The following is a 144,179-nucleotide window of genomic DNA, read 5'->3' as shown; positions in this document are numbered from 1 at the left end:
TCGATTTCCCTCTCTAATTGCATGCGGTGCCTAGTTGCTATTCCTTCACACGCGGACTTCCCACGCAGCGTCTCTCGTCACCCGGGTGGTCCGGTGACAGGCGGGCACTGCTGATCTTGAAAGGGTTAAGCCGACGGGTGTGAGGGAGTCGAGTGAATGCTTTCCAGACGCCGACATTGTCATAATAGCGACGGAGACACGCCTGCAGGGGCCTGAAGAAGCGGCTGGGCTAGAGATTCCGTTACTTCGCAGAAACTGAGCGAAAACACTTTCTGGCGGGCTACCAGCGAGGCGTGACAATGACTTGTGTTGCCAGGCAGTCTTAGCGAGAAAATTCCCAGGTTTTCTGCAAAATTGTAACTTTGATTGGCTTGCTCAGGGCATAGCTCCGTGACGTAGCAAAATCAGCGCAGAAATTGGCGCCAAGGATCTCCATTGGTGGAATGGTAGTGCTTCGGCGAGAACCATCACTCTGACACTATAAGGCTAACCAGCTGTGATCACATAGGATTTATTTCCACTAACGTTGCACTCCATTGTAGATCATCTTTGCAAGTATTGTCTTCTTCTGTTTGGGTACATAGATGATGTCAGTCATTTCGCGTTATTCATATTAGATCGCACAGTCATAAGGAAAGAGCAGGGTTGTTCAATAGATCAGTAATTTTAGATAGGAAATATAAACATTTGTAATAAAGATTGCTTTCAATATACAATAAATGTATAAGCACCAACAACGTTTATCATTTAGTAGTATTAGTTGCCTTCATCATTCATTTAAGTCTAAATTGTAATTTGTGAAATTAAGAGATCCTAAGATCTGCTTCAGGGGGTACTCAGACAGGGTCAAATCCTCATTTTAGCGTTTATTATTTTCCATTGCGCACATTCATTTTACACCCGCCTGGAGTAGCATCTTGGACGGTTCGTTGTGTCACCGTGTGGCCAATTGCTACTCAAGTTGCTGGTGCAGACACAGTACGAAAAGCCAAAGCCATACGCCGAACACTGTGGTTTTCCTCATCTGAATGTCAAGTGACCGTCCAGAACCCGGTCTTCTAGCGACTGTACATTCTCCTGATCACCGCTGCCAGCAACTACGAACAGTTTCTACTTTTCTGCCATGTCTTTCTGCAGTATGGCAAAGGGAGCAACCAGCTTCTCGTAGCCCTGTTACACGACCTATTTCACTCTCGGTGAGTTATTAATAATGGTGTGTTTGTCGCCTTAAAGGCGTTCTTGACTAGCATCAATTCATCACGTCTAATCTCAAAGGTAACTAACGACCACTATAGCGTATATTTAAAGGAAACCTGATACACATTCTCGAAGTATCGTTGCTAGCGTCTCTCTTATGTGACTGGTGCGAAATTTGAACATACATCATCTTTCAGATTGGGAGTTAGTAGGTTCGGTGGAGCATTTTATTACTCTGAGATTTATTTCAGCCGATTACCATTATGGCTGAACCGAATACTGGAATGTGATATAATACGAGTTTCATACTGTTATTAATGTATCGGGGCCAGTGGTTAGTCACTTGAGAGCCTTGGTGCCACATAGATTGTATTAAATCAGACATGCAGCGGGCCAACGTGTACCTAATGTGCTGTTACGTGTCATAAGAACCACAAACCACGACCTTTATATTTCTCGAAGGTGTTTGGCTCTCAGAGGTAATCCTGCTCTCCTGCTCTCGATACTACTCACTGCAAGCAGTTTTGGGAAGCAACAAATCAACCAAGTAATATTGTAATAAAAAATGTTGTTGCAGCAAATAAGAACACGGACCTAGCGTGATAAATGAAATATAATTCAGAGGCGCGATGTCCTCCCATAAAGCACCTGTCGCAACTGCAAGGGATTGCTATTACAGTAATGTTTGGCGCCTATAGTTAATCCGAGAGCACACAAATGACAGAGTATACGGCTAACGTCTCCCTTTACGCGCTTTATGATGACACATCTCTCATTTATGTTCGTAAATTATCTTCACAATGAATCAGGATCTTTCCTACAGTACAATGTTCAAATGTGTGTGAAATCTTATGGCACTTAACTGCTATGGTCATCAGTCCCTAAGTTTACACACTACTTAACCTAAATTATCCTAAGGACAAACACACACACCCATGCCCGAGGAAGGACTCGAAGCTCCGCCGGGACCAGCGGCACATTCCATAACTGGAGCGCCTTAGACCGCTCGGCTAATCCCGCGCGGCTACAGAACAATGCAATACACGTTAGCCTCTTCTAGAAAAATCTGTCTTCTCTTTACGTAAATAGAATTTAGATATTGGTTTCAATACATCAATTAATTCTGCACTACCACGCGGGACTTCTAATGATGCAACTACAACAAACACCCGCTCGCCTGAATATTACCACATTACGCAATGAATTTTGATTCGTTTTACTGCATTCGACTCTACGGCCCTCTTGCGTGCAATAAAACCTTTAAGACTTACCGGAAATTCACACCAGCGCCAAGCCATGCAAGAAATCACTTACCCATGACGATGAGATTACATCTTGATTGCGATACGCGGTTCTAAAGTTGTTCCAAAGTTCCCCACAGTTCCAATGAGGCTTTGTATCACATAATCAAAATCACTGCCTCGCGTACGCTTTTACTGGCGTATTAAATTGCGGAATAACCTGTCACTACTCAATTGTTGTTCCCAAGACCGCCTGCTGAGCTGGGTGGTAGTCCGCCCCCGGTAACTGAGTGGTCAGCGCGACAGAATGTCAAACCTCTGGACCCGGGTTCTATTCCCGGCTGGGTAGGAGATTTTCTCCGCTCAGGGGCTGAGTGTTGTGTTGTCCTAATCATCCCCATCGACGCGCAAGTCGCCGAAGTAGCGTCAAATCGAAAGACTTGCACCCGGCGGACAGTCTACCCGACGGGAGGCCCTAGTCACACGAAAAGCCGGCACGGTAGCTCAGCGTGTTCGGTCAGACAGCTGGCTGGTCTCTGTAACAAAAAACTGAGTGAAAGGATCAACAACGAACTACAACGGATGTCATGTGACGTCCTCTACCACCAAATCAACGGAAAATACCGAAAAAAGTGCCAAAAGAAAAAAAAAAAGAAAAAAATGTGGTAACGTGCTTGCGTCCTATGCAAGCGGTCCCGGGTTCGAATCCTGGCCATGCTGGAGATTTTCTCCGCTCGTGGACTGGATGTTGTGTTGTCCTCAGCATCATTTCATCCTCATCAACGGCGCGCAAGTCGCCCAATGTGGCGTCGAATGAAATAAGACTTGCACTTGGCGGCCGAACTTCCCCGAATGGGTCTCCCGGCCAACGATGCAATACACTCATTTCTATTTTTTTGATGTTCCCAAGACTCAAAGCAGTGACTGGAAAGCCATTTGTACTGTGGAAGTACTTACTAAGCGAATAAAGTTAGCATTTCACCTGAGCAGTGAGATATGGGTCTGTCCATCGTGAAGGGTTGAGAGCGGCTCTCCAGAGCAAAAGCGCCAGCGCCAAAACTAGCGCACCCCCCCCCCCCCCCCCACTTTATTCGTGCCTCTGCGCCAATGAGTAATCACATCGTCACTCATTTTATAAACTAATGAAAGAAAATAGAATGTAAGAGAGGAGATCGTTTTCTTAAGTCCGGTCCTCAATTATGTGTGTTAGATTACATTTAAAATATATTTTTCTTCGCTTAAGGGGTTAAGAACATGGGACTATTTTCTGTCGACGCCGATATCACGCCATATAGCCATCGAAGTTCTACAGGGGCGGAGGGGGGTGGGGGTTCCCCTCAGCATTTACAATCCTGCGGGCTTTATGATACCGGAACGATATTACTAGCTGAAATCATTCTATAAGGTAGGTCTACTAGAAACCTATCATTTTCCCACACAACTAGCACTCTTATCTACATCCAGCCACATCAACCAGTGCACCTCCCCATTCGAGGTGACTCAGAGCATTCTATACCGATCGTTCGACATATGACTGCCCACTGCCTTCCACATTTTCTCATTTACATTTACTTTGATTAGTAACGAACATATGTTAATGCACGTCGTCTTATGGGTGGTGACTCCCCACTGCCTTCCACATTCTCTCATTTACATTTACTTTGATTAATAACGAACATATGTCAGTTCACGTCGTCTTATGGGCAGCGTGAATTACTTTGGTTTAAAGTTGGGTGAAGCCATTATGTTATTATTATTATTAAAATTATTATTGAAGCCTTTAAATAAAATTGCAAAATAGAGTGGATATATTTATACAGAACTACATAACGTAGTTGCAACGTACAAGCTGCAGAAACACCCCTACAAACTTTCGTTTATATCGAACAAGTCGTTTTTGGTGTTGCGATTCTATTTTCCTTCAGTGTACGTAGATGTAGTAGTAATACTATGGATGGGGACGGTGGTAGTGACTTGCTAAAAGTAGCAATAATAATAGTTACTAGAGATGGGCAAACTTAAACACGTAACTGTTTCGAAACAAATGAAACAGTACAATATAATGTTTCGATACGCTGTTTCGAAACAATGAAACAGTTTGTGTTTTGTAATCTAATAAACCTACCCTTTTTATCATCTACTGTATAAGTATGCCCATATAATCACAAATGAGGTGCGAGAGCGCTAATCATGTCGCAGAAAGTATGAAACTATCACTTAGGCGTCTTGGCAGTTTCGTATTTCCTGCAGCATATGCGCTGCTTTCGTGTCGTGTGACTTTCATACTTTTCAATTGGCTGAGGACAGCCATAGCTGAAGACGGAAGAACCCCCACGAACGGAACTGGAGGTGGGAGCAAACTGCAGAAACAAAGGATATGCTACTGGGATTCCAACATTCCGTTAGTATGGATGATATACCCATCCTGCTAATTTCCATGCACATTGTGGATAATTGGCACAGTGACTATAGACTCACAAATAACAAAATATAACAGAAAAAAATCTTTTCTTTCAAGGCGTTTCGAACCGTTACTATAAATTCACCATGCTTCCCAGCCCATCCTGTTCACCATTACACTATCAGTGATATGTCAAACAGATTGCTTGCAATTATACCTACATCAAATTTATGTATATGTCACTCTACAGCTTTTTTTATTCAAAATGTTGTAGGCTTACTTGCGTTTCTTAATATGATTACTGTACGTGAACAGAGAAGCGTATGTTATAAAAAAGTGTAATTTAACTGAATGATTTTCACATATTTATTATTTTGAATGTGAATAGTATGCGATGTTTTATTGTTTGCTTAGTGTTTATAAAGCAGATGTTACGCCATTTCGGAATAGGACACTCAACTAGGAACGAAGCTTTATTTTCGGATATCTTAAGGTTCATGCTACTGCTTGTCAAAAAGACTTCGACACGCTTGAAAGTGTTTCATGAAGTGGTATGTTGTGTTTCAGTACCTGTGCCGAGCCCGAATCTCGTCCGACACAGAACGGAATGAAACAATTAGTCCGTTCCAAGCACAGGCGGACTGAAACAGCCTTATTTTGAAACAACGATACAGTTTCTGTGTCTGGCTCGAGATCGAATCTGATGCGGTTATCCGAGACAGGGGCGGAATGAAACACCACTGTTTCGAAACAGTGAACCACAGTCATTCCGAAACACTGAAACAGTTCCACGTATCGATACACTGTATCGAAACATAGAAACAGTGGCCAAGTCTAATAGTTACATTTTGCTTCATTCTTAGCTTTAGCTAAGCCTGATTGATTCCGAAGAGACAATCTCCACTTCTTCCGATCTGACTATGTAAGCGTAGACCAGATATGATTTAAATTCACAAAAGTAGTATCTACGGAGTTACTAAACACTGTTTTCCGAAATTCCTTCACAAAAGAAGACCAAGCAAATATCCAGAATTCGAACTGAGAATAACAACCAACATGGGTAACTTAGAGGTAGGTATCCTTGGTGTATCGAAGCAGCTTGAAACAAGACAAAACTTTCGATCCATATTATATATCAGTGAGGTTCCTTTCAGATTATGCTAGTACAATAACTCCATACCTCGCAACCATGTAAAACAGCATGCTAGTAAAAAGACCCGTACTCAAAGTTGCACAAATCACACCAATATCCAAGAAGGGAAATACGAGTAATCTGATGAAGCCCAGACCCATATCATCAATGTCGATTTGCAGTAGGAATTTGGAGCGTATAGGACTGCTGTGCTCATACAAAACGATTTCCAGAATGAGATTTTCACTCTGCAGCGGAGTGTGCACTGATATGAAACTTCCTGGGAGATTAAAACTGTGTGCCCGACCGAGACTCGAACTCGGGACCTTTGCCTTTCGCGGGCAAGTGCTCTACCATCTGAGCTACCGAAGCACGACTCACGCCCGGTCTCACAGCTTTACTTCTGCCAGTATCTCGTCTCCAACCTTCCAAACTTTACAGAAGCTCTCCTTCGAACCATGCAGAACTAGAGCACTTGCCCGCGAAAGGCAAAGGTCCTGAGTTCGAGTCTCGGTCGGGCACACAGTTTTAATCTGCCAGGAAGTTACAAAACGATTTATTCACAAACAGGACAGACGTATTCAGAAAATATGGTTCTTGTGAAACAGAACTAGCTCTTTATTCTAATGAAGTAATCAGTGCTATCGACATGGGACTGTAAACTGATTCCATACTGTTAGATTTATAGAAGGCTTTTGGCACTGTTCGTCACAAGCGACTTAATTAAATTGCCTACTTACGCAATATCGATTCAGTTGTGTGACTGGAAAGGCATCCTGATCTACACGAACGATTTGGGAGCAGTTCTCTTAGACTGTTTGTAGATGATACTGTCGTTTACTGTCATGTAAACTCATCAGATGAGCAAAACGGATTGCAAAATGATTTAGACAAGATATCTGCATAGTACAAAAAGTGGCAATTGAATATAAAGCATAAAAAGTGTCAGTTATCCACCGGAGTACTAAAAGGATTCCGATAAATTTCAGTTAGCCGATAAATTACACAAAGCTAAAGGCTGGAAACTTAGCTACGTGGCCGCCCGGCCAACGATGCCATACGCTCATTTCATTTCATTTCAGCTAAATACTTATGGACTACAAATACACTCCTGGAAATGGAAACAAGAACACATTGACACCGGTGTGTCAGACCCACCATACTTGCTCCGGACACTGCGAGAGGGCTGTACAAGCAATGATCACACGCACGGCACAGCGGACACCCCAGGAACCGCGGTGTTGGCCGTCGAATGGCGCTAGCTGCGCAGCATTTGTGCACCGCCGCCGTCAGTGTCAGCCAGTTTGCCGTGGCATACAGAGCTCCATCGCAGTCTTTAACACTGGTAGCATGCCGCGACAGCGTGGACGTGAACCGTATGTGCAGTTGACGGACTTTGAGCGAGGGCGTATAGTGGGCATGCGGGAGGCCGGGTGGACGTACCGCCGAATTGCTCAACACGTGGGGCGTGAGGTCTCCACAATACATCGATGTTGTCGCCAGTGGTCGGCGGAAGGTGCACGTGCCCGTCGACCTGGGACCGGACCGCAACGACGCACGGATGCACGCCAAGACCGTAGGATCCTACGCAGTGCCGTAGGGGACCGCACCGCCACTTCCCAGCAAATTAGGGACACTGTTGCTCCTGGGGTATCGGCGAGGACCATTCGCAACCGTCTCCATGAAGCTGGGCTACGGTCCCGCACACCGTTAGGCCGTCTTCCGCTCACGCCCCAACATCGTGCAGCCAGCCTCCAGTGGTGTAACGACAGGCGTGAATGGAGGGACGAATGGAGACGTGTCGTCTTCAGCGATGAGAGTCGCTTCTGCCTTGGTGCCAATGATGGTCGTATGCGTGTTTGGCGCCGTGCAGGTGAGGGCCACAATCAGGACTGCATACGACCGAGGCACACAGGGCCAACACCCGGCATCATGGTGCGGGGAGCGATCTCCTACACTGGCCGTACACCACTGGTGATCGTCGAGGGGACACTGAATAGTGCACGGTACATCCAAACCGTCATCGAACCCATTGTTCTACCATTCCTAGACCGGCAAGGGAACTTGCTGTTCCAACAGGACAATGCACGTCCGCATGTATCCCGTGCCACCCAACGTGCTCTAGAAGGTGTAAGTCAACTACCCTGGCCAGCAAGATCTCCGGATTTGTCCCCCATTGAGCATGTGTGGGACTGGATGAAGCGTCGTCTCACGCGGTCTGCACGTCCAGCACGAACGCTGGTCCAACTGAGGCGCCAGGTGGAAATGGCATGGCAAGCCGTTCCACAGGACTACATCCAGCATCTCTACGATCGTCTCCATGGGAGAATAGCAGCCTGCATTGCTGCGAAAGGTGGATATACACTGTACTAGTGCCGACATTGTGCATGCTCTGTTGCCTGTGTCTATGTGCCTGTGGTTCTGTCAGTGTAATCATGTGATGTATCTGACCCCAGGAATGTGTCAATAAAGTTTCCCCTTCCTGGGACAATGAATTCACGGTGTTCTTATTTCAATTTCCAGGAGTGTACAAATAAATTGGAATGGTCACATAGATAATGTTGTGGGGAAAGCAAACTAGAGACTGCGATTTATCGGCAGAACGCTAAGTTAATGTAACAGGACTAGTAAAGAAACCGTTTACACTACATTTGTCCGCCGTCTTCTAGAGTAGTGTTGTGCTATGTGGAATCCCCATCAGACAGGACTGACGGAGGACATCGAGAAAGTTCAAAGCACGGCAGCTCGTTTTGTATTATCGTGAAATAAGGGAGAGAGCGAAGCGCGTATGATACACGATTTGGGGTAGCAGTCATTAAAAGAGAAGCGTTTCTCACTGCGGCAAGACCTTCTCATGAAATTTCAATCACCAGCTTCCTCCTTAGAGTGTGAAAATATTTTGTTGCCGCCCAGCCACGTAGGGATAAATGTTCCTCATAATAAAATAAGAAAAATCAGAGCTAGCACGGATAGATTTAAGTGTTCGTTTTTTCCGCGCGCTGTTCAAGAGTCGAACGGTGGAGGAGTACCTCAATGGTGGTTCGATAAATCCTTTGCCAGGCACTTAGTGTAATGACGTAGAATACTGAATGGCGTGGCAAGTTAACCACAACTTGTGCGTAAACTACACAGCAGTTAAGAGTCGAGGACCTGTGAAGCAACCGGTACCTGAGAAGGGAATGAGAAAGAAGATGGACGAGGAGGAGGGGGAGAATGTTTAAGGTCCCTTTGACAATGAGGTCATAAGAGACGGAGAACGTGGCAGGACAAAAGCTTTTTATAAATCTACAAGTGCTATAAATCTAAAGCGCGAAAGAGAGGCCATAGTTTTGAATGTGGCAAGATATGGTTGGATCCTATTGCTCAAGTTTTTCATAGAGTAGACAGTAATGGAATTGAAGGAGAAATTTGGAAAAGACATTGAAGTTGAAGGAGACTGAGACTGCAAAGATCTTGGAAGAATAGTTGGACGGAAGGATAGTGACTTAAAGAAGAAGAAGGAAAAAAAAAAAGTTGTCGAATTAAATGAGGTGGTGTACCTCGGCATATGAATAGTTTGCCTTATCATATTTTAAGAGGAACAAAAAGCATCTACCTTTTCTCTTTGGTCACTATGCACATTTAAACGTTTTCAATAAAATTTTTAAAAAAGGGAGGTAATTGACGTCTACGGATCCTAAGGTCTCGGGTTCGACCTCCATAAAGTTCAACGATTTTTATCTGTCATCACTTCCTACACTTCTGATAAAGTTTGTTAGTGTGAAAAATGTCAAGTTTTATCTTGTTCGGACTTCTCATTAAACTGTAAGCCCCTCTGGCTAAGTAAGTCAACTGAAAGATCAGAGGAGAGGAACGGCATACCAGCTCGGATACAACCACGGCTAAAAAACACACAAAGAAATTCAAACCAGTTCGAAGGTTCTTCTTTTTACAATCTGATTTCAAGACACTATCCTTTCCAATCTTTCACACCGAATAGATGGCATTAGGAAATGAGACAATAAGTTGGTAAATGAGTTCGTGATTTGGATAGGAAAATAACTGACGATGGCAGACTAGCAAAAGCAAGGGGAACTTTCCATGAAAGAGGAATGTGTTAGCATTAAATACAAGTTTCAGTCTTAGAAAACTTTCGTGAAAGTAATTGTCTGAAGTGTCGTCTTACGTGGAAGTGAAACGTTGACGAGTAACAGTATAGACAAGCAGCGAATAACAGCTTCTTAAGTGTGGTGTTATACGTAGGAGAAAGCTGAAGATTTAGTAGGTGGATCGAGTGACTGCTGAAGAAATAGTCGATAGAAATGGTCAAAAAGGGCTTCATGGCACAATTTGACTAAAATAAGGGACAGATTGTTAGGAGACATCACCAACGATGTTCAGTATTGGAGCTCACTGTTTAAATAAAAGGCAGATTAAGTGATGTTGACTAAATAGATTCAAGGGAAAGATTTGGAATTGGTGAAGTGACATGTGTTGAAAATATTAGTGGAATATCAAAATCGCAAGAACACATTTGTCACAATTTTGTACGAATACTTTTCGATTTTCACACATTAACTGGTCATTTTTCGCTTTAGTAATTATTTGAACTGCCATATTTCACACAATAATAACACTTTAGATGTTAATAACTACGCATAAGCCATTAAGTCACAATATCCAAGGCATTTACGTTGGAGTATAGAAGTTATGGTCATGTAACTTAGATGTAAGAAGTACAGAGATGTTACCCACACAGAAGCATGGGACATATTACAACTTAGGAAAATGTAAATAGTTACGAGATTGTGGAACCACACTGTCATTTATAATATATAGAACGGCAAATTATGTTAGGTTAAATAGTTATTGCCAAATTATTTATGGGAAATGAGTGTAAAATGATCTATTTTCATATGTTGGAATTTCATAGGATTTATGCAGATCAAGCATTTATATGAAGTTGTTTTGTGTTGTAAGGCGTTTAGTAATATACATTTTTTTATTCTTAGTTGTAAGAGAGCAATGAGTTACAGTCTTTCGTGAAATATGTGTAAGAGATGACTTGTGTTTCGTCAGTTTCTCCCGGCGTATTTGTTGATCGAAGAGTCCACTGGTGGCAGTTCATAGTGTCCAATGGCACTATATTTCGATGATCAGACATGTCACCATCGTCGGGTGCAGTGACGAACTGAGCTCCTGAGGGCGGGCAGCCGCCTTATATCCCCTCTCACCACAGGCCGTTCCCTCCGCGGCCCGCACCCGCGGGCGAGCGTCGGCAGTCGCGGAGACTCAAGGGTCGGCGCCTGTGGTAGTGTCGGTGTAGTTGCTACGTCCGCCCAGCTCGCCAGATCATTTCCGGTGCTGGGTGTCTTCTTAATTATACTCCGTGACTGTCGACGCGCGCCCGCGGCCACGGACCCCGGACGGAACTGCCCGTGGGGAGAGGGGATATAAGGCGGTTGTCTACCCTCAGGAGCTCAGTTCGTCAGCGCACCTTTATGGAGAGCAGTTGTATCGCAGCATAAAGAGATCTGACAAGCTGCGCCACGGAAGGTGCCTTTTGCTGAGTGGTCTTGCATTTCTGAAGAGATGTCATGCCGAGTAAATTGTCCCGAACTTTGCTAAGGTCAAGCATTACATCGATTCTGCATCAACCAAGAGAATTTAGAAGCGGGCCAGCCACGCCTTGGTAATTCACATGGTGCGATTTACCCGCCGCAGCCTCTGACACGAACTAATCCTACGACGTCGAACATTACCAGCAGAGAGAAGACGGGCATTTGGGATCCGAGATAGTTCCCTGAGATTGTTGCCTTACCGGCAGACGAAGGTAATGCTACTGTTGTTTTTCTTTCCATAAGGACTACATTGAGAAGATGGAGCGCCTGCCAGGTGTCGACGCCTACAGAAAAATCAACGATGATTCCACTAATAACATAAAGCACAAGACAAGGTCTCTTCTGAAGGACGCGGATTTACCAGATTGGGTCGCCAAGAAATTGTCACCTCAAGGTCCTGTACCGCCCAAACTTTGTGGATTCCCTGCAGTCCATAAAGAGAGCTTGCCGTTACGCCCGATTGTCAGCAACATTAGGGCATCTACATATTTAGTGGTAAAATACCTGGCGGAAATACTAAGCCCTAATGTAGATAAATGCCCTCATCACATCCGGAAATTTGCACCCGCGCTCTAGGGGTAGCATCTTTGATTAATAATCAAAACACCAGGTTCAAATCCCGCTGCTGCTCAAATTTTGATTAATAATCAGCTTTGGCAGCCGAAGACTTCCGGCATAAGAAGCTATCCCTCATTCTGCCAAAGGCCTTGTCAAAGAGGGCGGAGGAGCAGACAAAGGTCCAGGCCACTCTCTTGTCCTAAGGGTTGGAAACGGCCCTAAAGGCGAAAGAATCAGCAATAATCAACGGCATGAGGATGTAGAAGGCAATGGAAAGCACTGCATTAAAGACACGCGACGTGTATCCACAGGACATGTGGCCTGTTATTGAAGAAGTGTCATGATGATCTCTCTGTCGGCAAATTCGGATCTCTGGGAGGGGACTGCCAAGGGGTAGGTGACCATAAGAAAAAGATTGAATAATCAACGGAAGGATAACTGAGCCGTGGCTGGCTCATGTTATGCGTTGAATTAAATCTTGGTTGCTATTCTGTATTTAGTCTCCCGTGATTATAGGGGATTATGCTGTTATTCTCTTTCTCCGCAAGTGGCAGCAGCGATGTGTATCGCTGTTCGCACCTTGTACTATCTTTGGCCTTGCGCTTAGAGTTTCCGGCTGTGCTGTGTGCGACCAGTTGGTCCGTTGGTGTGGAGCAGGCAGGAAATCTCCACGGCGCGTAGTTTTGTCCGGGGCCGCTGGCGGCGTCTACGTGCGGTCAGAGTGTGTGGTGCTGTTCCCACTGCTACGAGGTCCATGGCTCACCGATCCTGGACATGAAAGCTGCGTTTTGACTTAATCTACCAGGAAGCCACGACTGTTCACATTGTGTCGTTTGGATTTCGTTGTCAGCTGTTGGGACATTCCCGCGAGCAACAACGTGTGTTTTCAAGTTGACAAAATTTAACCACCCTCCGGGGGAGTTTAACTGTACTTGGTTATTTTGAACTGAAGCGCACCAGCGCAATCTGATTTTGGCCGTTAACGTTCCGGTTACCTGCCCTGGCCGTTGACGTAAATTTAGGCAGTGTATTTTCCTCATCGTGTTGTCGCTGTCGAGCATGGTGTGTAGTTTGACAGCTCAATGTAAAATTAGTTGTGGGCGCCAATACCTTCTACGTTGTTCCATTGAACTCCCTGTTGTGTGCTGGTCGGATGGAGCGGAAGTTTTCTTGTCGGTGAGTCCGTTGACTGTCTGTCAGTTGTGTTGTCGTCGGATCGAGAATGGTTGGGCCGACTGCCTGTCTGACCTAAGCGAGCGTTGGTGTTTGAATTCCAGGCCTACCCTCGTGAACTGAGTGCCGTTGGGTGTACTGCCTTTTCTTATTTGTTCTTGTTGTTTGTATTTGTATGGCTTCTAGCCGATTTTTAAAGTAAGGTTGTTTTGCCCTTAAGGGGTAAGATTGTTTGGACCTTCAGCCTAATTTAAAGAAGTGTTTTAAGTAAGGCCGTTGGCTTTTTTAAAAACTTAATTTTGTTGAGTCTTAAGTGATGGGACTTCAGCCAATTTTGAATTAAAGTTGTTTTGCTCTTAAGGTGTCAGATTGTTTGAGCCTTCAGCCTAATTAAAGAACTGTTTTGAGATAAGGCCTTCTGCCTTCAAAAATTTAAATTTGGTTTGAGTCTTAAGAGATGGGCCTTCAGTCTTTTTTTCTTTTTTTTTTTTAAATTAAAGTTGTCTTGCCCTTATGGCATTGAGATATTATGGCGCATTCAGCCGGTTATTAAGTTCTAAAAATTAATGATGTGTGTTTTTTTTTTTAAATATTATTGGCTCTTGTAATGCTTGCACCAATAAATAAAGTTGTATGTTCGAGTGTAGCTGACAGCCGCTTATTTTGGCCCCTTTCCGCACTTTAAACTACCTGTCCTGTCCTGCGGGTTTAGCAGGGCGTCTCAATAACGTTCTACGAGTCGGGACGTGGAACGTCAGAAGCTTTAAGGTGATAGGGAAACTAGGAAATCTGAAAAGGGAAATGCAAAGGCTCAATCTAGATATAGTAGGTGTCAGTAAAGTGAAGTAGAAAGAAGACAAGGATTTCTGGTCAGATGAGTATAAGGAAATATCAACAGCAGGAGAAAATGATATAATTTGAGTATGATTCGTCATGAATAGAAAGGTAGGGAAGAGAGTGTCTTACTGGGTACAGTTCAGTGATAGGGTTGTTCTTATCATAATCGACAGCAAAACAACACCAACAACGAAAGTTCAAGTATACATGTCGACGTCGCAAGCTGGAGATGAAGAGATACAGAAAGTGTATGAGGATATTGAAAGGTTAATATAGTACGCAAAGGGAGCTGAAAATCTAATAGTCATGAGAGACTGGAATGTCGTTATAGGGGAAGTAGTAGAAGAAAAGGTTACAGGAGAGTATGGGTATGGGAAAAGCAATGAGAGTAGAGAAAGACTAATTGAGTTCCGTAACAAGTTGCAGCTAGTAATAGCGAGTACTCTGTTCAAGAATCACAAGAGGAGGAGATATACTAGGAAGAGGCCTGGTGATACAGAAAGATTTAAGTTAGATTACATCATGGTCAAACAGAGATTTCAAAATCAGATAATGGATTGTAAGGTGCACCCAGGAGCAGATATAGACTCAGATAACAATATAGTAGTGATGAAGAGTAGGGTGAAGTTAAAGACATTAGTCTGGAAGAATATATACGCGAAGAAAAAATGGTTCAAATGGCTCGGAGCACTATGGGACTTAACATCTGAGGTCATCAGTCCCCTAGAACTAAGAACTACTTAAACATAACTAACCTAAGAACATCACACACATCCATGCCCTAGGCAGGATTCGAACCTGCGACCGTAGTGGTCTCGCGGTTCCAGACTGTAGCGCCTAGAACCGCACGGCCACTCCGGCCGGCTATACGCGAAGAAGTGGGATACGGAAGTACTAAGGAATGACGAGATACGGATGAAGTTCTCTAAGGCTATAGACGCTGCAGTAAGGGATAGCCCAGTACGCAGTACAGTTGAAGAGGAATGGACGTCTCTAAAAAGGGCCATCACAGAAGTTGGGAAGGAAAACATAGGTACAAAGAAGGAAACTGAGAAGACACCGTGGGTAACAGAAGAAATACTTCAATTGATCGATAAAACGAGAAAGTACAAAAATGTTCCGGGAAACTCAGGCATAGAGAAATATGAATCTCAGAGTAATGGAATAAATAGCAAGTTCAGGGAAGCTAAGACGAAATGGCCACAGAAAAAATTTATAGATATCTAAAAAGAAACGATTGTCGGAAGGACAGACTCACCATACAGGAAAGTCAGAACAACCTTTGGAGACATTAAAATCAAGTGTGATAACATTGAGAACGCAACAGCAATTCCACTGTTAAATGTAGCGGAGAGAGCGGATATGTGGAAAGAATACATCGAAAGCCTCTATGAGGGGGAAGATTTGTCTGTTATGATAGAAGAAGAAGCAGGAGTCGATTTAGAGGAGATAGGGGATCAAGTATTATAATCAGAATTTAAAAGAGCTTTGGAGGACTTAAGATCAAATAAGGAATAGATAACATTCCATAATAATTTCTAAAATCATTCGGGGACGAGGGAACAGAACGACTATTCACGTTGGTGTGTAAAATGTATCTGTCTGACGATATACCATTTGACTTTAGGAAAAGCATCATTCACACAATTCAGGAGATGGCAAGAGCTGACATGTGTGAGAATTATTGCACAATCAGCTTAACAGCTCATGCATCCAAGTTGCTTACAAGAATAAATATACAAAAGAATGGAAAAGAAAATTGAGGATGCGTTAGATGACGACCATTTTGGCTTTAGGAAAATTAAACGCGTGAGAGAGGCAATTCTGGCTTTGCGGTTAATAATGGAAGCAAGACTAACGAAAAATCAAGACACGTTCATAGGATATGTCGACCTGGAAAAAGCGTTCGACAATGTAAAATGGTGGAAGACGAAATTCTGAGAAAAGTCTGGGTAAGCTATAGGGAGAGACGTACAAGAGCGAAGAGGGAATAATAAGAATGGACGACCAAGAACAAAGTGCTCGAATTAAAAAGGGTGTAAGACAAGGACGTAGCCTTTCGACCCTACTGTTCAATCTGTAAACCGAGGAAACAATGATGGAAATAAAGAAAGGTTCAGGAATGGAATTAAAATTCAAGGTGAAATGATATCAGTCATATGATTCGTTGATGGCATTGCTATCGTGAGTGAAAGTGAAGAAGAATTATATGATCTTCTCAACGGAACGAACAGTCTAATGAGTACAGAATATGGATTGAGAGTAAATCGAAGAAAGACAAAGATAATGAGAAATAGTAGAGACACGAACAGCGGGATTCTTATCAGGATTGATGGTCACGAAGTAGATGAAGTTAAGGAATTCTGCTACCTAGGCAGTAAAATAACCAATGACGGACGGAGCAAGGACATCAAAAGCAGACTAGCAGTGGCAAAAAGGGCATTCATGGCCAAGAGAGGTCCACTAATATCAAATATCAGCCTCAATTTGAGGAAGAAATTTGTGTGAATGTGCATCTGGAGTACTTCATTGTATGGTAGTGAAACATGGACTGTGTGACAATCGGAACAGAAGAGAATTGAAGCAACTGAGATGTGGTTCTACAGACGAGTGTTGAAAATTAGGTGGACTGATAAGGTAAGGAATGAGGAGGTTCGGGGCACAATCGGAAAGGAACATGTGTAAAACACTGATAGGGAAAAGGGACAGGATGATAGGATATGTATAAAGACACGAGGGAATGACTTCCATGGTACTTGAGGGAGCTGTAGAGGGCAAACCCCGTGCAGGTAGACAGAGATTGGAATACATCCAGCAAATAATTGAGTACGTACGTTGCAAGTGCTCTTCTAGGATGAAGAGGTTAGCACAGGAGAGGAATTAGTGGCGGGCCGCATCAAACTAGTCAGAAGACTGTTGACCCCCCTTCCCCAACCCCCCCCCCCCCCCCCAACAAAAAATCTGTGGATTTTGTATAGCGACTTGACTATTTCAGGGTGCAAGACTCAGATATCCGGGAGAGCTTTGACATTCCTTCGTTATTCACCAGGGTGTCTCTACGAGAGTCAGTCGAGCTTATTGGGCAGAAATTTGACGAGAAGAGCACCAACCCTTTTAAGAATGCCCTGACCCCTCATATTTTCAGTTTAACGGACAATACTGTGAAAAAACTGAAGGAGTCGCAATGGGCAGCCCACTTTCACCTGTGGTCGCGAATGTGTATAAGGAGTACTTCGAGAACGAAGCCTTGTCGTCATCCAAATGGAAACCCACTTGTTTCTTTCCGTTATGTGGATGACATGTTCGTCATCTGGCCCAATAGTAGGGTTAAGTTCCTGGACTTCCTTCCACATCTGAACATGCATCCCAACATCCAATTCACAACTGAGACCGAAGGAGAAGGAAGATTACCTTTCCTGGACGTCATGGTCAAGAGAAGAGCTGATGGCACGTTCGGTCGCGGTGTGTACATGAAGAAAACGCACACTGATCTATATTCGCGTGCGGACTGCTGTCACCACCCTTGTCAGAGAAATGAGATTCTAAAAACACTGATACACAGACCGCGCAGCATCTCAGACGCAGAGAGCCTGCCCCAGGAGCTGGAACACCTCAGAACCGAAAAAACGGGTACTCGAAATGGCATATTAGACGCGATATCCTCGCCACCACTACAGTACAACCTTTGGAGACGGAAGAACTCACGGAGGAAGACATAGCTACTGAATTTATTCCATCCACTGTCGCAGTATCGTGGAAAATCGGACACATATTAAAGAAACACCGAGTAAAAACTGTCTTTTATCCGCCCAATAAGACACGAGCGTTATTGGGAAGTGTGAAAGATGATGGCTTGTGGAAGGTCGGCGTATACCACATTCCCTGTCAATGTGGTAACACCTATATCGGACAGACAGTGCGCACCATTGAAGATCGTTGCCGAGAATATCAGAGGCAAACACGACTGAAGTATCCTAACAAGTCGGCGATCGCAGAACACTGTTTGTCCAAAAAACAAGAGATGGACTTTTAAATACTGGGACAGGTTAGTTAGAGACGCCATCGAAATTCGCACCAGGGACGAACTCATCAACCGAGATAGCGCGTGGACCGCGGACCGCGGCTGGAACGGCTCTTGGGGGGGGGGGGGGGGGGGAGAGGATGTAAAGCGGCCGTCCGCCCTCAGGACCACGAAAACGCGCCACTTGAGCTGGAAACAAGATCTTCCTGACGACATCCTACAAGCAAAAAGGCGCTTTCGTAAACGCTGGCAGGCTTACAGGAATCCCATTGACAGGAGAATTGCCAATAGCCTTGCTCAGGAACTCAGGATCCACCTAGCAAAGTACAGAAGTGCCTGCTGGGAACAAACACTCCAAGCCACCCAGAACAACTCACAGAAGTTCTGTGGAATCATCAAGGTACGAAGGGAACCTGCCAGGTCTGTAAGGCCGCATCACAGGGAAAACGGCCTAGCACAAGATCCCATATACAAGACTGAGGCCATGGCAAATTCCCTAGAACGTCAGTTCAGAGACAACAACATCGTCGATGACGATGCCGACGACCAAGAAGAAATCGTAGAGAGATCCATCCCAAGACCACTGAGAAGAGCCTTCAGATCTCGTTCCAGCCTGCCTCTGGCCAAACAGTCAGCTCAACCATCAAAGTGCTCGGCCCACATGCATATCACTACAACTAAAATATCTCCCACCCACAGATATTCACTACCTCACATCCATCTATAATTCTTGTCTTGTTCACAATCACTTCCCCACCCAATGGAAAACCACAAAGGTAATCACCATTCCCAAACCCAACAAAAACTCCTTATTCCCGCAGGCCTATATCACTCCTAAGCTTCCTAGGAAAAATCTTGGAACGCTTAATCCTTACCTCACTGCATACCTTCCTCAACGACGAACAGATTATTATCCGAGATCAATTCGGCTTTCGTGCTGGGAATGACACCACAACCCAGGCCACTTGTGTGGTTGAGCAGGTCTGCAATGCCAGGGCAGAGGGGCACAGCACCGGTGCAGTATTTTTGGAAATCGAAAAACCCTTTTACTGTGTCTGGCACGACGGCATACTATTAAAGTTCCACCAATATTAATGCTTCCTCTACATCATTAAGATGATAGCTTCATTTTTAGCTAATAGAAATTTCTTTCTTAGACTATATAATAAAGGCAGGGGTCCCTCAAGGCAAAGTATTGGGGCCCATACTCTATAATATCTGCACTAATGATATACCAAAGCGTGACAACACTCATCTTGCTCACTTTGCAGTTGACACTGCTGTCTACTCTAGCCACCCAAACCCCAATTACATCGTCATGTGACTCCAACGGCACCTTGAGGAAATTTCTCAAGGGTGCGACATTTGGAAGATAAAAATTAGCTGCGGAAAATGCAATGCAATTATGTACACTACCAAAAGGAGACCTCCCAACCGCCAACTCTCTACGGACGGGCAAGACCTCCCCTGGTGCGACACGGTAACATATTTAAGCCTCAATTTTGATCATAAGTTACTCTGGCCACATCACATTAACGACGTATATAATCGGGGTTCAACTAGGATATTTCAGTTTGTTCAAGGGCAATGGTCTAACCACCAAAGCAAACTTAGTCTGGAAGATGGTGGTACTTCTGGCAATACTTTATGGAAGTGAATTATGGGGCATGACCGCAGACACTCACGAAGTACAAGTCCTGCAAAACAAGGGCTTAGGGATCATTACTGACGAACCTTGGTTCGTCCCCAACACACAAATATACACAAAGACATAAATATGCCAACCGCCACCACCATCATAAACAACAGATCCCAATCATTTTATGACAAAACAGAAAACTCACCATTCCACCTCATCTCGTCGCTCGAATCGGATCCTATTCATGTAAATTACAAACACCCAAGAAACGTAACCACTTGTCATTTCAGGGCATAAAACACCACGCTAAATATCACACTAAACACAGAAAACTACGCACTAACAAAAACACATACACATGTAGGTAAACCCCTCACTTCACCTCCCCTCCCTCCCCTTATCTTACACAGAAGGCATTAGGAAAAGTCCACCGGACCGTCAGTAAATAAATGGGCGCAAACCTAGTCATGCAAACACGCAATCATGCAAATACTCAGGAGCTCAGTTCGTCAACGCTCCTGACGATGGCGACATGTCTGATCGCCGAAATATTGTGTCCGTTGGACATGTAAGTAGGCTGTTTAGGTTCTTTTATTGGTAACGCCACCTCTGTATGAAAATCACTAGCTCTGCTGTGTGCAGTCTGTGGCTGCTTTGCATTGTTGTAATACTCGCCATTGTAGTGTTAGGCAGCTGGCTGTGAACAGCGCGTAGCGTTGCGCAGTTGGAGGTGAGCCGCCAGCAGTGGTGGATGTGGGGAGAGAGATGGCGGAGGTTTGTAATTTGTCATGAACTGCTATATTTATATATGATGATATCAAGGTAAATACATTGTTCGTTCTCTATTAATATCTTTCATTTGCTAACTATCCCTATCAGTAGTTAGTGCCTTCAGTAGTTTGAATCTTTTATTTAGCTGGCAGTAGTGGCGCTCGCTGTATTGCAGTGGTTCGAGTAATGAAGATTTTTGTGAGGTAAGTGATTTCTGGAAGGTATAGTTTAATGTTAGTCAGGGCCATTCTTTTGTAGGGATTCTTGAAAGTCAGATTGCGTTGCGCTAAAAATATTGTGTGTCAGGTTAAGCACAGTCGTGTATAATTTGTTAAAAAGGGGACGTTTCAGACACTATGAACCGGCAGTACACCCGACGTGTTTGCAGAGTCTATCTGCTCACCGAGTATGGGGTATTGTTAGCTGGAGTTGTGGATGTAAATTCCGAGCTCTTCAGGGACATTCATTTTCTTTTCTTTGCTGTCGGTGTGTAGTATCCACTAATTGTCTTTAGTGGCAGGGGCTGCTTGGTAATGTTTTTCAGGTGTGTTCCAAAGGTGGATTAATCAAAGTTATTTAGTCATAAGGCATCAATGTGTTCCCAGTATCTTATAGTGAAGCCCCTTTCTGTATGGTCTATGTAAAAATATGGGCAGTTGTCACTTAAAAGCTTGTAAAGACCTGATTTGCCCTGAAAAGACTTGATTTGCCCTGAAAATGGCTACTTGTGTTGTTCTAGTGAACGATATGCTATTGTAGCTTACTGATAGTGCTGACAGATATTTGAACCAGGCACATTTGCGCCTAATCAAGATTTTGCGTGCAAAAGGTTTAAGAAACAGTTAATCTCCTTTTCATAATTAGCAAATGTATACTCTACCTGCGTTTTGGCGGTATTACAATTTTTATACCAAAACGTTCCCATTTCCAAAACTGTGTCATTATCTTTGACTGAGTGAATCAAATCAGTTTGTTTCTTAACGGAACTGAATTGTTTTTGGATCTCACTTAAATTGTATTTAAGTACAAGCTTAGCATTATTTGTTGAAACTAAAATGTCTGATCATGGTTCAAACAAAACGCTTCTTCTCTGTTGTACTATAACTACAGCATTAATGTAACACATTCTCATAGTGAAAATTAGAATTACAGTAAACATGATAAATTAGTGCTAAACACTAGAGTTAAACAATGAATATAATAGCAATGTGTGTCTTGAGGAATAAAATTTAGTCACACTTGCGCACTGGATTCTATATTTGCACAGCAGATTTATATACCCACATGGATGAGGAATAAATACACAATTTACACTAACTCACGCTACATATATCCGAAGATTGAAGGGGTATCTGGGAATGGACTCGAAGCCTGGATCGCGGCCTCGCGTTACTTGTGTCCTGGATTTCGGAACAGCTGGTCGGTCCTCGTCGTCGTTTCGCGATGCTATAGGAAGTGTACCCAGAAATGACTTTACATGATTAGCATGAACAACAATCGAACAAAAAGGCAGTTGGAGCTTAAGAGTGACTGGCAACAGCACCTCCAAGATCAGATACGATCCTTTCCAACACTTCTTAAACTTTTTGACGTAACTCTTCGTTAACACCACGTTGCTCACGTAGACAAGATCTCTGATTAGGCACTGTGGCGTGACTGCTTGGCGATTGTGTTGTTTCGCTTGGTGCAGAAAAGATTGATAATCCCCCATTTCGCTCTCTTCTATACCTGCTTAGCTTGCGTGCTAATTCCTTTACACGTTCATTACTGATTCCAGCGGTCGATTGTGCAAAGTCCTAGGGTGGGACCAAGCAAGGTGGCGCAGTGGTTAGCACACTGGACTCGCATTCGGTTCAATCCCGCGTCTGGCCATACTGATTTAGGTTTTCCGTGATTTCCCTGAATCGCTCCAGGCAACTGCCGGGATGGTTCCTTTGAAAGGGCACGGCCGACTACCTTCACCGTCCTTTCCTAATCCGATGAGACCGATGACCTCGCTGTTTGGTCTCTTCCCCCAAACAATCCAATCCAATCCAAAATCCAAGGGTGGATGCAGCCTTCTTCCATCTACAATTTCGTACGAGCATAGGCCAATTGATGTGTGCATATTTGCATTGTAAGTGCTCACAACGTACAGAAGACACATATCCTAATTGTCATGTTTGCTACCTATATGATGGCTAAACATAGTAGAGTGAACTCGCTCAACACATCCATTTCCTTCTGGGTGTGCTGGTGTAGTTCTTAGTTACGTTATTTGAATTAGCTTACATGTCTGTTTAAAGAATTCACTCATGAAATTTGATCCTCGGCCACTGATTATGCTTACTGGTGATCCAAACTTCAGAATTCACTATTTAAAAAAAAAACTTAGCCACCGTCTCGTTGCTCTGATCATGAGAAGATTTCTGGATAAATGATCTAACATGGTCAATATGTACTTATTCCCACTGTTAGTCTTAGGCAAAGGTCCAACGACATCAAGTCCAACTCTTTCGAATGATTCCCTAGTCTCTCGCAGTTCTTGTAATGGTTCCTTAGTTTTTCCGGAATTACTCCGTCTGGAAACACATTGTGAAACAAACTCAGAAACGTGAGATTTACGTTTTGGCCACCAATATATCTCAGATATTGTTATGTTTGTTGCTTTCTTACTGCAGTGTCCAGATAATAAAGAATCATGCTCTTCCATCACGATTTTTGCTCTCATGCTTTCTGGAATAACAAGGCGGCTTCCTTTATTGTTGATCATGTACAGCAATCTATCTAGTCGACAAGACGTTGATCGTTTTTCCATATTTTGCATTGTGAATCTCCCTCCTGAGCTGCTTTTAACTCTTCCTTGGTACTTATTGTAATACAAACCTGTATCTTTCAGGTCATTGCGTCAGAATTTACGTGTAGTTTGCTAGATTGATGAATAACTTTAAAAACTCACTCAAAGCCCACCTCGTTAGTCTGGAACTTGGGTCCTTTAAGCTCAATAGCCATTTAAGTGTGGCATGGTCTGTAATCACTGTGAATTATCTTACTGTCAAAAAAACATCTGTTATGCGTCATACCAAAAACAAAAGTACAAAGCTTTTTTCTGTTGTAGTATAGCTATATTCTGCCTTGTTTAATTGTCTGGAAGGAAGTTGTATTGGGTGTTCATGGCCATCAATTTCTCGAGACAAAGCAGCATAACAGCAAAATTTGGAGCATCTGTTGAAAGAATGAAGGGCATGCTGAAATCTGGATAGGCTAACACTGGACCTGGTGTTAGGGCAGTTTTAAGTTCTTCCATTGCCTTCGTGCATTCTGTTCACCAATTGTACGTAGTTCCCTTTTCCAGCAGTTGTGTCATTGGATGTGCTATATTTGCATAACTGGCTATGAAAAGCCTATAGAAATTTGTTAATCCCAAGAATGATTGTAATTCCTTTAAATTATGTGATTTCCAAAAATTCTTGACAGCCTCAATTAATTTTGGATGGGGGCAGATGCCTTCACTGTTTATAACTTGTCCACGGTAGTTCACTTGATTTTGTGCAAAGTGACATTTATCTATTGACAAGAACAGATTTGCGTTTGTTGTATACTCAAAAAGTGCTTGAAGTCTCTCAGTATGCTGCTTCATGTTTTCACCGAAAATTATTGTGTCATCGAGGTATATAAGAGCTTGTGTTGGTGTGAGCCCTCGTGAAACGGAATTCATCAGGTGTTGATAGGTGGCTCGCAAATTGCAAAGTTCAAATAGCATACGCAAGTATTTATATACTCCTGTAGCTGTAACAAACGAAGTTTTCGCTTGATCATCTAGATGCACTGTCGGCTGATGATATCCGCGTATTAGATCACAAACTGAAAAAAATCGACATCTGACCAAGTAATCCATGGTTTCTACCAGGTTTGATAAGGGATAAATGTCTGGCATGGTTACCGCATTCAGAGCATGATAATCCAAGCAAAAGCGGAACTGTGGTCCTCTTGAAATAGATTTCTTCTTCACGCCATGATGGATCTGCATGGATCTATAGATCCGACTACCATTTGTTCGTTAACCATTTCTTCTACCAGCTCTCCCTGATTCAGTAGTATTGTTAATGCCTCTGAGTGATCGGTGCTGCATTTACAGAATGCACACATTGTTGAACCAGATGAGTGACAGGTAAATTTGAACGTTCTCAGAAAAGATGTGCATACTCCAATAAAATAGGCGCAAAAATCTTCGGCTCTTCAACGGTCAAATGTTCTGTCTTCTGCTAAATATTACTCTTTATTTCATCATTAATTTCGTTTCCTGACTGCAATTTTTCGTTACCACTAGAAAAATCTGTCTTTGTAAGTGCGACATTTGAGACTTCATTTGGAATCTGTATGACATCACTTTTACTTATTGTTGACACTTCAGAAACTTTCGTTTCTCGTTGCAATACAACGTCTTCGTTGCTCATATTCGTTATTGTTATTGGGACTCTAGTTACATTCTGTCTCACCATTGTAGCTACTCCAACGCTTCTGGCAACATAACAATGCATTTTATCCAGTAACTCACATGTATCTGACCACTCAGTCAGTAACAAAGTTCCTTCTTTACGTTGGGGTGACTTGACTTCGACGCAGATTGTTTCTCCTTTTCGTAGGGAATTTGTTGAGGCTGACCAATCTTTACATCGACTCAGAGGGTTTTAACTGACGCGTCGGTCGTGTTGATCGATCCCATGACGTCAGTATTGGTGCTCCTTTAAGAAAAATATGGAGAATGATTTCCTAGGTTGTAGTTTCTGTGGCCTAGTCTGATCCTTCTATCTGCAACACGTTTCCCTGATCTGTCAGTGGAGAAGAAACCAAATCCAAGTACACTGTCATAGCGTGTTTTATTATTTGTAACTACTCGCACACTTGCAGTGTATTTTTCTTGGCCTAAACATAATACTACGTCGACCTGTGTATTTTTCTTGGCCTAAACATAATACTACGTCGACCTCTCCGCGGTTACCTAAATTTGCGCCGTTTAACCCGAGTGTCTTTAGCTGCGGTGGTCTTAACTTATCCCTTTTGTCAATGTAACACCACATCAGTCAGGTCTGTGCTCCTGTTTCAATAAGTAGCTTGATCTGTCATGCACGATTTAAAGCACTTATCTCAAAGTCATTGTTGATCTGATTTTCTGTGGAGCTAGCAGCAATCACTTTCTTGGGCAGGGGCAGGAAAATGTGGTGGCCAGCACGGCCCTGTACTGATATAACGATCTGCCAAGTTGTCTGTTGCTCGCATTTCTCTTTCTTTTATTGAAGCAGTCTTTCGATATGCGGCTCTGTATCTCACAGTTGTAGCAAAGTTGTTTTTCCTTACAGTCTTTACGTTTATGACCAGGCTTGCTACATCTGTAATATTCTGCATTTGTGTTGAACACGCGATACTCTTCATTAGCTAACAGCTGCTTCTACTTATTCCTGAAAGGTCTTACATCGTACCAATCGCCGGCCGGGGTGGCCGAGCGGTTCTGGGCGCTACAGTCTGGAACCGCGCGACCGCTACGGTCGCAGGTTCGAATCCTGCCTCGGGCATGGATGTGTGTGATGTCCTTAGGTTAGTTAGGTTTAACTAGTTCTAAGTTCTAGGGGACTGATAACCTCAGAAGTTAAGTCCCATAGTGCTCAGAGCCATTTTTTTTTTCGTACCAATCTGACTGCTTTGCTTATTTCCTCGCCATTCAACCCTTGAATGAATGTGTCTTAAGCTCTCCGATTGGCTTTGAACAACTGAATGCGGTTTCACTCTCATCTTCGAGCAGCTTGTATGTCTGAGCATTAATGTTTCGGATTCTGTGAGAAATCTGATCAACAGATTCGTCACGTCGCATTTGTGTCTATGGAGTTGCTCTCTGTAGAGTCTGATAGCATTTTTGCATTTGAATCTTTCAACAACTGTCGCTTTGAATTTATTGTAATCTTCTGATTTCACACAAGTGGGATCTGCACTGATGAAATCTTGTGTGGCTCCCTGAATTTTTAATTTAGCAACTGCTAAATTATTCTAATTCTTATTCTTATTCTTATGGAGGAATACTTTTACATCTTCCTTGGGTTTACTGCTAAACACTGGTATTGGTGGCTATAATAAGAAATTATTTATCGAGCCAGCACTGAAGAGCTATCACTGGATAAGTAATGTAACAGGCTGCACTCATTTCTGTGTGATTTTAACCATCAAATCTCTTTCCGAGAATCGTTTGTAATGGTCTGGAGATCGGCCGTGTCACCCGGATTAGATTCTGCCATACTGATTTATGCACACTAGCAAAATCACTCTATTACAGCAAAAGTTTTATGAAACCCCTCACGTTTTGTGTTTGTGTTGCAGCCACATGTGAGCAGACTTACCTGAATTCCAGCGTTGAATGACCACATGTTGGCGGATGTTGTCTGCGCTGCTGCTGCTGCTGCTGTTGATTCACCATGGGGATATGCAAAGAACTCGAAAATTCTCTGATGTTCACACACTGCTGCACCTCCTCAGGCCTGTTGGATTTCCTTAATTGACCCCCACAATTACACCACTTCTATCAGACATTTATGAGGTTTGTATCCTCAACTGAGGATTTTCCTTGGTGTCTGTCAGAATTATTGCAGACATTGGATCCAGCAGGTACAGAAGTACACAGACTACGAGTTATTAGCCATCATCACTTTATTTCTATGAAGGCATTTAAAATATCGTGGTCGCTACGCCGACCTGTCATATCTATATGTGATGTCATACCAATGAACAAATACGGATTTGTCAATACTCCATTGTGAGTCAAAAATACTATTCTGCTTGTGCAGGCGGCCAGCTACATGACGTGACTACTTTGTGTATGACACACTCTGCAGCTGGTGTATACCGACACCACAGTTTGTCAGTATTCCATAATAATAGCAGCCCATACCTGCACTTGGCAGCTGAGCCTGTGACCCTTACAGATGGGTGGATAATCCCTACGGGGTCTTAAATCAGTTGAAAGAACAATAGGTTTACCCCTGAATGTATGCTTGCCCCGGAATGTACGTAACTTGTACTAACAAAATGCAGCAGTACTTCCATGACCCTATTGCTGTTATTGACGTAGCATAGTGGCTAATTATTCCCTTTCTCACCTCTGCATGTTTGTCACATTCGTTGACTTGCTTAAGCATGCAACACAAGCATGTTCTGCAGTATTCGATATTACACACATATAAGAGTGCACTCTCTCAGGAATGAGTTTCCCTGATTTTGTGACTTCTGTTGCATTAGAAAACGAGGGTGTGATTAGGCAGGAACCTAAGAAGTTTAAATTGCTGTGTGTGAAATATTTAGCTGTGGTGTCTGCGAATTCTGAGAGTCACTCACAGGAGAAGCTGGTGTCAGTGTCACGATTGGCTTGCTCGATATGTGCTCCTGGACACATTCACCTCATTTTGACGTCATGTGGGAGTGTATCGAACATGTGTACAGTTTCTCCTACACTGTGTCGTTGAAATGGGGCTGACACAGAGATCACACAGCAATAGAGGCCTACCATTGGTCCCTTTACTCCATGAAGTATCTTTTGGCAGACATGGCTTTAGTCTTCACTTTAGCTCTTTTTGTCATAAGTTGTTTCAGAGCCTTAAAATATTTCATTCCTATCCTGATTTTAGATGTCACAAAAATACATCTCTCTTTACTAAAATATATTTAGCCCCGTAAGATAGTGAAACAGGGACTGTGGAAAAATTAACTTCAGTAATAAATCACTTGCTACAGTACATTCTTGCAATATGCTTGTGATTTAGAATTCATGGAAGACAGAATCATTTGGAAAGCTGATATTCTAACAAGTAACTTTCACTCTGTGCAGTGCCTTATGGAATGAAACTATGAGACAGAGACATTAATTTCAGCGGCCCATTTCGTATTATTCGAAAAGGAAAGAAGTCTACGGTTTAAATCTCTGTCGATGTTGAGGTCATTTGGCGCGTAGCACGGTCTTGGTTTAGTAAACGATACGGAAAGAAATCAGCTGCGTCTCTGCAAAGAAATCATCCGTGCACTGGCCTCAAACGATTTGGGGTGATTAGGGGAAACCTATTTCTGGATGGCACGGTGGGGATCTGAACCACCATCTTCCGAATATTAGTCCAGTGTGGCCAAGGCGTCACCTCACGCATCGGTGATGTAGGCTATGTGCCTGCACCAGGTTTCACCCTCTATCTTCTCTCAAAATCATATACAACCTGACGCAATATTGTTCACCTGAACTCAATACAATTAGATTACAGCACTGACACATCGCAGGAAAAGGAGTCACTTCGTGTGAAAAAAGAAAACTTTTCGGTTAGGTGGTGACCCTTCGTTTCCTACTAAAAAAAAAAAAAGGTGAGTGAGAATATAACTGTCTTAATAATATAAGTGTTTGTGACATAGAACTTTTCGTACAGTTTAAAGTAGAGTGTACTATCTTTTCTGGACCTGGATCTACTCCGCATTTCAGATTAACGGCTCTTGGTCTGGTAAACCAAATAACCAAACTGTGGTTTATAGAAAATTTTCCATTTTCGTTTGCGAAAATACTGAGCTAGTTCATGATCTCTGTCACACAAAATAAAACACATAAACAGTTAAAATACCATAACACGCAGAGCAAGTTATTCGTTGTTTGTTTTTGACTCTGTAGAAGTAGCCATGTCTCAGGCAAATATAGACCTAGGCTTCTGCGGCCATTGTCAATCAATAAATTTTTTTCTGGATTTGTGACCGCATTCTCAATATGTAAAACTACCGACGTTTCGGTCACTGTTGCAGGTGACCTTCTTCAGGGTTTTTCCGTCTTAAAAAAAAAAAAAAAATCCTGAAGAAAGTCGCTTGCAACAGTGACCGAAACGTCGGTAGTTTTACATACTGACAACGCGGTCACAAACGCTGCAGGCAAAGTTTACACAACTTCCCTTTGTAGGCCGACCGACGTCTTTGGTGGCAAGAAAGGTATCTGGCCACAAAGCTAATATAAAAATAAAAGACAAAAGAGAAATCATAGAAACAGTTGGTCCTACGTTTTTTGCGACATTTGTCTTCTCACGATGCCACAGTTCATCAAGAGTAGCAACTGGCGTATTGAGACGAGCCAGTTGCTCGGCCACCATTGACCAGACGTTTTCAATTGGTGAGAGATTTGGAGAATGTGCTGGCCAGGGCAGCAGTCGAACATTTTCTGTATCCAGAAAGGCCCGCACAGGACCTGCAACATGCGGTCGTGCATTATCCTGATGAAATGTAGGGTTTCGCAGGGATCGAATGAAGGGAGAGCCATGGGTCGTGAGACATCTGAAATGTAACGTCCACTGTTCAAAGTGCCGTCAATGCGAACTAGAGGTGACCGAGACGTGTAACCAATGGCACCTCATACCATCACGCCGGGTGATACGCCAGTATGGCGATGACGAATACACGCTTCCAATGCGAGTTCACCGCGATGTCGCCAAACACGGATGTGACCAACACGATGCTGTAAACAGAACCTGGATTCATCCGAAAAAATGTTTTGCCATTCGTGCACCCAGGTTCGTCGTTGAGTACACCATCGCAGGCGCTCCTGTCTGTGATGCAGCGTCGGGGGTAACCGCAATCATTCGTCTCCGAGCTAATAGTTCATGCTGCTGCAAACGTCGTCGAACTGTTCGTGCAGATGTTGTCTTGCAAATGTCCCCATCTGTTGACTCCGGGATCGAGACGCGGCTGCACGATGCGTTACAGCCATGCCGATAAGATACCTGTCATCTCGACTGGTAGTGATACGATGCCGTTGGGATCCAGCATGGCGTTCTGTATTACCCTCCTCAACCCACAGATTGTGTATTCTGCTAACAATCATTGGAATTCGTCCAACGCGAGCAGCAATGTTGCGATACGATAAACCGCAAACGCGATCGGCTACAATCCGACCTTTATTAAAGTCGGAAACGTGATGGTACGCATTTCTCCTCGTTACACGAGGCATCACAACAACGCTTCACCAGGCAACGCCAGTCAACTGCTGTTTGTGTATGAGAAATCGGTTGGAAACTTTCCTCAAGTCAGCACGTTGTAGGTGTCGCCACCCGCGCCAACCTTGTGTGAATGCTCTGGAAAGCTAATCATTTGCATATCACAGCATCTTCTTCCTGTCGGTTAAATTTCGCCTCTGTAGCACGTCATCTTCGTGGTGTAGCAATTTTAATGGCCAGTAGTGTAATTATTATAAAATTTTCTCATTTACCGTTTTGCATCTGTCTGGATTCTTTCCCTTGAAATCCGTTATTTTTATGTTATTCGCATATACTAGCTTAAACTTGAGTATACTGCATTTTGGCTCAAACTGTATACTCCTCTTTGTAAATTACTTTCTGTTTGCTGGCCAAGTATCTGGTCATCAACATGTAATAGAGTATTTAATGGTATGATCTTATTTTGATTCGTGACTGTAATTCATCCTTCTACTTTATAACTACGTCATCAGCACACCTTACATTTTTGAGCCTGAACGTATAAATAAAGTGTATAGAAAAAAACTCTTATTTCTAATACACTCCTGGAATTTGAAATAAGAACACCGTGAATTCATTGTCCCAGGAAGGGGAAACTTTATTGACTCATTCCTGGGGTCAGATACATCACATGATCACACTGACAGAACCACAGGCACATAGACACAGGCAACAGAGCATGCACAATGTCGGCACTAGTACAGTGTATATCCACCTTTCGCAGCAATGCAGGCTGCTATTCTCCCATGGAGACGATCGTAGAGATGCTGGATGTAGTCCTGTGGAACGGCTTGCCATGCCATTTCCACCTGGCGCCTCAGTTGGACCAGCGTTCGTGCTGGACGTGCAGACCGCGTGAGACGACGCTTCATCCAGTCCCAAACATGCTCAATGGGGGACAGATCCGGAGATCTTGCTGGCCAGGGTAGTTGACTTACACCTTCTAGAGCACGTTGGGTGGTACGGGATACATGCGGACGTGCATTGTCCTGTTGGAACAGCAAGTTCCCTTGCCGGTCTAGGAATGGTAGAACGATGGGTTCGATGACGGTTTGGATGTACCGTGCACGATTCAGTGTCCCCTCGACGATCACCAGTGGTGTACGGCCAGTGTAGGAGATCGCTCCCCACACCATGATGCCGGGTGTTGGCCCTGTGTGCCTCGGTCGTATGCAGTCCTGATTGTGGCGCTCACCTGCACGGCGCCAAACACGCATACGACCATCATTGGCACCAAGGCAGAAGCGACTCTCATCGCTGAAGACGACACGTCTCCATTCGTCCCTCCATTCACGCCTGTCGCGACACCACTGGAGGCGGGCTGCACGATGTTGGGGCGTGAGCGGAAGACGGCCTAACGGTGTGCGGGACCGAAGCCCAGCTTCATGGAGACGGTTGCGAATGGTCCTCGCCGATACCCCAGGAGCAACAGTGTCCCTAATTTGCTGGGAAGTGGCGGTGCGGTCCCCTACGGCACTGCGTAGGATCCTACGGTCTTGGCGTGCATCCGTGCGTCGCTGCGGTCCGGTCCCAGGTCGACGGGCACGTGCACCTTCCGCCGACCACTGGCGACAACATCGATGTACTGTGGAGACCTCACGCCCCACGTGTTGAGCAATTCGGCGGTACGTCCACCCGGCCTCCCGCATGCCCACTATACGCCCTCGCTCAAAGTCCGTCAACTGCACATACGGTTCACGTCCACGCTGTCGCGGCACGCTACCAGTGTTAAAGACTGCGATGGAGCTCCGTATGCCACGGCAAACTGGCTGACACTGACGGCGGCGGTGCACAAATGCTGCGCAGCTAGCGCCATTCGACGGCCAACACCGCGGTTCCTGGTGTGTCCGCTGTGCCGTGCGTGTGATCATTGCTTGTACAGCCCTCTCGCAGTGTCCGGAGCAAGTATGGTGGGTCTGACACACCGGTGTCAATGTGTTCTTTTTTCCATTTCCAGGAGTGTATTTTCCAGGAAACGGCTCATTTTATGTTATCAAAGTCTTTCTCATACACACTAAATGCCAGTTGTGAGTCTAAACCGAAATCCTGATGTTTTTTAACAATTTTTCTTATTGTAAATATAATTACACAAAAATCCCTTCCTGACATCTGACTGTTCTTCTGAACTTATTGCATCAGTGATAGTTTAGTATACTTGATTCAGAATTTCTCCATATCTTTTAAATCTTGGGTTTAGTATATGTATTCTTCATGAATTTTCTGTGTCTTTCCTATTACGTTTTTTAAATGTAGAAATAACGTACGCTTTCTTCAGTTTTTAAGGTACAGATGAGTTCTTCCAATATATTTAAAAGATGGAGAAAGAAAAATCCTGAAATTATCCTTCTATACTTGTTTAACTCAGCTTTAATTCCATCTACACCAGTAGTTTTTCTATTTTTTGTTTCTTTTATGGCTGCTTTGAATTATTTCTATTTTATCTACTAAGTTATTATCAGTTTTTGTACAATAATTTTCATTATTGTTTTCATCATATCATAAATTCCTGTAATGTTGTATTCATTATTTCCTGTTATTATCTTAATTTTTGCAAAATATTTCTCAGTTTTATTAATATGTTTCATAAATTTAAACCATATACTTCCATGAATGTCGTGTTCAACATTAGCAATGAATATTTCCTGTATTCTGTTTTGTATCTTGTTACTAATTTTTTTATTTCTTTTCTGTTTCTGTATTTCTCAGGCTTCATTCATCTATATTTATAAATAGCCATTATAAGCATTTTTTTCTCTTTAATATTGTTGGCTATTTCTGTATTCCATATTTTCAGTTGCCTTTCACAGTTTGATGTTTCGCTTCTGCCTAGTATCGATGTAACTATTTTCAACATTGCTGATTTTAGTCTTTTCATTCTTCTACAATATTGTCTCTAGTTTCAGCCCTTTGCCGTTTGTGTGTGAGTCTGTTTTTATACAAATTTTCTAAGATTCTTTCTTGTGTGGGACGAATATAAAATTTCAATGTCTGGCTATGGGCCTTCTTTACATTTGTTTACTTCCTCCAGCGATCATAGCCTCTATTATTAGCTCTAAATACAAATGTATCAAAATTTGAGAGTATTTTGTTAGCTAGTACATAATCTACTGCTGAGTATGGACATTTTGTGTTTGAGGTGTATTTATTTATGTCTTCCTTTCTAAAAAAAAGTACTTTAGTATTTAACTGATGAAACGTAGCAAACTTCCTCAATTTCATAAAATTTTCATTGAAAATTATTTCACCAAATGTGGCTATTGCAATTACTATTGTTCCTTTTCCTATTCCCGCATTTAAGTTTCCTAATATTAAGAATGGCTCAGTTTTGTTATATTTCTTTACTTGTTTTTTCAGTTGTTCGTAAAATATTTCAGAATCTTAGCCTTTTCCTTCATGTGCGTAGATGCCCTATATCCGTTCTAAAGCTAGCATTCTTTCATTTACTTAGTCATAAAAAAATCATTGTTTTCCTTTTTTTACCTGTAGAATATCTATTCCACTCACTGCTCATTGCAGTCGCCAGACTCCACTCTAAACTGATGTGAAATTTCTTTAATCCTTTGATTCTCTTAGTTTTTTCTTTGTTTCTGTTATTATATTTGTACTTTTCGTTTCAAATTATCTACAGCCTTCCTCTTCATTACAAACTTCCGTTATATTACAAGTTCCTGTACATAAAATGTTTTTAATACAAACTCATTATCCTTTATCATAGCCTTGTCGTCATCCTTGATATATATATGTACACAGGGTGGTCCATTCATAGAGAGCAAGCCAAATATCTCACGAAATAAGCATCAAACGAAAAAAACTACAAAGAACGAAACTTGTCTAGCTTGAAGGGGGAAGCCTGATGGTGCTATGGGTGGCCCGCTAAATGGCGGTGCCATAGGTCAAACGGATATCAACTGCGATTTTTAAATAGGAACCCCCATTTTTTATTACATATTCGAGTAGTACGTGAAGAAATATGAATGTTTTAGTTGGACCACTTTTTTCGCTTTGTGAAAGATGGCGTTGTAATAGTCACAGACGTATAAGTACGTGGTATCACGCAACATTCCGCCACTGCGGACCGTATTTACTTCGTGATACATCACGCGTGTGAAAATGGACCGTTTACCAATTGCGGAAAAGGTCGATATCGTGTTGATGTATGGCTGTTGTGATCAAAATGTCCAACGGGCGTGTGCTATGTATGCTGCTCGGTATCCTGGACAACATCATCCAAGTGTCCGGACCGTTCGCCGGATAGTTACGTTATTTACGGAAACAGGAAGTGTTCAGGCACATGTGAAATGTCACGCACGACCTGCAACAAATGATGATGCCCCAGTAGGTGTTTTAGCTGCTGTCACTGCTAATACGCACATCAGTAGCAGACAAACTGCGCGAGAATATGGAATCTCAGAAACGTCGGTGTTGAGAATGCTACATCAACATCGATTGCACCTGTACCATATTTCTATGCACCAGGAATTGCGTGGCGACGACTTTGAACGTCGTGTACAGTTCTGCCACTGGGCACAAGAGAAATTACGGGACGATGGCAGATTTTTTGCACGCGTTCTATTTAGCGACGAAGCGTCATTCACCGACAGCGGTAACGTAAACCGGCATAATATGCACTTTGCAAAATCAGACATAATATCTTATGGGATAACAACAATCAGTGATTTTATAATGTTACATAAAATCCGTCTTGATTGCAATTTTTATTTTTTTTAATTATTCATATGACCGGTTACGGTTCATTCAGAACCATCTTCAGATCTGATATTACAGTCACAGAAGTAACTGTGACGTAGCATGTGAAAGTTGCTGGATTTGGACTGGTTACTTCTGTAACTGTAATATCAGATCTGAAGATGGTTCTGAATGAATCGAAACCGGTCATATGAATAATAAAAAAAAAAAAAAATTAGCAATCAAGACGGATTTCAAGTAACATAATATGCACTATTGGGCGAACGGAAAATCCACGATGGCTGCGACAAGAGAGAAATCAGCGACCTTGGAGGGTTAATGTATGGTGCGGCATTATGGGAGGAAGGATAACTGGCCCCCATTTCATCGATTGCAATCTAAATGGTGCAATGTATGCTGATTTCCTACGTAATGTTCTACCGATGTTACTACAAGATGTTACACTGCATGACAGAATGGCGATGTACTTCCAACATGATGAATGTCCGGCAAATAGCTCGCATGAGGTTGAAGGGGTATTGAATAGCATATTTCATGACAGGTGGATTGGTCCTCGAAGCACCATACTATGGCCGCACGTTCACCAGATCTGACGTCCCCGGATTTCTTTCTGTGGGGAAAGTTGAAGGATATTTGCTATCGTGATCCACCGACAACGCCTGACACCATGCGTCAGCGCATTGTCAATGCATGTGCGAACAATACTGAAGGCGAACTACTCGCTGTTGAGAGGAATGTCGTTACACATATTGCCAAATGCATTGAGGTTGACGGACATCATTTTGAGCATTTATTGCATTAATGTGGTATTTACAGGTAATCACGCGGTAACTGCATGCGTTCTCAGAATTGATAAGTTCACAAAGGTACTTGTATCAGATTGTAACATCCGAAATAAAATTTTCAAACGTACCTACGTTCTGTATTTTAATTTAAAAAAACCTACCTGTTACCATCTGTTCGTCTAAAATTGTGAGCCATACGTTTGTAACTATTACAGCGCCATCTGTCACAAAGCGAAAAAAGCGCTCCAACTAAAACATTCATATTTCTTTACGTACTAGACGAATATGTAATAAAAAATTGGGGTTCCTATCTAAAAAAACGCAGTTGATATCCGTTTGACCTATGGCAGCGCCATCTAGCTGGGTAACCATAGCGCCATGTGGTTGCCCCCTTCAAGATAGACAAGTTTCATTCTTTGTAGTTTTTTCGTTTGATGCTTATTTCGTGAGATATTTGGCCAGGTCACGATCAATGGACCACCCTGTGTATTTCTCTCTCTATATATATAGTACATGATGGATAACCAGCCTATCGCACAGCCCCCACCTTGTCAGACTGAATTTTAAATGGGAGTACCTTCTCCTTGTTAGGTTGCCTTTCATTTCTTAAGAGATCTACCTCGCCTTTTGATATGCTTTCTGCTGGACTTCTGTCTCCTTTGGGAAGCTTGCTCCACCACGCCTCTAGTACCCTCCTTCTCCTGTGTTGTAGGACACACTTTGGTTCCCCTGACGAGACCACTCCGGCTTGAGTGACGATTCTGGTTGGTACACTACCACAGATACAGCCCACGGTTTTATTAAAACTTGCAAATGCTCCCGCCCAGTACTGAAAGTGCCTTCGACGCGATGGTCTCACCTGGGAGGGTGTAATGTGACTTGCAGAGTAAGAATATTTTACATTGACAGTTGAACTACTTGAGCGTTACAACAAATAATTCCAAATGTAGAGATCTTATGTTTTTGTTAAGAAAAGAGCACGGAACGGTAATTAGAGTAGTAATAAAGCAAAATGTGTGGAACGGAAATACATATCACCACAGTAGCGATGGCCTTGGTTTCTGCGGAAGGTGAAAGGAGGTCTTCGATTGGCGTGTGGAAGTAGTCGTTGTAAGCACAGCTGAGAATGACAGAAGATCACGTGACGTGAACTGTCACACGATTCTCCACAGAAAGTTGATGCGCGCTCGGACTGTGCGACTGAGCTGTTGGGTCCTGAAACAGCACTGGAACGTGTATATTAATAACCTCATGCTAACAACGCCGAATCAGTTCTGTGGAGTACTTCGTACTGGTGATGCATGAACCACATGATAGTCTGATATTCAGAATAGCATTTTACCTTAAAAACAAAGTTTGCCACCATTCTTTATTGGTTATCGTCTATTTTGTGGGCTACTTGTTAGCGAGCTTTACTAATCTAATTACCATAGTAAGATATCAACTACCGATTATTTTGCGAATGATATCACAAAAAGACTTGTAGTTAAGAAATCTTCCTCTTTCAAGCGGTTGCCTTGTCAAAAAGTGGGTAGAGATAAATTTCTTCTAAGTGGGTAGGAATTAGCTCTGGTTAACGGCAGAGGACTTGAGATGGTACAGGAAATGACTGAATTAAAGAAACAAAATCACAGAGTCTGGACTTCTCATGATGACCTAGTCTTTCGAAAATAACGGTGTCAACTCACGATAGAGTTGGTGGTAAAACGGTTAAACGCAACATTCCAGCACTAGATTTTTGAAATGTTTGAAATAGAAATGTTGCCAGTAAAGATCTTGTGAGCGAGTTTAACATTCTCCACCTTTGAAATTATTCTTACTAGTGATTAGTGATATGACTTGGAAATAAGTCACAGACTTATTGTGAGATGATTATAGGATACCAAAACTTAATCGGTGAATTGGACAATGAGCGTTGGAAATATTGTATATTGTGATATGGACAATAAAGCGTATGATCTTGAAAAAGTGTCTGCACAATATTTTTCCTACATGAAAATAAGGAAAATATTAACTTGTTCACGGCTCAATTCATTGTTGCTGTAGAGAATGAATGGAATGCGTGAGGAAAATGACGAAATTCTACAAAATATGTACGATGTTGAAAAAGTGATGATCCAGATCACTGAAAAGTTGTATAGTATTATGAAAAGACAGGGAAAGAAGAAGAAAGAAGCTTTCAGTTCTGAGGTAAGTTTCAACGAGCTATATTCACCAACCTCTTCCAAACTCATAATGAAAGATGGTACATCTACGCTAACTTTGGAGAGATACATAAGGATATAAAGTAAACCATATCCTGGTTATACAAAGAATTCTAAATAAAGTGCTGAATTCCGAAGAATAACAAAACGCTAGATAAAAACCAGTTCTGTAATTGTGTAGAAAAATTAATATTTGATGACATAATAACAAAAAGAAAAGCGAGAACGCTACCTCGAGACCACGAGCTGTGGACTTCTCCATCACGCTAATATGCACTTATGTCTGCTTCTCCCTCCCCCACACATAGAAAAACTCCAACATTATTCCTTAGTAACTCTTACAAAGTATATAAATACACAACAATACAATGAAATAGAAAAGCTCACATACAATTAACTAAAAGAAGAAAGTAATGGTCAAAGACAAATAAGTGCAATGTTACGTTGGTAGCGCTACAAAACACGATACACACTTAGTATAAAAAATAAAAAGTAACGGTGGTATACAAAAAAGTGTGCTGTGCAAAACATAGTAAATGCATAGTTCTAGTTTAATTTCAAACACATACCCGACTCATACAATTATAGTTAGTGGTGACTCGGCATTTTGTAGAAAATGCTTGTTTAAATGCGGTGATACGCATAAAACATGATTCGAAATCATACTAAATGCATTCTCTGAAATACATTTCGAGCAATTAATTTACAGGCCCACTCGAATAGTAAAGGGTTGTGGAAATACATTAAGCAAATAATCCTTAGCTAATAACGAGCATCAAAACAGATATAGCGATTAGCGAACTCAGGGTCGTCGTTGCGGGACTGAATATCGTAACTCCAAAATCCACCAAAATAAACGACAACTATAACTGTTCAAAAAAATCAAATAAAAATGCGTTTGTCCGCTTCCTGAGAGACAATTTCCGCTCCTTCCCAAGTAAAAATGTAAGTGTAGACCAGATGGTCTTGAATTAAAAGAAATAGTATCGACAGCAATTGAGAGACTTATACCAAATAAATTAACAAACAAAGGGGTTGCAGAAACAATGGAAAAGCATGCCAAATTAAAAAAAAAACACGAAATGCCCCAAGACTGTCGGTCTCTTACGGACGCTCGAAATTTAGTGCGGAATTCAATGTGAGATACTTATATCTGCCACAACGAAACTTTGTCTCGAAGCCTGGAAGAAAATCTAAAGAGATTCTTGTCGTGCTAATGGATACAACCAGTCAGTGTATTCTCTGTTCGATACCAATGGAAGTACTATTGATGACAGAGCTGCTAAAGCAGAGTTACTAAACACAGGTTTCCGAAATTTCTTCACCAAAGAAGTCGAAGTAAATATTTCAGAATTCAAATCAAGAACAACTGCCCACGTGAGTAAGTCAGAAGTAAAGAAACAACTTAAAGCACGTAATAAAAGCAAGTCTTCCTGTCCAGATTGTATATCAATTAGTCTCCTTTCCGGGTATGCTGATGCAATAGTTCCATTCTTAACAATCATATACAACCTTTTGTACCCAAAGACTGAAAAGCTGCACGGGACTCACCAACGTTCAAGAAAAGTTGTAGGACTAGACCACTAAATTACAGGCCCATGTCATTAACGTGGATATGCAGCAGGATCTTGGAACATATATTGTGTTCGAACATTATGAATTACCTCTAAGAGAACGGTATATTGACACATACCAAGGAGCCAGAAAATTTCATTCTTCTGAAGCACGTCTTCTTATTCTCATGAAGAAGTGAGTTTTATCGAGAGGGTATCTCAAACTGATTCTGTATTTCTGGATTTCCAAACGGCTTTTGACAGAGTACGTCATAAGCGGTTTGTAATCAAATTTCGTTCTTGTGGAATATCGTCTCAGATATGCGACGGGGTTCGTGATTTCCTGTCAGAGAGGTCACAGTTTGTAGTAACTGACGCAAAGTCATCAAATAAAACTGAAGAGATTTCTGGCTTTCCTCAAGGTAGTGTTATAGGTCCTCTATTGTTCCTTATCTGTAAAAGCGATTTAGGAGACAATCTGAACAGCTGTCTTAGGTTATTTGCAGATAACGCTGTTGTTTATCGTCCAGGAAAATCATCAGATGATCAAAACCAACTGTAAAAGGATTTAGATATCGGATAGGTGCGAAATATTGCAATTGGTCTTAAATAATGAAAACTGTAAGGTTCCCCATACGAGTGCTAAAAGGAATCCGTTAAAATTCGGTTGTACGACAAATAAATCAAAGCCAAAGGCCGTAAGTAAATTCAGCTAAATGCCTAGGAATTACAAAATGGTTCAAATGGCTCTGAGCACTATGGGACTTAACATCTGAGGTCATCAGTCCCCTAGAACTCAGAACTACTTAAACCTAACTAACCTAAGGACCTCACACACATCCACGCCCGGAGCAGGATTCGAACCTGCGACCATAGTGGTCGCGCGGTTCCAGACTGAAGCGCCTAGAATCGCTCGGCCACACCGGCCGGCCTAGGAATTACAATTATCAACAACTTAAATTGGAAAGAACACGTAGAAAATTTTGGAGTGAAGCCGAACGAAAGACTGTGTTTCTTTGGCGGAACGCTTAGAAGATGCAACAGATCTACTAATGAGACCGCCTACATTACGCTTGTTCGTCCTCTTTTGGAGTACTGCTGCACGGTATTAGGTCCTTACCAGAAAATACTGACGGAGTAAATCGAGAAAGTTCAAAGAAGGGTAGCAGGTTTTGTACTATCGAGGAATAGACGAGAAAGTGACATGGACATGATACAGGATTTGGGGTAGACATCATTCAAAGAAAGGCGTTTTTCGTTGCGGCAGGATCTTCTCACGAAATTTCAACCACCAACTTTCTCCTCCGAATGCGTAAATATTCTGCTGACGCCGACCTTCATAGGGGGATCACCATAATAAAATAAGGAAAATAAGAGCTCGCACGGAATGTTAGAGGTGTTCGTTTCTTCCGCACGCTGTTGGAGAGTGGAATAATAGAGAACTATTGTGAAGGTGTCAATAAAATTATTCTGGGCTGCTGACCCCATTGCAATAAATAAAACCGTCCGATGTTTCGCCACTATTACAAGTGACAATCCTCAGCGCTTTGTGCCGAAGCTGAGCTGAGTGCTGAATGAGAGAGACTTTACAGCTAGTCGCGGAAGTAACTATTTACGTAATTTGATAGGATGGTACGGGAGGAGGAGTATTAGGTGATCTTTACTGGTCTTTGCATTCTTCCTTCTCGTTAGTGGATAAAGACGTGCTTGATTGGTGTCAATATTATTTATTGCCATTGGTGGAAACAGGCGAATTAGAAACGAGCGGTAGCTGTGACGTAGTGCTGTTTACTTCTTGCCGTGTGCGGGCTGCGGCGTGCCTACGCTTTGCGTTCGTACGGCTACCGCGGTGTCTCGCGCGCCTGTGTGAGTTGCTTTGCGCGCGCTGTCATCCCGTAGCGTTGTCACTGCTGGCACTCAGAACGCCGGAGCCTATATTCGTCCTCTCTATTCTCGTTGGCGGGTCACTTGGCTATTTATATCGCCTCTCCAATCTTCCTCGTCAATGTAAATTGCTGTTTCGCCAGTACGCAGACTTCACGGAATATTATCTCTTTATTGCACTCTTCCTGGTGTTTCGCCACAGCTGACTGGTACATTGTCCCAGATGGATACTGTATATATTTCATGCTCTGCAATTCGTGTGCTGGTCGGCCACTCCGTCTCGCCTACCTACAGCAGTCCACAGTCGCAACCGATTTCGTAGACTCCTTCGGTGTTTAGCTTGTCGACCGGAACTTTCGTTGAGCCTAGAACGTCTTTTATTTTGATATTTCTCAGTGGAGAACTTTGCTGACACGTTCAGTGACCTTTGCACATATGGCAATAGGGCTATGTTCTATGCTTCCTTCTGTTATTCCCTATTGTCTTCATGCTTTAACGTCATAGTTTTGTCTATCGTATTCTTGCCACGAGCCGGCCGCTGTGGCCGTGCGGTTCTAGGCGCTTCAGTCCAAAACCACGCTGCTGCTACGGTCGCAAGTTCGAATCCTGCCTCGGGCATGTATGTGTGTGATGTCCTTAGGTTAATTAGGTTCAAGTAGTTCTAAGTCTAGGGGACTGATGACCTCAGATGTTGTCCCATAGTGCTTAGAGCCATTTGAACCATTTTTTTCTTGCCATGACCATTGGCTCCAAAAATATGAGGTTTCGTAGTTCTACTCTCAGCTGTTCGTCATCAATGATCCTGTGGGCCCTCCTGATTAAAGCGTCAAGGGCGGACTTCTTCTGCGTATGATGATGGTGGGAGTAGGCGAGGAGGTACTTGCCCGCGCTGGTGGCCTTTCTGTATACAGTGCGGCCAAGTTTACCATCAGGCTTCAACTTCGAGGAAAGGCAGCACCTCCTTATTTTCCATCTCCAAAGTAAATCGAGTTTTGCTATGGTGTTGACTGAAATGATGGCGGAACTCCTGTAGGTCCTCCTTTGCGTGTGGCCAGATGACGAAAGTATCCTCAACATATCGTAGCCAGCAATCCGGGCATAATGGTGTGGACTGGAATGCTGTTTATTCAGATGCCTCCATGAACATGTCTGCTGCAATAGGCGAGAGGGGAACCCATAGCTACACCGTCTGTCTGTTCATAAAATTCTCCTTTCCACCTGAAATAGGCGGTCGTTAAACAGTGACTCACTGGTTCGCAGATGTCAGGTGCCACACGTTTCTCTAAGATGATCACTGATACATTCGTGAACAGAAATTTCAAGTCAAACCTAACCAGCTGATACATAGCTAACACACACTTTTCCGTTAAAAGTGTCACAGAATGTGTGGAGTAGGTAAACAGGTTCCTCCGTTACTATATGAGACCTAAAGTTCCTCATTCTGCAATCAGCTCAGCACAAAGCCCTGAGGACGGTCACTTGCCGTAGTGGCTGGAAAGACGGACAATTTTCTATGTTGACAGTGCGGTCAACAGCCCAGAAGAATTTTGTCGACGGTGACAACGGCCGCGGAATCCCACGTCTACATATTGTGAAGGTAGTTCGATGAACCCTCTGCGAGGCAGTTATGTGTGATTTCCAGGGCAGCCATTTGGATGTAGACGTAAACTGGTAGTTCGGTAATTTTCACGCCTGGTAGCAAGTGCTGTATTTGGAACAGGAATTCTTACATGCTTCTTGAAGTGCACACCAGATGGAAGAGTTTCGTCATGGCTGGCTCTCCCAAGGCTATCAGTAGATCTGATGGAATGTCGTCTACAGCCAGGGCCTTGTTCCGAGTTATGTCTCTCAGTGCTCTGTCACATTCTTCCCGCTGTATTACATCTCCCATCTCATCTTCAACTACGTCCTCTTTCATTTTTATAATACTACCTTCAATATCATGTCTATATACTGCTTCCACCTTTCAGCTTTCCCTTCTTTTCTCAGGACTCGTTTTCCATCTGAGCTCTTGATATTTATGCAGCTGATTCGCTTTTTTCCAAAGGCCACTTTAACCTCATTTTTGGACGCTTATATACCCTTTCGCATGCTTCATTCCCTGCATTTATTATTTTCTCCATTTATCAATTAAATTAAATGTCACCTGTATTAACCAAGGATTTCTAGTAGGTCTCTTTATTTTATCTATTTGATATTTTACTGCGTTTACTATTTAAGCTTTTAAAGCTACTCACTCGTCTTCTAGCGAATTCCTTTCCCCTGTTCTAGTCAACCGTTGCCCAATACTTCTTCTGAAATTCTCATCAACCTCTGGTTCTTTCAGTCTATCAGCATTACCTACCTTTTTGCATCGTATGACACGAGATGTAGTGTTTGTGTTCTAAACTTGTCCCCTTCCGCCGCCCTCTAATCCTTTTCCTGTTCTATAGTATTTCCGGTACGTATCTATTTAAGTATGAGAATTTAAAAGGCATTTGGATAGACACTACATGCTAAGGATGTGGACATCAGCGGCAGACACTTTTTACGAGGGCGGCAATATGTTGGTTTCTCACACGTCTTTTCGTTTACGCCACAACCTCAAACACTTTTTATAGATAATCTTTGCAGTAATGCCCGGTATTACCTTGGATAGACACTACATGCTAAGGATGTGGACATCAGCGTCAGACACTTTTTATGAGGGTGGTAATATGTTGGTTTCTCACAGGTCTTTTCGTTTACGCCACCACCTCAAACACTTTTTATAGATAATCTTTGCAGTAATGCCCCTTATTACCGGTCCAGTTCTACTTTGTTGTGCACTTCAGCTAAAGCACATTTTTCTGCATGAAAGACGAATAATAAATCGCAGGCATGGTTACCGTATGAGTAAAATCTGTAGCAGGAAGTGTTCTGCTTCCCACATTTCTTGTGTACTATTAGCGAAAGTTACGAATAAAATACCCATGACTGAATGAGCGAGAACTACCCCTAACAATGTTGTTCAGATAGTAACTGGAATTTTACTTAGAAACAGCAAGACAAATGGTCTTGAGCTTGTTTTTTTTTTTATCGGTGAGGAAGTGGGCTGGCTCAGGTGGAGGAGGAACGGGTATGACACGTTTGTGGCGGTGGCCGGGGGGAGTTGGGGAGGGGGGGGGGAGGGAGTGGAGCGAGATGGCGCGACGTATAACGGGGGGGGGGGGAGGATACGTGACCCCCTAAAATGGTGCAAATAAATATTAATTGCGTTCAAGAATTGATAGCTGTTGCCAACTGGCAATGGTTCCCAGGTAGATTCCGTGTTTCTTCACTTCCGCAAGGCGTTTGATACAGTTTCCCACAGTCGTTTAATGAACAAAGTAAGAGCATATGGACTATCAGACCAATTTTGTGATTGGGTTGAAGAGATCCTAGATAATCGATGGCAGCATGTCATTCTCAATTGAGAGAGGACTTCCGAAGTAAGAGTGATTTCAGGTGTGCCGCAGGGGAGTGTAGTAGGACCATTGCTATTCACAATATATATATAAATGACCTTGTGGATAACATCTGAAGTTCACTGAGGCTTTTTGCGGATGATGCTGTAGTATATCGAGAGGTTGTAGCAATGGAAAATTGTACTGAAATGCAGGAGGATCTGCAACGAATTGCCGGCCGAAGTGGCCGTGCGGTTAAAGGCGCTGCAGTCTGGAACCGCAAGACTGCTACGGTCGCAGGTTCGAATCCTGCCTCGGGCATGGATGTTTGTGATGTCCTTAGGTTAGTTAGGTGTAACTAGTTCTAAGTTCTAGGGGACTAATTACCTCAGCAGTTGAGTCCCATAGTGCTCAGAGCCATTTTTGCAACGAATTGACGCATGGTGCAGGGAATGGCAATTGATTCTCAATGTAGACAAGTGTAATGTGCTGCGAATACATAGAAAGGAAGATCCTTTATCATTTAGCTACAATATAGCAGGTCAGCAACTGGAAGCAGTTAATTCCATAAAGTATCTGGGAGTGGTAGGAGTGATTTAAAATGGAGTGACCATATAAATCGTCGGTACATCACCAGACTAAGATTCATTGGAAGAATCCTAAGGAAATGCAGTCCGAAAACAAGGGTTACAGTACACTTGTTCGCCCATTGCTTGAATACTGCCCAGCGGTTTGGGATCTGTACCAGATAGGGTTGATAGAAGAGATAGAGAAGATACAACGGAGAGCAGCGTGCTTCGTTACAGGATCATTTAGTAATCGTAAAAGCGGGGTTACGGAGATGATAGATAAACTCCAGTGGAAGACTCTGCAAGAGAGACGCTCAGTAGCTCGGTACGGGCTTTTGTTGAAGTTTAGAGAACATACCTTCACCAAGGAGTCAAAAAAATGGTTCAAATGGCTCTGAGCACTATGGGAGTTAACATCTGAGGTCACCTGTCCCCTAGAACTTAGAACTACTTAAACCTAACTAACCTAAGGACATCACACACATCCATGCCCGAGGCAGGAGTCGAACCTGCAACCGTAGCGGTCGCGTGGTTCCAGGCTGAAGCGCCTGGAACCGCTCGGCCACACCGGCCGGCTCACCGAGGAGTCAAGCAGTATATTGCTCCCTCCTACGTATATCTCGCGCAGAGACCATGAGGATAAAATCAGAGAGATTAGAGCCCACGCAGAGGGATGCCGACAATCTTTCTTTCCACGAACAATACAAGACTGGAGTAGAAGGAAGAACCGATAGAGGTACTCAAGGTACCCTCCGCCACTCCCCGTCAGGTGGCTTGCGGAGTATGGATGTAGATAGATATTGTAGATATGGCAATTTCCATAAAAATCAGGTCTTTGTGTAACATAAACTTGAACACTTTCACATGCTGAGATACCTATGAGATGAAGTTGGCCATTAGGAGGTGACAGTGCCGTGCGAGCTGACGATCTTGAGTGGCCCTTCTAGAACTACTGTTGTTCATAAAATATAGTGACAGTTTGGTATGTCGACAGTTTCTTTTGGTAACAGCGATTTAAGTAGCGTCCAAGGCCATTAGTGGTTCTCACTTTTTGGGCAGTCTTGTAGGTAGCAACAGGCGCTTCTGTGACAGGAGCATTCAGATGGCAGACCACATGGATAAAAAGCTTATGTGCCACTTTTAAGTAGCGCTGAAGCATCACAAGTTAGGGAAGGCTGCCGGTTTTCGACAAGGAAACCTCTTAACCGTTTCGTTGTATGCTGGTGAACTCAGTAGATAGATATTATGACGTTACCTGAAAAATGCGACTGCAGCTTAACCAGGAAGTCACTCATTCCTCTGCTGAAGTAACGTGCTGCCAGCGTATCACCATTTAACAGAATCTCTCTTCTGCTCGCCTTCAGTCTTATGTATATTTAAATACTGCTTGCATGAGTTTGCTCTGCTGACCGAGTAGTGACTGTCAAAATTGAACACTTGAAGTACACTTTGCCACTAATTTCAGTGCTACCACATTAAATGATTAAGTGAACTTCTCGTGTGTGTAACTGAGGGCGTTGTGCAATGTATCTGTTTATTTGAGTCTGCCTAGGGGTCTCAGTTACGTAGCGTTGTAGTCTCAAAACTTGTCCTTAATTTCTATCGCTAGCTCGATAATAATTACAGCAAATAAGCGGGAAGCGAGGGTTTTCCTAGAGGTACGAAAGGAAACTAATGCTTGGGTCAGTGTCAGAACAGGAAACTATAAGGCGAGCACCCATTTCAGTAAGAGCAGCTCAGAACAGCACCTGCAGGGAATCCATTACAGAGGAAAAGACAGGGAAGGCTTGCAGGAAGTACACCCGTGTGTTGCAGTGTGTCGAATTACACACAACGATTTTAGTGTGTTCTTATTGCATTACCCGATGTAGAGGGATCCTTACCAGGTGGGATTGACGGAGGACATCGAAAGGGTGCAAGAAAGGGCAGCTCGTTTTGTATTATCACGTAATAGGGGAGAGAGTGTGGCAGATATGATACGCGAATTGGGATGGAAGTCATTAAAGCAAAGACGTTTTTCGTCGCGGCGAGATCTATTTACGAAATTTCAGTCACCAAATTTGTCTTCCGAATGCGAAAATATTTTGTTGAGCCCAACCTACATAGGTAGGAATGATCATCAAAATAAAATAAGAGAAATCAGAGCTCGAACAGAAAGGTATAGGTGTTAGTTTTTCCCGCGCGCTGTTCGGCAGTGGAATGGTAGAGATATAGTATGATTGTGGTTCGATGAACCCTCTACCAAGCATTTAAATGTGAATTGCAGAGTAGTCATGTAGATGTAGATGTAGATGTAGAGGTTGTAAATGGTCCCTGGTATGCACAGAAATATTACACATAATTTATCTGAGAATTACCTGTGCAATTAAGGCCATTATTTGCAGTACGTACCAAGTCAGTAGTGTCCATGCGGGAGTTGAGTCTCGGTGAAGGCATTCATACGGGACTGGGAGTCGCAGTGCTGTCCCTGGAGGTTTTCCATACACATACATTTTTTTTTTGTTTCCTGGTGGGGCAGTGGCTTCCCTCACGGCGGCTGCCCAGCTGTCGCTCTGAGTTAGGGCGGCGCGCTTCCCTGAGCAGGCTGGCTCGGCGTCATCAGCGCCGGCCTCTGACACGTTAAGGCCGCCACACGCCTGGCCGCCTCACATATTTCACTCATCGGCCCCTTTCACGTGATGGCTTCCTGCACCAGCACGCTCCGCTGCTTTTGAAGTCAGAATTGCTCTTCTAATATAAAGCAACTTCTTTTGTGGTTTCGTACAGAACAGTCTATAATTTATTACATTTCTATGCCATACCAGCTGTACGCAGCCATGCTTAGCTGTGACTCGGTATGCTTCAATGGAAAATAAAGAAAAGAGAAAACACTCCTTTCTAATATGTATGGGAACTGGATATACGTCCTAATCTCCTTGTCTCCACTGCTTCTGTCCGTCTCCCACTCCCCGTTTCTGTGTCCATCTCCTCCACCTTCTCCCCTCTCTCTGTTCGTCACCTCCATCTTCTCACCCCCCCCCCCCCCACCCCTTAATCTCCTCCTGCCACCTCTCTCCTCCTCTCTTAGTCCATGACATCTTCCACCTTTGTGAGGCCATTTTCTACTCCCCCTGCTTCTCTGGCCTCCCCCCCCCCCTTCCCATTTTCCGTGTCCGTTTCCTCCGACCCCTCTGTCCACTTTCCCTTCCGCTCGTCTCAGACCTTGAGCCTTGTTTATTTTTACGGCAAATTCTTAGTATTTTAATCATAAGGCAATGATCCGTAAGTACAACTTCCCTGTTTGGTAACAACGTTTCACTTTGTATATTTTGTATATATATTTATATATTAAAAGTATATAGTCTCTATGTGTCTAAATGTTGTAAAGTGTGAAAAGCTTAAGTAAATCAGAAACGTACACCTTGAGATTTTTGGTAATAACACTTTCACTTCAGGTACCTAAAAACAAGCCTGAGTTAGGATTCAACATTGTTTCAAAATTTCAAGGCAGTCGGTCATGAACTGACGGAGATTTACGTTTTGAACAAACCTACATTTACGTTTTTATAATGTTTCCCCTTTCATTACAGATATATATTACATACACATCAGATCGAGTTCCAGTAGGTATACAAAGATACTTGAGTACTCGACTGGAATGTTCTGTTAAAATTTCAAAGCAGTTCATGAAGAACGTACGAAAGTTTGAGAATTTGAAGAAACGAACATCTACATTTGTGTCTGTATAGAAACGCAGATGTACCTAATCGCAAGTATCCGAAAGTTTTTGATCGACTGTTTTGAAATTTTGACACAAGTTCTGCTGGTATACGAGCGTGTCTTCTTTATTTATTGATAAGTATATATAATAAAAAATGGACATCAATCATTATAAAAATTCTCGTAAAATTACGTGTACGTAATATATCATATACTAAAGAACAAGATATCTAAGCCGCGCGGGATTAGCCGAACGGTCTGAGGCGCTACAGTCATGGACTGTGCGGCTGGTCCCAGAGGAGGTTCGAGTCCTCCCTCGGGCACGGCTGTGTGTGTTTGTCCTTAGGATAATTTAGGTTAAGTAGTGTGTAAGCCCAGGGACTGATGACTTCAACAGTTCAGTCCCATACGATCTCACACACATTTGAACATTTTTAAGGTATCTAAAAACACATCCGAATTAGAATTCCTCTTTATGCCAAATTTCAAAGTAATCATACAAGAATTTTCGGAGATTTTGAACAAACGAACACTTACATTTTTATTTATATAGATGTAGTTGCGCCGTAATCTCGTTTCTTCTCGCAGTCGGCTAGAGTAACAATTCGTCACTATGCCCGTCACGGTACACTGGCACAACCGGTTGGTCAATGACCAACGACATTTCCGAAACCAGAACACTTTGCCAGCATTATGGCAAGTGGATAATGTGACGTCTCGGCCGTCCGCTCTTCAACAAACTGGTCCTGATGCGTATAAATTCTGCCCGTCTAGCCGGCAAGTGGCACCGAATTTGCGACCACTGTCGTACGAAACCACGTACTTGGAGTTTAGCCTCTACCTCGATAGACTGAGGGACGATCTGAGCAGCTTCCAGCCGACGATGCATTGGGTGACTGTTTACGCCAGACACCGCAGTGCAGTCTTGACACTCGGTTTATGCACTCAGATGTCGCCACTGCAGACACACGACACAGAAGACGCCGGAGGACCGTGAATTTGTCGCCTACCTCTCATCCGTAGGGCGTGGGCCAAGAAACAAGTTCCACACTCCCTGGGTCACTGTTTTTACTCATGGCTATGCCACAGTTTGTGTAAGTTAATAGTGAAATGTGCATGTGTCACTTTTTTGATAAACCATACGATCTTAAACATTTATATAACAAATACACTATGTGCTCAAAAGTATCCGTACACCTGGCTGAAAATGACTTACAAGTTAATGGCGCCTCCGTCGGTGAAATTGGAACTCATTATGCTGTTGGCCCACCCTTAGCCTTGATGACAGCTTGCACTCTCCCAGGCATACGTTCAATCAGGTGCCTGAAGGTTTCTTTCGGAATGGAAGACCATTTGAAAATCCCCCTTAGAAAAATTAATGAATTACTGTGCTGATAAACCTCTTACATTATTTGATTTTCAAACAGCTGAGCAGAACTGAACGTAATCAGACATTTCGTTCTTTACCTATTCTGATCAACACTAAACTGACACACAATATTTTTAGCGCAAAGCAATCTGACTTTTAATAATCCCTACAAAAGAATGGCCCTGACTAACAATAACCTATACCTTTCATGAATCACTTACCTCACAAAAATCTTCGTTCCTCGAACTACTGCAATACAGCGAGTGCCAATACTGCCAGCTAAATAAAAGATTCTAACTACTGAAGTTACTAACTACTGATAGGCACAGTTAGCAAATGAAAGATTTTGATAGAGATCAAACAATAGTGTTCAAAAGTCATAATATATATATATATATATATATATATATATATATATATATAGCAGTTCATGACATCCAGTCTTACAAATGTACTGTCTCTGATGGACACACGTCCAGATCATCCGCTCTCAAAATTCCGCCATCTCTCTCCCCACATCCACCACTGCTGGCGGCTCATCTCCAACTGCGCAACGCTACGTGCTGTTAACAGCCAACTGCCCAACACTACAATAGCAAATTCCAACAATGCCACCCAGCCACTGACTGCACACTGCACAGCCAGTGATTTTCATACAGAGCGCTACGTGGCGTTACCAATAAGAAAACCTAAACAGCCTACTTACACATTCTACGGAGTGTTGCACTGAGGGGAGGTATCGGATGTCGGTCGGTGAGGCCTGGCACGAAATCACCGTTCCAAAAGATCCTAAGGCTTTTCTATAGGATTCAGGTCAGGACTGTGGGCAACTACTCCACCACAGTTCGTGCATTATGAACAGGTGCTCGATCGTGTTGAAAGATGCAGTCGCCATCCCCGAATTTCTCTTCAACAGCGTGAAGCAAGAAGGTTCTTAAAACATCAATGTAGGCCTGTACTGCGTTAGTACAACGCAAATCAACAAGCGGTGCAAGCCCCCCTCCTCCCTCCCCCCCCCCCCCCTCCCAGGAAAACACGACCTCACCATAACACAACCGCCTCCAAATTTCTCTGTTGTCATTACACACGCTGGCACATGACGTTCACCGCGTTCGCCATTCCCAGACCCTGCCATAGGGTCGCCACATTGTGTACCGTGATTCGTCACTCCACACAACGTTTTTCCACTGTTCAATTGTCCAATGTTTACTCTCCTTACACCAAGCGAGGCGTCGTTTGGCATTTACCGGCGTGATGTATGGCTTATGAGCAGCCGCTAGACCATTAAGTCCAAGTTTTTTCACCTCCCGCTTAATTGTCATAGCACTTTCCTGATGCAGTTTGGAATTCCTGTCTGATGGTCTGGAGAGATGTCTGCCTATTACACATTACGACCCTCTTCAGGTGTGGGCAGTCTCTGTCAGTCAACAGATGAGGTCAGTCTGTACACTTTTGTGCTGTACGTGTCCCTTCACGTTTCCACTTCACTGTCACTTTGGAAACAGTGGACCCAGGGATGTTTAGGAAGGGGAAGTCTCGAGTACAGATGTATGACACAAGTGACACCCAATCATATGACAAAAGTTCGAAGACCTTGAGGTTTGCGGAGCGCCACATTCTGCTCTCTCACGATGTCCAATGACTACTGAGGTCGCTGATATGGAGTACCTGGCAGTAGGTGGCAGCACAATGCGCCTAATATGAAAAACGTATGTTTTTTGGGGGTATCCGGATACTTTTGATCACGTAGTGTAGTTGTAATAGTCAACGAAGTGAGATGTTGGGATCTATTACGGCTATGAACTCACGTGGCACACGTATCACTTAACATGACACTAAGCCAAGGTGCAATTAGAAGTTGTCTTATCCTTTGTAACCAATATGAAAGTTTGGAAAATCTTCAGAAATAAAGTGATTCCGTCGTGATTTGTGCAGTTTCCAGTGAATCCTATGCTCAGCTCCAAAGATAATATCCACTGCCCCGCGTACTCTCTAGTCGCATCACTGTCTCGTTAAGTGGAGTCTCATCTGTGAGCACTACTTTGGGAGTGGGTCTAAGTTTCACTTGACCTATTACTGTTTGTACACTCATGTGTGACAACAGCTAATCAGATTACAGTCCTAATACGCTCACTTACAGTAGGAGACAAATTTCACCTTTACGAACACTCAGGTGCAGGAGTCAATGATCTATGATCTTGAGTTTGAGCTCGACCTTCAACTCATTATGTAAGAGATGCCCCTCCTCTCCCTCTCCCTGTCCACACTTCTCCCATCACCACAGTCACCAAGGAATCACAGTACAGTGTAAAAAATGAAAAGCCAGTCAAAAAATCCAGGGTGACAGAATTAACCCAGTTGTGCGGGTGGAAAATTAAAAACCTTTTCCTCCCCACCCACCACCCCCCTCCTTATTTCTACCTAATCAAAAAATTCAAGATTCAGAAACAGCTCAACTGTATCTTATGTCCCAACCCCTCTTTACAATCAATCTCAGCGATGTATTAAAATGCTGCATCAAATGATACTTCAATTGTGTTTCATACTCCCACGCCCCCTCCCCGTCCTCTCCAGCCAATAAGAATGTATTATTAAAACGACATGTAAAAACAGCACTAGGTGGCACTATTTTCGTGATTATTGCGTAAAACTGCATAAAGATGCATTGCATAATATACCACTTCCCTCTCCCTCTCCTCCATCATTAAAATGGAAGAGCCAATCACTGCAAGTACTTCCGCCTGAAGTTCCCCTATCTAAATTTTCTGTATTACTTGTCAAAAGACAGTTAGCATATTGGCACTACTAAAATGAATTATAGTTTAATACACATCAGCAGTTTCATATAAGTTGTTGTTGTTGTGGTCTTCAGTCCTGAGACTGGTTTGATGCAGCTCTCCATGCTATTCTATCCTGTGCAAGCTTTTTCATCTCCCAGTACCTACTGCAACCTACATCCTTCTGAATCTGCTTAGTGTATTCATCTCTTGGTCTCCCTCTACGATTTTTACCCTCCGCGCTGCCCTCCAATACTAAATTGGTGATCCCTTGATGCCTCAGAACATGTCCTACCAACCGATCCCTTCTTCTGGTCAAGTTGTGCTACAAACTTCTCCCCAATCTTATTCAATATTTCCTCATTAGTTATGTGATCTACCCATCTAATCTTCAGCATTCTTCTGTAGCACCACATTTCGAAAGCTTCGATTCTCTTCTCGTCCAAACTATTTATCGTCCATGTTTCACTTCCATACATGGCTACACTCCATACGAATACTTTCAGAAATGACTTCCTGACACTTAAATCAATACTGGATGTTAACAAATTTCTCTTCTTCAGAAACGCTTTCCTTGCCATTGCCAGCCTACATTTTATATCCTCTCTACTTCGACCATCATCAGTTATTTTGCTCCCCAAATAGCAAAACTCCTTTACTACTTTAAGTGCCTCATTTCCTAATCTAATTCCCTCAGCATCACCCGAATTAATTAGACTACATTCCATTATCCTTGTTTTGCTTTTGTTGATGTTCATCTTATATCCTCCTTTCAAGACACTGTCCATTCCATTCAACTGCTCTTCCAAGTCCTATGCTGTCTCTGACAGAATTACAATGTCATCGGCGATCCTCAAAGTTTTTATTTCTTCTCCATGAATTTTAATACCTACTCCGAATTTTTCATTTGTTTCCTTTACTGCTTGCTCATATAAGTACCACACATTAAACTCATTTAAAAACGTAAAAATTTGTCACATATTGCCACTGCTGCATATATAACTCATAATTTAAAATGCATCAATATTACTCTCATGTATGAAACTTGACGGAAGTTTGATATTCCTATCACATACCTTGCAATCACAGTGGATTTAAAAATAAAATATTTCCGCAACTACATTGTCCGTAATATGACATCAAAGTCATCCAGAGCACTACTGCAGATCTATCTCACAGCCAAGATTTAGCAAAGCAAACAATGACAACACTTAATGGTAAGAGCTACATATTTCCATCGTCTTCCCAATGTAGGTAAGGTGTAATGTTCCGATATTTAAGTTGGCTGTTTGACACTTTATTTTTCTGCAAATTCACGCAGTAATTGATGCTTCCCATAGTTCTTCTTCAATAGATAGTGTTTCATTATCATGTGAATAGTTACCCACTGTTGCAAAGCCACCAAGGAAACTAATCTAGTTTCTGTCTAGTCTCTGTGGATTTGCAGTAGCCCAACGACACGGTACGATGACAGTATTTGTAGAAAACTATGAACTTTATGGCGTGCCATCCATTTACATGCAAACAGCGCGAATGGTGTCAAAGTACGAAATTCTCTGTCACCGGAGTTTCCTGTTACAACAAAGTTGCATTTTGGGTGTGCTATAGCATCGACACTATTTAAAATCCAAGCGGCGGAAGTGCGTAAAGCCTGGATGAGCAAATGTGAACTCATGGGAGTCCCTGTGGAGGACTAAATCTTGTACACACTTCTCTTTGCTGATGACCAGGTCATCATAGCAGGAGACTAGGATAAAGCTGGCATTTTTCGGAAGTTAAAAGAGAAATATGAAACAAAGAGGCCTCACAATCAGCTTGAAAAAAAAAAAACAAAAAAAAAAAAACAAACAAACAAAACGAATGTGTGAAGTTTAGTGACAGTACTATAGGGGATCTGGAAGTTGGATCAGTTGGATGAGGGGATGTGAGCATTTAGGTATCGGGATTATGACATTATCAAACGAAAAAATGAATAAATAATAAAACGGGAGGGCAAAAGCGTCGTGCAACAAGTGAACTCGGCTTTTAGAATAACAAAAGCATTCAAGAGTTGATATATCGATCAACTGTTCAAAATATTGCTATGTCTAGTGCAAAAAATGAGTAGCAAACAAGCGCCAGATAAACGAACCGCTTGTGCTGGACCGTGTGCAGAATTCAAACATAAGAGATGCAGTTGGTGTCGATAAACCACAACAAACCCCACAAGGATGAAATATCTGTAGCAATATGAACATCTACAAAGGATACTTGATAGCCGATGACCAAAGAAAGTGTGGCAGTGGACCCAGCGGAAATGAGAACTCGTGGACGATCTAGGAGGAGCTGGGTCGGGATGTCCGGTGGCGATTGATGCCAGAGCACAAGAAGAAGGATACTGGCATGATTGGAGGATGTGGAATATGGTAAGCGAGAAACGACGCCAGCCGTAGCATACTCGCAATACAGTAGTGATGAGTAGCAACCTACAGCAATACCTCCACGTAAAACTTCCGGACTGATAGGCCGTGGTCGAAGTGTAAAACTCTCTCCTGACGTTTCGTCTCCGACTGCGGGAGACATCCTCGGAGGTAAAGCTCCGAGGATGTCTCCCGCAGACGGAGACGAAACGTCAGGAGAGAGATTTATACTTCGACCACGGCCTATCAGTCCGGATGTTTTAAGTGAAGACAGTACCGGCCGTGAAAACTTACATTGTATGATCATACAGCAATACCTCCAAAATCCCATCTTCATTGACAATAAATTCCTTTTAATTCTTTCAGTTATTTCCCATGTTTCTACGGTAGTTTTGAGCACCCTAATTTTCGTTTCTGATCTAATATGTGAGCTCCAGAAACCTACATGTCGTTCTTGCTTAGTCAGTGCGGTTCTCGGTTCCGCTGTTACTGGATCCATCTTCGTCACTTGCAACTCCCAAACATTTCTAAGAGCCCAGGTACCTTACTAACTCGAAATGAACTTCAGGTCTTGATTACTCCTCCAGTAACACAGGAAACATGTACTGAGGTAACAAAAGTAATGAGAGGACTCTAGGTATTGTGTCAGACCTCTTTTTGCCCGGTGCAGTGCAGCAACTCCACTTGACATGGCCTCACGTTGTTGGACGTTCGCTGCCAAAATACTGGCCTATGCTGCCTCTGTACCTGTCCATAACTGCGAAAGTGTCGCCGATGCAGTGCTCTGTGCACCAACTGACCTCTCGTGTACACCCCATAAGTGATCGAAGGTAGTCATGTCGGCTTATTCGGGTAGTCAAAGGATTCGCTATAGTTGTCCAGAATGTTCTTCAAACCAGTCGCGAACAGTTCTGGCGAGATGACATGGCGCATTGTCATCCGTAGCATGAAGGCCATGAATCGCTGAAAACGATCCCCAACTGGTCGAAAATAACCATTTCCAGTGAATGACCGGCTTAGACCAGAAGGTCCAGACCCTTCCACGTAAACACAGCCCTTGCCATTCTGGAATCACCACCAACTTGCACTCTGACCTTTTGACAGCCTGGGCCACGGCTTCGTGGAGTGTGCGCCACACTCGAACCCTACACTCGAACCAATTGAAATCAGGACTCATCTGACCAGGCCAATGTTTGCCAGTCGTCTAGGGTCCAACCGCTATGGTCACGAGACGAGGAGAGGCGCTGCAGGCTGCGTCGTGTTGTTAGCAAGGGTCGTTTACTACCATAGCCCATTAACGCCATATTTCGCGTTACTGACCTAACGTATACATCCGACGTATGTTCCACATTCATTGGTGCGATTATTTCACGCAAGGTTGCTTGTCTGGTAGCACTGAGAACTCTACGCAAACGCCACTGCTCCCAGTGAGGGTTCAAAATGGTTCAAATGGCTCTGAGCACTATGGGACTTAACATCTGAGGTCATCAGTCCCCTAGAACTTAGAACTACTTACACCTAACTATCCTAAGGACAGCACACACATCCATGCCCGAGGCAGGATTCGAACCTGCCAGCGTTGCGGCCGCGCGGTTCCAGACTGAAGCCCCTAGAACCGCTCGGCCACACCGGCCGGTGTTAAGTGAAGGCTGTCGGCCACTGTGTTGTCGTTGGTGAGAAGTAATGTCTGAAATTTGGTTTTCTCGGTACGCCCTTGACACTGTTGATCTCGGAATACTGAATTCCCAAACGATTTACGAAATAGAATGTCCTACTTCAGCCGTGGCTGGCTCATGTTATGCGCTGGTTTGAACCTGCATTGCGATTCTGTGTTTAGTCTCCCGCGATTATCGCGATTATGTTGTTATCCTCTCCTTCCGCGGGTGGCAGCAGCAGTGTGTATCGATATTCGCACCTTGGACTATCTTCGATCTGGCGCTTATAGTTTCCGGGTGGTGTGCGACCAGTCGGTCGGTTGGCAGTGAGGAATTCTTGGCGGGACGTAGTTTTGGGCCGTTGGCGGTCTCTACTCGGTTTCGGAGAGTGTGGCGCTGTTCTCATTGCTACGAGGTCCGTGGCTCACCGACCCTGGACACGAAAGTTGACTTTTAATTTAACCTACCAGCAGGTCAACTGTTCACATTGTGTCGTTTCGAGGTCGTTGTCGGCTGTTGGGATATTCCCGCGAGCAACAACGTAGTTTTCAAGTTGGAAAATTCTAGCTACCTTCCAGTGGAGTTTTACTGTATTTGGTTATTTGAATTGAAGTGCACCAGCGGAATCTCCTGCCTTGTGGCCTTTAACTTTCCGATTACATGCCCTAGGCGTTGACGTGAATTTCAGGCAGTGTGGTTTCATCATCGTGCTGTTGCTGTCCAGCACGGTGTGTAGTTTGACAGCTCCGTGTATGATTGGTTGTGGGCACCAATATCTTCTACGTTGTTCCGTTGAACTCCCTGTTGTACCCTGGTCGGGTGCAGTGGAAGTTATCTCGTCGGTGGGTCCGCCGACTGTTGGTCGGATGGGCTGCCTCGGACCGTGAATGGTTGGCCCGACTGCCTGTCTCACCAAAGCGAGCGTTAGTGTTTGAATTACAGGCCGACTCTTGAACATCTGGGCTCCCTTGTGTGTACTGCCTTTTTTTAAAAATTGTTTTTGTTGTTGGTACTTGTATGGCTTCTAGCCGGTTTTGTGTTTTAAATTAGAGTTGTTTTAGTGTTAAGGCCTTCAGCCTAGTTTAAAGTACTGTTTCACGTAAGGCCTTTGGCATTTTTAAAAAACTTTAATTTTTAAGTCTTGTTTACTTCAGCCTAACGAAAGAACTGTTTTAAGATAAGGCTTGCCTTTTAAATTTCTGATTGTGCTTGCGTTTTAAGTTATTGGCCTTCAGCCGTTTTTAAATTAAAGTGGCTTTCAGCCGGTAATTAAGACCCAAAGATTAAAGCTGTGTGTGTAAATTTTTTGTTGTGTTGGCTGAAGAGCCAACACCACGTTACTAGAGGAGGCCGAAATGCACGCGTCTTAGCTCACGCAGGCTGGCTTGAGGAGGGAAGAACTATACTGACGTGAGATCTGGAAGATGACAAGGAATTAGAATTAAGAAAGCGGACGTAATTAGTTTGATACTTAACTTTAATCCATTAATGATAAACGTCGCTCTTGACGGTACATGATTCACAATATTATCTGTTCAGAAGACATAGTAACTGAATATGGCGCCTTGCTAGGTAATAGCAAATGACGTAGCTGAAGGCTATGCTAAACTGTCGTCTCTGCAAATGAGAGCGTATGTAGACAGTGAACCATCGCTAGCAAAGTCGGCTGTACAACTGGGACGAGTGCTAGGGAGTCTTTCTAGACTAGACCCGCCGTGTGGCGGCGCTCGGTCTGCAATCACTGATAGTGGCGACACGCGGGTACGACGTATACTAATGGACCGCGTCCGATTTAAGGGCTGCCACCTAGCAAGTGTGGGGTCTGGCGGTGACACCACATTTTTTTGGGCTCTTGTAATGTTTGATCAAATAATGAAGTTGTATGTTCGAGTGTAACTGACAACCTCTTACTTTGGCCCCTTTCCATAATTTATTCTATCTGTCCTATCCTGCGGGTTAAGCAGGACATTTCACTACTCGCCTAGCTCGAACTACCATTCCGCGTTCAAAGCCTGTTAATTCCTGTCGTGCGGTCGTATTAATGTCGGGAAGCTGTCCACATGTATCACCTGAGTACAAATGATCGCCGATGCACTGCCCTTTTACACCATGAGTGCGCGATACTAGCGCCATCTGTACGTATACATGTCGCAGTCCCATGACTCCTTAGGGTATATTGTCCCAATGGACAACTAGACGTGAAAGTTTGTAGTAAATCCGTGACCCGGATATCGTGGCCTGCCTTCGTATGTTGTAGCGAGATGTGGCCAGTTGACGCACGCTGTACAGACTTAGCTCACGAAATGAGATGGCTGGTACCGAAAAGAGGGGGCTTTTCACACCTGCGTCATAGCATCACAGCGGACAGGCAGCAAGTCTGTGAGAGGAGGAACCACGGGGGCTGTCTCGCTGTATGGGTACCCGTGCGCGCCGCGTCCCCGCACAGGACGGAAAATAGGAGGGGAAAAAAAGAAGCCGTCAGCTGTAAAAGATGATAATTCCGCCACATTCAACAACGTCTTCTACACGAGACACGTGACTAAATCCCGTTTCCCTCGGGAGGGAGAGAGATTTCCCACCGCGATGAAATAGAGAAAGGGAAAGGCATAGACGGAGAGAGGAGGTGAGGGAGCGAGAAGACTGAAAGAGCGAGGTGAGGTACGGGACGCGACAGGAAAGGACCGCAGCGACAGTGGCTGCTCTACGGGAAGACGGCAAAGAAAGAAAGGGAAAGAGGAAGGAAAGGGAGCCGGGAGCTGTGTAAGGGAGGCGCTATTCATCAGGGCGCGCGCGACCTCGGCGACTCGCCCGGCTAAACAACTTGTTACGCCAGAGCGGCTGTGACGCCGCGCCGCCAGGGACCGTTTATGAATTTTACATACGGCGGCGCTGCAGTCGGCGTCTTCTGAGAGCGGCTCGCGCCCTCCGCCCGCCACGGGCCCTCTAACGAAGGCGCGCGCCTGACGCGAATGCCAATGGCGGAAGGAGGCGGCGGAGGTGGCGGCTGGCGGCTCATTAAGACGGAGGCGGCAGCCCTCGGGGGGCGGCCGGGCTAAATCCCGCGTTAACACCGGCTCTCCCGAATACTCTTCTGGACGCACAGATAGCCCTCGCCAGGCCTGTCGAGGGGGAAACAGGACCGCGAGGAACGCAGGCGAAATAAACGGCGAGAGATGTGCGTGCCGCGCAGAGGAGGCGGGGAGGGGAGTCCGTACAGGAAAAAAAGAAAAAAGGAGAAAGAGAGGGAGAACTTCGGGTAGGACGGGGGTAGAAGACAGAGTAAAGCGCCGCCGAGCGAGAAAATATTTTTCTTTTTTGCTTAGCGCCCGCACTGTCGCTTCTCTTTCTTCCTTCACCACGAGCCGGGCTCCCCGATGCGCCGCCCACCCTCACTCACGCTCCAGACACCTCGTCGCGCCCCGCGGCTGGAGGGAAAATTCCGGCGGCGTTAGCAGTGCAGCCGAGGCGGGCCGCAGTCACTCAATATTTGCGCGCGGCGCGCTGATTAGCCGTGTATACTGCCCGCAGGCTTCCGGAATACCCGATGAGCGGTGTGGGCCTCTCAATTATTACGGCATCGTCAGGGACCGAGCGTGATAGACATTTTAAATTGAGTTAATTCTCTACTAGCGCACGAAGGTAGTTGCCCATAATAGGAGCGCGAGGGAAGTGCTAGCAAACTAACTTGAGCGCACCAGGTGACGTAGAGACGGCAGTTTACTGGCGGAATTTGCACTTACGCGCAGAATTTGGCAGAAGGGTAACGTTGTGCTCATGTAAAACCGTACTGGATGCTCTCCGGGCAGGTACGATTTGTGCCGTTGACTACCCCTTAGCTGCAAAAAATTGAGAGGAACGTGGGAACTCTTGTATGCAATACCTGAAACGTTCCCGTAGCTTTACAGTGAATCTTTTACCAAAAAAGCCAATAAAGAAAGTGCCTGTATTAATGACTTGCTAAAGTAGCTCAAATGGAAATACAGTAAAGCCCAATTAACCGAACTCGGGCCAACCGAAACCCGGGTTATCCGAAACGCCTCCGAAAACTACATACCCAAAAACTAATATCGTACTGAACAGAAATAATTTCAGGGCGAGAGTGTTCTGTGGTGTAGCTAGTGGGGGCAGGTGGGCGCCCAACCTTGTTTCTGCAGCCATCGTCTCACCAGTATACTGCCACCGAAAGTTCGCAGAAAAAAACCACACTCACCGAAAAGGAAACAATCACCTGATTATTTTCACTGACAAATTAGAAATTGAAAAAGGAAATTTATTGAACATTATTGCGGCTAATTACCGTTTCGGAACCGGTTAAGTCTAATATTCTAGAGCAACCTCCGTAAAGTCGTCGCAGAATCGCGCTTAAAACATGCGACTTTGAAAAAGTAGGCACTACAGCAAGAAAAATGCATGCCTTGCTCTGGCTTTATAATGGAAGGAAGAGCTAAAATGGTAACTGAGTTTTTAGATGGGGAATGAGACGATTCTGTTTTCAATCTCTGAGTGGTTAAGTTTAAAAACAAATACAGCATTCGGCAATTTAATGTCGGAGGAGAAAAGATATCTGCAGACCCAGATGCACTTGATGTTTTGAGACTAAATTTGAAGATTACAGGCGAGGCTACGCTACGGAACAATATTTACAGTGCCGATGAAACGGGTGTTGCCAACAAGATCCTTAGCTTCCTTCACGGTACACATAGATTATTCCCAATACGCATCAAGAAGTTGAAAAGTCTCGAGCATTGAAGAATGGTCCCGAAATACACTATCAGTTTTTTGTAGAGACTAAAAATCTTCTTGCAGGACTTTTCAATTCTTTACCGAACGTTTTAGTGGTCAGTTGTACCGAAAGTTCAAAACTAAAAATGTCTCCCTAAAGAAAGCTCCCTTACTAAATGGCAGTGGACCTACGCATCCTTGCGAGTTACAAAAAGACGATTTGTTGTGTGTTTTCTCCCGGCAAACGTTACCAGTATAATTCAGCCACTGGATCAGGGCGTAATAGCAACATTTAGAAGGAACGACTGTGGGCTATTTTTGAGAACCGTGCTGCAAGATAGCGACATGCAGAACAAAAACTTGAGTAAAGCACTCAAGGCAATAAATATGAAACTTGTAATTTACTGGTTTGACTAATCCTGATAATGGAAGGGAGAGCTAAAATGGTAAATGAGTTGTTAGATGGGGAACGAGAAGATTCTGTTTTCTGTCAGAGACAGCAAAGGCCTTGGAAGAGCAGTTGAATGGAATGGACAGTGTCTTGAAAGAAGGATATAAGATGAACATCAACAAAAGCAAAACGAAGATAATGGAATGTAGTCGAATTAAGTCGGGTGATGCTGAGGAAATTAGATTAGGAAATGAAGCACTTAAAGTAGTAAAGGAGTTTTGTTATTTGGGGAGCAAAATAACTGATGATGGTCGAAGTAGGGAGGATATAAAATGTAGACTGGCAATGGCAAGAAAAGTGTTTCTGAAGAAGAGAAATTTGTTAACATCGAGTATAGATTTAAGTGTCAGGAAGTCGTTTCTGAAAGTATTTGTATGGAGTGTAGCCATGTATGGAAGTGAAACATGGACGATAAATAGTTTGGACAAGAAGAGAATATAAGCTTTCGAAATGTGGTGCTACAGAAGAATGCTGAAGATTAGATGGGTAGATCACATAACTAAAGAGGAGGTATTGAACAGAATTGGGGAGAAGAGGAGTTTGTGGCACAACTTGATAAGAAGAAGGGACCGGTTGGTAGGACATGTTCTGAGGCATCAAGGGATCACAAATTTAGCATTGGAGGGCAGTGTGGAGGGTAAAAATAATAGAGGGAGACCAAGAGATGAATACACTAAGCAGATTCAGAAGGACGTAGGTTGCAGTAGGTACTGGGAGATGAAGAAGCTTGCACAGGATAGAGTAGCATGGAGAGCTGCATCGAAACAGTCTCAGGACTGAAGGCCACAACAACAACAACTGTAATTATGTGAAAATAGGAACTCTTCAAAGGTGATAGAAAAAAAACTGTGTGATGGTCTTGGAGGAGACGACTTGGAAAATTTTGAAATCTCAACAGAAATGGTAAAAAGAATTCTGGGAGGCGAAGACCCTGATATGTTCAAGGTGTATGAATAGGTCGTCACAGCTATTTACAAGAAATCACGTACCAAGAAAGAAAAAACCTTTCAAAGCTACGCAGTGTAATTACGAAAGGAAATAGTGTAGCACTTATTAGCTGCTGTTCATGGCTTAACAGAAAAAAAAATTGCTATCCAAAACGGCTCCTCCCCTACCCCCCCCCCCCCCCCTCCCCAATACTTCGGTTATTCGACACTGTATTGTATCACGATCTATTGCCACCACATATGAGTCGAAAAAGTAACATATTACGGTGCACCTTACACTGTATTAGCCACTTATCAGCTCAAGGAACGATTATCGATAGAGGCTTTCCCTTTATGCGGTATTTGGACGTCATTACCTAGCAACCAGTACTGTGGCATCCCACTAGAGAGAGCAACAGGCTCCGCCTGTCCAAGTTGCGAGCTCTGTGTTTAAAATCTCGGGCACTCAGTATTTTTCCTCGTAGCGCCTTCAGTCTACTAGCCGCAGGGAGTCTAGTGGTGCCATTCACACAGATTAGTATGTGCGTTGTTTGATACCAAGGACTGATGTTCTGTTTGCTTTCTGTGAACATGAGGCACCACTGAGGAAGACGTACTCAGGTCACTGCAAGTGAGGAGACTGCAACCCCAAAAACGTCGTTGTCGATCCATGTAGTCACAGACCACACAACACTAGCTCTGGCTTCCTTCGTTCACTGCACCACGAATAGAACACTGATGAAGAAATGAACCGGTGAGGGACATTTTGATGGGAACGTTCTGAACTTCCTGTTTACCACTCTAACTTGTGGACTTTAATTGTGTGCATTCTTTAGCTTGCGTGCTTCATAAGAGTGTTTCAAATGTTGCAGCAAACCTGTACAATCAGTGTAATGTGCTCAAGACATGGTGACCCAGGCCAGCTGCTTATTGTACTTCGTGTGCATCAATGTACATTTTGATAATATTATTTTAGTGCCGCTGATGCTCTTGAGTATTGTCTGTATTTGTGACGAGAAAAGTACTGCATGGATTTTATGTTTTTAGTGCAGCACTGGTCTCAAATAGAAAGATTTTTTGAGAATCTTTTTTGACAATTAATGCTTCCAGCTCCTCACTCTCTAGCCTTTCATTACCCTCTGGTAAAGTAACTTTCGTTAGTAATTTTTTATTGTTGCCAAGACAGGTTCTCGGTTACACAACAAGAAAAAAACTGAATAAAAATAACTCATTCCGATTATGTACACAAAACATATAAACACAAAGCCAGAAGGTACAATTACTGAAGAACTTTTATTATAAGCAACGTTTTATGAGCATCAGTGTTTGCAACCCTCTCACAACGTCGATTCAAGCACAGCACAGCGATATATCAGCAAAAGAAAGGTTTCAGTGAGGACTAAAGTCAGAAATAATTACATTCATTCATTCACTCGCATCAGCACAGATATACTTCAGTCATACGTTATGTACGCATACATCATTTAAGAGCCGGCTACCCTTTCTGGCTAGCTATGTCTCGCACTTAGGTGGAAATACAACTCATGAAGATGCTAGTGACAGACAGGATATATCAATCGCACTTTGAATCATAAGGCTGGATGTGGCAGTGATTGCAAACTTGTTACTAATTGTATACGCTTGCTCTTTCCTCATTGAGATCCTATAACTAGAGGTGTAAAAGACAATCACTGGGCCATTTGGCCCAAACGAGAATAAGACAGCGAAGGGATGCTGCAACGGTCACTCCCTTGTAACGCACCCAGGGTTGTCTTTTTAAGAGCTGGGCCGTGAACTCATAGTAGGGAGGAAGTGGCAGGATTGTATTTTGTGTGGGTGGACGGCCAGCATAGGACAAGACGTTTGGAAGGAACTATGGCGCGACTCTCCACAGCCCGTCTGCAGACAGCAGAGACCATCTACAGGTGGACGACAAAAACACATTAGCAGCGTGAGGAAATTTGGATAGATTCGTGGCATACAGGAATATAGGTCCCAGATTATTGGAACATATGTAGAAAGCTGACCGAAAAGCACCCGCAATCTGCGTCACTGTACCGGTGCAGCTTGACGTATCACATATAGATATCACCAAGCTGGCCGGCTCACAGCTGGCAACAGAATTGCGTGTTCTCGTCTGACGACGACAGGAGTAATGCAGGATCTGGCAGAGTCGGTGACGCACGCCCGCTGATCCAAGCCTTTGGCGCCTCCGCCGCCACGATATAGGACGGCGGGCGGCAGCCAGAAGCACACTCGGGCATGGAGCCTCTTCGCTAAGTGATACTACGCAGACGACGCTTAGTCGCGGCTCCGACCCAATCGCGCATACTTAGCACATAGGATCTCATCCTCATTGACGTCGATAGCTAGACTTATGTCTTTGCTGTTGTATTTGTAATGAGTCTTCGTATGCTTGGAGAAATAAAAGTTAAGTTAATCTTCTGTTTAATGTGTTAACTTGTTCACTAATCATTTCTGCTTCTGTCCAGTTTTCCTTCAACGACTGTTGCCACACTATTCTGAAGCCCACCGCTCCTTACCATTGTGTACGAAATCGTACGCAACACTGGTGACTCTCCCAGCCAACAGGCAATTTCCTATGTTTAAAATATGGTTCGGGTTGTTATTATTCTGAGCGATTATAATATTCAAGCAGCATTTACGGTAAACATTCTCCTAAAAGGTCAGTTATTTTTATGTAACTAAAGCTTAAAAATCATTCAAGTTTTGGTCACGTGATCGAAAACGCTCTGTGATTGGCCGAAGCTCTGGTGATGTCACGGACTAGGAGTAAGACGAAGCTATTCATCTGTTATAGGAGTGTTAGCCGAAGGCTAGGTGTTTACGCACTTTTTCTGCCAACAGCTTTGGTATTTAGTCTTAGATAGCGCAGTTACTTGTTTTAAGTAACAATAGAAACGAATTTTATGAACGCTGATAGTGGAAAACTTCCGAAAGGTAATGCGTTTATGCTCCATTCATTTAGAGCTGTGAGATATGCAACGACGGACATTCTTTTCCCTGCTACCTGCAAAATCAATAAACTCGCTCAAATCTAAAGAATTGTAAAACTTTTGCAAATGGATGCGTATCTTATAACTAGACTGTCGACGTTTAGTCGTGAAACGCAACAAAATTTCTGTTGGCAAATCTTCGCGCCAATTTCCTATATATAAGACACTCGGCGGGGAGACAGCTCTCAGTAGGCATTCTGTGGCGCGACGTATAGCGCATGTGATTGCAGGTCAAGAGGACCCAGGCTCCAATCTTGGAGCAATAGTATATCTTCAAAAGTTTTACAAGAAATAAGAAAATACCGTTAGCAAGAACTCATTGCAGCAGTTGTTTAAATGGTAGGACGTGTAAAATATAGATTCAAATTAATCAAAGTACAGCTGAGGGTCAATGCATTTATTTTGTGTATAAACAATTCACTTTGTTGGAAAGCATTGCTAGTAGTGAAGATATTACCACACGCCCACAGTGCAACGAGGTGTAGGATGATGAGGTTTTGTATGAGGAGAGATGTAAACATGCAGGTCACACAGACGTAAGTGTTGTGATTTTCGTGAGTGTAAACTAACATTAGTGTCTAGAGCAGACTTACTTCGTCTTTATTTAAGATGATGAAATTTCAAAAGTTTAAACAATGAGGATATTAGCTGGTCAGTGCGAAGATAAAAAGACTTTATTTCTAACTTAGTGAAAAGTGTGGCTACATTAACTAGCAAATATCTTTTTGAATGTGAAGTGTGTGAACAGCGATTGCAAATGTAAGCGCACATAAACGGAAAGGAAAACAAAATAATACTCTTTTTCTGATTGGTGTGGTGAAGCTTTGTAATTGTGATTTGGTTTTCATATGAGAGGACTTCCGAGTCATTTAACAAATGACTTTGAATGTTCTTCCGGGTTGCATTGAACCTACGCTCTTTGAATATTGTTTTGTATAATTCGACGGTCCGCAGCACGTGGTCGTGCGGTAGCGTTCTCGCTTGCCGCGCCTGGTTTCCCGGGTTCGCATCCCGGCGGGGTCAGGGATTTTCTCTGCCTCGTGATGACTGGGTGTTGTGTGCTGTCCTTAGGTTAGTTAAATTTAAGTAGTTCTAAGTTCTAGGGGACTGATGACCATAGATGTTAAGTCCCATAGTGCTCAGAGCCATTTTTTGTATAGTTCGACGATCTAACAACTGAGCTACCGAACAATGTACGTGAAATACGGTAAAAGTAGAATTTTCACTAAGAGTTTAATTTCGTTGAACGACGCTATCCTTTCTTATATCAGTGGGAAAAGCATATCCTGGAGGTACATTAATGTTAACTTCAGAGTGCTAGACAGTTGGTGCACTTTTGCCGCTAGAGTGCAACCAAATTTTACTCATTTTCCATTTTTTCCAGCCTCATACCTTCTTCGTAAAAGTTGTAGAACTGATACTGTAATTATTTTCAGCTTTCTATAGTTTCAGTACCACATTCAGACTTCTGCACACTGTCACTCGTAGAAAGTTACCCTCTCATAAGGTATTCGATTTTTTTTTTCATGGTGTAAGCGAACCGTTCTTTTGTCTATTAATTTAAGTATCATTCCGAATTTAAAAGAACTCAAAACTTACAAGACTGTCGATGTTTTTCAGAAGCTCGAAATATAACGCGAACTTTAGCGCGAGAAGCTTTTAATACTTTCCATAATGAAACTATCTCTCGAAATCTGACAGAAAATGCAGATACCAGTGAGTGATATTACAATTTGTTTGCTCATTTTTGTTCAAAGTTACTGACAGGACGCTTTTGGTTTTGTTTACTAAATTATTAATTGATCATTACAATAACTGTGGTAGTAAAACGAGTTGTTCTGGGTCCGAACTCATTAAATTTTACGTAATCACCTTTTAGAGTTAAGTATTTAGACATATTGTTACTGAACAGAATAGTAAGGGGTAGAAATTAGAAAAGAAAAATTATTAAAACATTTAAAGTACACCAGCGGAAAGACACAATCGGTACCTTCCCTGCGCGATAACAGTTGTTACGCTGTTGGTGACAGTGCCGCGAAAGCAGAGGTACCCAGCATGGTTTTTCCAATTTACATCACCAAAGAAGACGAAGTAAATATCCCACATTTCGAACCAAGAATAACTGCCAACATATAGAAGTAGATATCTTTTACGTAGCAAAGCAGCTTTAATCACTTAATAAAGGCAAGATCAGGTTCCTCCCAGTGTATGCTGATATAATTGCTCCATATTTAGCAATCATATATAACCGATCGTTCGTTGAAAGATCCGTACCTAAAGACTGGAGAGTTGCACAGGTCACACCAATACCCAAAATAGGAAATAGGAAGTAATCCGCTTAATTACAGATCCATACTACTAACGTCGATTTGCAAGAGGATTTTGGAAAATATTGAAATATTGCTCTCTGAATAATTAGTAGAATATACTCCAAACGTTTAATTAAGGCTAAAATACATTAAGAATAAATTTTCGCTGTGTAAATAAATCTGTAAAGTGAGGAGGAAAGGTCATCATTTAATATAGGGGATGCATTTTTAGAATTTAATTATAATATCCGTGTTTGAATCAAGAAACCTACTTTCCTCTGAGATTAATGCTACATATCAATTTACTACGTTGTATTTTAGAACCTTTTCAGGCTGCATCGAAGGAAAGTTGCCGACGAATTGTTTGGTGGCCACAACTGAACGCTACTCGTGTACAATTAGCATTTACTTTATCAAACTTTTATTTCAGCGTCCCTGAGAGCCCTTTTAGCGTTCTTTTCTATCAGTACACGGTTAATGTAATTACTCAAACAATGCCGTCGGTCAACGTTCTCTTCGGTCTGAAGCGAATCTGATGCTGGATGGCGGGATGAAATTTCATTATTAACAAGAAAAAAATTTCCGTGTACCATTCTACAATTTCACGAGCTTTGCCACCAGCAGAAGTGATAAAAAAGTTTTATAATACTATTTTTTTCAAAATATCAGTAATATTGTGATATACGGTATTCGAACATTATGACTTATCTAAATTCTCACGAAGTAATGAGTGATATTGACAGGGGATGTAAAATTGATTCCAAATTTTTAGGTTTCCAGAAAGCTGTTGACACGGTTCCTCACAAGCGACTTCTAGCCAAACTGCGCGCGTATGGAGTACCTTCTCGATTGTGTGAGTGGATTCGTGATTTCCTGTCAGAAAGGTAACAGACCTTAGTAATTGATGGAAAGTCATCGCGTAAAACAGAAACAATATCTGGCGGTCACAAGGAAGTGTTATAGGCCCTCAGTGTTCCTGATCTACATAAACTATTCAGGAGACAATCTGAGTAGCACTCTTAGACTGTTTCCAGATGATGCTAGTAGTATTCCTCTGGAATACTACTGTTGGTTGGTCGGTTGATTTGGGAGAGGGGACTAAACAGCAAGGTCTTATAAAGTCATCAGATAACTAAAACAAACTGCAAAACGATTTAGACAAGACGTCTGTATGGTGTGAAAAGTGACAGCTGGTACTAAATAATGAAAACTGTGAAGTCATTCGAAGTCATCCACATGAGTACCAAAAGGAATCCGCTAAATTTCGGTTACAAGATAAATTACACAAGTTTAAAGGCTGTAAATTCAACTAAATACTTAGGAACTACATCTGTGAATAATTTAATTTGCAACGATCGCATATATAATGTTGTGGCTGAAGCAAACCAAAGATTACAACTTAGTGGCAGAAGACAAGAGATTCAACAGGTCTATTAAAGAATCTGCCTGCACTACGGTTACACGTCTTCCTCTGGAATACTACTGTTGGTTGGTCGGTTGATTTGGGAGAGGGGACTAAACAGCAAGGTCATCGGTCCCATCGGATTGGGGAAGGATGGGGAAGGAAGTCGGCAGTGCCCTTTCAATGGAACCATCCCGGAATTTGGTTGAAGCGATTTAGAGAAATCACGGAAAACCTAAATCAGGATGGCCGGACGAGGGTTTGAACAGTCGTCCTCCCAAAAGCGTGTCCAGTGTGCTAACCACTGCGCCACCTCTCACGGTAGTATTACTGTGCGGTGTGGGATTCTCATCGTATTGGATCGATGGGGGACATGGAAAAAGTCCAAAGAAGGGCAGCTCATTTTCTACTGTCGCGAAATCAGTAACAGAGCGCCATGGATATTATACGTGAATTGGGATGGCAATCACTAAAGCGAAGACGTTGACCGCTGAGGTAGGATCTTGTTATGAAGTTTCGAACTTTCTCCTCAGAGTGTGAAAATATTTTGTTGAGGCCCACTTGCAAAAGTAGCAATGATGATCTTAACAAAATAAGAGAAATCAGATATCGCACAGAAAGATGCATGTATTGGTTTTCTCACGCGCTGTTCGAGAGTGGAACGGTAGAGAAATAGCTTGAAGATGGCTCGATCAACTCTCTGCCAGGCACTTAATTGTGAAATGCAGAGTAATAATATACGTGTAGCGTCAGATACTTGAAAGTATGTCTTCACAAAAATGCTCTGGATAAGTGGCCCTCTTTTATATGAAGTTTTGATCCAGGAAATGATTTATAACGCGATCTGAGCATATTTTGACGGCAGGTTAAAGAGTAGGTGCTGCTTACTTTGTACAACGGAAAGAATTAGGGGCCTAAAATGGGTAAATTTATAGGAGCCAGTGTCATTGCCTGATTCTAAGAAGACATATATGGTCCACGTTGTAGCCACAAGATATCTAACGGTTTCTTATGACTGATGTTCTGAATAAAGTTTATACTGATTGCAGTTGCACCCAACATTAGCATCCCTGCTGAAGGCAGAGTATAGTTTAGACTCGTAGTTAAGTGAAGTGTGTAAAATATATAAAATGCTGCACAAATAATAGTACCATTTACCATGAATTTATCAGTTATGTGGGAATGTAAATAAATCAAGGAAGTTTCAATGCAGTGTATAATTTCTACGAATGAAAACCTAATCTTGGATGCAAGCAAGAATGAAACTGTCCGTACTTGCTCCACGTGGCATACAAGGCCACCACCTAAGACGGAACTGAAGAAGTCCACACATATTAGGAAATCCTGAAATAATTTATCCGTATGTAAACGAAATGTGGTGTTTTCAACATGCCTACTAATATATTAATGAAAACCTGATTCTGGATCAAATGCATTGACTATCTCATTGAACAACGAATATTAAACTTGAACGCAGCTAAAGTCACAGTAATTAACTGAAAATGTTGACAGGAAACATTACGCCAATTTTCCAAAATGTTAAACGCAGTCTAAAACGCAACTCCAAGTGCCTTGGAAATTCCATGTAGGAGGTCCAAATGCTGAACTAATTCGTAATTATTTTCCATGCAGCGAGAAAGAAATTTTTCAATCACAGTCCATAAGTCTGTAGGCACACATTAAGTGTACTTAATGTAACGTTCTGCATTACCTTCTACGTCCTTAGACCACTGGTCATTAGTGCTTCTTTCACCTTTTAGGAACGGTTTTCCAACCCAAGGGTAAGAGCGTGACCCGAACCTCTGACCGCTTCTCTGGGCTCTTCGACAAGGCCTTTGGCAGAACGAGGGTGGCTCATCAGGCCAGAATATTTCGGGCTCTGGTGATGTTTTATATTCAAAATTTATGAAGAGTTTATGATCTAGCCCAGGACCGACGATCAACTGTCAACGACGCTACGGGTGGACCACTTCTTTGTTTGTTGTGGTGCGCTTCCTCACTGGGATTGTAAGATGGCGGATTTGCTTTGAGCCGCTCCGACCAGGGTACGATTGCTTGTGATAGTACGGTAAGAGGTAAAACAGATCTTTTGACAAAAATATTTTAACGAAATGAGAAAATACTTACATAATTTCTGAACTGCCTTCTGTTGTGAAACGTATTTATCAACTATCTCATGTCAGACAACAATGTGAAAGAAAATCTCAGATATATAAAGTTACATTGGTGACCCCCACCCCCAACCCATTTTCTTAATATTATGCTGAAGTATCTAGAAAATGATAGTTACTGGGGAACTGGTTTTGGCACCTGGCGCTTAGCAATTGTGTCGATTATCTACTGCTCATCTTGCAACGTTGCCTCCTCTGTGTTTTAGCAGAGTAACGGCTCCATAAATTAGGATTTTTTGTACACCAATCGGAATCACACTGAAAGTAATATTTCTAGATCGGACGCTGAAAATCGTATTTCGATCATGGTAGCCATATTACATGGAAGAAGCTACAAGACAAGGCAACGTGGAAGTGTTCCTTCGGAATCAATGATACTGTTTCAATCAACTATAAGAAGTAGAAACTGTGAAACTACTTCGTTTGACATAACTTTGGATTCTGATTTACAATTGACTAAGAGCCTAGAGCCAGTCCTGAGTTTTCCGTAGTTTTGCTAAACTGCTCCAGAGGTTCCCGTGGTGAAGCTGCAGATGACTGCTTGTAGCGTCCTCCTCCAGCTGCCCTGGGACGTCGATGTCGAGGCCGTCTGGTCTTCCCTTTTAATGCTACCAGATAATGAATAAAACAGCTTCACAAGAGAGGAGAGCATATATATTGTCCAAAATAGATACATTCAGATTATTATATATTTTCATGTTTCATCGTATCTCCCCTCTTATTAATGTTTATATATATTATCAATACATTAAAGAACATTAGACATTCTGCACTGTCCTTGCGCGATGCAAAACGTCAGAAAATAGTCTTTTCGTGTCACATTTGAAATTCAGTACTGTTATTTCGCTGACAGACACTATTACATCTTTCCTGGATGACAGGAAACACTTTCCCGAAGTTGTGGTCGTCAGCCGTCGAAACTTCGCGTAAGCTTGCGACCAGCAGCCCGGCCTGTGTGTTGCCAGTGACGGCGTCCCTCCACCTTCATCCAGGCTGAGAAGTTTCTGTAGGATGCCTGCAACAAAACAAATATTTTCCTCCACAATTCTGGAGACCGACACAGAACGAATAGGGTCGAATGGTAGAACGTTCTGATCTAATAAGAAAAAAGAGGGTTGAAAGAAGATAAACAAATACCATTAAAGAAAATTATAAATATCTGTGGCATTGACTGTGTAGGAAAATGTGTCCATTATTTTTTCCAGTCCTTTGCCTCCTATTTTATCTTCGCGAAGCCTTATTTTATGTAGAGGTTCTTCGTGCTAAATTGTCGCCAGTGACTGTATCTCACAGTTTATTTTTTGAAATGAAAATATCACCTCCATAAATCATGTGTTCTGTATCAATGAAAACAAAACAAAACAAAAAAATTCCCCCACACGGCTTCGCCAGTTTTCATGTTCACCCGTTCAATCGTTTTGAGATATGAGAGTGCCAGAAATACGATTCACTAGTGTCTGTAATCATTCAAGGACTTTTCTTGATTCCAAATCATAGACGTGATTTTCACCAGAAAGCATAACACTAGAGATCTGAAAAGCTAGTGAACATTTCTTACGATCTCAATCAGCACACCATTTACTGTTTGTGATCCTTCTCAATCAACCATTGCCTATAAACCAGTCGATATATAATTGAAACTCTGACGTGGCATCGAGAAAGAATGCGTTACAAATACTGGAGAAATATCTAGCGGCGGCGTGAGGGGGTTGCAAATGCCAGCTTCATACCAAGTTTCTTAGCCTAATCACTTTCTCAGTTGGGTGATTTTATCATGAGGTTGCACTGTCAGCGACGTGTAACTGCACTGTTGGTCTGGCCATTAAAACTGCTACACCAAGAAGAAATGCAGATGATAAACGGGTATTCATTGGACAAATATATTATACTAGAACCAACATGTGATTACATTTTCACGCAATTAGGGTGCATACATCCTGAGAAATCAGTACCCAGAACAACCACCTCTGGCCTTAATACCGGCCTTGATTCACTTCGGCATTGAGTCAAACAGAGCTTGGATGGAGTGTACAGGTACAGCTGCCCATGCAGCTTCAACACGATACCACAGTTCATCAAGAGTAGTGACTGGCGTATTGTGACGAGCCAGTTGCTCGGCCACCACTGACCAGACATTTTCAATTGGTGAGAGATCTGGAGAATGTGCTGGCCAGGGCAGCAGTCGAACATTTTCTGTATACAGAAAGGCCCGTACAGGACCTGCAACATGCGGTCGTGCATTATCCTGCTGAAATGTAGGGTTTCACAGGGATCGAATGAAGGGTAGAGCCACGGGTCGTAACACATCTGAAATGTAACGTTCACAGTGCCGTCAATGCGAACAAAAGGTGACCGAGACGTGTAACCAACGGCACCCCATACCATCACGCCATGTGATAGGCCAGTATGGCGATGACGAATACACGCTTCCAATGTGCGTTCGCCGCAATGTCGCCAAACACGGATGCGACCATCATGATGCTGTAAACGGAACCTGGATTCATCCGAAAGAATGACGTTTTGCCATTCGTGCACCCAGATTCGTCGTTGAGTACACCGTCGCAGACGCTCCTGTCCATGATGCAACGTCAAGGGTAACTGCAGCCATGGTCTCCGAGTTGCTGCAAACGTCGTCCAACTGTTCGTGCAGATGGTTGTTGTCTTGCAAACGTCCCCATTTGTTGACGTGGCTGCACGATCCGTTAAACCCATGCGGATAAGATGTCAGTCATCTCGACTGCTAGTAATACGACGCCGTTGGGATCCAGCACGGCGTTCAGTATTACCCTCCTGAACTCATCGATTCCATATTCTGCTAAAGGTTATTGGATCTCAACCAACGCGAGCAGCAAGTCGCGATACGATAAACAGCAGTCGCGATAGGCTACAATCCAAACTTTATCAAAGTCGGAAACGTGATGGTACGCATTTCTCCTCCTTACACGAGGCATCACAACAACGTTTCACCAGGCAACGCCGGTCAACTACTGTTTGTGTATGAGAAATCGGTTGGAAACTTTCCTCATGGCAGCACGTTGTAGGTGTCAGCACCGGCGCCAACCTTGTGTGAATGCTCTGAAAAGCTAATCATTTGCATATCACAGTATCTTCTTCCTTTCGGTTAAATTTCGCGTCTGTAGCACGTCATCTTCGTGGTGTAGCAGTTTTAATGGCCAGTAGTGTATATACTCCGACGATCACCGTCTATATTCAGTGTCGCGGTATTTGCATGGAAAAACCACTTCCTTCGGAGGTAATGCCATACCTCGATTTATAAAGCCGATATAGCTTATAACATGGATACTTGTGTGCACCTGTAGAAGCAAGACCGATTGTGATAGTAACATGGTCGTTGCGATCGTGTTTTTCTAATATTTGGTCGTTTGTAAGACGATTACGCCTCTCTTTCTAAGACACAGTGGCATCACTCGCACGAAAAACATATGAGATATGTCCACCCATCGCTGATTTTCTGTCAGTATTCTTTCGTATCTTCAGCAATCGGTTATTGGCGAGGTATTATACTTACAAGGGAACCTCCCCATCGCACCCCCCTCAGATTTAGTTATAACTTGTCACAGTGGATAGGCCTTGATAAACCGAACACAGATCAATCCAGAAAACAGGAAGAAGTTGTGTGGAACTGTGAAAAAATAAGCAAAATATACAAACTGAGTAGTCCATGGGTCACATATGTAACATTACGGAGTTCGTGGGTTCGGGAGCGCCGTGGTCTCGTGGTAGCGTGAGCAGCTGCAGAAGAAGAGGTCAGAGGTCCTTGGTTCAAGTCTTCCCACAAGTGAAAATTTTACTTTCTTTATTTTTGCATAGTTATTATCTGTCCGTTCGTTCATTGACGTCTTTGTTCACTGTAATAAGTTTAGTGTCTGTGTTTTGCGACCGCATCGCAAAACAGTGCTATTAGTAGACGAAAGGACGTGCCTCTCCAATGGGAACGGAAAACATTTGATCGCAAGGTCATAGGTCAACCGATTCCTCCACAGGAAAACACATCTGATATATTCTATACGACACTGGTGACGGCATGTGCGTCACATGACAGGAATATGTTGTCGACCGACCTAACTTGTACACTTGGCGAATGGGTAAAAAGACTCTTCTACCTTGCCCGATTTAGGTTTTCTTGTGGATGTGATAATTACTCCCAAAAAAGTGATGAAAACATAAGAGTTTGTCACATAAACTGGAAATAAAAAATTAAACTTTTCACTCGATTGAAGATTTGAACCAAGGACCTTTCGTTCCGCAGCTGCTCACGTTACCACGAGACCACGGAGCTCCTGCTATCCCCAGCGTCCTTGATGATACATATATTCCCATGAACTGCTCAGTTTGTATATTTTGCTTATTTTTTCTCAGTTCCACACAACTTCTTCCTGTTTTCTCAATTGATCTTTGTTCAGTTTTTCAAGGCCTATCCACTGTGCCAACTTATAACTAAATCTGAGGGGGGTGCGATGGGGAGGTTCCCTTGTTAGTAGAAGGGGGTGCGTGATAGGTTCGCCATGATCATCAGCTTATAAGGTATGTGTGTGTGTTCCGACATGTACAAAGGAAATGTCTATGTCCAGTCGTAAGGAAGGTATGGATTTGATGTGGAATACTGTGATAGCAAAGGGAAGAGTAGGTCAAGTCTTAAGAATGTTACAGATATTTCTATTTCCAGGGCCACCGCCATCAGCAGGTGTATTTCCGATAATTGGCTCATTGCTGAATGTCATCCAATTGAGACTGTGATCGTAACATTTCATTGTAAGAATAGCAATCAAATATGTATGTGACTGGTTTCCTAGGATAATTCTGTCTAGGGGTGCGTGGCGCGCCGGCAGTGGCCTGTAGCGGGAATGATTCATGGAGCTGTCAGAATGGAGAGGCCTGTTGGGATGCAGGAATGTAGCTGACTTAATCGTGTCGTCCTCTAGACGGCCGAATAGCGAACTACTAGTTAGTATGTGTTGTACAGCTTTCGTGATAGCGTGGAAATTTGAGAAGATTCAATATGGACAAGTGTTTGCACTGGACCAATATTCCCTCCTATGTAAATTGTCCGATTGACTAATCTTCACATTTCCTGTATTTATTTATTTGAGAGAACATCGATTGAGGTGTGTGCATCTAGCAGGTGAAAGAAAGGTGGAAGACACGTTTACTGGTTCTCTAGACATGAGAAACACCTTAGTTGACTTTGTAAATTATAGGGTTGATTTGTAATCTGTTACATCACCGACATCGGTATTCGCGAGTGGATATATCAGTTTCCTCTATTTTTTTCGAGTTTTCACATAAAGGTCTTCGCAGGCGGGATAAGTTTCTAATTACTCAGTGGTTTACAGCACGCTCCACCTCGCTAAAGTTTCGGGTTTCTAGGGAAATAATTTCCAGTCTGTATCTTCGGAATTATGTTGCGAGAGCGATGCTGCTATGCAAGCGATATTGCTATGTGCTTGATACAGAGAAGTATCGTATAAATGGTGTGATATTCTGGCAAACCATGTGAAAATACACGTGTTCTTGTAATCCCAGAGTCTGGAAATTGGTATAGAAAACAAGTAAGCAAGCAAGTCGGGACCAGAATCGGTGATGCCTTTGTCTTGAGGAGAACCGATTCAGCCTTTGTACAACGGTATTCGCGGTATATGTACGAGTGTCTCACGAAAATGGCATGATATTCTGGCAAACCGTGTGAAATTACATATGTTATTGTAATCCCAGAGTCTGGAGATGGGTGTTGAAAGTAGGCAAGCAAGCAGGTCAGGACCAGAAACAGTAACGCTTTTGTGCTGTGGGGAACCGACCTCAACTTTGTACAACAGTTCTGAAAATGACTTCGGTCCACTGAGCGTGCTCTGGTCATGCGTCAGGGGCCATCATTGGCGACGATGTGGCGTAGACAATAACGAAATTCTGCATGACCCACTGAAGTGTCGGAACATCAATGCTGTCGATGACCTCCTGAATGACTGTTTTCAGTTCAGCAATAGTTTTGGGGTTATTGCTGTACACCTTGTCTTTAATACAGCCCCACAAACAGCAGTCGCATGTGTTTGGATTCGGAGAATATGGCCCCCAATCGAGGCCCATGCCAGTGGCCTCTCGGTTCCCCAGAGCCAGAACTCTGTCCCCAAAGTGCTCCTCCAGGAGATGAAACACTCTCTTGCTTTGATGGGGTCGAACTCCGTCTTGCATGAACCATGTCTGGTCGAAATTAGGGTCACATCGGATAATGAGGATGAAATAATCTTCCAAAACCTTCACGTAACGTTCGGCAGTCACAATGCTAGCAGGGAATATCGTACTGATTATTTCGTGACTGGACATTGGGCACCATACAGTCACCCGTTGAGGGCGAAGAGACTTCTCGATCGCCGGCCGCGGTGGCCGTGCGGTTCTAGCGCTGCAGTCCGGAACCGCGGGGCTGCTACGGTCGCAGGTTCGAATCCTGCCTCGGGCATGAATGTGTGTGATGTCCTTAGGTTAGTTAGGTTTAAGTAGTTCTAAGTTATAGGGGACTGATGACCTTAGAAGTTAAGTCCCATAGTGCTCAGAGCCATTTGAACCATTTTTTTTTTTGACTTCTCGATCGCGAAATGCGAATTCTCAGTCCGCTAAACGCGCCAATTTCGCTTACTGGCAGCCCATCAAAAAGAAAGTGGGTTTCGTCGATAAACCATGCGAAATATCGTTGACAAATAAAGAAAACAAAAGTGGTCCTAAGACTGATCCTTGTGGCACTCCCGAGGAAACATGTTTCCAGGAAGATTTTTCATTTACGCAGACAACACATTGCTGTCTGTCTTTTAAGTAGCTTTCAAACCATCTCATTGCACTATCAGAGAAATTAAGCTGTTGCATTTTTCTGAGCAATATGTCAAAGTTAACAGTGTCAAAAGCTTTGCTGAAGTCCAGTATCGTCAATATTGTTGCCTTTCGATTGTCGATTGCATATTTCAGGTCATCAGTTACTTTAATTAGAGCAGTGCTTGTGCTGTGATGTTTACGGAAACCGGATTGAAATTTGTCATATAGGCTGAATTCATGCAAGTGTTCAGTGATTTGGTCATGAGCAATATATTCAAGTGCTTTGGAAACAGCAGGCAGTATGCTAATTGGTCGGTAATCACTAGGCAGTTCTGTCCTCCTGTAAATATCATTTCTATGCCGACTACCTCCAGCTCTACCTAAACGTCAGACCTGAAGATGTAAACACTGCAATCGCTCAGATGAATGATGATCTGTCTTCAGTAGTGAGATGGGCGAAAAACCTGGGGCTTAAACTAAATGCAAAAAAGACGCAAGTAATCTTAATAGCCCATCAGAAATTAATAAGTTCAGATTTCCGCGAACGGCTACCTCCTATTCGGCTCGACGGTACTCCAATACCATATCAGAAAACAGTGAAGAACTTGGGTGTAACTTTGGATGAGCATCTCAACTGGGCGGAGAATACAGTCGCAGTGTGCCGAAAGACGTCTGCTTGTCTCTATGCTCTCAAAAAGTTTCGGAACATACACTCCTGGAAATTGAAATAAGAACACCGTGAATTCATTGTCCCAGGAAGGGGAAACTTTATTGACACATTCCTGGGGTCAGATACATCACATGATCACACTGACAGAACCACAGGCACATAGACACAGGCAACAGAGCATGCACAATGTCGGCACTAGTACAGTGTATATCCACCTTTCGCAGCAATGCAGGCTGCTATTCTCCCATGGAGACGATCGTAGAGATGCTGGATGTAGTCCTGTGGAACGGCTTGCCATGCCATTTCCACCTGGTGCCTCAGTTGGACCAGCGTTCGTGCTGGACGTGCAGACCGCGTGAGACGACGCTTCATCCAGTCCCAAACATGCTCAATGGGGGACAGATCCGGAGATCTTGCTGGCCAGGGTGGTTGACTTACACCTTCTAGAGCACGTTGGGTGGCACGGGATACATGTGGACGTGCATCGTCCTGTTGGAACAGCAAGTTCCCTTGCCGGTCTAGGAATGGTAGAACGATGGGTTCGATGACGGTTTGGATGTACCGTGCACTATTCAGTGTCCCCTCGACGATCACCAGTGGTGTACGGCCAGTGTAGGAGATCGCTCCCCACACCATGATGCCGGGTGTTGGCCCTGTGTGCCTCGGTCGTATGCAGTCCTGATTGTGGCGCTCACCTGCACGGCGCCAAACACGCATACGACCATCATTGGCACCAAGGCAGAAGCGACTCTCATCGCTGAAGACGACACGTCTCCATTCGTCCCTCCATTCACGCCTGTCGCGACACCACTGGAGGCGGGCTGCACGATGTTGGGGCGTGAGCGGAAGACGGCCTAACGGTGTGCGGGACCGTAGCCCAGCTTCATGGAGACGGTTGCGAATGGTCCTCGCCGATACCCCAGGAGCAACAGTGTCCCTAATTTGCTGGGAAGTGGCGGTGCGGTCCCCTACGGCACTGCGTAGGATCCTACGGTCTTGGCGTGCATCGTGCGTCGCTGCGGTCCGGTCCCAGGTCGACGGGCACGTGCACCTTCCGCCGACCACTGGCGACAACATGGATGTACTGTGGAGACCTCACGCCCCACGTGTTGAGCAATTCGGCGGTACGTCCACCCGGCCTCCCGCATGCCCACTATACGCCCTCGCTCAAAGTCCGTCAACTGCACATACGGTTCACGTCCACGCTGTCGCGGCATGCTACCAGTGTTAAAGACTGCGATGGAGCTCCGTATGCCACGGCAAACTGGCTGACACTGACGGCGGCGGTGCACAAATGCTGCGCAGCTAGCGCCATTCGACGGCCAACACCGCGGTTCCTGGTGTGTCCGCTGTGCCGTGTGTGTGATCATTGCTTGTACAGCCCTCTCGCAGTGTCCGGAGCAAGTATGGTGGGTCTGACACACCGGTGTCAATGTGTTCTTTTTTCCATTTCCAGGAGTGTATTTCCACAGGACTTGAAACGCCAGCTCGTGCAAGCACTCGTTCTACCGAACCTCCACTATTGTGATGTGATTCAACAAGGCATGAGTAGTGAAAACAAAAGACGGCTAGAGCTAACCATGAATGCCTGTGTGCGTTACACCTGCAACATTCGCCGATATGATCATGTTAGTGCTTCATACTCTGAGCTAGGGTGGCTGCGGCCGGACAAATTGCGTGACTACCACACTCTATGTCTACTTCACCGACTCCTCGTGGCGCAAGCACCCCAGTACCTTGCTTCAGAGATTAAAAACCTGTCATGTCATCATAATCGAAACACGAGGTCACTCTTATTTGGTATCCTAACTGTGCCCACTCACAAAACAAAAACTTTTGCAAACTCCTTCTCAGTTGCCGCTGTCCGCCTCTGGAACAAACTGCCCCTTACCTTGCGCAAAATTCGATCTCCTGCTGCTTTTAAGAAGAAGTTGAAGCATTTCCTACTATCATCCTCACAAAGTTCTCCACAAAATTAATGTACAAGGACAATCCCCTCATCTGTCAAATAGCAAAGCTAGCGTCTCCTATCTTGCTCCTGAGATTCCTTCCTCTTCATCTTTCTCTATTAGCCACGCAATCTTCTTTTCCTTTATATTTCCTTAATTATGTTTCATCATGTCTCTATTCTTCTCCTCCCTTCACCATGAGTCTCCCTCATACTCCCTGCTGCCGGCACTCCTATCTAAAATCTGTCTCTTCAATAATTGTCTAATTATAACAGTACTTGTGACCTAAGATTATAAACTCTATATGTATGTATTTTTCCAGGTGTACCTTTCAAATTGTTTATTTCACTTTTTGTACTAGATGTAGTTTAACATGCCTACTAAAACATATGAATGTAAAATAAGTAGAATGCCTGGTTAGATGTAAGAGAGGGCCTGATGGCCCTAATCTTGCCAGGTTAAATAAATAAATAAATAAATACTAATTCCCATCACGCCCCGCAGCCAACCATACAGTTTGAACGTCCTAAAGTAAACCGTTCAGAAGTTATGACGATTTTATTTCATATCCTATAGATCGAACTAGGCAATCGGTTTGTTTTCAGTGGTCAGTGCGACGACATACGGAGCACCGTCGATCATCCTAGCTCGACAACAGATGCACGCCGACGTCGGTCCACCCTGTGACAGAAATTCACACATGAGTGATGCCATGTTGTCTTATCGTCCATCTTCTCATGAGCCCTGCAACTGGTGTGGCAGTATGAAGAGCCCTTGAGGACACAACGACAACTGATTCGCGAAGTCGAATATGAACAGTAACCAATACAAGCTGGTGGCTGCGCCGCGCTACTCCGACGTTCTTCTGCACAAACTGTTTCCGATAATGCTGGCCTGGTCAAAAATTTCTCCAGATTACACATCCACTGGAAACGTGTGATCGTGAGTTGCCAGGAGACTGGCACATCAGCATTGGGCAGCCACCATGACTGATGAATGGTACAGAGGTGAAACAACTTGGAGTGACATACCTTATCCGTCAGCTTAGTTGTATTTGACGCCATGCTCAACATGGCTAGAGCCATTGCTGTGGACATAGGTACGAACTTTTGCATCCTATACACCCATATATTGAGCAAGCAGTAAAGGAAACAAAAGAAAAATTCGGAGTAGGTATTAAAATTCATGGAGAAGAAGTAAAAACTTTGAGGTTCGCCGATGACATTGTAATTCTGTCAGAGACAGCAAAGGACTTGGAAGAGCAGTTGAACGGAATGGACAGTGTCTTGAGAGGAGGGTATAAGATGAACATCAACAAAAGCAAAACGAGGATAATGGAATGTAGTCAAATTAAATCGGGTGATGCTGAGGGGATTAGATTAGGAAATGAGACACTTAAAGTAGTAAAGGAGTTTTGCTATTTAGGGAGTAAAATAACTGATGATGGTCGAAGTAGAGAGGATATAAAATGTAGACTGGCAATGGCAAGGAAATCGTTTCTGAAGAAGAGAAATTTGTTAACATCGAGTACAGATTTAAGTGTCAGGAAGTCGTTTCTGAAAGTATTTGTATGGAGTGTAGCCATATATGGAAGTGAAACATGGACGATAACCAGTTTGGACAAGAAGAGAATAGAAGCTTTCGAAATGTGGTGCTACAGAAGAATGCTGAAGATAAGGTGGGTGGATCACGTAACTAATGAGGAGGTATTGAATAGGATTGGGGAGAAGAGAAGTTTGTGGCACAACTTGACTAGAAGAAGGGATCGGTTGGTAGGACATGTTTTGAGGCATCAAGGGATCACAAATTTAGCATTGGAGGGCAGCGTGGAGGGTAAAAATCGTAGAGGGAGACCAAGAGATCAATACACTAAGCAGATTCAGAAGGATGTAGGTTGCAGTAGGTACTGGGAGATGAAGAAGCTTGCACAGGATAGAGTAGCATGGAGAGCTGCATCAAACCAGTCTCAGGACTGAAGACCACAACAACAACAACACCCATCCCTAAATGACCTACAACTTCAATGTTGAACTCCCCCTAGTAAAGTGTACAAATACAATGTTAGACATTTTAATGACCAGAAATGCTGATATTCTGTGTAATCAAAAAATCCCCACACCTGTTAGTAGATACCACCATCGTGGGTGTGTCGACCCTTCGCCTTTATGACGGCTTGAGCTCTCTTCGGGATATTTTCAATGTCTCTGGAGGAAAGGCAGCTGATTCTCCTTTTAGCGTGAAACCAGAGAAATTAGTGACGGTGGACACTGGGATCTGGAGCGAAATGGACGATCTTAAACAAAAAGAGTTCCATTGGGCTGAGATCTCGGACTCTTGGCCGAAACGTCCATACCAGGAATGTTATTGGCTTACAGTTGCCGCTTTAAACAGGTGCGCTATTATGCTGATACTATCATCATTACCGATTAGTGCCTCTACTGTTCGCAGTGCACAATACTGTAAAATGTATTCATATTCTTCTGTACTTAGTGTCTTTTGGAGTTCAGCCATACGCTAACCACGAAAAACATCCCCATACTGTAACAGTGACTACTCTGTATTTCACTATGGGTTCTACACATGATGGTAGGTACGTTGTCCAGAGATTCGCCAAACAGAAACCCTTCCACAAGATTGCCACAAGGCGTAAGTTGGTTCACCCCTCCAAATCACTCGGTCCAGTCTTCCACTGTCCAAAGGCGACACCCTTTACGCTACCTCAAGGATCGCTTAACGTTGGCCATAGAAATGTGTGACTTACTAGGATCTGTTCGATCATCTCAGTGTCTTTAACTCTCTGCCCACAGTCATTGCGCTAGATGGACTGCTGGCAGTAGTTCAGAAATTACTCCATCCGCTGGTTTTTACAACCAGCCTCTGAAATGCTCCACTGTCGCTATTCGTTTGTATTCAGGGTCTGTCTGGTTTTCGTTTGGATGTTGTTGTTCCTTCGACTCCACATTTACATCAAACGTTCAGTTTGGGTAGTTTTAAAAGTGTTGAAATGTCACTCCTGTACGATCCATTCTGCTGCTACTGCTCATCTCCGTTTATACTTGTGCACCCACCTTTCGTGACACCTATTGGTCAATTACATAGGCTACCTGGATACTTTTCATCAGCCAGCTCCTGGCGAAATGCTTCACTGTACAGTAGTGTGAAAATCTGTTGGCTCACAGATTGTTGGACGGGTGAAATGCACTGTGGCCAGCCTCGCGTTTTTTTTCTTCTCCTTTTTACCCAACACACTTAATCCATTGATAAGATAGGTCTGCTTAATCAGTAAATTCCGATGCATATACAAAAGAGCGGTATTATTCTCGAGAGTGGGTGAGGACTGTAAAGGATTTTCTTTAATTTTTCTCAATTATAAAGTGCATCTTTAATTGATTGTGGTAGTTAGTGGAGAGTGAAAATAATGACCCTTAGAATTTCTGCTCGACTTGGTCTGCCTTCAGCAGACGATGTGCCTGACTGGATGCACGCTGTGGGGCGGGGGAGGGGGGGGGGGGGGTAGCGCCATCTACCTGAGCCGGTAGCTGTTGCACTCACCGTAGCAGAGAACGGCGTGCTTCTTTGACTGAATTAGTTACGCTCGGGAAATAATGTATTTTCGTGCTGAGTTCAGTGAAATCTACTTGTCTTCGTCAGGTGGCGAATATGAATACAGAGCCTTCTCCGAACGACAGATGACCCACGCAAATGGCGTGTACCTTGCGATAACATCGCAATATTGTGCGTTAATCGTGGGACGCCCCCATATGCGAGTCATTTGTCTAGCGCCGACGGGCCACTAACTTCCTGAGCGTTAACAATGAGAAGAGAAACGGGAAATTTCTGGCGGGTCGCCGTTTGATGGAGCGGAATTCAGAATGTTTGCCATATGGCGGCACCGGCAAGATGCTGGAAATAGGAGTTCGGGTAGGTCGGCGTTCGGAATCTTCCAAAAGAATCGATGCCGAACGTTCCAGAACAAAGTTTGCGGGAGGTTTTGGATTGACCAAATGGCTGTCTTGCCGGCCTACGCCGAGAAAGAGCTTGTGTTTGGTGTTTTATGTATGTGTTATTGGTCCCTAAAAAGGTGTGTAAGGGTTAATTTCGTGCGTTTGTGAGAAGCTTCTGATGGTTCGTTTCCTAAATTTCGAAAAAGGAAATCGGGCGAAGTTTTTTTGTAAGGTAAAATTTTGTGAATTTGTCTTGAATTAGTGTGTATATGGTGAGATGGCCTAGGAAGTCTCCTCTTATGTGTGTACTGGGAAACGTATCTGCCAGCGCTTGAGACGACACGAAAAACTTTTCTCTAGAAACGCTGCAGTCAGGTAGTGCTGTGCCTGACACCATAGACAACACCTTCGATCCATACAGCAAGACTGGAAGTATGAGCTGGTGCCAGAGGAGAAGTTTGCATTGAACGGTTATTTCGTCGCCTTTCAGCAGGAGATATAACCTTCAGAAGAGGGCTCAGTCTTTGTTTTTTGCTATGGTGAGGTGCCTGTTCCATGTTAGGCGTCGACCTATTTCGAGGCCCAGGTGAGTAAAATTCTCTAAGTTAACTCACTGCCGTCAGGGAGCTTGATTTTAGGGACGAAATAAGCATTGGTAGGACTGATCTTTATCTTCCAGCGGTTGCACCACTGAGTTATCTTATCGATATGTTGCAGGAGGTGGCGGTGTATAAGGAGAAGGCTGCGACCACTTCTGTATATGGCGGTGTCATCTGCATAGAGCAATTTCTCCACCAATCTGCCTAGGGATGTCATTCCTACACATGGCATAAAGGACAGGACCTAAAACCGAAGTCTAGAGACGCAGAGAATGGTGTTTTTCAACGTGAGGGGAAAAGGCAATTCACGAACGGACTAGCAGCGCCGCGCTAGCGTCCGACTCCCGCATGCGGCCTCACAGCACCTCGTCTCCCGAAAATGATGTAAATGTTGCAGAAATGAAGTACGAAATTCATACGCGCGTTAGTTCAGATCGATCGATCAGTCACTGTGTGGTAACATTTCGGTCATGATTTTACTCTTTGCGGTTCTGTTTCTCTTTACTCACTAACCTTCCGATGCAATCATCATCTACAACTCACTTCCACGATTAGCAGTGAGTTAAGAAAATTCTATTTCATGAACAGTTTTCCAGTACTTTCTCTTTGAACATCCACAGTTGTCACACTTTCATATGTGTATACGCACTCATTCTCCCATGAAGAGTATTCGAACCTTCTGGTTGGTTGGTTGGTTTGGGGAAGGAGACCAGACAGCGTGGTCATCGGTCTCATCGGATTAGGGAAGGACGGGGAAGGAAGTCGGCCGTGCCCTTTCAGAGGAACCATCCCGGCATTTGCCTGGAGTGATTTAGGGAAATCACGGAAAACCTAAATCAGGATGGCCGGACGCGGGATTGAACCGTCGTCCTTCCGAATGCGAGTCCAGTGTGTAGCCACTGCGCCACCTCGCTCGGTCGAACCTTCTGCTGAGCAGTCACTGAAGTCATAATAATAAATCAAAGTAATTTTTAGCACTTGTTTTATTATAGTAACTGATAGTTCCCATGCCTAACCCGCCAGGGTAGCGGAGCGGGCTAACGCACTGCTTCCTGGACTCGGGTAGGCGCTCGGCCCCGGATCGAATCCGCCCGCCGGATTAACGACGAGGGCCGGTGTGCCGGCCAGCCTTGATGTGTTTTAGGCGGATTTCCACATCCCACTAGGTGAATACCGGGCTGGTCACCACGTTCCGTCTCAGTTACACGCGTCGCAGACATTTGAAACACGTCCGCACTATTTCCCGATTTACACTAGACGCAGACCGTTGGGGTACACTGATTCCGTCCTGGGGGGGTGCGGGGTGGCGGCAGGAAGGGCATCCGGCCATTCCTAACATTAACACTGCCAAATCCGTTGTAACCACGCCCACACTGCGATAGATGCGGGACTATGGCGTAAGCGAAAGAAAGAAAGAATAGAATGAGATTTTCACTCTGCAGTGTGCGCTGATATGAAACTTCCTGGCAGATTAAAACTGTGTGCCGGACCGAGACTAGAACTTCTGCCTTTCGCGGGCAAGTGCTCTACCAACTGAGCTACCTTAGCACGACTCACGTGGCATCCTCACGGCACTCCACTGCAGAGTGAAAATCTCATTCTAGAAGCCATGTCTCCACAATATCCTTTATTTCAGGAGTGCTAATTCTGCAAGGTTCGCAGGAAAGCTTCTGTAAAGTTTGGAAGGTAGGAGACGAGGTACTGGCAGAAGTAAAGCTGTGAGGACGGGGCGTGAGTCGTGCTTGGGTAGCTCAGCTGGTAGAGCTTTTGCTCGCGAAAGGCAAAGGTCCCGAGTTCGAGTCTCGGTCCTGCACACAGTTTTAATCTGCCAGGGAGTTTCAAAGGAAGAATAGTTCCGAAGCCTAGTTAGTAAGATTGTTAACGTTTAATCAGGGCACACAACTACAGTTAACGTGTTAGGGCCAAGCCTTTTCTTCCATTTCCGTGCACACAATTACTTTACGCATACGGCCGGCCGAAGTAGCCGTGCGGTTAAAGGCGCTGCAGTTTGGAAGCGCAAGACCGCTACGGTCGCAGGTTCGAATCCTGCCTCGGGCATGGATGTTTGTGATGTCCTTAGGTTAGTTAGGTTTAACTCGTTCTAAGTTCTAGGGGACTAATGACCTCAGCAGTTGAGTCCCATAGTGCTCAGAGCCATTTGAACCATTTTACGCATACGTGGACCATAGTGGGATATTTAGTGCATATGTGTGGCAAAACAGGTCGACTAGAGGAGGAGGAGGAGATTAGTGTTTAACGTCCCGTCGACAACGAGGTCATTAGAGACGGAGCGCAAGCTCGGGTGAGGGAAGGATGGGGAAGGAAATCGGCCGTGCCCTTTCAAAGGAACCATCCCGGAATTTGCCTGAAGCGATTTAGGGAAATCACGGAAAACCTAAATCAGGATGGCCGGAGACGGGCAGGTCGACTAGACCCTTACCCTAGTGGCGCTTTGCAGCATACCTGTTAGAGGTCCAGCGCGTAGACGTGGACGTGCGTGTGCGGCTCCTGGGGCAGGTGGGCGAGGCCGGCCTGGTGGTAGGGCAGGCTGTGCAGGCAGCGCATGCCCAGCTTGTGGGCGAGGCGCGCCGAGTAGGCGCTGGTGCAGACCACGGTGAGCAGCGGGGCGCCGGCCTCGCGGCCCACGTCGGCGGCGCGCCGCAGCAACTCCAGGCCCAGCCCGGCGCCCCTCAACGAGGGGTCCACGGCCAGCAGCGACACGTCCAGCGCGCGCCGCCCCTCCAGCCCGGCCGCCGCGTGCGCGACGCCCACGACGCGCCAGATCTCCGCCATGCGCTCGTCCCCAAACTGCGGGCGAGAGCCGTCCCTGTTCCAGTTCGTCACAGTACAGCGTGTCGAACGTAAGGGGCATTCCACGGGAACTAGTTCTGGGGAGGCAGAATCCTATCACTGCGTACACCCTGTCCCGTCCCTCAGACTCTGTCAGGTGGTCAGATGGTGTATCGTCCACTTTCTAGCCAATCTTGTGTGCTAGCTTTGTTAGTGTTTGTTGTCGTCTCACCAAGTTTCTGGCTGGATGGGAAGGGTTTTTCTTGTTTTGTTTATTTATTTGCAACGTGCCCCATGACAATATTTCTAACATTACATGTATGTATTGTGTGTGTGCGTGTGTGTGTGTGTGTGTGTGTGTGTGTTTTCGTGTGTGTGTGTGTGTGTGTGTGTGTGGGTGGGTGGGTGGGTGGGTGTCCTTTTGTGTGGAATGTAGTGTATTATTTATGTTGTATGATGATGAAGAGCCGACCGTGGTGGCTCAGCGGTTCTAGGCACTTCAGTCTGGAACCGCGCGACCCCTACGGTCGCAGGTTCGAATCCTGCCTCGGGCATGGATGTGTGCGATGTCCTTAGGTTAGTTAGGTTTAAGCAGTTCTAAGTTCTAGGGGACTGATGACCTTAGAAGTTAAGTCCCATAGTGCTCAGAGCCATTTTTATGATGATGATGAGAATGAAGATTATGATGAGAAAAGAGTGAGGGTCACTCCCAGCGCCGGAACATACCCTACTCCTCGCGAATTGCACCTAGAGGACAGCCAAGTTTAACGTCCCCATCTGCGGACGGATCACCGTCAACAGTGTCTTATGGCCTCACTTAATTAGACACTGCAGAGAAGTCTGGTATTTAAACCAGGACATTGGTGTAAAGTCTACCAATCAGGAACTTAACTCCACCATGTCTGCTCCCCTTGACGACCAAACAGTTCCAGTGAGAACTTTTGCCACCACCAGGATTCTAACCGGCTTACTCCAGATCGAATGTCACAGCACATGCGTGCCTTAGCGACCCTGGCTACGGAAGTGTGCGCGGAAATGGTTTCCCTTACAATCAATGGTTGGTCGTCGGAGATGACTAGGCATTTTGAAAGGGCGAGTATTTTCTCAGTTCTCTCGGTGTCCCCACCATCCACTGCAGCTGCAGGAAATGGCCAGTGAGATCGTCTACGTTATGCTTCTGGTTCCGACTGGATGTAACGTGAAACAGTTTCGTGGAGCGGTATCGACTTCTCGAAATCGTGGAGTCGACAGGCAACTGTCGTGGGGTTAAAGCGGCAGGTGGTGATGCTCTGGTGCTTTAAAATAATGTTCAAATTGGGGTTCTGGAATTAGTGATGTTCCGAGATCAGCGAAATTATTTTTCCAGTATGGTAAATTTGCAAAGCATTCAAAATCTCATTCTGAGGGCGTCGAATTCTGCTTAGATACGGTACTTTCTTTTCTCAGCTAATCTTGTGGATTAGTGAGCATGGACTAGTTCGGTCAAAATAGATCTCAAAGCAGATCGTGGAGCCATTATCTAGTTGAGGTATTGTTGAGTAAAAGTGACGGCCAGGGTTAATTCTTGCCAATAAATTTAATTTGTTACCATGCAAAACTGAGTGTGGTGTCTCTGTGAGACTTTATTATTTATTGACACTGCAGTGGTCTACTGTTTTCTGCTAAGGTCTTTATCTGATAGAGTTGTTAGGGACTAGTTAGGGACTGTGTTCGAGCTGTTGGCGGTGAACGTAAATATTTCCAGTTTAGTGGTGGGATCTCACAATCTTTGGCTATGGGGTTTTTAATTATTGACTTTGAAGTGGTGACAAATTTAATCCTGTCTCACAGGCGAAAAACGAGGCTGAGGTCAGCTAAGAGTCCGTACAGATTTCAGAACCATCTGTTAGTTCACTTCCCGATCAGTCATAGGTCTCAACCATCGTAATACCTGGGGGAGGTGCTGGGGTACGGGATTTATGCCCACCTTCGGAAAATATTGTAATATAGTTATTTTGTATTTCAAAATTTGTTGTTGTATATAAAAAGCGAAGGAGACAAAGACCGTATGTACGTGTGTGAGAGACAGGGGGACTAGAACCTAGCTGACATTGGCAGCACAGTGCTAGGAAAAGAAAGAAGGAGACAGTGCCAATGAGAGAGGAATAATGAGAGACAGTCTACGACAATGACCACGAGATGAGGGAGATAATGACAGTGAGAAGATACAGCAGCAGTGGGAAGGTGTGAAGGAGATAGTAGCATCAAGAGGGAGCAAGAGGGAGACAGTGACAGAGTGACAGTGAGAGGAGGCAGTAGTAGGACAGAACCAAGGGGACTGTGACTGTGAGACAGGAGGCAGTTACAGTTAGACACAATGGGATAATGACGGTGAGTTGAGCTGAATGAGGCAAGTGGAAGTGGTGGGTATGAGAGACACAGCGATGGGCTAGTGGGTGTGAGACATTACAGTTAGGGCACCTTATGGGAGTGAGAGGTGAGGGCGGGACCCCCGACGGATTTACGCCACCCACGCTGGAGGTAGTACTAGAGACCTTCACATGATTTTCTTTCACTCTTACAGGTTCATTTTTCGTATTATAATGTAGTATTACCGGTTCCCGTCAGATCACCAAAGTTAAGCGCTGTCGGCCTGGGCTAGCATTTGATCTACCGAGCGCTGTTGGCAAACGGAGTGCATTCAGCCCTTGTGAGGCAAACTGAAGAGCCACTTGATAGAGAAGTAGCGGCTCCGGTCTCGTAAACTGACATACGGCCGGGAGACCGGTGTGCTGACCGCATGCCCCTCCATATCCGCATCCAGTGACGCCTGTGGACTGTGGGTGACACGGCGACCGGTCGGTACCGTTGGGCCTTCACGGCCTGTTCGGGATGAGTTTAGTTTTTAATGTACTGTTATGAATATGAGTATTTAATGGAATATGACTCCTGGGTATATTAACGTTACGTGGAATTAATTCAGTTTCTGATTGATAAAAACCATGTTAAGCACATTGGCATAGTACAACACATCGTCACTCACATAGTATATAATATAAAGCTTGAAGTAATTGATGTAGATAAATCCTTGATTTTCTAGTGTACTTTCTGTAGACTACCCACACACACAAACCAGGTCGGCCGGCCCGTGTGGCCGAGTGGTTCTAGGCGCTACAGTCTGAAACCGCGCGACCGCTACCGTCGCAGGTTCGAATCGTGCCTCGGGCATGGATGTCTGCGATGTCCTTAGGTTAGTTAGGTTTAAGTAGTTCCAAGTTCTAGGGGACTGTTGACCTCAGAAGTTAAGTCCCATAATGCTCAGAGCCATTTTTTTTAACAAGCCTGGTTGTATAGTTTCCTTTTTTGTGTGTTAGGGATGTCGGTCACGTGAGTATTCCCACAAACATCGACAGGCATGGGCGGCGGTTCAGCAGCGAATACAGAAAATGCAGCCTGCACCTATCAGAACGTATTGTTTGGTGGGAAATGATCAGTCCAATAATTAGTGTAGCATTAATTGCACAACATGTTCCTATTTCCTCATCTGTGCGAGGCTCTTAACACAACTTTGTTCTGTAAATTCACGTACATCGATAAATGCAGCCATGACTCATCCAAAAGCCTCTCCATCGTGAACAGATTTCAACAGTCAGCTGTAACAATATCTAAAATAGTCCATTCACTACCATTTCAGTTAGAGTGTGTTTAGTACTGCCAGCAGATGCTACTGACACGCAAGTTTGGGTTACTGAATGCCACAAAATTTTTATCGGGATAATTCCCACGGCTTCACGTATGGATAAATCGATACGCCACCTTGCAAAGTTTAAGGAATTATTCATCATTTGGATTTGCAGCTGCTTGCGTTGACCATGTTTGCAGTTAAAATTGTAGGATGTGAGGTCCGCCAGTTATGCAAAACACCGTTTATTCTCAGTACCCAAACATGTTTCAGCACCACTGTGCCATCATCAGTTTTATGTATTCTGTAATGTGAACATTTTTTTATTAAACGATTACAAAATTATGTGGATGTTTAGTTCAAACAATAGTTCGTTTCTTTTTGTTAATACCTTTACACTTGGTGTGTATGATTTTTTCGGAGCACTTGTGTATTATTTACTAAAGGTAGCTAGTCATCTGCAACCAAACGATGTAGATGAGATATTTTTCTGGGAATTAACCTATCATCTAGTCAGTCGCCATATTTCGCACCTATGTTCGTTTTTACTTACATTTTCGTGTAGCAAGCCCTTTTATTCTCTTCATAATGGTGAAGCGTCGTGATGCACACGTAAATATAACACGTATACCCCACAAATAAGGTCGTAAAAGCACTTTTCACTTCACTTGGCCGGCCGTAGTGGCCGTGCGGTTCTAGGCGCTGCAGTCTGGAACCGCGAGACCGCTACGGTCGCAGGTTCGAATCCTGCCTCGGGCATGGATGTGTGTGATGTTCTTAGGTTAGTTAGGTTTAACTAGTTCTAAGTTCTAGGGGACTAATGACCTAAGGAGTTGAGTCCCATAGTGCTCAGAGCCATTTGAACCATTTTTTTGTGGTTGTTGTGTGTCCTCTCCCAGTCAGTGTTCATTTGTTTACCAGAGAGTTCGGCGCCAAATTTGAATTTTGTTTACGTTTTATCTTTGTGTGTGTGTGTGTGTGTGTGTGTGTGTGTGTGTGTGTGTCTATGTGTGTGGCCAGACTTTATCTGCTTGTGTTGTCTTTTTTGTAAAGTTCCTTTAATGTGTTAAATAGTGTGCCCTTGCAGAGTGTAGTGTATTCATTTAAGACCTGTTTTCCTTCTGCTATTGCCTTCTGTATGTGGAAGTTTTCCTCAATAGTCAGTTTACTGTATACGCTGCGGTTAGGTTTTAGTATTCTTAAGTCTCTTTCTATTGTAGTTGGGTGGTGACTGTTGGCTACAAGGTGGTCAGTAAATGTGCTATGGGAGCTGTGGTTTTTAAAGCTCTGAGATGTTCTGAATATCTGGTTTTGAAGTTTCTATATGTTTGTCCCATATACACTGACTGGCAAGTGTTGCATGTGATTTCATATATCCCTGATCTGTTAAATTTATCCATGGGTGTTTCTTGTGTTCTGATCTTTTTCTGTGTTGTGTTCTCTGTCCCGTATCCTATTTGCAGTCTCTGTTTCTTTGTACACATTAACACAAACATATCCTTTTGTAACACTCGGCGAAAATATTTATGAACTGTACTTATTACAATAGAACGGAAGTGTACAGAATAAACCGCTACATAGCGTAGCACTGAGTAGTCTACTTGGGATGAGCGTAGTTTCGCTTGGAGGGAAGGAAAGCAGCGTGCTGGTTCGGCCTGTAATGTGGGGGAGATTGCCTGCCTGGCTAACAGTCAAGCGAGATTTGTACACCTTTAGTACTAGTCCATGATGTAATGCCTACCACAAATCATTACTCGGAAACTGCGTCAGAGAAATAAATTTCCACAAAAAATTGAAGTAATACACTAATGAAACGATGTAAACATACAACTCACTTTGGGAACACTCTGAAAGAAACGCTTCTTTCTGTACGTGGTTGAATTACGATACGTTACCTCACTGGCACATCAGAAAATAGTACTCATCACACTTCAAATTACTGTAATGTACACGAAACTGTAACACAGCTGGTGACGGTAGTACGCTGCCGAAATTTTCGTACTAATAAATATTAGTAGAATGTTTCATCTACTTTTCGTCTATGGTCACAAACTTTTTGTCGAGAGATTACCGGTTTCGGTCTATAATGACCATCTTCACATCTGCAGCAAAATACACGAAACTGTGTACACGAAACTGTAACACAGCTGGTGACGGTAGTACGCTGCCGAAATTTTCGTACTAATAAATATTAGTAGAATGTTTCATCTACTTTTCGTCTATGGTCACAAACGTTTTGTCGAGAGATTACCGGTTTCGGTCTATAATGACCATCTTCACATCTGCAGCAAAATATGGGAAAACATAAATACACTCGCAGATGGTCTACAGCTTAAAACGATAAAATAGACCACAACGAAAAGGAAGTATGTCAAATTCATTGGCTCTGGAGTATACTGGATTGACTGCAGTAACTGTGACAAATATTATATCGGTCAAACCGGCCGCTCTTTTAACTTAAGGTTTAAAGACTATTCACAGCAACGGAACAAAACTGCTTTGGGACAGCATTTATCTGAAGCTTGTCTTTCTACATGTAGCACTGAGAATTGTATACGTATTGTCCACACACTAGGAAAAGCCAAGCTCTCGATTTGTTATACGAGCTTCAAATTTATAAGGCAAAAGAAAAAGAACGAACAAAACCACTTCACTGGCAGAGCAACTTCGTGTCGAATGCTTACTTTGCTTTGTTTGACAACTGAAGGCCTCTGTTATAAATAGTTTGTTGACAGTTTCACCTAGTATAGAGTGCCTTACATATTTACTTCGTTTTCGTACGTTGTACGCATAACTCTAGTATTTTCTTGTTCCTTCCTTGTTTATATAATATACTGCATGAACTAGATAATGTTGTTCATGCCCTGGTACGGAACTGTATCATTCTTTTCTGGCAGCGGCGTGCCACAGGATACGAAGGACACCCTGGCGATCACGTTCCTATAACCACTACTCGCCTATGCGTAATTCTGGCGTTAGTGCTAATAGAGGGCGCTGATTATGTGCAGCAGTATGTTTTCTTTCATTGTGGCTTCCTTAGTTTTTTTATAATTTTTATACTATTCTGGGCACTACGAAAGCTGTTTATTATTTATGTCATTGTAATATTGGCACTTGAAGATATGTGAATTACTGTGTCTTAACTCTTCCTCTTTTTAGCAATCTAACTTTTGTCGTGTTTTATTTCATTGCTTTTTATTACACTACAGTCTTTACCGATTGTATCCCCCCTTTATTTTACGTTGTTCAGTTAATCATTGAAGACTTGTGTATGCCTACAGAAGCGACATTTGGTGAACTTACAACACAAACATCTTGAGGCTACTGTACACAGTTTGTTTTGAACAGTAGTGATGCTTACATGATGACACTTGAATATACTGTTATTTATATACATTTGACGATGCTGGTGTTGATTTTGCATTTAACATTTGACGATGCCACTATGGTTGCAGTACATTAGGACATTGTTCTTATAAAACAGGTATGCCTCTTCATACTTAAAGCGCACAAATGTATATGTATGCCAGTAGTACTTTTCATTATGGGCTATTTTATTGTTTTAAGCTGTAGACAATCTGCTAGTATATTTATGTTTCCCCATATTTTCCTGCTGATCTGAAGATGGTCTTTACAGACCGAAACCGGTAATCTGTTGACAAGAAGTTTGCGACCATAGACGTGAAGTGAAGGAAAATTATTATATATTCGGGTCACTGTTTTACTCGCGACGATGTAGCAGCTTCTGATTTGGTAGAAAGTGACTGAAGCGGTAGAAATTATTTCATAAATTTAAAGTACAGTCACAGACATGAAACAATACTCCATTCTTTCTTTCTTTTCTTTCTTTTGCTAGTGCGGTGTCGCAGGATCGGCACGGTTAGAAACGGATTTGGCAAGGTTAGTTTTTAGGGGGTGGCCAGATGCCCTTCCTGCCGCCACCCCGTACCCCCCAGGACGGAATTAGTGTACCCCAGCTGTCTGCGTCTAGTGTAATCCGTGAAATAGTGCGAACGTGTTCAAATGTCTGTAAGTCGTGTAACTGAGGCGGAACGTGGGGACCAGGCCGGTATTCACCTAGTGGGACGTGGAAAATCGCCTAAAAACCACATCCAGGCTGGTCGACACATTGGCCGCCGTCGATAACCCGCCGGGCTGATTCGATCCGGAGCCGGCGCGCCTACCCGAGTCCAGGAAGCAGCGCATTAGCGCTCTCGGTTAACCTGGCGGTTCTCAAACAATACTCCATATACACTGATAAAGTTATGTGAAACTCCACGACTACGCCTGGTAAGTGGCTAGTGAGGACAGAGCGCGGAGTAACCTGTCGGTGGTGTCCGGCGGCGCCGCCGTCCTCGGCCGGCTGCAGCAGCGCGCAGATGCAGGCGGCGACGAGCGCGCCGTCGTGCCGGCGCTCGGCGAGCAGCGACCAGCCGGCGCGCAGGTCGTCCAGCGCGGGCATGTCCGCCGCGTCCGCCGGGCCCGCCGTGAAGCCCAGCGCGGCGCACAGCGGCTCGCGCGGGTAGAACACGCGCCGCAGGAAGCTCTCCACGCGCGAGCAGTCGGCCGCGCTGCCGCGCACCACGCGGTACTCCAGCCCGGGGCCCACCATCTCCTCCTGCAACCCGGGCCTCCGTCGCTAAGCACCGGCTGAGCTGGAACGGTACGTCAGAAAGCGCCCTCTCAGGGACAAACATTTGGTCGTTGCGGAGGCGATTAGACACGAAAACAACATGGATTACGAAAAGACGAAAAAACAAAGTTCAATATATTCAGCATTACGTCCATAAGCCATCGGGGCGCGCTTGTATCGGTCCGTGTGGACGGCGCCCGTGGCCGGTACCGGCGCAGCTTTTGCAGACGCTGCAATACACTACTGGCCATTAAAATTGCTATAGCAAGAAGAAATGCAGATGATAAACGGGTATTCATTGGACAAATATATTAAACTAGAACTGACGTGATTACATATTCACGCAATTTGGGTGCATAGATCCTCAGAAATCAGTACCCAGAACAGCCACCTCTGGCCGTAATAATGGCCTTGATACGCCTGGGCATTGAGTCAAACAGAGCTTGGAACGCGTGTACAGGTACAGCTGTACACGCAGCTTAATCATCATACCACAGTTCATCAAGAGTAGTGACTGGCGTATTGTGACGGTCCAGTTGCTCGGCCACCGTTGACCAGACGTTTTCAATTGGTGAGAGATCTGGAGAATGTGATGGCCAGGGCAGCAGTCCAACATTTTCTGTATCCAGAAAGGCCCGTATAGGACCTGCAACATGCGGTCGTGCATTATCCTGCTGAAATGTAGGGTTTCGCAGGGATCGAATGAAGGGTAGAGCCACGGGTCGTAACAAATCTGAAATGTAACGTCCACTGTTCAGTGCCGTCAGTGCGAACAAGAGGTGACCGAGACATGTAACCAATGGCACCCCATACCATCACGCCGGGTGATACGCCAGTAAGGCGATGACGAATACACGCTTCCAATGTACGTTCACCGCGATGTCGCCACATACGGATGCTACTATCATGATGCTATAAACAGAACCTGGATTCATCCGAAAAAATGAAGTTTTCCCATTAGTGCACCTAGGTTCGTCGTTGAGTACACCATCGCAGGCGCTCCTGTCTGTCATGCAGCGTCAAGGGTAACCGCAGCCATGGTCTCCGAACTGATAGTCCATGCTGCTGCAAACGTCGTCGAACTGTTCGTGCAGATGGTTGTTGTCTTGAAAACGTCCCCATCTGTTGACTCAGGGATCGAGACGTGGCTGCACGATCAGCTATGCGGATAAGATGCCTGTCATCTCGACTGCTAGTGAAACGAGGCCGTTGGGATCCAGCACGGCGATCCGTATTACCCTTCTGAACCCACCGATTCGATATTCTGCTAACACTCATTGGATCTCGACCAACGCGAGCAGCAATGTCGCGATACGATAACCCGCAGTCGCGATAGGCTACAATCCAAACTTTATCAAAGTCGGAAACGTAATGGTACGCAATTCTCCTCCTTACACGAGGCATCACAACAACGTTTCACCAGGCAACGCCGGTCAACAGCTGTTTGTGTATGAGAAATCGGTTGGAAACTTTCCTCATGTCAGCACGTTGTAGGTGTCACCACCGGCGCCAACCTTACGTGAATGCTCTGAAAAGCTAATCATTTGCATATCACAGCATCTTCTTCCTGTAGGTTAAATTTCGCGTTTGTAGCACGACATCTTCGTGGTGTAGCAATTTTAATGCCCAGTAGTGTATGTTTCCCGGCACGCTACACGACTGACGACCGTGTGATAGCCGTAGTAGGTCACAAATTGCCCATTAGATGCAGCAGGAGCAATTGTGACTTTGTTAAATACACTGAAGAGCCAAAGAAACTGGTACACCTGCCAAATATCGTGTAGGGTTCCTGCGAGCAACACGACGTGGCAAGGGCTACACTAACGTCTGAAGTAGTGCTGGAGGGAATTGACACCATGAATCCTGGAGGGCTGTCCATAAATCCGTAAGAGTACCAGCGGGGATAGATTTCTTCTGAACGCACGTAGCAGAGCATACCAGATATGCTCAATAACGTTTATGTCTGGGGAATTTGGTGCCCAGCGGAAGTGTGTAAAGTCAGAAGAGTGTTCCTGGAGGCGCTCTGTAGCAATTCAGGAGGTGTGGGGTGTCGCATTGTCCTGCTGGAATTACCGAAGTCCGCTGGAATGCACAATGGACATGAATGGATGCAGGTGATCAGACAGGATGCCTACATACCTGTCACCTGTCAGGGGTCCCATATCTCTGCAGCTGCACACGCCCCACATCATTGGAAAGCCCCCATCACCTCGAATAGCCCTCTGGTGACATGGAGGGTCCATGGATTCATGAGGTTGTCACCATACACGTACTGGTCCACCCGCTAGATACAATTTGAAACGAAACCAAGCAACATGTTTCCAATCAGCAACAGTCCAACGTCGGTGTTGACTGGCTCAGGCGAGGCGTAAAGCTTTGTGTCCTCCAGTCGCCAAAGGTACACGAAGGCCCTTCGGCCCCGAAGGCCCATATCGATCGCACACTGACACTTGTTGACAGCATAGCACTGAAATCTGCAACAATTTGTGGAAGCGTTGCATTTCTGTTACGTTGAACGATTCTCTTCAGTCGTCGTTGGCTCTGCTCTTACGGGATCTTTTTCCGGCCGCAGCGATGTCGGAGATTTGATGTTTTACCGGATTCCTGATATTCACAGTGCACCCGTGAAATGGTCGTACGGTAAAATTTCCATTTCATGGCTACTTTGGAGATGCTGTGTCCCTCAGCTCGTGCGCCGACGATAACACCACATTCAGACTCAATTAAATGTTGACAACCTGCCATTGTAGCAACAGTAACCGATCTAACAACTGTGCCAGACATTGTTGTCTTATATAGGCCTTGCTGACTGCAGCGCTGTATTCTGTCTGCGTATAACAAACTGTCGAGCGCCGGCCGGAGTGGTCGTGCGGTTCTAGGCGCTACAGTCTGGAACCGCGCGACCGCTACGGTCGCAGGTTCGAATCCTACCTCAGATGTTAAGTCCCATAGTGCTCAGAGCCATTTGAACCATTTGAAGCTGCCGAGCAGATGAAGAAAGGAAAAAGAGGCGGTACAAAAATTTCAGTGTTGCACTTCATGTAGCACAACGTTTTCAAGAAAGTAAATTATTATATAAACTATATGTAATCATCTTTTGTCATAAAATATGAAAAATATGCAGTTTTGAAGTTTTGTTTTATTTGAAATCTTTTTGAGTAAATGCAAAACTTTTTCTCTGCGGAGTTATTTAATGTTTGTGACAATGCATATACACTAGCACTGATGTGAACATATGCTCTTATATACCGATACATGGTCTTATTTACCGATCTATTAAGTCTGGTATTTAAAATTATGCTACATGTGTACCTCCAAGAAGCTTGACTATTGTGTAATTATTCTTTAAATTAGCTAAAAAATTGGAAGTTCACCTATGCAGTTGAAGAGGAGAAAGACCAATGTTGAGTGTGTTAATAATTTATAAATTTCATGCATAATATTTAAGAACTCTAGCTATGAAGTCGAGCTAGCCAGTTTTACAATGATAGTGTAGTCAGTTTGAAACATGCCGTTATTTTTGTAACTCCATCATAATTTTGTCTTTTTCTATGATATTCTACTGTTTTGTTCAATATTTCTGTCAGGTAAATTTCTGTTTGTCACATGCTGAAGCTTGGAGCAGGATTTTCTACTGAAAATTTCAGTTTACCTTACCTTCCATTTGGTCATGAGGCTCAACAGCCTCATTCCTTTCCATGTGCGAAATTCCAGTGTAGCCACTTGCCTGAGATGTGTATATGGTGACATACCAGTCACTTTCATTCTATCTTTGGGTGCGGAACCACGGGGGCAACGGAACTGGAAGTTTGGTCAGAAGCTGATAGTGGTCTTGCAGAATCCAGCGGACGCAAGTGAGCACACCTGCTGAGCCACACCTCCAGCAGCTCTGCACCACTAGCGCCTAAGCCACCACAATATAAGTTATGTGATCAAAAGTATCCGGACTACCCCAAAAAAATACGTTTCTCATATTAGGCGCATTGTGTTGCCACTTACTGTCCGGTACTCCATATCAGCGACCCTCAGTAGTCATTAGACATCGTGAGAGAGCAGAATGGGGCACTCCGTGGAACTCATGGACTTCGAAAGTGGTCAGGTGATTGGGTGTCACTTGTGTCATACGTCTGTACGTGAGATTGCCATACTCCTAAACATCCCTAGGTCCACTGTCTCCGATGTGATAGTAAAGTGGAAACGTGAAGGGACACGTACACCACAAAACCGTACAGGCCGAACAGTTGAAGAGGGTCATAATGTGTGGTAGCCAGACATGTATCCAGATCATCACACAGGAATTCCAAACTACATCTGGACCCACTGCGAGTACCAAGACAATTATGCGGGAGGTGAGAAAACTTGGATTTCATGGTTGAGCGGCTGCTCATAAGCCACACATTACGCCAGTAAATGCAAAACAACGTCTCGCTTGGTGTAAGGAGCGTAAACATTGGCTTATGAACAGTGGAAAAACGTTGTGTCGAGTGACGAATCACGGTACACAATGTGGCGATCCGATTGCGGGGTGAGGGTATGACGAGTGACCGGTGAACGTCATCTGCCAGCGTGTGTAGTGCCAACGGTAAAATTCGGAGGCGGTAGTGTAATGGTGTGTTCGTGTTTCTCAGGGAGGGGGCTTGCACCCCTTGTTTTTTTGCTTGGCATTATCACAGCACAGGATTACATCGATGTTTTAAGCACCTTCTTGCTTCCCACTGTTGAAGAGCAATTCGGGTACGACGATTCACCTTTCAGCATGATCGAGCACCTGTTCATAATGCACGGCCTGTGGCGGAATGGTTACACGACAATAACATCCCTGTAATGGACTGGCCTGCACAGAGTCCTGACCAGAATCCTATAGGACACCTTTGAGATGTTTTGGGAGGCCGACTTCGTGCCAGGCCTCACCGACCAACATCGATACCTCTCCTCAGTGCAGATCTCCTTGGAGAATGGGCTGCCATTCCCCAAGAAACCTTCCAGCGCGTATGCCTGCGAGAGTAGAAGCTGTCATCGAGGCTAATGGTGGGCCAACACCGTACTGAATTCCAGCATTACCGATGGAGGGCGCCACGAACTTTTTATCTAAGTGTCCGGATACTTTTGATCAAATAGTATAGGATAGCCAACGGTAGACGCCCTCATGCAGTTCGTGCCTCCTCGCTATGTGTTGCAAGTCGTGGCTCTGAAATCATCATTCGTGAATTTGTTCAGAGAGCCTCTTCCTTGTTAACATTGTGGTAGTTTGTTTCTTGCTGCATTATTCGTTATGAATCTTCATATGCTTGGAGGGATACAAGTCCAATAAATCTTCTGTTTACTGTGTTAACTAGTTCGTTAATCATTTCTGCCTCTGTCCAGCTATCCTACGACGACAATTGCTGCACCACTTTGTAGCCCACCTTTCTTTACTGTTGTGTACGAAGTTGTACAACACTGGAAGCCGTGGGAGAGTTTGTTGGCTCTCTTTACCCCTGACTGGCGGTAACAACGACAGAAGCGAGCCCTTCCGTAGTTTTTAAACTCGAGCTCTTTGACTGGCCCAGTAGAATCGCATGCAGAAGTTTGTGGAACATTTCTCTGTTCAGGAAGAACTAGGGAAAATTGCCGTCCACACTTTTCCAGCCTCTCTGGTATGTTCAGGGGTCCATGCAACTTAACAGGGGCCTAGGATTAACATGCGCACAGCGTCCAGGGGGACGCCTGTAAATTTTCGTGAGGGATTCTGACCCGAGCAGCCAGTGAGTATATATGTTCTGATGGAAGGTGGAGTTAGATATTAAGTCATGTGAGGATGCTGTTCTATCCTTGCACATACAGTGGATTGTTTATCCTCCCACGACGTGAGATACGGAAGTGAAACTTTGCCCAGTCTGCCAACTTAATTAGATTTCCTCCTATTATCGTGATAAAAAACTCAAAATTGACCAATTAGGCGTACTTTATTATCAGTCGTAACTAAGGGCAAAACTAAGATGCCCCCTTTTTGTGTAGCGAGTCTGCTTCAATCAGCAACGAGAAATGCCGAGCCGTACCTTAGGTCAAATTAATATACCCCATTTCAACATTTTGGATGTCATCACGCTTCTTACTTTCCATGCATGTTAAGAGAAACTTAAGAAAAAATTTGCAAGACACCTTTTGGTTAGTTTTATCTAAATTTGTTTCTGTATTTTGTGTGCTATCTCATGTTGGTTTTCTTTATTACTCTTTCTAGAAATTACTATGACATGATAGCGTCTTGTGTTGATTATATGACTTTCGGTTTAGAGTTGTTTGCATGTAAAAAGGAGCGATAATTAGGTGTTCAGTTTCACCTTAGTTTACACACACAGTTAAAGAGACATGCCTCACAGACATGGAAGGGAAATATAAATATGTAATCGGATTTGCCTGAACTGATTTGGCCCACCTGTTGAAGTCTAGAGATCGATTACACACAGCTGCAAAACAATTCCTGTCTTAAAAAATGCACATTTTTAAGTTATTTACAGACTTTTTAACAGAAATATAAGTAAATGAACCTAGCTAGAGTTATGTGGATGTGCTGTGTCTGTTCTTTCGGAAATGGACGCAGCGCTGACGAAGGAGGAAGACACCCACAGTTACTTCCAGCAGCATGGAGTAACTGCCCATACAGCTGGCCGAACCTTGGAGCACATTCACACAATTTTCACGTCTGTCAGAGTTTTTAGCAGAGATCAGTCTGGTCGCGGCCCTAGCAGGCCACACATGTCGCCTGATCTGTCAGCGTGCGATTACTTCGTGTGGGCAGCCTCCAAGTCTAAGGTGAATCGCAACAACCCTCATAGTCTTCAAGAACTGCAAAAGAACATTTCGGATGAAATTGCAGCAATTCCAACAGCTGAGCTTCGATCCGTCTTCAGAAACTTTCTGACCAGGTCCCAAAAGTGCCAAGAGATGAATCGTGATCACTGTCAGTATCTGCTGTAGTCAGTTCAGTACTGTATATCCTTTCCTCTGCTCTGTTTCTTTGTGCCATGGACTTCTGTTCTCCGGGCCACTTTTATTTACCCCATCCATTATATAGTGGATATTGAAGGTGGAAAGAGAAGGAAGGAAAGGAAAGGGAAGGGATTATAGATGTTAACTGCATCGGAACATTTTGCGGAATAGCGGTGACGAGTGAAAATAATGTATCAAAGCCCATACTGTAGGGGCAGAGCCAATTTTTAAGATGAAATAACTGTACTCAAGAGAAACAGCAAGAAGTTATTTTTCACTGAAATACAAGAAAAATCGTTCATTGTTGATTATATTTCTTCTCGTATTGCTGCTGTGTTAGTTAGTGATTCGACTATCACATCATTAGTATGCGAAGTGGGGCCTTTATGGTTTTGCGATGCTCCAAAACTACACGAGGCGAAGCTGGGAGGTTTCCTCCCAAAATTCCGATCCGTTTCTTTTTCTCGTTCATATTGTGGTGTCTGTAGATTATTCAGTTATGAAAGACGCACGAACCTAATTCTCAGTAGCCTTGAATTTTCTTTGTCACATACCACAGTGACAGGTAATTTATTTTTTTCCTTGTAATCGTAATTACCATTAATATTAACATACTGATTAAGTGTTCCTATGAGACGGTGCGTGATCGTCCAGCTGTCTCAAACATGTTGAAGTGAAAGAATCAAGCTAATGAACAGTTCTGAAGAAATAATGGAGCACAAATACGTCACTCAAGCGATTTAGGCAACTATTCGTATTACTCATTTTGTGTATTGTCTAGAATGTTGTATTTTTGAAGAAGTATTGCTTGTCTGTATTGCAGGCAGGAAATAAATGATATGCAAGTTGCAGGAAAGGCAAGCGGAAGCAAAACAAGCTCTCTCGTGACTTCAATTAAGGCTCATTACGCAGTTCTTGTGCCCTCATAACTGAGACCTTCAAGAGACTGGCCCACGAGAGCAGTGCACAAGTGATCTCCACGCACGCCTCAGACAAGGCTGCCGAACACACACACATACATACATACACACACACACACACACACACACACACACACACACACACACACACGGATGATCTTTGCTTGCTTAAGTACGTGTGTGCGTACTCTGAATGCAGCATTACAAGCGAAACAGCACGTGCCTGGTATCATATCATGTGATTTCACGAAACAATTCGTCTCCTTATCGTGCCAAACAACTTATCAGGCCGATAATGATGCTGTGTATTTAACGACCTGCCTGTTGGCAATATGTTTTGAGAAAAAAGTTGAGTAAGAGGTCACTGCGACTCCCCCATTTTGTACTATCATCTTCATTTTTTGCTAGTTTCGATTCTTGATACTTCTAATAGCTCTTCGACTACTTAATTTCCTTTCCCAACATTTTCCTTCAGACATGTCTGTCAAAACTTATGAGTTTCAATAAACACCCAAAAAGGTTTATGGCCTTTTTTAGCAGTTGTTATGAGCATTCTTTGCTCATTGACCTCTTTGGACATCTTCACTGGCTTTTTTTTCTCTCTCGCTAGTCCTTGTTATCTTTCTCCAAAGCCACATTTCCAATGCTTCCAAGTGCTTTCTACTTTCAACAGTGTCCATCTTTCGCAGGCACGTGGAAGCACACTACAGATAAAGGTCTTGATAAATCTCCGTCTTTTTTTTTTCCTTTTCATTTCGACAGGAAACGATTGTTCAGTAGCAACACAGAAAGCGCATTTAGCTATTGCAGTTATTTTTCTGGCTTCCACGCTGCATCTACTGTCTTCTTTAACTAAGCTGCCTAAATAACTTCATATTTCTTTGCTGCTTCCAGTTTTCCAGTACTTCTTCATCCTCTCCTCCTGTTGCCTTTCACTCTCCTGAGTTCATATTGTTCCAGATGTCTTTTTTTTTTTACTGTCCTGAAAACCTTCTAAATTTAATATTATATTCTTTAAAAAGTTTTCGTCTATTATTTACGATTTTCTGATATTATTTCTTTTCTTTCTTCTGTAACCCATCCTGTTTTTTATTTCTTTTTCCAGACACACAAGAATATTTATTTCGGTAACCTGTTGTCTTTTGTTCGCTATTATTTTTTATATTGCATTGGTAGATCTCCTCATTACTTTCATTTTCTAACCAATTGTAATTTTTATTGCAGTAGTTAATTTTCTAATGTCAGTATTTAAAGTATTTGATATGTCTGGCCAGCTTATAGTTCAATGCTAAGCACTCACATATAAAATTCTGTCTTACGACTGTGTTATGGTGTTTTAGTTTCGTATTTCTAGAGACGCATTTCTTGTAGCTAGTCGATTATTTTAGTTAAACAATACGCTGTTTCCATAACATTGACTCTCACATCTCTTGCAATTGTTTCTAGTTCAATTTATTTACCTGTTATACGCTGGGCATAAATTCAATGAAGCGCCTTGTAGTAGACCATGTATGGGCATGAACGGATATCAGAAAGAGACTACGGCATCATATTTTATAGGTGGCAACATGTGGGCTACGTAGAAAAGGTATGGCTAAAACAAATGAGACAACTTTTCTTATGCTGTGTCCTTTATTTTCGTTACATATGGGAGTTTTCTCGGTTGCCTGATAAACATACCAACGGCTTTGGGGTGAACAATTAGAGGCAGGGGGATCGGAAGTGTCGAGAAAAGGGTACAAGATATTCCCACAAAAAGTGAGATTCTGTTCGTGCATAAAGCTATGTTATCCCCTGAGTAACTCCCCAGAAGCTAAAAAGAAGCGCTGTGTGCAGGAACTGGGGATCTTATACTGCTGACCGGATGAAACGTCGTCTGAGGCCATGTGAGCGCTGTCTGCTGTGGGCAGCTGCATGACGAGTTGCCGATGCCCCACTGTAGTGTACACGTTACTTGGTAAACTTTGCGAAGTTACCGAACAGTTGTTGGAGCGGTAATTAATATTCTCATCACAAAGCCATAACGACTGCGTGTCAGACGAAATTCAAGTCAGGACGATGAACTCAATCGGCAGCTTCTTTAAATTGTTCATTTATTAGATAGATTCGCGTCGATGGACAACGAGTCCGCCAGCTTCAGTGCAGATGCACAGTTGCGTTCGACTTCATATGGGAATCTCAAAGTGGAGGACATGGACGGGGACGGTGGGTAGGTGTCGCTGGGTGGGCAAGTGCGTCGGCCAAAGGACAGTCGGGATAGTCTGCGCAGGTGGGATAAACACTTTCTCTGGATGGCGCAATGGTTAACGCAACTTTTTTTAAAGAAATTTCCACCTTTTAACTGTTACTTGTTCATTTACTTTACACATTCATGGTTTCGGGTTAGTAGCCATTCTCAAGTGCACATTGAAATGTTTAAAAATGTCTAACTGGTATGTGGCGGTGACATACGTAGGTTGGAACTTAAATAGTGGCAACACTGCTGTGGAGACACTATGATATCGAATCTACCATTGTCGCTGATAGCACACGTTTTTGACATACCTACCTTACCTCCGAGCAAAAGGACTCGGCCGTCCCACGTCATAGGCGTGAGCACAGTCGAGGGACACACACAGTCACTTGTGAGTGAGCGGTCTATCGTACCGGTGTCACTATGTTTTCGAAACAGGACAATGGAATTGGATCAAGATTGAATGTGCCAGAGGTCGTACAGCACGACAGGTCTTCAAGAGGTGTGCGGGGAATCGGCATTGCCGCACAGAACCTTCAACGAAGGTCGGAAAACTGTGACAGACATGCATCAGGCAGGTCATCCTAGAGTCTCTGAAGACGAAGTGCATACTGTTGCTGCGTTAGTGGTCAGTGATCGCCCACGAAACCGAATTAGCTCATACGACTGTGCTTCGCATCCTGAAAGGACGCCTGGATGGGTTCCGCATGGCTAGACGGAAATGCAGAAATGGATGCGTTACGACGCTGCTCCGACTGACCTGGAGCGCTATCAGCGCGAAGGCCTTATCGTAACGCTGGATGAGACATGGGCGACATCGTACGAGCCAAAACTGAAACACCAATCCAAGGAATGGCGTCATTATGGGTCGCCGCGAAAGTCGAAAGTGAGTCAGAGCCCCACTATGGTGAAAGTTATGGTGATTCTCGTGTACGACTGTGATGGTGTTAACCTAACGCATTACGTCGCTCCACGGCAGACCGTCAGTGCACAGTATTACTGTTCGTAGTCCGCCCCCGGTAGCTGAGTGGTCAGCGCGACAGAATGTCAATCCTAAGGGCCCGGGTTCGATTCCCGGCTGGGTGGGAGATTTTCTCCGCTCAGGGTCTGGGTGTTGTGTTGTCCTAATCATCATTACTTCATCCCCATCACAGTCTGCCTTCGGCAGTGACACAGTGCGGACCGTGTTACCTGCCGGCGCGCGTCTGTTTGTTTACGCCGGAGCAGCTTCGCGTGCGCGGTGTTGTGAGTCTAGAACGAGATGGCACACTCGTACAGAAAAACGACTTTGAAGTTCAGTTTTGCGAACGACTATACACGACCAAAGGCACACGAGATTGAACGTTTCTTCAGAGAAGAGGTAAAAATCGATCCACAGGAAATCGTGGGAATCAATTTATCGCTCGTTTCAAGCGTCGTCTATGTCAAGCTTGTTGACGAGGCTGCTTGCGAAAGACTTCTACAACGATCACCGAACGGATATCGTTTCTGTCATGCCGACGGGAATGTTGGTGCGGTTACAGTCGATCACGCGGGAATGGGGATCCGCACTATACGAGTCTTCGAACTTCGTTTGAGGTCCCGTCTGAACTTGTTACCGACGCCTTTCGACCATACGGTTCAGTTCTATCCCATGTGGCCGAAAAATGGACGAGTTTTACCACCTACCCCGTTTTAAATGGGGTGAGACAAATACGGATAGAACTGCGCAAGCACGTCCCCTCTTATTTGTACATAGGAGGTTGTCGAGCGATTATAATCTATGATGGGCAACCTCGCACTTGCTCGGGGTGCGGGAAAGAAGGTCACGTCCGCTCGGAATGCCTCCAGCGACGTTTAGTGCAAACTCCACGGGATGACGTTCAGGCGCCACAACCGCCGACTGTCTTACCGTTGACCTTTGTGGAAGCCCTGAGAGGCGACGTGAGGGAGACTTCCGGTGGGCACCAGCAGCTGCCCCCTATGGAGAACATGGACACCAACGGGCTGGAACTCCGACCACCGGTTCCACCACAGCAGACACAGGACTCCACAGAAGAGATGCAGCTGACGGCCGCTCCAGGCTCATCCGTGGTGGCTGCCAGTGCTTCCACCGAGAGCGTGATAGGCCAGGCCCAAGACGGAGGATACGCAACCCCAACAGCCGATGCGGAAGCAAGGCAACGGAAACAGCGTTCGCCGAAGAGAAGAAAGAAGCGTCGACTGACTTCTGCTGACGATAGCCATAGTCCCGAGGGGAAAGTGGACGACAACGACAGTACCGACCTGAGACCAGTGGATTCAACAGATACCGAGATGACGATGCAGGAACTACACAGCGACGATAACTTGAACTCTCCTTCTGGTGACCGGAAGGCGGAAGTGGAGATGACAACTGTCCAACATCAGAGCGATGACAACGTTACCTCCCATCCTTCGACCAGTTCCGGAAATATGCTGGGGGACTGGGCGCAAGAAATGGACCAACAGGAACAGGATGAAAATACGAACGCGACGATTGAGGACAGTCCTGGCCAGAGGCCGGGAGGGGTCGGGAAATGTTGACCAACTTAGTGTGTTGAGGAGCGCCGGGGGTGCAGATGGACGCTTAATGGCACCGCCCTACAACTGATGAACACAAGCCAGGCGTACCGCATTGCCACGATAAATATTAATGGCATACGGACACCGCTTAAAATTCAAATGCTGAAAGATATGTTACGCGCTGCGGACGTGGATATTGTACTCCTACAAGAAGTGCGTTTCACATCGCCGCCAGAGTTCTACGGTTACGAGGCACATTATTCAGTGCACGATGAAAGTGGATGCGGTGTGGCGATTCTCACCAGGGAAGGAATAGGAGTGGAGGACGTCAGGTCTCTCCCTTCGGCACGCGGCATAGCGATCACTGTCGACGGCGTTCGTTTCATCAATTTAGACGCACCATCTGGCTCCACAAAACGAAGAGAAAGGGCGACTTTTTACACCGAAGAGATAGCACCGTTGTTCGCTGGACGCTTTGATAACTATATAGTGGGCGGCGACTTTAATTGTGTCGTCGACAAAAAGGACCAAGTACCTCATTATGTGCCATGCATGGAACTGCGTGCGTTGATTACCGAAATGGCGCTTCTGGATACCTGGGAACTGCAGCATGGTGACAGACCGGGTTATACGTTTGTCACGGGACACTCGGCGAGTAGACTTGATAGAGTGTACGTGACACGAGCTCTACGGACGACGATACTGGATGCTGAAATCTGGCCAGCGGCTTTTACGGATCATATGGCGTACGTCTGTACGATTTCACTAACGCGTCAGAAGATATGGCGGAGTAAAGGTCACTGGAAAATGAATTGTGCACTTTTACGTGACACTGAATGTCACCGGTCGATAGAGGCGGCCTGGGAGACCTGCGTTCGCCGCCAACGAGCATACACCTCGGTTCTCCAGTGGTGGATTAAATGCGCAAAGCCAACGTTACGGAGAACGTTGATACGATACGGGCAGGACAAATCGCAGTGGAACCGCACAACGGCTGATTTTTATTTTACAGCCCTGAGGGAGCTGATGACCCAACAACCATCGCCGGAAAGGCACACGGCCATGCGCAGGATAAAAGCCAAGTTATTACAGCTGACGAGACTAAGAATGGAAGGTATAATGGTCCGGGCGAGATTGGCGGACACAGTTGCTGCCGAAACCCCCTCCATGCACCACGTGGTACGTGAACGCCAACGACGACGCAGGACATTGATCAGGGAACTAATCTCTGAAACTGGCCAGCAAGTTGTGCACCAGCGTGATATTGCGCATGTGTTTATCGACTATTTCCGCCAGTTATATGTACCTGTACATGTGAACCACGAGACACTACATGATGTCATCTCGGAAATGCCAGATAGAGGACCACCACTGGATGCAGAGACTTTCATCACAGCGATAACAGAGGACGAGCTGACAGACGCAATTGCCAGGGGGGCTCCGAACAAGTCCCCAGGACAGGACGGCTTCCCAATTGAATTTTACCGCGCCTTTGCATACCTCATGGGACGGACCTGGATTCAGATGTACAACGAACTCCTGTTACCGCAGACTGAGATACCTGCCGAATTCACGGAGGGTATCATCATCCCAATACCCAAACCACGCGGTGGCAGAAATCCAGGAGATTATAGACCACTCACTCTCTTGAATTGCGACTATAAGATTTTCGCGCGCATCCTTGGGGCTCGCCTGCGGTCTTCACTTTCTGATAGACTCCTCATAGATCAAACTTGCCTCGGCGGTAAGAGCAACGTACATACGGCGCTCAGTGACTACCGAGATATCATCGCATTAGCAGCGGCATGCCGAGTGCGTGGGGCACTCGTCGCTATTGACTTCGATCATGCATTCGACAGAGTGGATCATACCTTTTTGCATGCGGTGATGGGCAGATTGGGAATCCCACAGGCCTTCATCCTAGTGATCATGCGACTGTTACACGGCGTACGATGAAAGGTCTCGGTGAATGGGCGGGGCACTGACTACATTGTTATTTCAAGGTCAGTTCGTCAAGGTTGCCCCCTTTCGATATTTTTGTATGCAATGGCTTTGGAACCCAGTCTATATGGTCTCCGAAGACGGTTGGAGGGAGTGCCGTTGCCACAACTGACCTTTCATTGCCGCGCTTATGCTGACGATATGATGCTGGTGGCACGGACAGGCGAAGAAGTACGTACGGCTTTGGCATGGATACAGCGATATGGGATGGCGGCAGGAAGCGTGCTTAATCTACAAAAAACACGCTGCATGAATGTCGGTCGAGGATTACAACCGGGGGAGGAAGGCCCGCTCATCTTAGTTAAGACCATAAAATGCCTAGGTATTATGTTCCACACGGATGTGCAGCGGACAGCAGCGGATAACTATCGACGCATATTGAAGCTGATGCGGACAATGGTGCTGTTACAGAAATTAAGAGCGTTGGATATGATTCAGAGGGTGACCTATGTTAACGTATACCTAGCACCGAGACTCACTCACGTAGCGCATGTCCTGCCTCTAACGCGCATAATGGCATCACGGATACAAGCAACTTTCGGAACCTACGTGAGTGTGGGACACCTGTTTAAGATCCGATACACAACGCTTACACTACCACCTGGAGAGGGTGGACTTGGTCTAGTGAACGTATATGAAAAGGCACGGGCGTTATTCGTCAGTACGATTTTCCGACAGTGGAGCGGTCAATTTCGCAATATCTCGGGTGCGTTGGCCGATGTCCTAGCGCCCACTTCAATGCTGCCCCCAGTCAATGTGGGCCATATTTCACCGAAGCTGTCACATTTCAAGCCTTTTTTTTTGGAGCTTAGCTATGTCAGAGATTCCTTCCCAACAACACGACTACCGACGACGCGAGACGTATACCAACTCTTACTGCGCCGGTGCCCCAGGAATACCCTGGAAAAGAAGTATCCAGGCAAGAACTGGCGACAGATATGGCGCGTTATACGGAACGTTTACCTCCCAACGTCGGTACGCTCAACATGGTATGTGGTGATAAATAGGAAGTTCGCAACGAATCAACGGCGGCACGCGATTCATTTGGCAGACACTCCACTATGTTTAGGCTGCGCAACAGTGGACACTGACGAACATCGTTTAACATGTAGTGGGACGGCTCCAGTGTGGCACTTGGCACAACAGATATTGGCGTTCCTGTTACGCTCCGCCCCTCACACAGTTTCATCAGACACACTTTTTTTCCCCCAAGAATATTATTTCCCGGTCCAAAAAAACCAATGCAGTGACATGGGTGCGGGGAATGGTGGTGGGCTACGTGTATAACGAATCGGAAAAGGACAAAATTGATTTTTGGCATTTTCTCCTGGATGGACACACGAGGCTGCAACAGCATAAGAAATATAGACAAGACTTCGCTAATTACTTGCGACTTACATTTACCGACCCGCCGGCCAGATGGGGTGTGACGGGTGAGAGATGAGATAGACGAAGAAGCCGAGATAGACATCGATCACACTTACGGACCCTTAGTTAATTTCGAGAAGACGACCCAGTCTTACACCAACGTCTGGAGAACGAGTCGATAGATGGCTCTCTTGCTCTATCGAACGTCGAGTCGTGAGCAGGTGTCGCCCCCGACACGAATTTCATTTCATTGCTACAGGAGCATGTTTCTTTTGTATTTGTACTATCCGCAATGTCTTCATGTCTTTCATTTGGGAATTTTCAGTTTTATTCATTTCCTTAATTAATTAATTTTCTAATTCGCCACTATTTGTCAACATATGGACTTTGTAGACACTATTTATGCGATTGTACAACAACATGTATGTCAGCAAAGGTGGTAAGCCTGACATTGGATTAAAAAAAAAAAATAAAAAAAAAAGTGGTCAGCGCGACAGAATGTCAATCCTAAGGGCCCGGGTTCGATTCCCGGCTGGGTGGGAGATTTTCTCCGCTCAGGGTCTGGGTGTTGTGTTGTCCTAATCATCATCACTTCATCCCCATCGACGCGCAAGTCGCCGAAGTAGCGTCAAATCGTAAGACTTGCACCCGGCGAACGGTCTACCTGACGGGAGGCCCTAGTCACACGAAATTTTTTTTTATTACTGTTCGTTTTTGGAGCATCACCTGCGAGCGGCTTTGCGAAAGAAGCGGCGACACTTTCTGCGCATACAGCGCCAGCTGTGGCTGCTCTGTTCGGTCGATGGGACTGGGAAGTACTGTACTACCCACCATAGTTCCCGGACTTAGGTCCTTGCGACTCTGATTCGATTCCGAAGATGAAGGAACCACTTCGTGGCATTCGCTTCAGAATTGTTCCAGAGTTTCGACTGGCAGTAGACCGCTCCATTAGCACCATCAACAGAACACGATCTGCTAACGGTGTACTATGCCTTCCACATCGCTGGCAACGGGTTCTACACAACGCTGGTGACTGCTTTGAATGACAGTTACATGTGCAAACAGGTAACTCTGTTGTATCGGTATGAATAAAAAGTTGCCACTATTTAAGTTTTAACCCTCGTATTGTAACATTTGAATATGCACTTGAATATGGCTACTAAGCCGAAATCATGGATGTAAAAAGTAAATGAACAATTAACAGTTAAACGATGGAAATTTCTTTCAAAAACTTCTACATGACTGTAGTCCCCAACGAAGGAAAGATCGCTAACGGAACTGCCTGGTAAACAGGAGATCCTGGGTTCGAATACCGGTCCGGCAAACATTTTCACTGGTTAGCGCTGATTTTGCATACAGTCCCGATGCAACTGACATCCAGAGTTGCTTCCCTTCCCTGTCTTTTCTCTCTCCTCTCCCTTCAATTTACATAATACATTCTTTTATTGTTCATCAAAGATAATTCTTTCACAGTTGTCTCTGGCGCTCAGTTAAATAAGCTATGCATCAAATTTTGGTTAGCAAATCTTTTTATGTCAATTTTCTGCGACGATACTGAATTACTTTAATTGAAATAAAATAAGTAGTCATAAGTAATACCAGTTGCCTGAAAACATTTTGAAAGTGTTACGGAACACAACAGAGTAAGTTTCATTTAGAATTAGCCATCTTCTGTTGTTCTTGCTACAGTTTGATTGAAGCATGGCAGTAAAGTTTATCTCATTCTGGATTGAAACGTTTAACACCGATACAAAAGGTACGTGATCGGCTGTGTATTGTCATTCGGATTTTAAGATAATTATGTGCCAGGGAGCCATTATGCGGATCTACTTTACGATGTAAACCACAGTAAACTACGCTGAGATTCATTCAGTGCGTTTTCTTCATAAATGAATGGTTCGCTTTAAAAAAGAAGCAAAGTTGATGTATTTGTGTCCGTAGGTGAAAACAGAAAAAAAAAAAAATTATTCAAATGTGTTTGAAATCTTATGGGACTTAACTGCTAAGGTCATCAGTCCCTAAGCTTACACACTACTTAACTTAAATTATCCTAAGGACAAACATACACCCCCATGTCCGCGGGAGGACTCGAACCTCCGCCGAGACCAGCCGCACAGACAGATCAAAAATATCCTAAAACTGTCAAAAAGATATTTTGAATGAAAGTGCCCCATCCATTATGACAACATTTCTTGGCTTCTTGTGACAATATTCTGTAAATATGCACCGTAATATTCCCCACTCTATTCTGAAAATATACACCAGCCGTCAACCTGGACTTTAGAAGATCCAGCAGAGGAGACTGGGCAGTTATAAGGAAATTAGGCGTAAGTCCTAAGGATGCAAGAGGGTAAGTAGCCTTGCACACACGTAGGATTGCGAATCACGTTGTGACTTCTTCAAGAACCCCACGGGACAAACCACACACAACACAAAGCACACGCTACCCATATCAAACATGAATTCGCTACTCTGAAGACATCTAGGCCTGATCAGACCCTATTTTCGCAGCCATTTAGTGTCGAGGAAATAACAATGACCCTCCAAGAAGTTAAAGCGGAAGAGGCACGAAGATCTAGTAGAATTCATCCGAGTTCCTCCCAATAACCTTTCTCAGCTCAATATCAAGCTTCTTGAAAGAGCCATCTACAAAAGAATACCGGCTATAATACATGAGAAAATTCCGATTGAAGGAGATAGTTTTTGCCCAGAAAGAAGCTGTACAGACCAGATAATGTCACTTACGACGTACATAGGAGCAGGTTTCAAAAGACTTTTAAGAAGTTAACTCCATTTATATTATGGAGACGTGGTCTTCTCTACAAATTGATTCATACAATCCCATGAAGAGAAAGTGTCCAACTTATTAATAGGATGCTTGCAAGAAGGTCATTATAGGTCATACTGAGCAATAGGATAAACTCTTCAAAGATGCTAAATGATAGAATTTCTCAGGGATTTTTCTCAGGGATTTGTCCTCGCTCCACTCTTGTTTAATTTGTACATCTACGATATACCTAAATCTAAATCTCGTAAGTTTTGTGAGTAACCTGTTTGTATGTTGGCAGCGCTATAGACTGTATTAATAACGCTGACAGCGCTCTGCGGCCTCGGCAAGAGACTTTGTGGTTGGATGGGCTAGCTGTTAGCGAGTGGACATGTTTTTTCTTAGTGGAGACTCTGTGTTAGTGGAACATGTATTGTAAAGTGAGACGCAAGGGAATGTAAAATCAGGATGGATGTTGTTAGTAATATTTGGGGAGTGGAATTATTCACAACTATATAATTTTTGGAACTGGATGTCACATGAATAAGGTAAAATTTTCTAAATACATTGTTTGCTCTTCAACAAAATCTTTCTTTTGCTAACCATATGCCTCCTAATAGTTAGAGTGTACAGTAGTTACAATCTTTTTATTTAGCTAGATGTAGTAGCTGCTTTCTGTAATTGCTGTAGTTCGTGTTACAAAGATATTCTGAGAGGTAAGTGACTTATAAAAAAAATGGTTTTCGCGACTGAAATGAGTTTAGGCAATTAACAGAGTGGGAGATGTTTCATATATCTTTAATTTCATATTTTTTGGATTTTGATTATTGTTAGTATTTCTTGCAATTCAGGGTCATTCTTTTGTGTTAATTCCTGGATGTCATGTTGTCACTGTATAGCAGTCAGACTGCATTGGGCTTGTATATTGTAGGTAATTACATGAATAGGTTAGGCTTGAGTTGAGTTTGTCATGGAAAATTCTCTAGGTCAGTGTTTAAATGATAAAAATAAGTGAAGACAGTTTCAGTTTGAATACGCTGGTGACTGGGCCTGATAGTGGAACCTCGAAATTTTGAAGAAACGGAAGCCATCTTAACATTTGATCTGGCGATAATGGGAAGATGTTTTCGGAGATGGAGAATGAAGCCAAACTATACTAAGAAACAGAGAGACTTCCTTTCATTTGTGCAATAGAGTGGCGAACTTACAGCTCTAGATTTAGCTTGGCGACAGGCAACTTCACCACAATCAGCACCCAAAACATCTAGGGGTTACATTGGACGTGACACTGTCCTACATGAAGCATGTGAGAAAACCCGTTGCGAAGATACGAACTGGGAACATTATCCTACACAAGCCATGGGGAACAACTTCACTCCCCTACCGAAACTCTGCGTACTTCAGTACTTAGTTAGTCTACTCTGCTGCGAAATGTGGTGCTCCTGTAAGGCTCAATAGTGCATACACACAAACTCTCTACGCTGGAATGAACAACACAAAGAGAATTATGGGCGGAACACTAACAAGAGGAAGGCCACTACGTTGGGATAGTGGGATCGCTCATTTACGTCAAACTTTGTATACCTTTAGTAGGACATTAAAATAACGTAATGTGCAAGTACACACATCAAAAAAAGTTTTGCATCACCTCGGTTCCGAGTGTTCCGGAACCTGTACAGAAAGTTGGAATAGAGATCAACATAAACATCATTTCTGCACTTATTTTTTGCTCATGAAAACCATACACTGCATGTTGTACCGCCATACAGCGAGACCTTCAGAGGTGGTGGTCCAGACTACTATACAAACCGGTAAATCTAATACCCAGTAGCACTTCCTCTTGCATTGATGCATGCCTGTATTCGCCGCTCATACCAGTTCATCAAGGTACTGTTGGTCCAGATTGTCCCACTCCTAAACTACGATTCGGCGGAGATCCCTCAGGGTGTTTGGTGGGTCACGTCGTCCATAAACAGTCATTTTCAATCCATCGCAGGCATATTCGATAGGGTTCAATGTCTGGATAACATGCTGGCCACTCTAGTCCAGCGATGTTGTCATCCTGAAGAAAGTCATTCACAAGATGTGCACGATGGTGGCGCGAATTGTCGTCAATGAAGACGAATGCCTCGCCAATATGCTGCCGATATGGTTGCAGTATCGGTTGGAGGATGGCATTCATGTATAGTACAGCCGTTATGGCGCCTTCCATGACCACAAGTGGCGTTCGTCGGCCCCACATAATGCCACCCCAAAACAGCAGGGAACCTCCATCTTGCTGCACTCTCTGGACAGTGTGTCTAAGGCGTTCAGTCTGACTGCGTTGCCTGCAAACACGTCTCCACGATTGTGTGGTCGAAGGCACGTATGCCACTCATCGGTGAAGAGAACGTTAGTGATCCATTCGGCAAGTTGTTCGGCCAATCTGTACCGCGCTACATGGTTTCGTGGTTGCAAAGATGGACCTCGCCATGGACGTCAGGAGTGAAGTTGCGCATCATGCAGCCTATTGCGCAGTTTGTGTGTTAACACGACGTCCTGTGGCTGCACAAAAAGCATTGTTGAACTTGGTGGCGTTGCTGTCAGGGTTCCTCCGAGCCATAATCCGTAGGTAGCGGTAGTCCACTGCAGTAGTAGCCCTTGGGCGGCCTGAGCGAGGCATGTCATTTACAGTTCCTGTCTCTCAGTATCTCCTCCATGTCCGAACAACATCGCTTTGGTTCACTCCGAGCCGCCAGGACTCTTGCCTTGTTGAGAACCCTTACTGGCACAAAGCAACAATGAGAACGGGATCGAACCGCGGTATTGACCGTTTAGGGATGGTGGATCTACAGACAACACGAGCCGTGTAGCTTCTTCCTGGTGGAATGACTGGAACCGATCGGCTGTCGCACCCCCTTCGTCTAAGAGGCGCTGCCCATGCATGATTGCTTACATCTTTGGATGGGTTTTGTGACATCTCTGAACATCAAAGGTACTGTGTCTGTGATACAATATCCACAGTCAACGTTTATCTTCAGAAGTTCTGGGAACTGGGATGATGCAAAACTTTTTTTCATGTGTGTAGTAAGGTGCTCTGCTCCGGCAGTTCCGAGAAAATTGCAAGAGAAATTTTAAGCGTCTATTATATAACTGATGTATCTGTGTGAAAGGGCCGGACGTTAGAGTTCATAGCTGTCGAGTGGTTAGTGTTCGAGCCTCCTCAGACGAACGCGTATGAGGTGACGGTTCGACTCCCGTACAAACCGACATTTTTGTATTCCAAGTGTAATTTCTGTGATTTTCAAAAAATTTGCACCTACGCTATTTGTTCTTGCAACATTAGCAATATTCCACCGCTATGCAGGTTAACTGCCAAATAGGGCCTGTGTCTGTATCTGCAGCTCGAAGTGTCGAGGCGCAAAGTAGTTCCTGGTACTCTACCTTACGAGACTGCACATGTAAGGTATTTCGCAAATCACGACTGGTGTATAATTTCATGGAAACTCTACGCGCTTCTTCATGTGTGTGTATTGTGTATTGAACCAGGAACCTAGAAATAAGCGAGAGGCTTCTTCCCGCCGTTGCCCTCAGTGGTTTACAATTTCACAACAGGCCACAGCAGCCCAAACACCTCACTGCCGCCCCCACACCGAACCCGTGGTTATTGTGCCGTTCGGCCCCCAGTGGACTCCCCACCCCGGGTACGTCCCTTACCAGACGAGTGTAAACCCAAATGTTTGCGTGGTAGAGTGATGATGGTGCACACGTACGTGACCACGGTGCTTGCGCAGCAACGCCGACATAGTGTAACTGAAGCGGAATAAGGGGAACCAACCCGTATTCACCGAGGTAGATGGAAAACCGGCTTAAAAACCATCCACAGCACAGGCTGGCCGGCACACCGGACCTCGACACTAATCCGAAGGGCAGATTCGTGACCGGGACCGGCATGCCTTCCCGCCCGGGAAGCAGCGCGTTAGACCGCACGGCTAGCAGAGTGGGAGCTTCTTCATTTACTTGTTGATAGTTATAAATATGTTTGTTCTGCGAATTAAATTTAATTAAAAATTTTAAGTTGTGAAATTACATCAAATTCACTAGAATATCATGCAGATACAGGTGGTTTTTTTTCTAGTTACATTGCCTCTCAAATGTCACATAATTAAATAATATGACCAGTGACGAAACAAACATAGATCAAAAATTATGTTTGAGTGGGAGTTGAACTCTGGATTCGTGATTTTTGTCAGGAAGGTCGCAGTTCGTAGTGATTGACGGCAAATCATCGAGTAAAACTGAAGTGATATCAGGTGTTCCCCAGGGAAGCGTCCTGGGACCTCTGCTGTTCCTGATCTATATAAATGATCTGGGTGACAATGTGAGCAGTTCTCTTAGGTTGTTCGCAGATGATGCTGTAACTTACCGTCTAGTAAGATCATCCGAAGACCAGTATCAGTTGCAAAGCGATTTAGAAAAGATTGCTGTATGGTGTGGCAGGTGGCAGTTGACGCTAAATAACGAAAAGTGTGAGTTCCAAAAGAAATCCGTTGGAATTCGATTACTCGATAAATAGTGCAATTCTCAAGGCTGCCGGTGGTCTAGTGGTTCTAGGCGCGCAGTCCGGAACCGCGGGACTGCTACGGTCGCAGGTTCGAATCCTGCCTCGGGCATGGATGTGTGTGATGTCCTTAGGTTAGTTAGGATTAATTAGTTCTATGTTCTAGGCGACTAATGACCTCAGAAGTTAAGTCGCATAGTGCTCAGAGCCATTTTTTTTCCTCAAGGCTGCAATTCAACTAAGTACCTGGGTGTAAAAATTACGAACAATTTCAGTTGGAAGGACCACATAGATAATATTGTGGGGAAGGCGAGCCAAAGGGTGCGTTTCATTGGCAGGACACTTAGAAGATGCAACAAGTCCACTAAAGAGACAGCTTACACTACACTCGTTCGTCCTCTCAGAATATTGCTGCGCGGTGTGGGATCCTTACCAGGTGGGATTGACGGAGGACATCGAAAGGGTGCAAAAAAGGGCAGCTCGTATTGAATTATCACGTAATAAGGGAGAGAGTGTGGCAGATATGATACGCGAGTTGGGATGGAAATCATTAAAGCAAAGACGTTTTTCGTCGCGGCGAGATCTATTTACGAAATTTCAGTCACCAACTTTCTCTTCCGAATGCGAAAATATGTTGCTGAGCCCAACCTACATAGGCAGGAACGACCATCAAAATAAAATAAGAGAAATCAGAGCTCGAACAGAAAGGTTTAGCTGTTCGTTTTTCCCGCGCGCTGTTCGGGAGTGGAATGGTAGGGAGACAGTATGATTGTGGTTCGATGAACCCTCTGCCAAGCACTTAAATGTGAATTGCAGAGTAATCATGTAGGGTTAGATGTAGATGTTGTGCCGGCCGCGGTGGTCTCGCGGTTAAGGCGCTCAGTCCGGAACCGCGCGACTGCTACGGTCGCAGGTTCGAATCCTGCCTCGGGCATGGATGTGTGTGATGTCCTTAGGTTAGTTAGGTTTAAGTAGTTCTAAGTTCTAGGGGACTGATGACCACAGATGTTAAGTCCCATAGTGCTCAGAGCCATTTTTGAACCATGTAGATGTTGTGACCGGTAGCGGATATTTTTCATATCATATTTCTGTTGTGATTGTGGAAAAGAAAAAAATTCTGAACGAGAACGATTAAAGCGAGCATCGAACAGCCAGCAAGCAGTGTAAGCAGCTCCAGCACGGTGAGCTGTATCCGCGTTCTTCACCGGACCGCGGCTGCGGGCTGCCGCCACGTGTGAGACGCAGATGAGCGCGACCGTGGTCAGCCCGCGGCCTCGCGCCCAAGGCCGCCACGGCAGCGCCGCTCCGCGGCTCCCAGCGTCCGGTAGAGGTGCCCCAACGAAACCGCACACAGCACGGCGCGGCGCAGCGGTGGCCCGGCTGACAGCCTTGTATGTACTCACCTGGTCTGAATAGCAGCAACAGCTCCTCATGTCTTACCGAGGAAACAGACTGATACAGCTGCCCCTACCGTGTCGTTTTATGCAAACCGCAATGTTATATCTCGTATCAAAAAAACTACACGCGATATTTTCATACTCTCTGCTCGCTTTGCGCGAGCTATTAGTCCTACAGGAGAAATGAACAGGATATTTTTGTAGGAAATTTAAAGTAGTTCAATTTTGTACTGTCATACATTTTCGCTGGAGGCTGTAGTTTTCCAGTTATACGACAAAAACGAACAAAAGTGACCTTTAAATGCACGCCCCGCTCCCACACTTACAAGGGGAGGCCGCCAATTGTGAAATTCAGATTCGATTCATACTGCGCGTAATAAAAGCTCATGGCCAGAGGTGTAATGTGGCAAAGCACCAAGATGCACTTCTCAGCCGTTGTCGAGAAAATCGACACTTAAAAGAATCCGTTGCGGTGAAATACTCTCTACGATTAACAGCCTTCTACAGCGTCGTGGCGCAGCGGTAAGATCTCAGGTTAATACTCCGAAGGTCGCCGGATCTAAACTCGCGCCATGCATTTTTTTTAATTATTAGTTTCTTGTAATTCATATATATATAAAGTATTAATGAATTGCTTATGCATGTTGGTGAAGGCGGATCGCTCTCCAATTGTACCGCCTCCATTTTTCCGTTTGTTTAACAGGGTGTACCAAAGCTCTCCCGTCCGCACTGATTTTCGACGATGTTATAAGTTGCGCTAGGGACCGCATCTACCTTCTTTCGAAGTTAGCAGGCAACTACGCTGTTATGCGGCGGCTCGTTTCGGCTCATTCAACATCTGTCCTTCAAGTGTAACGAACGAGTAACGTAGTTTATATTTCATACCTGCCACAGCAAATTTGTGTTCGTGGGGTCTGTATTCTATTTCGAACGTTTGACTTACGCTATACGTATTCGTTTCGGAATATCGTTTCTACGTCTTCCGTTAACTATACGTGGTTAACATTATGAAGACAATTAATAACATTTGTGAAATACAACTTTGTTTTCGGAAAACATAATGATGTTCGAAGTCGACAGTTTTTCCACGACAAACGACTTTCAACAACTTATTATATGCATAATTGTTGCAACTGATTGCCGGGAACTATATATATATATATATATATATATATATATATATATATAAAACAAATACTATAAAAAACGTTGCATGGTGCGAGATTCGATCCGGCGACCTTCGGATTACGAACCCGAGCGCTTACCGCTGCACCACGACGCTGTAAAAAATTATTACTCGTAGAGGGTATTTCACCGCAACGGTTTCTTTTAACTGTCGATTTTGTCGACAACGGCTGAGAAGTGCATCTTGGTGCTTTGCCACATTACACCTCTGGCCATGAGCTTTTATTATGCGCAGTATGAATCGAATCTGAATTTCCCAATTGGCGGCCTCCCCTTGTTAGTTCCCACTGGTCAGGATAACTAGTTTACTGTTGATGGCTGTCGCTCCTACCGCCGGCCGCTGTGGCCGAGCGGTTCTAGGCGCTTCAGTCCAGAACCGCGCTGCTGCTACGATCGGAGGTTCGAATCCTGCCTCGGGCATGGATGTGTGTGATGTACTTAGGTTAGGTTTAAGTAGTTCTAAGTCTAGGGGATTGATGACCTCAGATGTTAAGTCCCATAGTGCTCAGACTCATTGCAACCATTTTCTCACTTCTACCACTGTGCAAAAAATTACGGCTGCAGGAATTATGAAAGTACTGTACCTGTAATGGTTACCTTTGGATCGAATTGTCAACGTCGGAAGGTTAAGCGTTACGGTAACAAAAGTCGTTTCCTTTTATTACCATCGTAGCCACATTTAAATTAATAATGTCAACGAAGTAGGTGACTATGCTGGTGCCGTACAATTCCAATCAATTGAGACCAGAAAAGGCCGAATCGTCTAGTGGGAAAAATTGGTACTTTGGTATGACGGAATGTCACGAACAACATACTACAAATGCTAACTGTTGAGGGATGAATGTGGGGATGTAGGTGCTTTTAAAGGTCACTTTTTTCTTGAATCACTTGAAAACTGTGGTCTCTAACAAAAACGCATCCCAGTGCAAATGTTAACTACATTAAATTTCCCACGGAAAGGTCTTGTTCATTTCTCGTATACAGCTAAGAGTTTTCACGTAGCGAGCGAGGGAATACGAAAATCTCGCGCTCTGTTTTTGGAGGCCATATATAACATTGCAGGTTGCGTAAAACGACATCGGTAGGGATAGCTGAATTACTCTGTATATTCGCACTACAAATAACGGCCGTTGGTGATCTCAGTACTTAAAATACTGTGAGGAAAGTGGCAGCGGAAGTACAAATGGTTCAAATGGCTCTGAGCACTATGGGACTTAACAGCTGTGGTCATCAGTCCCCTAGAACTTAGAACTACTTAAACCTAATTAACCTAAGGACATCACACACATCCATGCCCGAGGCAGAATTCGAACCTGCGACCGTAGCACTCGCGCGGTTCCGGACTGCGCGCCTAGAACCGCGAGACCACAGCGGCCGGCGCGGAAGTACACTTCTTGCATTTGGTATTATACTGAATCCGTACCAGACACGACTAGCGAAACTGCATAAGCAAAATACCTCAAAGAGAAAGAAGTAATATCAGGATGATGACGATAGCAATGAATCCTATCCTCGGTGCACGGTGAGTTGCAGGGGGTTGTGGAGGGGGGCGCGGGGGGGAGTAGAAACAGCTGTGACCTGACTGCATAAACCGTTTTGGTATTCATCAGCAGTAGCCACGAGAAACTTAAACGATGATAGCCAGTCGGGGACTTAAATCTTGTCCCTTCCGAATCCAAATAGGGAGTTTTAAGCCTAGATTCCTAAACCCTCGTAAAATGAACCATCACATTTGAGTATAAAATAGGAACTTTTCTGCTCAACCTGGTATGTAACATAAAATTGGAGATATAATAATTGTATGTAACTAACGCATAGCCTGTAAATTATGTCTTCCTTTGAATAAAACGTCGAGTAGTAATATTTACTGCTTCTCAGTAGCAGTGTAACATTTCCCCCCTTTTGGAGTTCTAGAGTTAATGAGAGCGCCGCCTCGCTTATTATATGCAAATAAACAATGGTTCAAATGGTTGTGAGCACTATGGGACTTAACATCTGAGATCATCAGTCCCCTAGAACTAAGAACTACTTAAACCTAACTAACCTACGGACATCACACACGTCGAAGCCCGAGGCAGGATTCGAACCTGCGACCGTAGCGGTCGTGCGGTTCCAGACTGAAGAGACTAGAACCGCTCGGCCACACCGGCCGGCTGACTGTTCAAATTTCGCGCGAGTCGCATAAGAGTATTGCTAGCAGCGCAACTATGAAACATGCAAATCAGGTTTGCTTTAAATAGATGATGTAACTGTCGTGAGCGTTAATTTTCTTTGAGACTGGAAGTGCTGAGTTGATGTCGTCAAAATTGCCTGTAAGTCGACAAAGCCATTATCAAGGGCTCACTCACTTTGAACGATGTCTTGCAGCAGGGCTAGGAGAAGCTGGATGTTTTGCCTGCGATACTGCAGTAAGGTTTAGCAGGAATGTAGCAATTGTACCTGGTTGCTGTCAGTGGTGGTCACGAGAATGTACAATCCCAATAAGGCCGCATTTCGGACTGGTTGTGGGATCTATAGCAGTAATTTGAACATCAGTTGGCACCACAGTGACACAACAGACTGTCACTAACCGGTTACTTCAAGCACAGCTCCGACTCATACGCCGTGTAGCGTGCATTCCACTGACCCCAAACCACCGTCATTTGCTCTACAGTAGTGTCACGTGACACCTCATTGGAGGGCACGGTAGATGTCTGTAGTGATTACTGATGAAAGCTGTTTCTGCCTCGGTGGCAGCGATGGTCGTTTGTTGGTTAGAAGGAGGCAAGTTGAGGGCCTGCGAGCAACCTGTCTTAATGCTAGAAACAGTTGATGACGATGTTTGGTTTGTGGGGCGCTCAACAGCACGGTCATCAGCACCCGTACAAAGTCCCAATTGGTTCACAATCCAATTTTTTACACAGTCCAATCTAGTCACTGTGAGGAATAATGGTGACGATAATGATGAAATTATGAGAACAACACAACAACAGGAAGAGGAAATCCCCAACCCGGGCGGGAATGGAACCCAGGACCCCGTGACCAGTGCCAGCATCGCTGGCCACTGGACCACGAGCTGCGGACGCTAGAAGCAGTGGGCCTATGCCTGCAGTTATGATCTGTGGTGCAATTTCTTGCCACAGCAGACCAGTGTCGTGGTTATCACTCTCATCCAGACTGCAAAGCTGTACGCCAAACTTGGGACCGGACTTTTTTTGCTGCCATTCATAAACAGCAATTTGAGGGGGTGTTTTCCAACAGGATAACGCTAGCCCACATACCGCTCTTCCAACCCAGCATGCTCTACAGAGCGTCGACATGTTGTCTTGAGGTGCTCTGTCGCCAGATCTATGTCTAATCGAGTGCACATTGACGACAAATCCAGAGCCACCCACAACTAGCATTAACCATTCCTGTATTGACCGACCAAGTGCAACAGGCGTGGAAATTCATCCCAGAAACTGACATTCTACACTTGTACAACCAAATGCACTCAAGATTCTGACGGTTACACAGGTTATTAATGTAGCAGCATTTCACATGTGTGTGGCTTATCTCCCGTTTACATCAAACTGTTCAAATGGTACAAATGGCTCTGAGCACTATGGGACTTAACATCTGAGGTCATCAGTCCCCTAGAACTTAGAACTACTTAAACCTAACTAACCTAAGGACATCACACACATCCATCCCCGAGGCAGGAATCGAAGCTGCGACCGTAGCGGTCGCGCGGTTCGAGACTGAAGCGCCTAGAACCGCTGAGCCACACTGGCCGGCCCTCAAACTGTGATCGTACAATGTTAATCACTTTAATACGCTGTCTAGTTAAATGTTGTCCTGAAATTTCATTTGTCTAAGGTAATTATTTTTGCTTAATTTTTTCCTGAGTGTAGTTGCGCACTACAGATATATGAATTACAAATGTAAGTCTGTTAACCTAGCCGATGTTGGTAATTGCAAAATTGTTTCATGCGAGATACAATCACTTGATTTTACACAATCACCTTCACGCTACTTGGAACATAGCAACACCACTGCTAAAAACCGGAACATAAAAGAGGACGGCGTAAACATAAAAACACAAGTCTTATTCGGAATATTCACACATCTTCTTAGTCACAATGTTATCAAGTGTACTGAACATCATATCACACCTGTCAGTTATAGTTTACTTAATGGCTGTAATCCCAAGCCCCTCTGTATATGCTCGCTGTGTGCAAAACACACAGAGAAAAATGTAGTACAGGGCACGTCCTGTGCACTGTTGGAAACATGGGACGCGATATTGGGACCGACTGGGAGAGGCATTTGGCGGGCCTTGATAGGCTGCCCAGCGATTACATCAGAGCGATCCAATTCACGCACCGGACTGGCTTCATCGAAATGCCAGCGGCGGGATGCGTGCCACTCACCTCACCTCGCCTCGCCTCTGCTCAGCTGCAGCTCTGCCGCCGCCTCCGCGAACACTGCTGGCCGCTGTGGCCTCGGCGCCTCCATGGCCCCGCCTCCGATCACTGACGTAACGACCGCCGTCTGCCCTATCAGCAAGCTCGTTTGCGTTCCGCGCTCAACGGCAGTGTTGTTTGTGCGGAACTTCGCGCTTCCGCTATCGCGCACGTTGCGTAACTGATAAAACCAGTGACTGGCAACACCAAATGTCGACCAGCTGGTGTGTCAGATACTGTTTATCTGGGCTGCAATAATTCAACTTTGTAATTGTCTACCTGATATACTGCGCAGGCGTAATACCGTATGGGAAGAGCCCGATAAAGAGCTTATTCATTGGTCTTCTGAGCCAGGAAACCTTTCCAACCACAAGAGCTACCTTCGTGGGGCCCCTGACAGATTTGCGGAGCTGCTATATTACACAGCACCTTATGAAAAGTGCATCACGTCAAGAAGCACGGCCGGCCGGTGTGGCTGAGCGGTTCTAGGCGCTTCAGACTGGAACCGCGCGACTGCTACGGTCGCAGGTTCGAATCCTGCCTCGGGTATGGATGTGTGTGATATGGTCTTCAGTTATATTCATTCATTTATGTTTCCTCATTATACCCATTCACTAGATCTCCACCTCTTACATTTGTTGTGCCTTGGAATGCTGTACAGAGCTTTAAGGATCCATTATACCGGCGGGAAGTGTTAGCATACCTGCAAAGACTATTTAGATTTCGAACCCATGATGCCATATGCCACCTGGGGTACAGCACATGTACTGCTAATGGTTTCAACGTCTTCCGCCAACAGATAGTATGCTGGAATAGCTACCAGAGCGCCATCTGTATCTACCCTTTAACAGAGAATCCTCACGGCCAGAAGGCTCTGTGTGGTGCAAATGTGTGAAGCAAGCAGTCGACCATCCAACGGAGACGAACTTGTGCTTCCTGCAGCCTACTGTGGTCTTCCGATTGGTGGGAAGGTCCTTTCGGAGAGTTGCCACACAAGTCGGAGGCGTTTCGCCAGTTGTGCAACAATGCTGGTATCGGTGATCATGTGAACGTTCTCTCACCCGTCGACTTGGTTTGGACGTCCACGCAGCACTGACGCCCGCCAGGATTTCAGTAAGAACTGTTGCGAACTGGTTATTAGCAGTTGGACAACCTCTACCCTGTCTCTGACGCTACAGCTTTGACGTGCACTACTCGAATGGGGTCGTCAGAGGATCACTTGTAAGATGGAATGACGCGCCATGGTATTCAGCCATGAAAGCAGATTCTGCCTGAACGCAAGTGATGGTCTGCGTGTACGAACCTGACCCGATGAGCGCTGTCTCGTAGAGTGCATTCGTTCCAAGACGACGCTAGCCTCATTCCAGGCCGTATGGTCTAGAGCGCGATCAGCTAAAACTCTCTGGTGTTTGTGAAGGGGACAGTAAAATGCTCTTGCAGAATGTTGTTAGACCAGTGCTTTTGCCGTTCTTACTACAGGACGGTGTTGTGTTATTATAACAACATAATACTCACCCACACACACTGCCTTTGAAACTCAACGTGCTCTGCGAGACGTGCAGCAACTTCCCTGGTCAGCACAATGTCCGGACCTGTCTCCAGCAGAGCTCTGTGGGACGTAAAACGTTACAGAACTATGTGAACAGGTCGAACAGGCGTAGCGTAACGTATTCCAAAACAGTATTCGCCGCCTGTACAACCGACTGGATGCCATAGCCAGCGCCTGCATTGTCACCCGTGGAGGCTGCTCCATGTACTAATTTTGGTGTTACAGCATGTGTCGATACTTGGTACTTAGATACCTGGTACCTCAGAACTGTGGTGCCAGTGATCTGTAAGTGTAATTATTTCATGTACTGCATATGCACTTGCAATAATAAATCTTGTGTGAATCCGAAACATCTAGAAGGATGTACTAATTTTTTCCGGCAATTTATTTTCCACTGGTTATGTACTCCGCTCATTTAATTTTCAAGGTAGCTGTAATTAGATCTTCCTCTCCAGTCTGTTCTGGCTATTCTAGTAATTTTCAACAAACATCTCTCCTCTGCTTGCTAAACAACATTCAGTCTTTGAATGGAATTCGCACTGAGAGCCTGTCAGACTGCCATTACTAACAACTGATGGAAATACATTGATTTTGAACTTCCCTTTCAAAGCACATGTGGACTTTAATGTAGAAAAAACTGTTTACTAAAATAAATCCACGCCACTTATGATCTTGTGTCAAGCTATGCTGTCGAATCAGTTATTGTTTTCAACTGCCCTAAACACAGATATTCATCAAACTATTGCATCATCTCGTTGTTAAATTGTAGTATTTACTCTTCGATGTTCATAAATTACTTTATTCTAATTAAAATTGACTTTCTCTCGTTCTATGTTGCGATTTATCTACAGTAGGAGGGAACAGTACAATGTCATGAGTGTCTCGGGTGAGTTTCAGTGTGACTCACGCCTCCGTGTTTTCAACTGAGGAATCTGAACACGTTCTTGGGGCTGCTATGATCATTTATGCTGATATGGAATCTTTTTGCTCGACTCGTCTTTCTATACTGTTCTGTTTAAGACTAATAGGAGTTATGCAGCTGATATAAATATTCGTTGTTTAATCTATCTAAGTCTAGCTTGTCACGAGTTGTTTGTACAGGTCTATTGAAACTGATTCAGTATTTTGCTCAGTATCAACGAACCCCAGGCAAACTGGTGAGGTGCTACTAAGTACCATTCCTAGGTATTACAATTTCATTCAGAAGTTACAACCTTTGCCAAAATGTTAACGAGTCATATTGATATGTATCTCAGGTTAAGTCGAGTCTTTGTCCTCCGCTTTCTTGATCATAGCTGCATTTGCCGTCTTCCATATATTCGGTATTCGTCCTACTAGTAGAGCATCATTCAGTAAGTCTGTCAGGTGTAGTACGGTAAGTGGAGCAGCTTGTTTGATGGTTTCGGGGTGGATGCCATCAGGACCCGGAGCATTTTCGATTTTTATTTTGTGTATTGCCAGTGCAACTTCCTCGCGAGCAAAGGGGATGGTGACACCTTCGTTTACTTATTTGTCACAAAGTAGTCTCCGAAGGGCGGCGTGAAGTTGATTCTCCTGTGGTCATTGTCAGGAAGTAGTTTGTTGAGGAGATACTGTGCTATGCATTTCCAGCGTCTTGTTGTAGTACCATCTGGTTTCTTCACTGTTGATACCACTGTAGGAGTCTTTATAAGTTCAGTCCCCCCTCCCCTCTCCCTCTCCCCAGAAGTTGTTCCGTAAGTTTGTCCTAACATGTGTCCCATTGGTCCTTTCTGGTCTTATGCAGTTCGTATTTCTATCATCTTTTAGCGTCACGACAACGTTGAAGTCTAATTTCTCTTCCTGTGCTGTCTTTGATGTTTGGTAATATCGTCGTTTATCACGAGTGTCTTTTCTTAGTCCTTTTAAAATTGTTGACCATGGTGCCCTTTCTTTGGGTGAGTCGCGTGCTGCAGGTATTGCTGTAGCTTGTGCTCTCTGTAAGACGTCTGTAAAATCATGAGTCTGTAATCTATGCTTCCTTGGGTGCCACATAGAGGAAACCCTTCAATCACTTTCCTTAGCTTTTGAAAGTTTGCTTTGTGTAGCAGCAACCTTGCGTGTTGTAATGTGTCTGTGTCTGTGTTTGTTTTAGTATATGTAATTATTATATTATGATCACTGAGCACCTGTCAGTTCGCCACCCTTATTAATGATGCACTGTTTCCCAGAGAAATGTCTATGTTGCTGCCTGCTCTACTATTTCCGTGGTAAGTTGGCGGCTGCCCTGGTTTGTTTGAAACGAGAAGTTTACATTAGTTTATAGCGTCGACTATTATTTGTCCTCTGGTGTCCGTTCTGTCAGAGTGACAGAGGGTCGACCTAGCATTTATGTCTCTTAAGATAAGTAGTCGTCTGCCATTTGCAAATCGAGCAATGTCTTTTATTACTTCAGCAAAAGGCTCTATATCAAATGAGTTCTGGGTGTAGATCAGCGAGACGGTCCAAGTTTCCCTCTATAAAGTTATTTCGACTCTAACCGCATGTTGCGTCGATAGCTATGTTATTTGTTACTGTAATGTTATTGTTTACTACAGTGATTGCAGTGTTGGCCTTTTTCGTGCCTGTGATTTGCATGTACTGCCTCGGATGTCCTGGATTTCTTCCATCTCGTATGTACGGTTCTTGCAAACACAATATGCCCGCGCATACCTCGTTTACCAACCTACCAAGCTCTGCGGCCACCGTCGTGCTACCCGTACAGTTTAGCTGCAAGAGTTTCACTATGGAAATTTTGTGGAAACGAAGAACTTCGGCCCACTCTGGCTGTAATCGAAGTACATTCATCCATGTGCCCTTACTTGGTCCTTGTAGTCATTGTCAAGGTTAAGGTCATTTCTTCGTTCACACGACTTAGGAAGAAGAATGCAGAATTCGAGTTCATCTGCTGGTAGGTTTTCGCTTCGTAGAATCATTCTGTCTGTTTGTTCAGTCTGTGGGGTAGCATATAGTGTCGCCCAATGGGTGATTCAGTCTTGTTGCTAGTCTTAGAGCAGTTAGAAAAGCTGCTTTCTTTTCCAGTCGTCTTAGGCGCAAGTTCACTTCAATGTCATCGTAGTCTATTTTTTTTCTTGCTTCATGGTTTTATAACTCTGTTTGATCAAGTAGGTCGTGGTGTTGATCTCTTGGTGTAGCGTCCCGTTTTGGGTGATATGCTGTCCCGTCTGCTGAAGATTGTTGTGATTTGTCAGTGTGACCTTTTCCAGTGTTAATGTTTTTTTAGTATCCGTATGGTGTGTTATCACTTTTTGTTGTTTCACAATGTAAAATGGTGCAAAATATTCGGAATTCTGAGAAAAATAGGGATATGCAATAGGGAGAGACAGGTAATATACAGTACGTACAAGACCCAAGAGAGAATAATAACAGTGGACGACCAAGAAGAAAGTGCTAAGATTAAAAAGGTTGTAAGACAGGGCTGCAGTCTTTTACCCCCACTGTTCAATCTGTATATCGAAGATGCAATGATGAAAAATAAAGGCTCAGGAGTGGGATTAAAGTTCAAGGTGAAAGGATATCAGTGATACGATTCGCCGATGAAATTGCTATCCTGAGTGAAAGTGAAGAGGAACTGCATGATCTGTTGAATGGCTAACGAGTACAGAACATACATTGAGAGTAAATCGAAGAAAGGTGATAGAAATGAGAAGTATCAGAAATCAGAACTGCATGAAACTTAACATCAGAATTGATGGTCACAAAGTAGATGAAGTTAAGGAATTCTGCTACCTACTAAGCAAAATTACCAAAGCCGGAGAGAGTAATGAGGACATCAAAAGCAGACTATCACAGGAAAAAAGGGAATTTCTGGCCATGAGAGGTCTACTAGTATCAAAAATGGGCCTTAATTTTTAAAAAAAGTTTTTTTCGAGAATGTGCGTTTTGAGCACAGCATTGTATGGCTGTGAAACATGAACTGTGGGAAAACCTGAACACAAGAGAATCGATGTAGTTGAGATATGGTGTTACAGGCAAAGGCTGAAAATTAGGTGGACTGCTAAGGTAAGAAACGAAGAGATTGTGCGCAGAATCGGAGAGGAAAGGAATCTGTGGAAAACCTGGCAAGAAAAAGGGACAGGATAATAGGACATCTGTTAACACATGAAGAAATGACTCCCATGGTACTAGAAGGAGCTGTAGAGGGCAAAAAATGTGAAGGAAGGTAGGGACTGGAATACATACAGAAAATAATTGAGGGAGTAGGTTGCAAGTGCTACAAAAAAAAAAAAAAAAAAAAAAAAAAAAAAAAAAAAAAAAAAAAAAAAAGAAATGCCTTGCCGGATCTCTGCTCATAGCAGTCCAGTTCGTATCTGAGTACTTCTAAATTTCAGTGCTTAACACGACCAATTCACTTCCTGATATTTTTTTCGGTTGGCGGTTCAAGCCCTTCAGTCAAGCCTTCATAGTCATCTGACATGTCCTGTTTGAAAGGATCTAGTCACTCCATGACTCGTGCGTGGTATCTGTCAACCAAGCCAACCCAGCTGCTTTGGACTTTATTGCAACTGCAGTGACACCCTTGCCAAGACACATATTTTAAATCTGTCTGATTCGATAACGTAATGTGAAGAGTTTCTTTAAGAGAGCGAGTCAGATATCCTGACTTAAAAGCTGTGTATCCTTGCTTTGGATGCTCAGTTGTTCTTTCATATAGCTGTTTGTAATATGTGAGCCCAGCGCCAATTATAACTAATACTTGATGGTGTTAAAATTTCACAATAAGTAGTCTACTCCTACCGAATGGCGAACCTTATTTCTGTAACTTTTCTAATTTTTTCGACGTAAGTGTTACTATTATACAGCAATACAGTAATGTTACATTACTGTACTTTACATATTTGACGTTACATATTTGAGACGATTGCTATCGGTGCGATAAGTTACGCTCCTCACATATTAAGAAATTTTCTTTTGTTCTACAATATTATTTTTATTGCTAACCGGTTTTCGGCTTACAAGACCATCTTCAGGCATTAATGTAAACTGGTATACAGCCACATTACTGTACTTTACATATTTGACGTTACATATCTGAGACGATTGCTATCGGTGCGATATGTTACGCTCCTCACATATTAAGAAATTTTCTTTTGTTCTACAATATTATTTTTATTGCTAACCGGTTTTCGGCTTACAAGGCCATCTTCAGGCATTAATGTAAACTGGTATACAGCCACTACTTTGATTATAAAGTTAATGTTAAAATGCAGTACCACCACACTCTCAAACTGTAGGTTCCCTCAAACACCTCAATTTTCCTGCATTTATTAATTTCTGTTTATCGTATTGATATAGCATAAGTTCTTCGTGTATTCTGTATTTACATTGACAACTGTCTTTTCTTTTTTAATTGGTTGTGTATCACTCTCCATGTTTCATACCTCTTGATGCAGCCTTGCCTAGTACTAAGGTTATCTTATTTCAATAGTTTTGTTTATCAATAGATACCGTTATGTAGGCATGTTGTTCTTATATTGTGCTAAAGGTTTTCCTGTCAACTCCATTGTTATTTATGTACTGTTCAGTTTTTACTATTTCATTGCAAAGATGTTACTCACTGTATGTTTCTACTTCACTCTAGATGTGTTACTTCTCTTCCAGTGTTGTCTGCTAACATTTAACTTCTTTGGTGATAATACTCAGTAAATGCCTGAAGATGGCCTTGTAAGCCGAAAACCGGTTAGCAATAAAAATAATATTGTAGAACAAAAGCAAACTGGTGCTTTTCATGTATTATTATAATGTTGTTCTACCAAGAACCGACGGAAGATTCTGTTAATATAAGAAATTTTCTACTTACTGGTGAGTACTGAAGCATAGTTTATAAGGAGAACGTAAATGTTTATTTTTTGTAAATTTCAAAGATAAATTTAATGTCTGAGGATTATTTAACTCACAGATTGTCTAAGTTACAGCAAAAACCAGCAAAGACAATATCTGAGTAAGGAAGTACGTGCTTCCTCTTCTGATCTTCATTTATTCTTGTGCTGCATTAGCGAACAGAGGTACGTGTAATTGCTCTGTGTAATTTGTAATTACTGATGAATAACATGGCAGTTTCTTACTAATGCGTGTGTAGTCATTCGTAGAATCCTTTGAAATCATGTATTTTAATCTGGTTTATGAGTTTTAACATTTCAGATCTATGTATCAGAATTGTGCAGAAATTTTTTGGAAGTAAAACGGCCGATATCTTATGGCATCGGGTCATTTTAGCATTCAGTACGTACAAAGTCGAACTTTTGCATTATCTTTCTGTGAAGTCCCATTTCACACTTTTTGCAACTTTGTACACGGAAGTCAATATCATACATTTTCACGTCAATGCTCTCAAAGAATAACGATGCTACCAGGGCCTGACACATCGAGAGGACATCACAGTAGCGATGACAGATGTAAGATGCTGAAATCGGTGAAAGTTAACCAAATGAGAATAAGTTTTGTGATGAACGTTAAATAAATAACAGCATCGTGTCCTCATAATTGTGACGTGTCTTCCCCGATACTTATCTTTCTTAACTGTATCGCATAAAGTTGGTTATAGCTAAATATTTTGCCGTTATTTACTCTGCCAGTAAGGAAGGATATGTTACAGTATCTAAGTGCCCCATAGCTGTTGGAGGATACTTCACTACACCCTAAATGGCGATGATCTATGTCGTTGGCTACTGGCGAGTCTCTGGTATAATACCTGGTTACCTCTTTAAATAAAGCGGTTTACATCGGATTGCTCTTAGTCTAATAAGCAAATTTTGATGCATAAGCAACAACCCTCAGATTCAGCGTGCTAAGATGACAAGAACTCACTAGTCTTTGTGAAAATAAAGTCTATTTACGGTTTCCAAATATTCCTCAAACAGTTGCCAGAAGGTTGTATTAAGCATGACTGTGCATTGGAGAAGCGATTTTCTCGAATGTATAGAAAGATGTGTAATGTTGTTCACCTTATGTTTTTTTTCTTCTGTCACAGAAAGTAACTAGGTGGAGAGAATCTTTCTTGTTTCGTTTTTTAATTTTTTTTGTAAACATACGAAATTTGTATGTTTTTATACAGAGGACCATTTTATCATGTGAATTAAAGGACTTGTAAACCGATTATTGTCGAAGGAAGGAGACATGTGAGGGATAATATGTGGAACAAGTGAAAGAGAGAGAGAAAGTGTGTGTGTGTGTGTGTGTGTGTGTGTGTGTGTGTGTGAGAGAGAGAGAGAGAGAGAGAGAGAGAGAGAGAGACAGTCGCAAGCGACAGCAAAGGATTTCCAGAGAAAATCTATTTAGAGTTGTGTACTGGTAAAAAAAAGAGTAGAGATAATACGCATTATTATTTTCAAGAAAGGAGAAGAGCTTTCTACTTACAGTCAGAAATTTTTCCATTATTTTGGCAGAGAGTAATTTTGAGACAGAAGAAAAGAGATCCATTGGAAAAGATAGTAGGCCTAGTTGTTTACAGCCATGTAGTTTATTGTAATTGGGAAAATGGTAATTTTTTGGTGACTAGTTACAATAAATATCGTAGAACTGAAGATTGTGTCTAATCATTTCAAACGAGGAAGCTAAAGTAACACATGCGTAGCAAGCAGCAGTCATCACAGAAACAAAATTATTCTAAACAGACCATCAGGAGCGCTGATGAATATGAAGTGCATCGAGGCAGATATGATATGATTTCAGAACCTGAGATACCAATTACTGTGAAACAATAATGTTTCGCGGCATGTTTTAGTTGTGGCACGAATATATGTATAAAGTTTTTGAGTGCGACTTACAAATGAAGAGGAAGCTGTCTGAAGTCAAGGTAATTAGCTTCAACAGTTCTGTTTTTTGTATGAGGAGCTTTTAGTAAATCTTCTTAAAATAAAATTATCAAAATTAACTCAACTAGATCTAACATCAACTTTACAGCCATTGGACAAATACACATATACAAAGAGGGACAGCTGAACTCTGAACTTCTCTAATTGTGGTGCTGTTCAGATGGTAATTAGCTTCAAACTCGGCTCTATCACAAAACTGTAGGAATTTGAATTTAGTATTTCCTACTATTTATTTGTTGTGTTATCAATATGCGTGTTAGTGTCGACGTTGCTGCGAAATACATATACTTCACGAATCTGGGCTCCCTTACGCATAGAGAATATCTTGAGGCCCGCCATAGACTGATCCTTGTTAACACTTTCTCTTTGGGAGATAATTATGTAACGTTTGTCTTACGAAGGAATGAGAGGGCTCTGACTTTCGATAAAAAGTGACTTAAGTAAGCACAATTGAATATGTTCGGTCTGCTTCATACACGAACAGCTAACGGCCAGTTGAAAGAGTGCATTTTCTAAAGGCTTCAGTACTTGCTGTATATTGCTCTAAATAACAGTTTTTCATAAATGCAAATGACTAGTCTGTAGTACAGGTTTTAGGGCCAACTTCTAGCAACTAAACGTAGTATTACTACACCTCTCTCCTTCGCTAGATCATCTGGCTCGTTTTACTGGAGAACATACACGCCTCCAACGACAATTAAACAACAACATCCTCTTGCAGGAAGTACAACTATAAAGGTGAACTAGTAGCTACCCATTACATTTACTTCTTATACCGAATCAAGATCTGTCACAGTCCATTATTGTTTCGAGACTAATCGACAAAAAGGTGACATTCAATACGAAACTAGTTTATGTCTTCCCACATTGACTGTATGGCGCGAGGATGAAAAAGGTGGAGGTCGAAGGAAGGTAAAAACTATCGACCCTATTTTGCGACAAATGTTTCTGTTCCAAAGGGTAACTTTACTAGAAATACGTAGTCATCACATTTTTGTATTTCTATTGGTAGTCTTCAGGGAATTGGGTTGTGGCTGAATGTTCTGTCGTGTGGTATATTGCAGAACACAGCCAAATAATTAGTAGTAGGTTCACTGTTGCATAGATGCCGTGGCAAGCTTCCAGAACGGCTCTTAATCTGGGCACATTTAGCTCTCGAGGAATCAGTTTACGTGCCGTGAGTAAAAATAAAGATGTTATTATTGGCTTGGATCCACTAGGTCGAACTACCGAAGAAAGACAGCGAAAAAATGAGAATGAACGCTTAGTGGACATTTTTCATTGCAGGGATCTGCGACATCTAAATTTACTTTGCTAAGGTCCAGAAGCGTAATGGTTTGTTAGAATATAAGGCATACTGTATGTACTTATAAATAAACAGAGCAAATATCTGTAGAATCGTCCGCAATTTACCGATCGACAAGACGTACGGAAAAGAAGGTGGCATAACTCTTGCTTTTGCTGGTGCGTCTCCTCGCCATGTAAAGTTATGATGCATTGGTCTTCTTGTCCGTTCACTCGTCGTGCACAACAAGAAACATGGAGTGCAGTAAATACCTCCCCCCACCCTCCAACCCCCACCCACCCACCCTCGATCACAGTCTGGCCTCCATCTGTGTAAAGAAGAGGCAGGCAATATTTATTACATCAGGAATAGTGTACGGCAGAATATAAAAAGCCTTCTGTGCGTTCACCATCTGCGCGTGTAATGTTAGGAGGGGGCAGAAATATGATAGAGCACTGGCAGAGGCTCTCATACCTCTGACGTAATCGATAACGACATGTGGCGCTAAGAGCTGCTCGTGCTGATGCAGCTAAAACTTCTACAACTCGGCACTAGCTTCCATATACACTGATACTTTTACGACTGCTCTCTTCGAATTATGGCGGATTATTCCGATGGAAAGGAATGCTTACAGTCACTTGTAGAGAACCACGGTAATCTTAAGAGCTATCTGCAAGCCTGTTGATAAAGTTAATTCACAGTGTATTTATACACCATGCACCTGCATAAGTCTCAAGCTTTTGCGTTCTTCAAGACGTATCCAAAGACTACTTCTGCTTATTACCCGCAAATTTTCTAATGTTGGGAAAAGGAACCAATAAATAACACGTAACATTCTATATTTGTTTTCCGTGATGGCAATGCTACCAAAACTCTGATCAGCGTTTAATGTGTATTTCCAATTATTATAAAAACAAGCCATGCACCTACTCTTAGGCATAATGAACTACTGACCAAGCACTGCAGTAGCGGCAAAGGTAACGTAAGGTGTAACATGTCATTCGTGGTTTCACATTTCCTATTCCATGGCAACGGCTGACCCATCCACTGAGGTAGCGCAGTATATGTGGCACTGCACTCGTATTCGGGAGGACCCGAGATCAAGTGCCGCCGCCACCCCTCCCCCCCCCCCTTCCCCACACCGCGGATTGACGTTTTCATGATTTCGCTAAATGACTTCAAACTCGAATAATTCCTTTAACGACTCGTCTAGCAATTTACTCTTCGCTCCTTGTAGAAACTGTACTAGTGTTCAATCTCTGTTGGTCCATTACGGCCAGGAGACATTGGCTGGTACGTACTTTTCAATTCAATAAACATTACCAACTGCCTTACACTTTAAGATATTTTATTTTATTCTGAAAGCAGCCAGTTTCAGCAATTAATTTTGCCATCTTCAAGCCCCATACGCTTTTTTCAAATCAATAAACTTACCGTATAGCGCCATAAAACTTGATATCGTGGATTCTAATCGTTGTGCAGCTGAAAGTGTGACACTAACTCATTGTCTGTTCTGGTTCGCATATTTGCTGTCACTCTTTCGTATGAAGCAGCTGCACAACGATTGGAATTAATGATATCCAGATTATGGCGCTATACGAAAAGCTCGTCGATTTGAAAGCAGCGTGTGGGGCCTGAAGATGACAAAATGAATTGCGGAAACTGGTTGCTTTCAAAATAAAATAAAATATCTTAAAGTGTACGGCTGTTGGTAAAGTTTATTGAATTGAAGAGCTAGTGTTCCGTTTCCTAAATCCCATATGTTGACGTGAACTTGAACTCAAATCCGCTTTTGAGGTGATGTATAGCACGCATTAGACTCAATGTAACGCCGTCAGTTTTGATACCAAGAAGCCAAATATACTAGTAATGTTGGAACATTTATAGTGTCAGGTAGAACGAGACACCTGAACTTTTGCTTACAACTTTGAAACAGAAATGGAAGTTTTTCGTAGCACACGTACAACTCGTCATGACAATCTGTAATTACAACAGTTTCGCCATATCATATTATATGAAGCAGAATGTTAGCGTAAGGGCAGACAGTGTAACACAACGAGGAAATAAGCCCTGTTCATGTATGAGCTAGTGGCTTATTTACACCACAGACATCAAGTTTTCTTTTAACAAAATGTTGTCAACTGAATTCTAATGTTACACATAGTCATAAAAAATATAAGGTACATAACATTTTCCTTTCAGTTCGTCGCTGAAACAAATAATTAGTACAGCAAAGTTACTGCAGCAGCCATTTGAGAAGCAGTTGACACCACAGTGACAGAACTGTTACAAATCTATTACTTCAAGCACAGCTCCGATCCAGACGCTCTGTAGCGTATATTCCACTGACGCCAAACCACCGCCATTTGGGAATTCAATGGTGTCAAGCGAGAGCTCATTGGAGGGCAGGGTGGACATCTGTTGTGTTTTCTGATGAAAGCTGTTTTTGTCTCGAAGCCAGTGATGGTTGAAGCCAGCTGAGGAAGTGCAGCCGCGCGGGATTAGCCGAGCGGTCTAAGGCGCTGCAGCCATGGACTGTGTGGCTGGTCCCGGCGGAGGTTTGAGTCCTCCCTCGGGCATGGGTGTGTGTGTTTGTCAGGATAATTTAGGTTAAGTAGTGTGTAAGCTTATCGACTGATGACCTTAGCAGTTAAGCCTCATAAGATTTCACACACATTTGAACATTTTGAGGGAGTGCAGCGAACTTGTCTGCCTGCTAAACACACTGAGTCTATATCTGGTGTTATGGTCTGGGGTGCGATTTCGTATGACAGCAGGAGCACTCTCGTGCGTCCTGACTGCAAATTCGCACTTGAATCTGGTGAATCGACCTGTTGTGCTGTCATTCATGAACAGCATCCCATGCGGCGTTTTCCGGTAGGATAACGGTCGCCCACACACCGATGTTGTAACCCAACATAGTGTGCAGTGTGTCGACATGTTGCCTAGCAGTGATCGATCACTGTAACTGCCTCCAGTCGAGCACATATGGGTCCTCATCGGACGACAACTCCGGCGTCATCCACAAACAGCGTTAACGTTTCCTGTATCGACCGACCAAGTGCTACATGATGGAAGTCAATTTCACAAACTGACATCCAACACCCCTAAAATACAAGTACGTTTTCTTGCTTTCGTTCAACGTTCCGCCCATTACACTGGTTATCAATGTACCAACATTTCACATTTGCAGTGCTTATCTTGTGCTTATATTAACATTTGATCTTGCAGTGTGGATCACCTATACACTACACCTTGTCAAATGCATTCCCGAAATTCTATAACTGCAAATTAATTATTTTTTGATGCTGCGATTTTTTGCGACAGTGTAGGCCTATGTACAACTAACCAGGCATTCTCTAAACAGAAATTCTTGTATCAGATCGCTATCTTTTACAACAAATGTGTATATGTAGTTAGGAGGTTTAGTTTTCGTTCTGTCCCAATAAAAATCGAATGTATAGCATTTTTGACTTTGCTTTTACCTTTTAAATAGGTGTTCACCCACCTAAGACAATTTTTTTTGAGTCGGAAGTCTTCTAACTGGTTTGAGGCTGCCGCCACTAATTCCGCTCCTAAGCTAACCATCTCAGATTAGAACTTGTTCCCCACGTCCTAGAATATGTTGCTATTTCTTCCCGCAGGTACAATTTTTAATCTCTACAGCTCTTCATTCCTTACTTTATCAGTCCATTTAATTTTCAACATTCTCCTGCAACAGCAAACCTCAAATGTTGCGATTCTGTTCTGTTCCGGTTTTTGCACTGTCCATGATTCACTACCATACAGTGCTGTGCTCCAAAGATACATTATCAAACATCTATTCAAATCAAGTCCAATGTTGTGATACCAGTAGACTTCTCTGGCCGAGGATTATTCTCATTGTCTGTTCTGGTTCGCATTTTTAGTCCACATTTATGCTACTTCTCATTACATTTGTCTTTTTCCGGTTTAGTTTCAGTTCACATTTTGTACCCATTAGACCGGTCTTCCATTCAACAGAACCTGTATTTCTTCTTGATTTTCACAGAGTATAGCAATGTCAACAGCGAATCATATCACTGATATCCTTTCGCCGTAAATATTAATTCCATTCTTGAAACTTTCTCTTATATCTGTCATTGCTTCTTCGATGAGTCGATTGAATTGTAAGAGCGAACGACTGCACTCCTGTCTTATTCACTTTTAAACCCGAGCACTTCGTTCTTTGTATTCCTTGAAGTCCTCGTAAACAAACTGGCAATAATTGTTGACAACGTCGCAAATCCACCTGTTTTGATTTCCCCTAAGGTTGTTTCGACTTTTCTGTATGCCGAGTCAGTCCTCATCATTACCTTTTCAATTTCTTCGCATCTTTCCTGCAGCTATTTCGCCCTGATTGTCCTGTACTTCTTATTTGTTTCATTTCTAACGGATTCATATTGTTTTATTCCTGTCTTTCCCGGAAATTTGTGTGCTTTTCTCTTTAAGCGACCAATTGAAGTATTTCTTCTGTTACGCAAGGTTCTTTCGCAGTTATTTTCCCTATACCTATATGACCAACATCTGTGACCACCCTTTTTAGAGCTGTCCACTCTTCTTCAACTGAACTGACTACGCTAGCATTTGTAATCACAGTATACACCACGTTCAAATGTGCCTCATCACACCCTCAATATGTATTTACCCCACTTACTTTCACACTGATTCTTCTGAACAATACGTTTGAACTTCAGCCTACTCGTCATCATTACTAAACTGTGATCTCAGTCTATGTCTGCAACTGTGTATGTCTTAGAATCCATTATCTGATTGCGGAATCCTTATCTGACCATTATATTATCGAGCTGGAATCTTCACATTGCTATTGGTGTTCTCCAAGTTTATCTCCTCCTCTTGAGAATAGATTTATGGCTATTACCATCTGAAAATTATTGAAATACTCAATTACTTTTTCCCCTGTCTTGCAAGGCTGCAGGCCATCTGGCTCCTTCACATACTTATTAGAGGCTATCAAACCAGCCTATCTTGCATTCCTAAAATCTGAATTTGAGTATAGGCAAATTAATGCCATTACGCAAATGTATTACACTGTCATGTAATAAAGTAGGTAAACGGATGCTGCGTACGGAATGTGCGTGATTAGGAGAGGATGCATCTATAACAGAATTCTATTCATTTCACGTTGGAGACGGGCAGGAACTTTTGGACAGTGAGAAGGGTAGCCATTCACAAGTGGGGGAAGTACAGTTCACTGTGCGTTGTGGATGGAGTCCCATCCAGTGGTGTCTCAGAGACGCTATTGAAATGGCTGGGGGCAGTTTTCTCCCGAAAGCCTAATGTTTTGAGCAGCAACGCACCAGCTTGGTGCCGTAGCTGTACTAGTTTTTGAGACGTTTCGGAGAAATTGTGTCCGAGCTTCATGACAGAATGGCGCCACACATAGCGCCACAATTATCATATTCTGTTGGCGCCGGTCGCCGGAAAGCTTCCCACGCAAAGTCCTGGATGTGGCTGTGATAGTCTACACACGTTTGCAATCACTGTGGGGAATTGGCA

The 144,179-nt window shown here is 43.9% G+C and overlaps 1 protein-coding gene across 3 annotated transcripts; it reads right to left on the bottom strand.

Moving 5' to 3' along the window:
- Positions 1-73,219: 73,219 nt before the first annotated feature.
- Positions 73,220-128,062, bottom strand: LOC126469991 (uncharacterized). 3 transcript variants are annotated; one of them, XM_050097442.1, is made up of 4 exons: positions 127,943-128,062; positions 97,340-97,670; positions 89,028-89,372; positions 73,220-73,598 (listed from the first exon to the last, which is right to left on the bottom strand). In XM_050097442.1, exons 2-3 carry the CDS (start codon positions 97,625-97,627, stop codon positions 89,031-89,033), a joined length of 630 nt encoding a protein of 209 aa, XP_049953399.1. In that variant the 5' UTR covers positions 97,628-97,670; positions 127,943-128,062; the 3' UTR covers positions 73,220-73,598; positions 89,028-89,030. The 3 variants fall into 3 exon arrangements, with proteins under 3 accessions (XP_049953399.1, XP_049953408.1, XP_049953417.1); XM_050097451.1 differs by having other exon boundaries at positions 127,948-128,032; XM_050097460.1 differs by having other exon boundaries at positions 97,340-97,665; positions 127,943-127,989.
- Between the last annotated feature and the right edge of the window lie 16,117 nt (positions 128,063-144,179).

This window comes from Schistocerca serialis, chromosome 1, assembly GCF_023864345.2.
Source record: "Schistocerca serialis cubense isolate TAMUIC-IGC-003099 chromosome 1, iqSchSeri2.2, whole genome shotgun sequence".
NCBI lineage: Eukaryota > Metazoa > Arthropoda > Insecta > Orthoptera > Acrididae > Schistocerca > Schistocerca serialis.
Note: the sequence above shows the minus strand (reverse complement) of the source record. Positions and strands in the feature narration are given on the sequence as shown.

Coding starts and splice junctions, on each gene's coding strand:
- LOC126469991 (XM_050097442.1), bottom strand. CDS start 97,627: ATGGTGGGCCCCGGGCTGGAGTACCGCGTGGTGCGCGGCAGCGCGGCC. Junction 89,373..97,339: donor CCGCCGGACACCACCGACAG/GTTACTCCGCGC, acceptor TCTCGCCCGCAG/TTTGGGGACGAGCGCATGGC.